A 144,179-nucleotide genomic window follows, 5' to 3' on the forward strand; every position below is an offset into this window, starting at 1 on the left:
GACAAGCAGTATAGAAGCTATAGAAAATAAGAAAAGTATATATATTATTGTATATATCAGTACAGACAGAGCGGTATAACTGTGACCCATTTGTCCTGACAAGCAATATAGAAGCTATAGAAAAGTATATATAATATTACTGTATATAAGTACAGAGCGGTGTAACTGTGACACATGTTTCCTAACAAGCAGTATAGAAGCTACAGAAAATAAGAAAAGTATATATATTATTGTATATATTAGTACAGACAGAGCGGTGTAACTGTGACACATGTGTCCTGACAAGCAGTATAGAAGCTAGAGAAAAGTATATATATTACTGCATATCAGTACAGAGCGTTGTATCTGTGACACATGTGTCCTGACAAGCAGTATAGAAGCTATAGAAAAGTATATATAATATTATTGTATATCAGTACAGAGCTGTGTAACTGTGACACGTGTCCTGACAAGCAGTATAGAAGCTATAGAAAAGTATGTATAATATTACTGTATATCAGTACAGAGCGGTGTAACTGTGACACATGTGTCCTGACAAGCAGTATAGAACCTATAGAAAATAAGAAAAGTATATATATTATTGCATACATCAGTACAGACAGAACGGTGTAACTGTGACACATGTGTCCTGACAAGCAGTATAGAAGCTATAGAAAAGTATGTATAATATTACTGTATATCAGTACAGAGTGGTGTAACTGTGACACATGTGTCCTGACAAGCAGTGTAGTAGCTATAGAAAATAAGAAAAGTATATATATTATTGTATATATCAGTACAGACAGAGCGGTGTAACTGTGACACATGTGTCCTGACAAGCAGTATAGAATCTATAGAAAGTATATATAATATTACTTTATATCAGTACAGAGTGGTGTAATTGTGACACGTGTCCTGACAAGCAGTATAGAAGCTATAGAAAAGAATATATAATATTACAGTATATCAGTACAGAGCGGTGTAACTGTGGCACGTGTCCTGACAAGCAGTATAGAAGCTATAGAAAAGTATATATAATATTACTGTATATCAGTACAGAGCTGTGTAACTGTGAATTGTGTCCTGACAAGCAGTATAGAAGCTATAGAAAATAAGAAAAGTATATATATTATTGTATATATCAGTACAGACAGAGCGGTATAACTGTGACCCATTTGTCCTGACAAGCAGTATAGAAGCTATAGAAAAGTATATATAATATTACTGTATATCAGTACAGCGCTGTGTTACTGTGACACTTGTGTCCTGACTAGCAGTATAGAAGCTATAGAAAAGTATGTATAATATTACTGTATATCAGTACAGAGCGGTGTAACTGTGACACGTGTCCTGACAAGCAGTATAGAACATATAGAAAAGTATATATAATATTACTGTATATCAGTACAGAGCAGTGTACCTGTGACACATGTGTCCTGACAAGCAGTACAGAAGCTACAGAAAATAAGAAAAGTATATATATTATTGTGTATATCAGTACAGACAGAGCGGTATAACTATGACCCATTTGTCCTGACAAGCAGTATGGAAGCTATAGAAAAGTATATATAATATTACTGTATATTAGTACAGAGCAGTGTAACTGTGACACGTGTCCTGACAAGCAGTATAGAAGCTACAGAAAATAAGAAAAGTATATATATTATTGTATATGTCAGTACAGATAGAGCGGTGTAACTATGACACATGTGTCCTGACAAGCAGTATAGAAGCTATAGAAAAGTATATTTAATATTACTGTATATCAGTACAGAGCAGTGTAACTGTGACACATGTGTCCTGACAAGCAGTATAGAAGCTATAGAAAAGTATATATAATATTACTGTATATCAGTACAGAGCGGTGTAACTGTGACACATGTGTCCTGACAAGCAGTATAGAAGCTATAGAAAATAAGAAAAGTATATATCTTATTGTATATATCAGTACAGACAGAGCGGTGTAACTGTGACACGTGTCCTGACAAGCACTATAGAAGCTATAGAAAATAAGAAAAGTATATATATTATTGTATATATCAGTACAGACAGAGTGGTGTAACTGTGACACATGTGTCCTGACAAGTAGTATAGAAGCTATAGAAAATTATATATAATATTACTGTATATCAGTACAGAGCAGTGTAACTGTGGCACATGTGTCCTGACAAGCAGTATAGAAGCTTTAGAAAAGTATATATAATATTCCTGCATATCAGTACAGAGCGGTGTAACTGTGACACGTGTCCTGACAAGCAGTATAGAAGTTATAGAAAATAAGAAAAGTATATATATTATTGTATATATCAGTACTGACAGAGCGGTGTAACTGTGACCCATGTGTCCTGACAAGTAGTAAAGAAGCTATAGAATAGTATATATAATATTACTGTATATCAGTACAGAGCGGTGTAACTGTGACACATGTGTCCGGACAAGCAGTATAGAAGGTATAGAAAAGTATATATATAATATTACTGTATATCAGTACAGAGCGGAGTAACTGTGACAAATGTGTCCTGACAAGCAGTATAGAAGCTAAAGAAAATAAGAAAAGTATATAAATTATTGCATACATCAGTACAGACAGAACGGTGTAACTGTGACACATGTGTCCTGACAAGCAGTATAGAAGCTATAGAAAAGTATGTGTAATATTACTGTATATCAGTACAGAGTGGTGTAACTGTGACACGTGTCCTGACAAGCAGTATAGAAGCTATAGAAAAGTATACATAATATTACTGTATATCAGTACAGAGTGGTGTAACTGTGACACATGTGTCCTGACAAGCAGTATAGAAACTATAGAAAATAAGAAAAGTATATATCTTATTGTATATATCAGTACAGACAGAGCGGTGTAACTGTGACACATGTGTCCTGACAAGCAGTGTAGTAGCTATAGAAAATAAGAAAAGTATATATATTATTGTATATATCAGTACAGACAGAGCGGTGTAACTATGACCCATGTGTCCTGACAAGCAGTAAAGAAGCTATAGAAAAGTATATATAATATTACTGTATATCAGTACAGAGTGGTGTAACTGGGACACATGTGTCCGGACAAGCAGTATAGAAGGTATAGAAAAGTATATATAATATTACTGTATATCAGTACAGAGCGGTGTAACTGTGACAAATGTGTCCTGACAAGCAGTATAGAAGCTAAAGAAAATAAGAAAAGTATATAAATTATTGCATACATCAGTACAGACAGAACGGTGTAACTGTGACACATGTGTCCTGACAAGCAGTATAGAAGCTACTGAAAAGTATGTATAATATTACTGTATATCAGTACAGAGTGGTGTAACTGTGACACATGTGTCCTGACAAGCAGTATAGAAACTATAGAAAATAAGAAAAGTATATATATTATTGTATATATCAGTACAGACAGAGCGGTGTAACTGTGACACATGTGTCCTGACAAGCAGTGTAGTAGCTATAGAAAATAAGAAAAGTATATATATTATTGTATATATCAGTACAGACAGAGCAGTGTAACTGTGACACATGTGTCCTGACAAGCTGTAAAGAATCTATAAAAAGTATATATAATATTACTGTATATCAGTACAGAGTGGTGTAATTGTGACACATGTGTCCTGACAAGCAGTATAGAAGCTATAGAAAATAAGAAAAGTATATATATTATTGTATTTATAAGTACAGACAGAGCGGTGTAACTGTGACACATGTGTCCTGACAAGCAGTATAGAAGCTATAGAAAAGTATATATAATATTACTGTATATCAGTACAGAGCGGTGTAACTGTGACACATGTGTCCTGACAAGCAGTATAGAAGCAATAGAATATAAGAAAAATATATATATTAATGTATATATTAGTACAGACAGAGCGGTGTAACTGTGATACATGTGTCCTGACAAGCAGTATAGAAGCTATAGAAAAGTATATATATTACTGCATATCAGTACAGAGCGTTGTAACTGTGACACATGTGTCCTGACAAGCAGTATAGATGCAATAGAATATAAGAAAAGTATATATATTATTGTAAATATCAGTACAGACAGAGCGGTGTAACTTTGACACATGTGTCCTGACAAGTAGTATAGAAGCTATAGAAAAATATATATAATATTACTGTATATCAGTACAGAGCGGTGTAACTGTGACACATGTGTCCTGACAAGCAGTATAGAAGCTATAGAAAATAAGAAAAGTATATATATTATTGTATATATCAGTACAGACAGAGTGGTGTAACTGTGACAAATGTGTCCTGACAAGTAGTATAGAAGCTATAGAAAAGTATATATAATATTACTCTATATCAGTACAGAGCGGTGTAACTGTGGCACGTGTCCTGACAAGCAGTATAGAAGCTATAGAAAAGTATATATAATATTACTGTATATCAGTACAGAGCTGTGTAACTGTGACTCGTGTCCTGACAAGCAGCATAGAAGCTATAGAAAATAAGAAAAGTATATATATTATTGTATATATCAGTACAGACAGAGCGGTATAACTGTGACCCATTTGTCCTGACAAGCAATATAGAAGCTATAGAAAAGTATATATAATATTACTGTATATAAGTACAGAGCGGTGTAACTGTGACACATGTTTCCTAACAAGCAGTATAGAAGCTACAGAAAATAAGAAAAGTATATATATTATTGTATATATTAGTACAGACAGAGCGGTGTAACTGTGACACATGTGTCCTGACAAGCAGTATAGAAGCTAGAGAAAAGTATATATATTACTGCATATCAGTACAGAGCGTTGTATCTGTGACACATGTGTCCTGACAAGCAGTATAGAAGCTATAGAAAAGTATATATAATATTATTGTATATCAGTACAGAGCTGTGTAACTGTGACACGTGTCCTGACAAGCAGTATAGAAGCTATAGAAAAGTATGTATAATATTACTGTATATCAGTACAGAGCGGTGTAACTGTGACACATGTGTCCTGACAAGCAGTATAGAACCTATAGAAAATAAGAAAAGTATATATATTATTGCATACATCAGTACAGACAGAACGGTGTAACTGTGACACATGTGTCCTGACAAGCAGTATAGAAGCTATAGAAAAGTATGTATAATATTACTGTATATCAGTACAGAGTGGTGTAACTGTGACACATGTGTCCTGACAAGCAGTGTAGTAGCTATAGAAAATAAGAAAAGTATATATATTATTGTATATATCAGTACAGACAGAGCGGTGTAACTGTGACACATGTGTCCTGACAAGCAGTATAGAATCTATAGAAAGTATATATAATATTACTTTATATCAGTACAGAGTGGTGTAATTGTGACACGTGTCCTGACAAGCAGTATAGAAGCTATAGAAAAGAATATATAATATTACAGTATATCAGTACAGAGCGGTGTAACTGTGGCACGTGTCCTGACAAGCAGTATAGAAGCTATAGAAAAGTATATATAATATTACTGTATATCAGTACAGAGCTGTGTAACTGTGAATTGTGTCCTGACAAGCAGTATAGAAGCTATAGAAAATAAGAAAAGTATATATATTATTGTATATATCAGTACAGACAGAGCGGTATAACTGTGACCCATTTGTCCTGACAAGCAGTATAGAAGCTATAGAAAAGTATATATAATATTACTGTATATCAGTACAGCGCTGTGTTACTGTGACACTTGTGTCCTGACTAGCAGTATAGAAGCTATAGAAAAGTATGTATAATATTACTGTATATCAGTACAGAGCGGTGTAACTGTGACACGTGTCCTGACAAGCAGTATAGAACATATAGAAAAGTATATATAATATTACTGTATATCAGTACAGAGCAGTGTACCTGTGACACATGTGTCCTGACAAGCAGTACAGAAGCTACAGAAAATAAGAAAAGTATATATATTATTGTGTATATCAGTACAGACAGAGCGGTATAACTATGACCCATTTGTCCTGACAAGCAGTATGGAAGCTATAGAAAAGTATATATAATATTACTGTATATTAGTACAGAGCAGTGTAACTTTGACACGTGTCCTGACAAGCAGTATAGAAGCTACAGAAAATAAGAAAAGTATATATATTATTGTATATGTCAGTACAGATAGAGCGGTGTAACTATGACACATGTGTCCTGACAAGCAGTATAGAAGCTATAGAAAAGTATATTTAATTTCTCTATCGTCCTAAGTGGATGCTGGGGTTCCTGAAAGGACCATGGGGAATAGCGGCTCCGCAGGAGACAGGGCACAAAAAAGTAAAGCTTTACTAGGTCAGGTGGTGTGCACTGGCTCCTCCCCCTATGACCCTCCTCCAGACTCCAGTTAGATTTTGTGCCCGAACGAGAAGGGTGCAATCTAGGTGGCTCTCCTAAAGAGCTGCTTAGAGAAAGTTTAGTTTAGGTTTTTTTCTTTACAGTGAGTCCTGCTGGCAACAGGATCACTGCAACGTGGGACTTAGGGGGAAAGTAGTAAACTCACCTGCATGCAGAGTGGATTTGCTGCTTGGCTACTGGACACCATTAGCTCCAGAGGGATCGAACACAGGCCCAGCCGTGGAGTCCGGTCCCGGAGCCGCGCCGCCGACCCCCTTGCAGATGCTGAAGCGTGAAGAGGTCCGGAAACCGGCGGCTGAAGACTCCTCAGTCTTCATAAGGTAGCGCACAGCACTGCAGCTGTGCGCCATTTTCCTCTCAGCACACTTCACTGGGCAGTCACTGAGGGTGCAGAGCGCTGGGGGGGGGCGCTCTGAGAGGCAAATATAAACCTTATACAAGGCTAAAAATACCTCACATATAGCCCATAGGGGCTATATGGAGATATTTAACCCCTGCCTGACTGGAAAAATAGCGGGAGAAGAACCCGCCGAAAAAGGGGCGGGGCCTATCTCCTCAGCACACGGCGCCATTTTCTGTCACAGCTCCGCTGGTCAGAACGGCTCCCAGGTCTCTCCCCTGCACTGCACTACAGAAACAGGGTAAAACAGAGAGGGGGGGCACATTAATGGCTATATATATATATATTAAAGCAGCTATAAGGGAGCACTTAATATAAGGATATCCCTTGTATATATAGCGCTTTGTGGTGTGTGCTGGCAGACTCTCCCTCTGTCTCCCCAAAAGGGCTAGTGGGTCCTGTCTTCATTAGAGCATTCCCTGTGAGTTTGCGGTGTGTGTCGGTACGTGGTGTCGACATGTATGAGGACGATATTGGTGTGGAGGCGGAGCAATTGCCAAATATGCAGATGTCACCCCCCAGGGGGTCGACACCAGAATGGATGCCTTTATTTGTGGAATTACGTGATGGTTTATCTTCCCTTAAACAGTCAGTTGAGGACATGAGGCGGCCGGACAATCAATTAATGCCTGTCCAGGCGCCTCAAACACCGTCAGGGGCTGTAAAACGCCCTTTGCCTCAGTCGGTCGACACAGACCCAGACACGGGCACTGATTCCAGTGACGACGGTAGAAATTCAAACGTATTTTCCAGTAGGGCCACACGTTATATGATTTTGGCAATGAAGGAGACGTTACATTTAGCTGATACTACAGATACCGTAAAACAGGGTATTATGTATGGTGTGAAAAAACTACAAACAGTTTTTCCTGAATCAGAAGAATTAAATGACGTGTGTGATGAAGCGTGGGTTGCTCCTGATAAAAAGTTGATAATTTCAAAAAAGTTATTGGCATTATACCCTTTCCCGCCAGAGGTTAGGGCGCGCTGGGAAACACCCCCTAAGGTGGACAAGGCGCTCACACGCTTATCCAAACAAGTGGCGTTACCCTCTCCTGAGACGGCCGCACTTAAGGATCCATCAGATAGAAAGATGGAAGTTATTCAAAAGAATATATACACACATGCAGGTGTTATACTACGACCAGCTATAGCAACTGCCTGGATGTGCAGTGCTGGAGTAGTTTGGTCAGAATCCCTGATTGAAAATATTGATACCCTAGATAGGGACAATGTTTTACTGTCGTTAGAACAAATAAAGGATGCATTTATCTATATGCGTGATGCACAGAGGGATATTTGCACACTGGCATCTCGGATGAGTGCTATGTCCATTTCAGCCAGAAGAGCCTTATGGACACGACAGTGGACAGGCGATGCGGATTCAAAACGTCACATGGAGGTTTTGCCGTATAAAGGGGAGGAGTTATTTGGAGTTGGTCTATCAGACTTGGTGGCCACGGCTACTGCCGGGAAATCCACTTTTTTACCTCAAGTCACTCCCCAACAGAGAAAGGCACCGACCTTTCAACCGCAGCCTTTTCGCTCCTACAAAAATAAGAGAGCAAAGGGCTTGTCGTACCTGCCACGAGGCAGAGGAAGAGGGAAGAGACACCAACAGGCAGCTCCTTCCCAGGAACAGAAGCCCTCCCCGGCTCCTGCAAAAACCTCAGCATGACGCTGGGGCCTCTCAAGCGGACTCGGGGACAGTGGGGGGCCGTCTCAAAAATTACAGCGCGCAGTGGGCTCACTCGCAGGTAGACCCCTGGATCCTGCAGATAATATCTCAGGGGTACAGGTTGGAATTAGAGACGGATCCTCCTCATCGTTTCCTGAAGTCTGCCTTACCAACCGTCTCTTCCGAAAGGGAGAGGGTGTTGGAAGCCATTCACAAGCTGTACGCTCAGCAGGTGATAGTCAAAGTACCCCTATTACAACAAGGAAAGGGGTATTATTCCACTCTATTTGTGGTACCGAAGCCGGATGGCTCGGTAAGGCCTATTCTAAATCTGAAGTCCTTGAACCTCTACATAAAAAAGTTCAAGTTCAAGATGGAGTCACTCAGAGCAGTGATAGCGAACCTGGAAGAAGGGGACTTTATGGTATCCTTGGACATCAAGGATGCGTATCTACACGTTCCGATTTACCCCGCACACCAGGGGTACCTCAGGTTCATTGTTCAAAACTGTCACTATCAGTTTCAGACGCTGCCGTTCGGATTGTCCACGGCGCCTCGGGTCTTTACCAAGGTAATGGCCGAGATGATGATTCTTCTTCGAAGAAAAGGCGTATTAGTTATCCCATACTTGGACGATCTCCTAATAAGGGCAAGGTCCAGAGAACAGCTGGAGACAGCTTTAGCACTATCTCAAGAGGTGCTAAGACAACACGGGTGGATTCTGAATATTCCAAAATCCCATTTAATCCCGACAACTCGTCTGCTGTTCCTAGGAATGATTCTGGACACGGTTCAGAAAAAGGTTTTCCTTCCAGAGGAAAAAGCCAAGGAGTTATCCGATCTGGTCAGGAACCTCCTAAAACCAGGAAAAGTGTCAGTACATCAATGCACAAGAGTCCTGGGAAAAATGGTGGCTTCTTACGAAGCAATTCCATTCGGCAGATTCCATGCAAGAATATTCCAAAGGGATCTGTTGGACAAATGGTCAGGGTCGCATCTGCAGATGCACCTGCGAATAACCCTGTCACCAAAGACAAGGGTGTCACTTCTGTGGTGGTTGCAGAAGGCTCACCTATTAGAAGGCCGCAGATTCGGCATTCAGGATTGGATCCTGGTGACCACGGACGCCAGCCTGAGAGGCTGGGGAGCAGTCACACAAGGAAGAAACTTCCAGGGAGTATGGACGAGTCTGGAAAAGTCTCTTCACATAAACATTCTGGAACTAAGAGCAATCTACAATGCTCTAAGCCAGGCGGAACTTCTCCTGCAAGGAAAGCCGGTGTTGATTCAGTCGGACAACATCACGGCGGTCGCCCATGTAAACAGGCAGGGCGGCACAAGAAGCAGGAGTGCAATGGCAGAAGCTGCCAAGATTCTTCGCTGGGCGGAGAATCACGTGATAGCACTGTCAGCAGTGTTCATCCCGGGCGTGGACAACTGGGAAGCAGACTTCCTCAGCAGACACGATCTTCATCCGGGAGAGTGGGGTCTACATCCAGAAGTCTTCAACATGTTAATAGACCGTTGGGAAAGACCAATTGTAGACATGATGGCGTCTCGCCTCAACAAGAAACTGGACAAATATTGCGCCAGGTCAAGAGATCCACAGGCAATAGCTGTGGACGCACTGGTAACTCCTTGGGTGTACCAGTCAGTGTATGTGTTTCCTCCTCTGCCGCTCATACCAAAGGTATTGAAGATCATACGGCAAAGAAGAGTAAGAACAATACTAGTGGTTCCGGATTGGCCGAGAAGGACTTGGTATCCGGAACTTCAAGAGATGCTCACGGACGAACCGTGGCCTCTACCTCTGAGAAGGGACCTGCTACAGCAGGGTCCCTGTCTTTTTCAAGACTTACCGCGGCTGCGTTTGACGGCATGGCGGTTGAACGCCAGATCCTAAAAGGGAAAGGCATTCCAGAAGAAGTCATTCCTACCTTGATTAAGGCACGGAAGGAAGTCACCGTGAAACATTATCACCGCATTTGGCGAAAATATGTAGCGTGGTGCGAGGATCGGAGGGTTCCGACGGAGGAATTCCAACTGGGTCGTTTCCTACATTTCCTGCAATCAGGATTATCTATGGGTCTCAAATTGGGATCCATTAAGGTTCAAATTTCGGCCCTGTCAATATTCTTCCAAAAAGAATTGGCCTCTGTCCCTGAGGTCCAGACTTTTGTCAAGGGAGTACTGCATATACAGCCTCCTGTGGTGCCTCCGGTGGCACCGTGGGATCTAAATGTAGTTTTAGATTTCCTCAAATCCCATTGGTTTGAACCATTGAAAAAGGTGGATTTGAAATATCTCACATTGAAAGTGACTATGTTACTAGCCCTGGCCTCTGCCAGGAGAGTATCTGAATTGGCGGCTTTATCTTATAAAAGTCCTTATCTAATCTTCCATTCGGATAGGGCAGAACTGCGGACTCGTCCGCATTTTCTCCCTAAAGTGGTATCAGCATTTCATCTGAACCAACCTATTGTGGTGCCTGCGGCCACTAGCGACTTGGAGGACTCCAAGTTGTTGGACGTTGTCAGAGCCTTAAAAATATACATTGCAAGGACGGCTGGAGTCAGAAAATCTGACTCGCTGTTTATATTGTATGCACCCAACAAGTTGGGCGCACCTGCTTCTAAGCAGTCGATTGCTCGTTGGATTTGTAACACAATTCAACTTGCACATTCTGTGGCAGGCCTGCCACAGCCTAAAACTGTAAAAGCCCACTCCACAAGGAAGGTGGGCTCATCTTGGGCGGCTGCCCGAGGGGTCTCGGCATTACAACTCTGCCGAGCAGCTACGTGGTCGGGGGAGAACACGTTTGTAAAATTTTACAAATTTGATACCCTGGCAAAGGAGGACCTGGAGTTCTCTCATTCGGTGCTGCAGAGTCATCCGCACTCTCCCGCCCGTTTGGGAGCTTTGGTATAATCCCCATGGTCCTTTCAGGAACCCCAGCATCCACTTAGGACGATAGAGAAAATAAGAATTTACTTACCGATAATTCTATTTCTCGGAGTCCGTAGTGGATGCTGGGCGCCCATCCCAAGTGCGGATTATCTGCAATACTTGTACATAGTTATTGTTAACTAATTCGGGTTATTGTTAAGGAGCCATCTTTAAGAGGCCCTTTCTGTTGTCATACTGTTAACTGGGTTTAGATCAAAAGTTGTACGGTGTGATTGGTGTGGCTGGTATGAGTCTTACCCGGGATTCAAAATGCCTCCCTTATTGTGTATGCTCGTCCGGGCACAGTACCTAACTGGAGTCTGGAGGAGGGTCATAGGGGGAGGAGCCAGTGCACACCACCTGACCTAGTAAAGCTTTACTTTTTTGTGCCCTGTCTCCTGCGGAGCCGCTATTCCCCATGGTCCTTTCAGGAACCCCAGCATCCACTACGGACTCCGAGAAATAGAATTATCGGTAAGTAAATTCTTATTATTACTGTATATCAGTACAGAGCAGTGTAACTGTGACACATGTGTCCTGACAAGCAGTATAGAAGCTATAGAAAAGTATATATAATATTACTGTATATCAGTACAGAGCGGTGTAACTGTGACACATGTGTCCTGACAAGCAGTATAGAAGCTATAGAAAATAAGAAAAGTATATATCTTATTGTATATATCAGTACAGACAGAGCGGTGTAACTGTGACACGTGTCCTGACAAGCACTATAGAAGCTATAGAAAATAAGAAAAGTATATATATTATTGTATATATCAGTACAGACAGAGTGGTGTAACTGTGACACATGTGTCCTGACAAGTAGTATAGAAGCTATAGAAAATTATATATAATATTACTGTATATCAGTACAGAGCAGTGTAACTGTGGCACATGTGTCCTGACAAGCAGTATAGAAGCTTTAGAAAAGTATATATAATATTCCTGCATATCAGTACAGAGCGGTGTAACTGTGACACGTGTCCTGACAAGCAGTATAGAAGTTATAGAAAATAAGAAAAGTATATATATTATTGTATATATCAGTACTGACAGAGCGGTGTAACTGTGACCCATGTGTCCTGACAAGTAGTAAAGAAGCTATAGAATAGTATATATAATATTACTGTATATCAGTACAGAGCGGTGTAACTGTGACACATGTGTCCGGACAAGCAGTATAGAAGGTATAGAAAAGTATATATATAATATTACTGTATATCAGTACAGAGCGGAGTAACTGTGACAAATGTGTCCTGACAAGCAGTATAGAAGCTAAAGAAAATAAGAAAAGTATATAAATTATTGCATACATCAGTACAGACAGAACGGTGTAACTGTGACACATGTGTCCTGACAAGCAGTATAGAAGCTATAGAAAAGTATGTGTAATATTACTGTATATCAGTACAGAGTGGTGTAACTGTGACACGTGTCCTGACAAGCAGTATAGAAGCTATAGAAAAGTATACATAATATTACTGTATATCAGTACAGAGTGGTGTAACTGTGACACATGTGTCCTGACAAGCAGTATAGAAACTATAGAAAATAAGAAAAGTATATATCTTATTGTATATATCAGTACAGACAGAGCGGTGTAACTGTGACACATGTGTCCTGACAAGCAGTGTAGTAGCTATAGAAAATAAGAAAAGTATATATATTATTGTATATATCAGTACAGACAGAGCGGTGTAACTATGACCCATGTGTCCTGACAAGCAGTAAAGAAGCTATAGAAAAGTATATATAATATTACTGTATATCAGTACAGAGTGGTGTAACTGGGACACATGTGTCCGGACAAGCAGTATAGAAGGTATAGAAAAGTATATATAATATTACTGTATATCAGTACAGAGCGGTGTAACTGTGACAAATGTGTCCTGACAAGCAGTATAGAAGCTAAAGAAAATAAGAAAAGTATATAAATTATTGCATACATCAGTACAGACAGAACGGTGTAACTGTGACACATGTGTCCTGACAAGCAGTATAGAAGCTACTGAAAAGTATGTATAATATTACTGTATATCAGTACAGAGTGGTGTAACTGTGACACATGTGTCCTGACAAGCAGTATAGAAACTATAGAAAATAAGAAAAGTATATATATTATTGTATATATCAGTACAGACAGAGCGGTGTAACTGTGACACATGTGTCCTGACAAGCAGTGTAGTAGCTATAGAAAATAAGAAAAGTATATATATTATTGTATATATCAGTACAGACAGAGCAGTGTAACTGTGACACATGTGTCCTGACAAGCTGTAAAGAATCTATAAAAAGTATATATAATATTACTGTATATCAGTACAGAGTGGTGTAATTGTGACACATGTGTCCTGACAAGCAGTATAGAAGCTATAGAAAATAAGAAAAGTATATATATTATTGTATTTATAAGTACAGACAGAGCGGTGTAACTGTGACACATGTGTCCTGACAAGCAGTATAGAAGCTATAGAAAAGTATATATAATATTACTGTATATCAGTACAGAGCGGTGTAACTGTGACACATGTGTCCTGACAAGCAGTATAGAAGCAATAGAATATAAGAAAAATATATATATTAATGTATATATTAGTACAGACAGAGCGGTGTAACTGTGATACATGTGTCCTGACAAGCAGTATAGAAGCTATAGAAAAGTATATATATTACTGCATATCAGTACAGAGCGTTGTAACTGTGACACATGTGTCCTGACAAGCAGTATAGATGCAATAGAATATAAGAAAAGTATATATATTATTGTAAATATCAGTACAGACAGAGCGGTGTAACTTTGACACATGTGTCCTGACAAGTAGTATAGAAGCTATAGAAAAATATATATAATATTACTGTATATCAGTACAGAGCGGTGTAACTGTGACACATGTGTCCTGACAAGCAGTATAGAAGCTATAGAAAATAAGAAAAGTATATATATTATTGTATATATCAGTACAGACAGAGTGGTGTAACTGTGACAAATGTGTCCTGACAAGTAGTACAGAAGCTATAGAAAAGTATATATAATATTACTCTATATCAGTACAGAGCGGTGTAACTGTGGCACGTGTCCTGACAAGCAGTATAGAAGCTATAGAAAAGTATATATAATATTACTGTATATCAGTACAGAGCTGTGTAACTGTGACTCGTGTCCTGACAAGCAGCATAGAAGCTATAGAAAATAAGAAAAGTATATATATTATTGTATATATCAGTACAGACAGAGCGGTATAACTGTGACCCATTTGTCCTGACAAGCAATATAGAAGCTATAGAAAAGTATATATAATATTACTGTATATAAGTACAGAGCGGTGTAACTGTGACACATGTTTCCTAACAAGCAGTATAGAAGCTACAGAAAATAAGAAAAGTATATATATTATTGTATATATTAGTACAGACAGAGCGGTGTAACTGTGACACATGTGTCCTGACAAGCAGTATAGAAGCTAGAGAAAAGTATATATATTACTGCATATCAGTACAGAGCGTTGTATCTGTGACACATGTGTCCTGACAAGCAGTATAGAAGCTATAGAAAAGTATATATAATATTATTGTATATCAGTACAGAGCTGTGTAACTGTGACACGTGTCCTGACAAGCAGTATAGAAGCTATAGAAAAGTATGTATAATATTACTGTATATCAGTACAGAGCGGTGTAACTGTGACACATGTGTCCTGACAAGCAGTATAGAACCTATAGAAAATAAGAAAAGTATATATATTATTGCATACATCAGTACAGACAGAACGGTGTAACTGTGACACATGTGTCCTGACAAGCAGTATAGAAGCTATAGAAAAGTATGTATAATATTACTGTATATCAGTACAGAGTGGTGTAACTGTGACACATGTGTCCTGACAAGCAGTGTAGTAGCTATAGAAAATAAGAAAAGTATATATATTATTGTATATATCAGTACAGACAGAGCGGTGTAACTGTGACACATGTGTCCTGACAAGCAGTATAGAATCTATAGAAAGTATATATCATATTACTTTATATCAGTACAGAGTGGTGTAATTGTGACACGTGTCCTGACAAGCAGTATAGAAGCTATAGAAAAGAATATATAATATTACAGTATATCAGTACAGAGCGGTGTAACTGTGGCACGTGTCCTGACAAGCAGTATAGAAGCTATAGAAAAGTATATATAATATTACTGTATATCAGTACAGAGCTGTGTAACTGTGAATTGTGTCCTGACAAGCAGTATAGAAGCTATAGAAAATAAGAAAAGTATATATATTATTGTATATATCAGTACAGACAGAGCGGTATAACTGTGACCCATTTGTCCTGACAAGCAGTATAGAAGCTATAGAAAAGTATATATAATATTACTGTATATCAGTACAGCGCTGTGTTACTGTGACACTTGTGTCCTGACTAGCAGTATAGAAGCTATAGAAAAGTATGTATAATATTACTGTATATCAGTACAGAGCGGTGTAACTGTGACACGTGTCCTGACAAGCAGTATAGAACATATAGAAAAGTATATATAATATTACTGTATATCAGTACAGAGCAGTGTACCTGTGACACATGTGTCCTGACAAGCAGTACAGAAGCTACAGAAAATAAGAAAAGTATATATATTATTGTGTATATCAGTACAGACAGAGCGGTATAACTATGACCCATTTGTCCTGACAAGCAGTATGGAAGCTATAGAAAAGTATATATAATATTACTGTATATTAGTACAGAGCAGTGTAACTGTGACACGTGTCCTGACAAGCAGTATAGAAGCTACAGAAAATAAGAAAAGTATATATATTATTGTATATGTCAGTACAGATAGAGCGGTGTAACTATGACACATGTGTCCTGACAAGCAGTATAGAAGCTATAGAAAAGTATATTTAATATTACTGTATATCAGTACAGAGCAGTGTAACTGTGACACATGTGTCCTGACAAGCAGTATAGAAGCTATAGAAAAGTATATATAATATTACTGTATATCAGTACAGAGCGGTGTAACTGTGACACATGTGTCCTGACAAGCAGTATAGAAGCTATAGAAAATAAGAAAAGTATATATCTTATTGTATATATCAGTACAGACAGAGCGGTGTAACTGTGACACGTGTCCTGACAAGCACTATAGAAGCTATAGAAAATAAGAAAAGTATATATATTATTGTATATATCAGTACAGACAGAGTGGTGTAACTGTGACACATGTGTCCTGACAAGTAGTATAGAAGCTATAGAAAATTATATATAATATTACTGTATATCAGTACAGAGCAGTGTAACTGTGGCACATGTGTCCTGACAAGCAGTATAGAAGCTTTAGAAAAGTATATATAATATTCCTGCATATCAGTACAGAGCGGTGTAACTGTGACACGTGTCCTGACAAGCAGTATAGAAGTTATAGAAAATAAGAAAAGTATATATATTATTGTATATATCAGTACTGACAGAGCGGTGTAACTGTGACCCATGTGTCCTGACAAGTAGTAAAGAAGCTATAGAATAGTATATATAATATTACTGTATATCAGTACAGAGCGGTGTAACTGTGACACATGTGTCCGGACAAGCAGTATAGAAGGTATAGAAAAGTATATATATAATATTACTGTATATCAGTACAGAGCGGAGTAACTGTGACAAATGTGTCCTGACAAGCAGTATAGAAGCTAAAGAAAATAAGAAAAGTATATAAATTATTGCATACATCAGTACAGACAGAACGGTGTAACTGTGACACATGTGTCCTGACAAGCAGTATAGAAGCTATAGAAAAGTATGTGTAATATTACTGTATATCAGTACAGAGTGGTGTAACTGTGACACGTGTCCTGACAAGCAGTATAGAAGCTATAGAAAAGTATACATAATATTACTGTATATCAGTACAGAGTGGTGTAACTGTGACACATGTGTCCTGACAAGCAGTATAGAAACTATAGAAAATAAGAAAAGTATATATCTTATTGTATATATCAGTACAGACAGAGCGGTGTAACTGTGACACATGTGTCCTGACAAGCAGTGTAGTAGCTATAGAAAATAAGAAAAGTATATATATTATTGTATATATCAGTACAGACAGAGCAGTGTAACTGTGACACATGTGTCCTGACAAGCAGTGTAGAATCTATAAAAAGTATATATAATATTACTGTATATTAGTACAGAGTGGTGTAACTGTGACACATGTGTCCTGACAAGCAGTATAGAAGCTATAGAAAAGTATATATAATATTACTGTATATCAGTACAGCGCTGTGTTACTGTGACACTTGTGTCCTGACTAGCAGTATAGAAGCTATAGAAAAGTATGTATAATATTACTGTATATCAGTACAGAGCGGTGTAACTGTGACACGTGTCCTGACAAGCAGTATAGAACATATAGAAAAGTATATATAATATTACTGTATATCAGTACAGAGCGGTGTACCTGTGACACATGTGTCCTGACAAGCAGTACAGAAGCTACAGAAAATAAGAAAAGTATATATATTATTGTGTATATCAGTACAGACAGAGCGGTATAACTATGACCCATTTGTCCTGACAAGCAGTATAGAAGCTATAGAAAAGTATATATAATATTACTGTATATCAGTACAGAGCAGTGTAACTGTGACACGTGTCCTGACAAGCAGTATAGAAGCTACAGAAAATAAGAAAAGTATATATATTATTGTATATGTCAGTACAGATAGAGCGGTGTAACTATGACACATGTGTCCTGACAAGCAGTATAGAAGCTATAGAAAAGTATATTTAATATTACTGTATATCAGTACAGAGCAGTGTAACTGTGACACATGTGTCCTGACAAGCAGTATAGAAGCTATAGAAAAGTATATATAATATTACTGTATATCAGTACAGAGCGGTGTAACTGTGACATATGTGTCCTGACAAGCAGTATAGAAGCTATAGAAAATAAGAAAAGTATATATCTTATTGTATATATCAGTACAGACAGAGCGGTGTAACTGTGACACGTGTCCTGACAAGCACTATAGAAGCTATAGAAAATAAGAAAAGTATATATATTATTGTATATATCAGTACAGACAGAGTGGTGTAACTGTGACACATGTGTCCTGACAAGTAGTATAGAAGCTATAGAAAATTATATATAATATTACTGTATATCAGTACAGAGCAGTGTAACTGTGGCACATGTGTCCTGACAAGCAGTATAGAAGCTTTAGAAAAGTATATACTGTATAATATTCCTGCATATCAGTACAGAGCGGTGTAACTGTGACACGTGTCCTGACAAGCAGTATAGAAGTTATAGAAAATAAGAAAAGTATATATATTATTGTATATATCAGTACAGACAGAGCGGTGTAACTGTGACCCATGTGTCCTGACAAGTAGTAAAGAAGCTATAGAATAGTATATATAATATTACTGTATATCAGTACAGAGCGGTGTAACTGTGACACATGTGTCCGGACAAGCAGTATAGAAGGTATAGAAAAGTATATATATACTATTACTGTATATCAGTACAGAGCGGAGTAACTGTGACAAATGTGTCCTGACAAGCAGTATAGAAGCTAAAGAAAATAAGAAAAGTATATAAATTATTGCATACATCAGTACAGACAGAACGGTGTAACTGTGACACATGTGTCCTGACAAGCAGTATAGAAGCTATAGAAAAGTATGTGTAATATTACTGTATATCAGTACAGAGTGGTGTAACTGTGACACGTGTCCTGACAAGCAGTATAGAAGCTATAGAAAAGTATACATAATATTACTGTATATCAGTACAGAGTGGTGTAACTGTGACACATGTGTCCTGACAAGCAGTATAGAAACTATAGAAAATAAGAAAAGTATATATCTTATTGTATATATCAGTACAGACAGAGCGGTGTAACTGTGACACATGTGTCCTGACAAGCAGTGTAGTAGCTATAGAAAATAAGAAAAGTATATATATTATTGTATATATCAGTACAGACAGAGCAGTGTAACTGTGACACATGTGTCCTGACAAGCAGTATAGAATCTATAAAAAGTATATATAATATTACTGTATATTAGTACAGAGTGGTGTAATTGTGACACATGTGTCCTGACAAGCAGTATAGAAGCTATAGAAAATAATATATAATATTACTGTATATCAGTACAGAGTGGGGTAACTGTAACACATGTGTCCTGACAAGCAGTATAGAAGCTATAGAAAATAAGAAAAGTATATATATTATTGTATTTATAAGTACAGACAGAGCGGTGTAACTGTGACACATGTGTCCTGACAAGCAGTATAGAAGCTATAGAAAAGTATATATAATATTACTGTATATCAGTACAGAGCGGTGTAACTGTGACACATGTGTCCTGACAAGCAGTATAGAAGCAATAGAATATAAGAAAAATATATATATTATTGTATATATTAGTACAGACAGAGCGGTGTAACTGTGACACATGTGTCCTGACAAGCAGTATAGAAGCTATAGAAAAGTATATATATTACTGCATACCAGTACAGAGCGTTGTAACTGTGACACATGTGTCCTGACAAGCAGTATAGAAGCAATAGAATATAAGAAAAGTATATATATTATTGTATATATCAGTACAGACAGAGTGGTGTAACTTTGACACATGTGTCCTGACAAGTAGTATAGAAGCTATAGAAAAGTATATATAATATTACTGTATATCAGTACAGAGCGGTGTAACTGTGACACATGTGTCCTGACAAGCAGTATAGAAGCTATAGAAAATAAGAAAAGTATATATATTATTGTATATATCAGTACAGACAGAGCGGTATAACTGTGACACATGTGTCCTGACAAGCAGTATAGAAGCTATAGAAAAGTATATATATTACTGCATATCAGTACAGAGCGTTGTAACTGTGACACATGTGTCCTGACAAGCAGTGTAGTAGCTATAGAAAATTAGAAAAGTATATATATTATTGTATATATCAGTGCAGACAGAGCGGTGTAACTGTGACACATGTGTACTGACAAGTAGTATAGAAGCTATAGAAAATTATATATAATATTACTGTATATCAGTACAGAGCAGTGTAACTGTGGCACATGTGTCCTGACAAGCAGTATAGAAGCTTTAGAAAAGTATATATAATATTCCTGCATATCAGTACAGAGCGGTGTAACTGTGACACGTGTCCTGACAAGCAGTATAGAAAATATAGAAAATAAGAAAAGTATATATATTATTGTATATATCAGTACAGACAGAGCGATGTAACTGTGACACATGTGTCCTGACAAGCAGTAAAGAAGCTATAGAAAAGTATATATAATATTACTGTATATCAGTACAGAGCGGTGTAACTGTGACACATGTGTCCGGACAAGCAGTATAGAAGGTATAGAAAAGTATATATAATATTACTGTATATCAGTACAGAGCGGTGTAACTGTGACAAATGTGTCCTGACAAGCAGTATAGAAGCTAAAGAAAATAAGAAAAGTATATAAATTATTGCATACATCAGTACAGACAGAATGGTGTAACTGTGACACATGTGTCCTGACAAGCAGTATAGAAGCTATAGAAAAGTATGTATAATATTACTGTATATCAGTACAGAGTGGTGTAACTGTGACACGTGTCCTGACAAGCAGTATAGAAGCTATAGAAAAGTATACATAATATTACTGTATATCAGTACAGAGTGGTGTAACTGTGACACGTGTCCTGACAAGCAGTATAGAAACTATAGAAAATAAGAAAAGTATATATCTTATTGTATATATCAGTACAGACAGAGCGGTGTAACTGTGACACATGTGTCCTGACAAGCAGTGTAGTAGCTATAGAAAATAAGAAAAGTATATATATTATTGTATATATCAGTACAGACAGAGCGGTGTAACTGTGACACATGTGTCCTGACAAGCAGTATAGAAGCTATAGAAAAGTATATATATTATTGTATATATCGGTACAGAGCGGTGTAACTGTGACCCATGTGTCCTCACAAGCAGTATAGAAGCTATAGAAAATAAGAAAAGTATATAAATAATTGTAGTAGTGATGAGCGGGTTCGGTTCCTCGGAAACCGAACCCCCCCGAACTTCACCCATTTTACACGGGTCCAAGGCATACTCGGATTCTCCCGTATGGCTCGGTTAACCCGAGCGCGCCCGAACGTCATCATCCCGCTGTCGGATTCTCGCGAGATTCGGATTCTATATAAGCAGCTGCGCGTCGCCTCCATTTTCACTCGTGCATTGGAAATGTTAGGGAGAGGACGTGGCTGGCGTCCTCTCCGTTTATTCATTGTTGATGCAAATATTTGTGCTTGCTTATATCTTAATTGTGGGGACTGGGGAGCAGCTGTATTATTAATATAGGAGGAGTACAGTGCAGAGTTTTGCTGATCAGTGACCACCAGTTTTATCCGTTCTCTGCCTGAAAAAAACGCTCCTTATCCGTTATCTGTGCTCAGTGTGCTGCATATATCTGTGCTCACATTGCTTAATTGTGGGGACTGGGGATCAGCAGTATTATATAGGAGGAGTACAGTGCAGAGTTTTGCTGACAGTGACCACCAGTATACGTTGTCTGCCTGAAAAACACTCCATATCTGTGCTGCATTGTAGTATATAGTAGGAGTACAGTACATAATTTTGCTGACCACCAGTATATAATATATAGGCGTACGGTACAGAAGGCCACTGCTGTACCTACCTCTGTGTCGTCAAGTATACTATCCATCCATACCTGTGGTGCATTTCAGTTTTCCAGTTTGCTGATCACCAGTATATAATATATAGCATTACAGTACAGTAGGCCACTGCTGTACCTACCTCTGTGTCGTCAAGTATACTATCCATCCATAACTGTGGTGCATTTCAGTTTTGCACAGTTTGCTGACCACCAGTATATAATATATAGCATTACGGTACAGTAGGCCACTGCTGTACCTACATCTGTGTCGTCAAGTATACTATCCATCCATACCTGTGGTGCATTTCAGTTTTGCACAGTTTGCTGACCACCAGTATATAATATATAGCATTACGGTACAGTAGGCCACTACTGTACCTACCTCTGTGTCGTCAAGTATACTATCCATCCATACCTGTGGTGCATTTCAGTTTTGCACAGTTTGCTGACCACCAGTATATAATATATAGCATTACGGTACAGTAGGCCACTGCTGTACCTACCTCTGTGTCGTCAAGTATATTATCCATCAATACCTGTGGTGCATTTCAGTTTTGCACAGTTTGCTGACCACCAGTATATAATATATAGCATTACGGTACAGTAGGCCACTGCTGTACCTACCTCTGTGTCGTCAAGTATACTATCCATCCATACCTGTGGTGCATTTCAGTTTTGCACAGTTTGCTGACCACCAGTATATAATATATAGCATTACGGTACAGTAGGCCACTGCTGTACCTACCTCTGTGTCGTCAAGTATACTATCCATCAATACCTGTGGTACATTTCAGTTTTGCACAGTTTGCTGACCACCAGTATATAATATATAGCATTACGGTACAGTAGGCCACTGCTGTACCTACCTCTGTGTCGTCAAGTATCATATGAATCCATACCTGTGGTGCATTTCAGTTGTGCGCAGTATATATAGTGGTAGGCCATTGCTATTTATACTGGCATATAATTCCACACATTAAAAAATGGAGAACAAAAATGTGGAGGTTAAAATAGGGAAAGATCAAGATCCACTTCCACCTCGTGCTGAAGCTGCTGCCACTAGTCATGGCCGAGACGATGAAATGCCATCAACGTCGTCTGCCAAGGCCGATGCCAAATGTCATAGTAGAGAGCATGTAAAATCCAAAAAACAAAAGTTCAGTAAAATGACGCAAAAATCTAAATTGAAAGCGTCTGATGAGAAGCGTAAACTTGCCAATATGCCATTTACGATACGGAGTGGCAAGGAACGGCTGAGGCCCTGGCCTATGTTCATGGCTAGTGGTTCAGATTCACATGAAGATGGAAGCACTCATCCTCTCGCTAGAAAAATTAAAAGACTTAAGCTGACAAAAGCACAGCAAAGAACTGTGCGTTCTTCTAAATCACAAATCCCCAAGGAGAGTCCAATTGTGTCGGTTGAGATGCCTGACCTTCACAACACTGGACGGGAAGAGCTTGCGCCTTCCACCATTTGCACGCCCCCTGCAAGTGCTGGAAGAAGCACCCGCAGTCCAGTTCCTGATAGTCAAATTGAAGACGTCACTGTTGAAGTACACCAGGATGAGGATATGGGTGTTGCTGGTGCTGGGGAGGAAATTGACAAGGAGGATTCTGATGGTGAGGTGGTTTGTTTAAGTCAGGCACCCGGGGAGACACCTGTTGTCCGTGGGATGAATATGGCCATTGACATGCCTGGTCAAAATACAAAAAAAATCAGCTCTTCGGTGTGGAATTATTCCAACACAAATGCGGACAACAGGTGTCAAGCCGTGTGTTGCCTTTGTCAAGCTGTAATAAGTAGGGGTAAGGACGTTAACCACCTAGGAACATCCTCCCTTATACGTCACCTGGACCGCATTCATCAGAAGTCAGTGACAAGTTCAAAAACTTTGGGTGACAGCGGAAGCAGTCCACTGACCACTAAATCCCTTCCTCTTGTAACCAAGCTCCTGCAAACCACACCGCCAACTCCCTCAGTGTCAATTTCCTCCTTACAAAGGAAAGCCAATAGTCCTGCAGGCCATGTCACTGGCAAGTATGACGAGTCCTCTCCTGCCTGGGATTCCTCCGATGCATCCTTGAGTGTAACGCCTACTGCTGCTGGCGCTGCTGTTGTTGCTGCTGGGAGTCGATCGTCATCCCAGAGGGGAAGTCGGAAGACCACTTGTACTACTTCCAGTAAGCAATTGACTGTCCAACAGTTCTTTGTGAGGAAGATGAAATATCACAGCAGTCATCCTGCTGCAAAGCGGATAACTCAGGTCTTGTCAGCCTGGGTGGTGAGAAACGTGGTTCCGGTATCCACCGTTAATTCAGAGGCAACTAGAGACTTGATTGAGGTACTGTGTCCCCGGTACCAAATACCATCTAGGTTCCATTTCTCTAGGCAGGCGATACCGAAAATGTACACAGACCTCAGCAAAAGAGTCACCAGTGTCCTAAAAAATGCAGTTGTACCCAATGTCCACTTAACCACGGACATGTGGACAAGTGGAGCAGGGCAGACTCAGGACTATATGACTGTGACAGCCCACTGGGTAGATATATTGCCTCCCGCAGCAAGAACAGCAGCGGCGGCACCAGTAGCAGCATCTCGCAAACGCCAACTCGTTCCTAGGCAGGCTACGCTTTGTATCACCGCTTTCCAGTAGAGGCACACAGCTGACAACCTCTTACGGAAACTGAGGAACATCATCACAGAATGGCTTACCCCAATTGGACTCTCCTGGGGATTTGTGACATCGGACAATGCCACCAATATTGTGCGTGCATTACATCTGGGCAAATTCCAGCACGTCCCATGTTTTGCACATACATTGAATTTGGTGGTGCAGAATTATTTAAAAAGCGACACGGGCGTGCAAAAGATGCTGTCGGTGGCCCGAAGAATTGCGGGCCACTATCGGCATTCAGCCACCGTGTGCCGAAGACTGGAGCACCACCAAACATTCCTGAACCTGCCCTGCCATTATCTTAAGCAAGAGGTGGTAACGAGGTGGAATTCAACCCTCTATATGCTACAGAGGATGGAGGAGCAGCAAAAGGCCATTCAAGCCTATACATCTGCCCACGATATAGGCAAAGGAGGGGGAATGCACCTGAATCAGGCGCAGTGGAGAATGATTTCAACGTTGTGCAAGGTTCTGCAACCCTTTTAAACTTGCCACACGTGAAGTCAGTTCAGACACTGCCAGCCTGAGTCAGGTCATTCCCCTCATCAGGCTTTTGAGGAAGAAGCTGGAGACATTGAAGGAGGAGCTAAAACAGAGCGATTCCGCTAGGCATGTGGGACTTGTGGATGGAGCCCTTAATTCGCTTAACCAGGATTCACGGGTGGTCAATCTGTTGAAATCAGAGCACTACATTTTGGCCACCGTGCTCGATCCTAGATTTAAAACCTACTTTGTATCTCTCTTTCCGGCAGACACAAGTCTGCAGAGGTTCAAAGACCTGCTGGTGAGAAAATTGTCAAGTCAAGCGGAACGTGACCCGTCAACATTCTCCCGCAACTGGGGGTGCGAGGAAAAGGCTAAGAATTCCGAGCCCACCCACTGGCGGTGATGCAGGGCAGTCTGGAGCGAGTGCTGACATCTGGTCCGGACTGAAGGACCTGCCAACGATTACTGACATGTCGTCTACTGTCACTGCATATGATTCTCTCACCATTGAAAGAATGGTGGAGGATTATATGAGTGACCGCATCCAAGTAGGCACGTCAGACAGTCCGTACGTATACTGGCAGGAAAAAGAGGCAATTTGGAGGCCCTTGCACAAACTGGCTTTATTCTACCTAAGTTGCCCTCCCTCCAGTGTGTACTCTGAAAGAGTGATTAGTGCAGCCGCTCACCTTGTCAGCAATCGGCGTACGAGGTTACTTCCAGAAAATGTGGAGAAGATGATGTTCATCAAAATTAATTATAATCAATTCCTCCGTGGAGACATTCACCAGCAGCAATTGCCTCCAGAAAGTACACAGGGACCTGAGATGGTGGATTCCAGTGGGGACGAATTAATAATCTGTGAGGAGGAGGATGTACACAGTGAAAGGGGTTAGGAATCGGAGGATGATGATGAGGTGGACATCTTGCCTCTGTAGAGCCAGTTTGTGCAAGGAGAGATTGATTGCTTCTTTTTTTGGTGGGGGCCCAAACCAACCAGTCATTTCAGTCACAGTCGTGTGGCAGACCCTGTCGCTGAAATGATGGGTTCGTTAAAGTGTGCATGTCCTGTTTATACAACATAAGGGTGGGTGGGAGGGCCCAAGGACAATTCCATCTTGCACCTCTTTTTTCTTTCATTTTTCTTTGCATCATGTGCTGTTTGGGGACTATTTTTTTGAAGTGCTATCCTGCCTGACACTGCAGTGCCACTCCTAGATGGGCCAGGTGTTTGTGTCGGCCACTTGTGTCGCTTAGCTTAGTCACACAGCGACCTTGGTGCGCCTCTTTTTTTCTTTGCATCATGTGCTGTTTGGGGACAATTTTTTTGAAGTGCCATCCTGCCTAACACTGCAGTGCCACTCCTAGATGGGCCAGGTGTTTGTGTCGGCCACTTGTGTCACTTAGCTTAGTCACACAGCGACCTTGGTGCGCCTCTTTTTTTCTTTGCATCATGTGCTGTTTGGGGACTATTTTTTTGAAGTGCCATCCTGCCTGACACTGCAGTGCCACTCCTAGATGGGCCAGGTGTTTGTGTCGGCCACTTGTGTCGCTTAGCTTAGTCAAACAGCGACCTTGGTGCGCCTCTTTTTTTCTTTGCATCATGTGCTGTTTGGGGACTATTTTATTGAAGTGCCATCCTGCCTGACACTGCAGTGCCACTCCTAGATGGGCCAGGTGTTTGTGTCGGCCACTTGGGTCGCTTAGCGTAGCCATCCAGCGACCTCGGTGCAAATTTTAAGACTAAAAATAATATTGTGAGGTGTGAGGTGTTCAGAATAGACTGAAAATTAGTGTCAATTATGGTTATTGAGGTTAATAATACTATGGGATCAAAATGACCCCCAAATTCTATGATTTAAGCTGTTTTTGAGGGGTTTTTGTAAAAAAACACCCGAATCCAAAACACACTCGAATCCGACAAAAAATTTTCAGGGAGGTTTTGCCAAAACGTGTCCGAATCCAAAACATGGCCGCGGAACCGAATCCAAAACCAAAACACAAAACCCGAAAAATGTCCGGAGCACATCACTATGTTGTATATATCCGTATAGACAGAGCGGTGTAGCTATGACACGTGTCCTGACAAGCAGCATAGAAGATATAGAAAAGTATATATAATATTACTGTATATCAGTACAGAGCGGTGTAACTGTGACACGTGTCCTGACAAGCAGTATAGAAGCTATAGAAAAGCATATATATTATTGTATATATCAGTACAGAGCGGTGTAACTGTGACCCATGTGTCCTGACAAGCAGTATATAATCTATAGAAAATAAGAAAAGTATATATATATAACTGTATATATCAGTACAGACAGAGTGGTAAAACTGTAACCCATGTGTCCTGACAAACAGTATAGAAGCTATAGAAAAGTATATATAATATTACTGTATATCAGTACAGAGCGGTGTAACTGTGACACATGCGTCCTGACAAGCAGTATAGAAGCTACAGAAAATAAGAAAAGTATATATATTATTGTATATATCAGTACAGACAGAGCGGTGTAACTGTGACACATGTGTCCTGACAAGCAGTATAGAAGCTATAGAAAAGTATATATAATATTACTGTATATCAGTACAGAGCGGTGTAGCTGTGACCCATGTGTCCTGACAAGCAGTATAGAAGCTATAGAAAAGTATATATAATTAGAGATGTGCACCGGAAATTTTTCGGGTTTTGTGTTTTGGTTTTGGATTCGGTTCCGTGGCCGTGTTTTGGATTCGGAAGCGTTTTGCCAAAACCTCCCTGAAAATTTTTTGTCGGATTCGGGTGTTTCTTACAAAAAAAACCTCAAAAATAGCTTAAATCATAGAATTTGGGGGTCATTTTGATCCCATAGTATTATTAACCTCAATAACCATAATTTACACTCATTTTCAATCTATTCTGAACACCTCACACCTCACAATATTATTTTTAGTGCTAAAATTTGCACCGAGGTCGCTGGATGGCTAAGCTAAGCGACACAAGTGGCCGACACAAACACCTGGCCCATCTAGGAGTGACACTGCAGTGTCAGGCAGGATTGCACTTCAAAAAAATAGTCCCCAAACAGCACATGATGCAAAGAAAAAAAGAGGCACACCAAGGTCGCAGTGTGACTAAGCTAAGCGACACAAGTGGCCGACACAAACACCTGGCCCATCTAGGAGTGGCACTGCAGTGTCAGATAGGATGGCACTTCAATAAAATAGTCCCCAAACAGCACATGATGCAGAGAAAAAAAGAGGCGCAATGAGGTCGCTGTGTGACTAAGCTAAGCGACCCAAGTGGCCGACACAAACACCTGGCCCATCTAGGAGTGGCACTGCAGTGTCAGACAGGATGGCACTTCAAAAAATAGTCCCCAAACAGCACATGATGCAAAGAAAAAAAGAGGCGCAATGAGGTAGCTGTGTGACTAAGCTAAGTGACCCAAGTGGCCGACACAAACACCTGGCCCATCTAGGAGTGGCACTGCAGTTTTCTAGCGAGAGGATGAGTGCTTCCATCCTCACGTGAAGCTGAACCACTAGCCATGAACATAGGCCAGGGCCTCAGCCATTCCTTGCCACTCCGTGTCGTAAATGGCATATTGGCAAGCTTACGCTTCTCATCAGACGCTTTCAATTTTGATTTTTGGGTCATTTTACTGAACTTTTGTTTTTTGGATTTTACATGCTCTCTACTATGACATTGGGCATCTGCCTTGGCAGACGACGTTGATGGCATTTCATCGTCTCGGCCATGACTAGTGGCAGCAGCTTCAGCACGAGGTGGAAGTGGATCTTGATCTTTCCCTATTTTAACCTCCACATTTTTGTTCTCCATTTTTTAATGTCTGGAATTATATGCCAGTATCAATAGCAATGGCCTACTACTATATATACTGCGCACAACTGAAATGCATCACAGGTATGGATGGATAGTATACTTGACGACACAGAGGTAGGTAGAGCAGTGGCCTTCCGTACCGTACTGCTATATATACTGGTGGTCACTGTCAGCAAACTGCAAAACTAAAATGCACCACAGGTATAGAATCTAGATGGATAGTATACTTGACGACACAGAGGTAGGTAGAGCAGTGGCCTTCCGTACCGTACTGCTATATATACTGGTGGTCACTGTCAGCAAACTGCAAAACTAAAATGCACCACAAGTATAGAATCTAGATGGATAGTATACTTGACGACACAGAGGTAGGTAGAGCAGTGGCCTTCCGTACCGTACTGCTATATATACTGGTGGTCACTGTCAGCAAACTGCAAAACTAAAATGCCCCACAGGTATATAATCTAGATGGATAGTATACTTGACGACACAGAGATAGGTAGAGCAGTGGCCTTCCGTACCATACTGCTATATATACTGGTGGTCACTGGTCAGCAAAACTCTGCACTGTACTCCTCCTATATAATATACTGGTGGTCCCCAGTACCCACAATAAAGCAGTGTGAGCACAGATATATGCAGCACACTGAGCACAGATATGGAGCGTTTTTCAGACAGACAACGTATACTGGTGGTCACTGGTCAGCAAAACTCTGCACTGTACTCCTCCTATATAATATACTGGTGGTCCCCAGTACCCACAGTGTGAGCACAGATATATGCAGCACACTGAGCACAGATATGTAGCGTTTTTCAGGCAGACAACGTATACTGGTGGTCACTGGTCAGCAAAACTCTGCACTGTACTCCTCCTATATAATACTGCTGCTCCCCAGTCCCCACAATAAAGCAGTGTGAGCACAGATATATGCAGCACACTGAGCACAGATATGGAGCGTTTTTCAGGCAGAGAACGGATAAAACTGGTGGTCACTGATCAGCAAAACTCTGCACTGTACTCCTCCTATATAATACAGCTGTTCCCCAGTCCCCACAATTAAGCAATAAGCACAAACGGAGAGGACGCCAGCCACGTCCTCTCCCTAACATTTCCAATGCACTAGTGAAAATGGCTGCGACGCGCGGCTCCTTATATAGAATCCGAATCTCGCGAGAATCCGACAGCGGGATGATGACGTTCGGGCGCGCTCGGATTAACCGAGCCATACGGGAGAATACGAGTATGCCTCGGACCCGTGTAAAATGGGTGAAGTTCGGGGGGGTTCAGTTTCCGAGGAACCGAACCCGCTCATCACTATATATATTATTACTGTATATCAGGTCAGAGCGGTGTAACTGTGACACATGTGTCCTGACAAGCAGTATAGAAGCAATAGAATCAGTGGCGTGCAGTGAGGTCACTGGCTGGGGAGGCACTGAGAAAAAAAAATTATATATATATATATATATATATATATATACACACACACGTACACACACACACAGTGGTCGAAGTGGAAATTTTGAAGCGGGGGTATGGAAAAGTTAAGGACGCAATTATGCGTGCGCCCCAGAGAAGGGGGCATGGTCACCCAAAAGGGGGCATGGCCACCCAAAAGGGGCGTGTCCCTTTCACCTTATAGCACACGGTACGAGCCAAAATTCACATTATAGCACACGGTACGAGCCGAAATTCACATTGTAGCACACTGAATGTGCAGAAATTCACATTATAGCACACTGTATGAGCCGAAATTCACATTGTAGCACACTGAATGAGCCAAAACTCATATTGTAGCACACTGAATGAGCCGAAATTCACATTGTAGCACACTGTATGAGCCGAAATTCACATTGTAGCACACTGTATGAGCCGAAATTCACATTGTACCACACTGAATGAGCCGAAATTCACATTGTAGCACACTGAATGAGCCGAAACTCACATTGTAGCACACTGAATGAGCCGAAATTCACTTTGTAGCACACTGTATGAGCCAAAACTCATATTGTAGCACACTGAATGAGCCAAAATTCACATTGTAGCACACTGAATGAGCCAAAACTCACATTGTAGCACACTGAATGAGCCGAAATTCACATTGTAGCACACTGAATGAGCCAAAATTCACATTGTAGCACACTGTATGAGCCAAAACTCATATTGTAGCACACTGAATGAGCCCAAATTCACATTGTACCACACTGAATGAGCCGAAACTCACATTGTAGCACACTGAATGAGCCGAAATTCACATTGTAGCACACTGTATGAGCCAAAACTCATATTGTAGCACACTGAATGAGCCAAAATTCACATTGTAGCACACTGAATGAGCCAAAACTCACATTGTAGCACACTGAATGAGCCGAAATTCACATTGTAGCACACTGAATGAGCCAAAATTCACATTGTAGCACACTGAATGAGCCGAAATTCACATTGTAGCACACTGAATGAGCCAAAACTCACATTGTAGCACACTGAATGAGCCGAAATTCACATTGTAGCACACTGAATGAGCAGAAATTCACATTGTAGCACACTGAATGAGCTGAAATTCACATTGTAGCACACTGAATGAGCCAAAACTCACATTGTAGCACACTGAATGAGCCAAAATTCACATTGTAGCACACTGATTGAGCCGAAATTCACATTGTAGCACACTGAATGAGCCGAAATTCACACTGTAGCCCACTGAATGAGCCGAAATTCACATTGTAGCACACATTCACATTGTAGCACACTAAATGAGCCGAAACTCACATTGTAGCACACTGAATGAGCCGAAATTCACATTGTAGCACACTGAATGAGCCAAAACTCACATTGTAGCACACTGAATGAGCCAAAATTCACATTGTAGCACACTGATTGAGCCGAAATTCACATTGTAGCACACTGAATGAGCCGAAATTCACACTGTATCCCACTGAATGAGCCGAAATTCACATTGTAGCACACATTCACATTGTAGCACACTGAATGAGCCGAAACTCACATTGTAGCACACTGAATGAGCCGAAACTCACATTGTAGCACACTGTATGAGCCAAATTTCACATTGAAGCACACTGAATGAGCCGAAATTCACATTATAGCACACTGAATGAGCCGAAATTCACATTGTAGCACACTGAATGAGCTGAAATTGTGACAGCAGGGACAGCCAGAGTGACAGCAGGGACACGGAGGGAGAGAGAGTGATGACAGGGAGAGAGAGTGACGACAGGGAGAGAGAGTGACAAGAGTAACAGCAGGGAGAGAGAGTGACGACAGGGAGAGAGAGAGTGACGACAGAGACAGCAGGGAGAGAGAGAGTGACAATAGGGACAGGGACAGTAATGACAGGGAGAGAGGGTGACAGCAGGGGAACATTACCTGACTGTGGTTGGCGGAGGCACCAATGGGCAGTGGCGGTGAGGTCCCTCTGACCGCCATTTGTCGCGGGTGGCGGCTGGTGGCTGGCGGCAGTGTGTGGCTGGTGGCTGGCGGTGGTGAGCAGTGGGCGGTGAGCGGCGGTGGTGGTAAGCGGCGGGCGGCTGTGAGCTAGTACAGCGCTCTACACAGCCGCCGGCCCCTGAGCAGGGACGAGAGCACCATGTGTAGCAGGATGGCCACTTCCCTCGCCTCCTGCTGCACTTTAATTTCAGGGCCAGTGGAAGAAGTGGTGGTATACCATACCGCCTCACTTCGAACACTGTATATATATATATATATATATATATATATATTTGAGAGGCAGGGGGGAGGGCAATCCACCACTGCCTCCCCCAGTTCCCTAGCATCGCGGGAGGGCTGGGAGCAGGAGGACACCCAGCGGCATCCAGGCACAGCGGGCAGCTACGGCGATGGAGATACTGATGGTCCACCGCAGCGCCCTCCTCAACGCCGGGTCCCGCTGCCTCTTCACCCCACCAGCCGCGGTACTGTAACTGTGGTGATAGCTCACCAGAAGCGCCGGCCGCCGGGTCCCGCTGCCTCTTCACCCCGCTGGCTCCACAGCAGCGCCGGCCGCCGGGTCCCGCTGCCTCTTCACCCCGCTTGCCTCTTCACCCCGCCGGCTCCACAGCAGTGCCGGTCGCCGGGTCCCGCTGCCTCTTCACCCCACCAGCCGCGCTACAGTAGCGCCGGATTCCGCCATTGCTTCCACCCGCTGCATAAGGGTGATTGGACCAGCGGATCCAGCACTGGATCCGCTGTCCAATCACATCTGCCTCGTTGACAGGGGCGGGTTTTCCCCTGTCAACGAGGCACTTGTATAAGTGCCGCTTTCCCCCGCTTGTTTTTATGGGCTTTCACAGCCCAGTGCTTGTCCCACCCTCTCCCTGCTTTAATCTGTACCTATTGTTAACGGAAGGCACTGCTATCAGTGCCTCCCAAACAACTATTCAGCATTAAAATGGTTAGGACAATGTAAAGAAGTTACGTATGACACAGAATATGTATCATAAGTGTCTTTTTTATATTATTTTAATAATTAATGACAGGGGAGGCACTGCCTCCCCTGCCTCCCCTGACTGCACGTCCCTGAATAGAATATTAGAAAAATATATATATTATTGTATATATTAGTACAGAAAGAGCGGTGTAACTGTGACACATGTGTCCTGACAAGCAGTATAGAAGCTATAGAAAAGTATATATAATATTACTGTATATCAGTACAGAGTGTTGTAACTGTGACACATGTGTCCTGACAAGCAGTATAGAAGCAATAGAATATAAGAAAAGTATATATAGTATTGTATATATCAGTACAGACAGAGCGGTGTAACTGTGACACATGTGTCCTGACAAGCAGTATAGAATCTATAGAAAAGTATATATAATATTACTGTATATCAGTACAGAGCGGTGTAACTGTGACACATGTGTCCTGACAAGCAGTATAGAAGCTATAGAAAAGTATATATATTACTGTATATCAGTAGTAGTACAGAGCGGTATAACTGTGACACATGTGTGTCCTGACAAGTATAGAAGCTATAGAAAATGATTTAAAATTATTGTGTATATCAGTACAGAGCGGTGTAACTGTGACACATGTGTGTCCTGACAAGTATAGAAGCTATAGAAAATGATTTAAAATTATTGTATATATCAGTACAGAGCGGTGTAACTGTGACCCATGTGTCCTGACAAGCAGTATAGAAGCTATAGAAAAGTATATATAATATTACTGTATATCAGTTCAGAGCAGTGTAACTGTGACACATGTGTCCTGACAAGCAGTATAGAAGCTATAGTAAAGTATATATATTATTGTATATTAGTTATGAGCGCCTGAAATTTTTCGGGTTTTGTGTTTTGGTTTTGGGTTCGGTTCCGCGGCCGTGTTTTGGGTTCGACCGCGTTTTGGCAAAACCTCACCGAATTTTTTTTGTCGGATTCGGGTGTGTTTTGGATTCGGGTGTTTTTTTCAAAAAACCCTAAAAAACAGCTTAAATCATAGAATTTGGGGGTCATTTTGATCCCATATTATTATTAACCTCAAAAACCATAATTTCCACTCATTTTCAGTCTATTCTGAATACCTCACACCTCACAATATTATTTTTAGTCCTAAAATTTGCACCTAGGTCGCTGGATGACTAAGCTGGGCGACCCTAGTGGCCGACACAAACACCGGGCCCATCTAGGAGAGTCACTGCAGTGTCACGCAGGATGTCCCTTCCAAAAAACCCTCCCCAAACAGCACATGACGCAAAGAAAAAAAGAGGCGCAATGAGGTAGCTGTGTGAGTAAGATTAGCGACCCTAGTGGCCGACACAAACACCGGGCCCATTTAGGAGTGGCACTGCAGTGTCACGCAGGATGTCCCTTCCAAAAAACCCTCCCCAAACAGCACATGACGCAAAGAAAAAAAGAGGCGCAATGAGGTAGCTGTGTGAGTAAGATTAGCGACCCTAGTGGCCGACACAAACACCGGGCCCATCTAGGAGTGGCACTGCAGTGTCACGTAGGATGTCCCTTCCAAAAAACCCTCCCCAAACAGCACATGACGCAAAGAAAAAAAGAGGCGCAATGAGGTAGCTGTGTGAGTAAGATTAGCGACCGTAGTGGCCGACACAAACACCGGGCCCATTTAGGAGTGGCACTGCAGTGTCACGCAGGATGTCCCTTCCAAAAAACCCTCCCCAAACAGCACATGACGCAAAGAAAAAAAGAGGCGCAATGAGGTAGCTGTGTGAGTAAGATTAGCGACCCTAGTGGCCGACACAAACACCGGGCCCATCTAGGAGTGGCACTGCAGTGTCACGCAGGATGGCCCTTCCAAAAAACACTCCCCAAACAGCACATGACTCAAAGAAAAAAAGAGGCGCAATGAGGTAGCTGACTGTGTGAGTAAGATAAGCGACCCTAGTGGCCGACACAAACACCGGGCCCATTTAGGAGTGGCACTGCAGTGTCACACAGGATGTCTCTTCCAAAAAACCCTCCCCAAACAGCACATGACGCAAAGAAAAAAAGAGGCGCAATGAGGTAGCTGTGTGAGTAAGATTAGCGACCCTAGTGGCCGACACAAACACCGGGCCCATCTAGGAGTGGCACTGCAGTGTCACGTAGGATGTCCCTTCCAAAAAACCCACCCCAAACAGCACATGACGCAAAGAAAAAAAGAGGCGCAATGAGGTAGCTGTGTGAGTAAGATTAGCGACCCTAGTGGCCGACACAAACACCGGGCCCATCTAGGAGTGGCACTGCAGTGTCACGTAGGATGTCCCTTCCAAAAAACCCTCCCCAAACAGCACATGACGCAAAGAAAAAAAGAGGCGCAATGAGGTAGCTGTGTGAGTAAGATTAGCGACCGTAGTGGCCGACACAAACACCGGGCCCATTTAGGAGTGGCACTGCAGTGTCACGCAGGATGTCCCTTCCAAAAAACCCTCCCCAAACAGCACATGACGCAAAGAAAAAAAGAGGCGCAATGAGGTAGCTGTGTGAGTAAGATTAGCGACCCTAGTGGCCGACACAAACACCGGGCCCATCTAGGAGTGGCACTGCAGTGTCACGCAGGATGGCCCTTCCAAAAAACGCTCCCCAAACAGCACATGACGCAAAGAAAAAAAGAGGCGCAATGAGGTAGCTGACTGTGTGAGTAAGATAAGCGACCCTAGTGGCCGACACAAACACCGGGCCCATTTAGGAGTGGCACTGCAGTGTCACGCAGGATGTCCCTTCCAAAAAACCCTCCCCAAACAGCACATGACGCAAAGAAAAATAAAAGAAAAAAGAGGTGCAAGATGGAATTGTCCTTGGGCCCTCCCACCCACCCTTATGTTGTATAAACAAAACAGGACATGCACACTTTAACCAACCCATCATTTCAGTGACAGGGTCTGCCACACGACTGTGACTGATATGATGGGTTGGTTTGGACCCCCCCCAAAAAAGAAGCAATTAATCTCTCCTTGCACAAACTGGCTCTACAGAGGCAAGATGTCCACCTCATCATCATCCTCCGATATATCACCGTGTACATCCCCCTCCTCACAGATTATCAATTCGTCCCCACTGGAATCCACCATCTCAGCTCCCTGTGTACTTTGTGGAGGCAATTGCTGCTGGTCAATGTCTCCGCGGAGGAATTGATTATAATTCATTTTAATGAACATCATCTTCTCCACATTTTCTGGATGTAACCTCGTACGCCGATTGCTGACAAGGTGAGCGGCGGCACTAAACACTCTTTCGGAGTACACACTTGTGGGAGGGCAACTTAGGTAGAATAAAGCCAGTTTGTGCAAGGGCCTCCAAATTGCCTCTTTTTCCTGCCAGTATAAGTATGGACTGTGTGACGTGCCTACTTGGATGCGGTCACTCATATAATCCTCCACCATTCTTTCAATGGTGAGAGAATCATATGCAGTGACAGTAGACGACATGTCCGTAATCGTTGTCAGGTCCTTCAGTCCGGACCAGATGTCAGCATCAGCAGTCGCTCCAGACTGCCCTGCATCACCGCCAGCGGGTGGGCTCGGAATTCTGAGCCTTTTCCTCGCACCCCCAGTTGCGGGAGAATGTGAAGGAGGAGATGTTGACAGGTCGCGTTCCGCTTGACTTGACAATTTTCTCACCAGCAGGTCTTTCAACCCCAGCAGACTTGTGTCTGCCGGAAAGAGAGATCCAAGGTAGGCTTTAAATCTAGGATCGAGCATGGTGGCCAAAATGTAGTGCTCTGATTTCAACAGATTGACCACCCGTGAATCCTTGTTAAGCGAATTAAGGGCTCCATCCACAAGTCCCACATGCCTAGCGGAATCGCTCCGTGTTAGCTCCTCCTTCAATGTCTCCAGCTTCTTCTGCAAAAGCCTGATGAGGGGAATGACCTGACTCAGGCTGGCAGTGTCTGAACTGACTTCACGTGTGGCAAGTTCAAAGGGCAGCAGAACCTTGCACAACGTTGAAATCATTCTCCACTGCGCTTGAGACAGGTGCATTCCACCTCCTATATCGTGCTCAATTGTATAGGCTTGAATGGCCTTTTGCTGCTCCTCCAACCTCTGAAGCATATAGAGGGTTGAATTCCACCTCGTTACCACTTCTTGCTTCAGATGATGGCAGGGCAGGTTCAGTAGTTTTTGGTGGTGCTCCAGTCTTCTGTACGTGGTGCCTGTACGCCGAAAGTGTCCCGCAATTCTTCTGGCCACCGACAGCATCTCTTGCACGCCCCTGTCGTTTTTTAAATAATTCTGCACCACCAAATTCAAGGCATGTGCAAAACATGGGACGTGCTGGAATTTGCCCATATTTAATGCACACACAATATTGCTGGCGTTGTCCGATGCCACAAATCCACAGGAGAGTCCAATTGGGGTAAGCCATTCCGCGATGATCTTCCTCAGTTGCCGTAAGAGGTTTTCAGCTGTGTGCGTATTCTGGAAAGCGGTGATACAAAGCGTAGCCTGCCTAGGAAAGAGTTGGCGTTTGCGAGATGCTGCTACTGGTGCCGCCGCTGCTGTTCTTGCGGCGGGAGTCCATACATCTACCCAGTGGGCTGTCACAGTCATATAGTCCTGACCCTGCCCTGCTCCACTTGTCCACATGTCCGTGGTTAAGTGGACATTGGGTACAGCTGCATTTTTTAGGACACTGGTGACTCTTTTTCTGAGGTCTGTGTACATTTTCGGTATCGCCTGCCTAGAGAAATGGAACCTAGATGGTATTTGGTACCGGGGACACAGTACCTCCAACAAGTCTCTAGTTGGCTCTGCAGTAATGATGGATACCGGAACCACGTTTCTCACCACCCAGGATGCCAAGGCCTCAGTTATCCGCTTTGCAGTAGGATGACTGCTGTGATATTTCATCTTCCTCGCAAAGGACTGTTGGACAGTCAATTGCTTGGTGGAAGTAGTAAAAGTGGTCTTACGACTTCCCCTCTGGGATGACCATCGACTCCCAGCAGCAACAACAGCAGCGCCAGCAGCAGTAGGCGTTACACGCAAGGATGCATCGGAGGAATCCCAGGCAGGAGAGGAATCGTCAGAATTGCCAGTGACATGGCCTGCAGGACTATTGGCATTCCTGGGGAAGGAGGAAATTGACACTGAGGGAGTTGGTGGGGTGGTTTGCGTGAGCTTGGTTACAAGAGGAAGGGATTTACTGGTCAGTGGACTGCTTCCGCTGTCACCCAAAGTTTTTGAACTTGTCACTGACTTATTATGAATGCGCTGCAGGTGACGTATAAGGGAGGATGTTCCGAGGTGGTTAACGTCCTTACCCCTACTTATTACAGCTTGACAAAGGGAACACACGGCTTGACACCTGTTGTCCGCATTTCTGTTGAAATACCTCCACACCGAAGAGCTGATTTTTTTGGTATTTTCACCAGGCATGTCAACGGCCATATTCCTCCCACGGACAACAGGTGTCTCCCCGGGTGCCTAACTTAAACAAACCACCTCACCATCAGAATCCTCCTGGTCAATTTCCTCCCCAGCGCCAGCAACACCCATATCCTCCTCATCCTGGTGTACTTCAACACTGACATCTTCAATCTGACTATCAGGAACTGGACTGCGGGTGCTCCTTCCAGCACTTGCAGGGGGCGTGCAAATGGTGGAAGGCGCATGCTCTTCACGTCCAGTGTTGGGAAGGTCAGGCATCGCAACCGACACAATTGGACTCTCCTTGTGGATTTGGGATTTCGAAGAACGCACAGTTCTTTGCGGTGCTACTGCTTTTGCCAGCTTGAGTCTTTTCATTTTTCTAGCGAGAGGCTGAGTGCCTCCATCCTCATGTGAAGCTGAACCACTAGCCATGAACATAGGCCAGGGCCTCAGCCGTTCCTTGCCACTCCGTGTGGTAAATGGCTTATTGGCAAGTTTACACTTCTCCTCCGACAATTTTATTTTAGGTTTTGGAGTCCTTTTTTTACTGATATTTGGTGTTTTGGATTTGACATGCTCTGTACTATGACATTGGGCATCGGCCTTGGCAGACGACGTTGCTGGCATTTCATCGTCTCGGCCATGACTAGTGGCAGCAGCTTCAGCACGAGGTGGAAGTGGATCTTGATCTTTCCCTAATTTTGGAACCTCAACATTTTTGTTCTCCATATTTTAATAGGCACAACTAAAAGGCACCTCAGGTAAACAATGGAGATGGATGGATACTAGTATACAATTATGGACGGACTGCCGAGTGCCGACACAGAGGTAGCTACAGCCGTGAACTACCGTACTGTACTGTGTCTGCTGCTAATATAGACTGGTTGATAAAGAGATGTAGTAGTATGTATGTATAAGTATAAAGAAGAAAGAAAAAAAAACCACGGGTAGGTGGTATACAATTATGGACGGACTGCCGAGTGCCGACACAGAGGTAGCTACAGCCTTGAACTACCGTACTGTACTGTGTCTGCTGCTAATATAGACTGGTTGATAAAGAGATGTAGTAGTATGTATGTATAAAGAAGAAAGAAAAAAAAAACCACGGGTAGGTGGTATACAATTATGGACGGACTGCCGAGTGCCGACACAGAGGTAGCTACAGCCGTGAACTACCGTACTGTACTGTGTCTGCTGCTAATATAGACTGGTTGATAAAGAGATGTAGTAGTATGTATGTATAAGTATAAAGAAGAAGGAAAAAAAAACCTCGGGTAGGTGGTATACAATTATGGACGGACTGCCGAGTGCCGACACAGAGGTAGCTACAGCCTTGAACTACCGTACTGTACTGTGTCTGCTGCTAATATAGACTGGTTGATAAAGAGATGTAGTAGTATGTATGTATAAAGAAGAAAGAAAAAAAAACCACGGGTAGGTGGTATACAATTATGGACGGACTGCCGAGTGCCGACACAGAGGTAGCTACAGCCGTGAACTACCGTACTGTGTCTGCTGCTAATATAGACTGGTTGATAAAGAGATGTAGTAGTATGTATGTATAAAGAAGAAAGAAAAAAAAACCTCGGGTAGGTGGTATACAATTATGGACGGACTGCCGAGTGCCGACACAGAGGTAGCTACAGCCGTGAACTACCGTACTGTACTGTGTCTGCTGCTAATATAGACTGGTTGATAAAGAGATGTAGTAGTATGTATGTATAAAGAAGAAAGAAAAAAAAACCACGGGTAGGTGGTATACAATTATGGACGGACTGCCGAGTGCCGACACAGAGGTAGCTACAGCCGTGGACTACCGTACTGTACTGTGTCTGCTGCTAATATAGACTGGTTGATAAAGAGATGTAGTAGTATGTATGTATAAAGAAGAAAGAAAAAAAAACCACGGGTAGGTGGTATACAATTATGGACGGACTGCCGAGTGCCGACACAGAGGTAGCTACAGCCGTGAACTACCGTACTGTGTCTGCTGCTAATATAGACTGGTTGATAAAGAGATGTAGTAGTATGTATGTATAAAGAAAAAAGAAAAAAAAACCTCGGGTAGGTGGTATACAATTATGGACGGACTGCCGAGTGCCGACACAGAGGTAGCTACAGCCGTGAACTACCGTACTGTACTGTGTCTGCTGCTAATATAGACTGGTTGATAAAGAGATGTAGTAGTATGTATGTATAAAGAAGAAAGAAAAAAAAACCACGGGTAGGTGGTATACAATTATGGACGGACTGCCGAGTGCCGACACAGAGGTAGCTACAGCCGTGGACTACCGTACTGTACTGTGTCTGCTGCTAATATAGACTGGTTGATAAAGAGATGTAGTAGTATGTATGTATAAAGAAGAAAGAAAAAAAACCACGGGTAGGTGGTATACAATTATGGATGGACTGCCGAGTGCCTACACAGAGGTAGCTACAGCCGTGAACTACCGTACTGTGTCTGCTGCTAGTATAGACTGGATGATAAATAATGATATAAAAAATATATATATATATCACTACTGCAGCCGGACAGGTATATATTATATAATGACGGACCTGCTGGACACTGTCTGTCAGCAGAATGAGTTTTTTATAGAATAAAAAAAAAAACACCACACAAGTGAAGTCACACGACGAGTGTTTAACTTTTTCAGGCAATCACAATATAGTATACTACTAACTATACTGGTGGTCAGTGTGGTCAGGTCACTGGTCAGTCACACTGGCAGTGGCACTCCTGCAGCAAAAGTGTGCACTGTTTAATTTTAATATAATATGTACTCCTGGCTCCTGCTATAACCTATAACTGGCACTGCAGTGCTCCCCAGTCTCCCCCACAATTATAAGCTGTGTGAGCTGAGCACAGTCAGATATATATACATAGATGATGCAGCACACTGGGCTGAGCAGTGCACACAGATATGGTATGTGACTGAGTCACTGTGTGTATCGTTTTTTTCAGGCAGAGAACGGATATATTAAATAAAACTGCACTGTCTGGTGGTCACTGTGGTCAGTCACTAGTAAACTCTGCACTCTCTACACTTCTACAGTACTCCTAAGCTCCAGTAAATCAGGTCAATCTCTCTCTCTCTCTCTCTTCTAATCTAAATGGAGAGGACGCCAGCCACGTCCTCTCCCTATCAATCTCAATGCACGTGTGAAAATGGCGGCGACGCGCGGCTCCTTATATAGAATCCGAGTCTCGCGAGAATCCGACAGCGTCATGATGACGTTCGGGCGCGCTCGGGTTAACCGAGCAAGGCGGGAGGATCCGAGTCTGCTCGGACCCGTGAAAAAAACCATGAAGTTCGGGCGGGTTCGGATTCAGAGAAACCGAACCCGCTCATCTCTATTGTATATATCATTATCAGTACAGAGCTGTGTAACTGTGACCCATGTGTGTCCTGACAAGCAGTATAGGAGCTATAGAAAAGTATATATTATATACTGGTGGTCCCCAGTCCCCACAATGCAGCACACTGATCAGATATTTGCAGCACACTGAGCACAGATATGGAGCGTTTTCAGGCAGAGAACGTAGATGTTTTCAGCACACTGAGCACAGATATTTTCAGCACACTGAGCACAGATTACGGAGCTTTTCAGGGAGAGAACGCTGCCACGTCCTCTCCGTTCAATTTCCAAAGCACGAGTGAAAATGGCGGCGACGCGTGGCTCCTTATATAGAATATGAATCTCGCGAGAATCCGACAGCAGGATGATGACGTTCGGGCCCGTTCTTGTTAACCGAGCAAGGCGGGAAGATCCTAGGCTGCCTCGGAACCGTGTAAAATGGGTAAAGTTCGGGGGGGGGGGTTCGGATCCCGAGGAACCGAACCCGCTCAACTCTAGTCCTTACTGCTTAAAATTTTGGGACAATCACAGTGCGTCTAAGAATTAAAGGTAAAATAGTTATTACGGACATCCAAGACGTCTTGTTCGTGGCAGAATTGGGACGCAATCTCAGTGCTATAAACGTCCTGGAGAAAAAGAGTTACAGAGTCCAGCTTGCAAAGGGCAAATGTATGGTGTAAAATGAGAAAGGGACTGTAATTGCTTCAGTAACCCGGTGCAACTAACTCTATGTCCTGGACACCGAGCAGTGTTCTGCAATGGTGGCCTCTGATTCAAACCAGTTGATGGAGAAACTACTCGATGGAATGGCAACTGTATAAAAGGAAAACAGATTCGCACTCCATTTTCTAAGTCTAGTAGTAAAGCAGAAATACCACTAGCCCTAGTGCATACTAATGTATGTGGGCCCTCATTCCGAGTCGTTCGCTCGGTAATTTTCTTCGCATCGCAGTGTTTTTCTGCTTAGTACGCATGCGCAATGTTCGCACTGCGACTGCGCCAAGTAATTTTGCTTTGAAGATAGTTTTTTTACTCACGGCTTTTTCTTCGCTCCGGCGAACGTAATGTGATTGACAGGAAATGGGTGTTACTGGGCGGAAACACGGCGTTTTATGGGCGTGTGGATGAAAACGCTACCGTTTCCGGAAAAAAACGCAGGAGTGGCCGGAGAAACGGGGGAGTGTCTGGGCGAACGCTGGGTGTGTTTGTGACGTCAAACCAGGAACGACAAGCACTGAACTGATCGCAGATGCCGAGTAAGTCTGAAGCTACTCTGAAACTGCTAAGTAGTTTGTAATCGCAATATTGCGAATACATCGTTCGCAATTTTAAGAAGCTAAGATTCACTCCCAGTAGGCGGCGGCTTAGCGTGTGTAACTCTGCTAAAATCGCCTTGCGAGCGAACAACTCGGAATGAGGGCCGTGGTCCGATGGAGATGGAATCAATGAGTGGCTACAGGTATTTTATAACATTTATTGATGATGCCACAAGGATGACACATGTGTATTTCATGAAAGCTTAAAGTGAAGTTGTCAATAAAATTGTGGAATACAAGAATCTGGTGGAAACTCAGACGGGTCTGAAATTAAAAGTCTTGAGATCCGACAATGGTTGAGAGTATGACAGAGTTTTAGCACAGTTCCTGAAAAAATATGGCATACAGCATCAACTAACAATTGCTTACACGCCAGAACAAAATGGTGTGAGTGAGTGTGCAAATCGTACAATTGCTGAGAGAGCACGGACTATGTTGAGTGACACAGGCCTGGAGAAAAGCTTTTGGGCGGAGGCAGTGTCTACTGCAGTATATCTTAAAAACCGTGCACCCACAGTAGCCGTAAAAGGTAAAACACCACTAGAAGCGTGTTCCATGAAAAAGCCATCTGTCAATCATCTCTGTGTCTTCGGCTGTAAAGCTTATGCACATATACTTAAGGAGAACAGATGGAAATTAGATCCAAAGTCAGTGGAATGTATTATGCTAGGATACTGTGAGGAAAGCAAAGGATACTTGCTTTGGGACATTACAAACAAACATCTTCTAAAGTCTAGAGATGTGGTGTTCCATTAGACAGCACCAATCACTGGAACAGTGGAACAAGAATCACAGCAACAATATGTATCACTGGATGTACAGGCAGCGAAGAGCGTGTCTAAACCTGAAAGTTTTAATGCAGATACCCTGGAAACATAAATTCCATGAGAAGAAATAAAGGTGTTCCATCCAAAAGATACAGTGAGGAATATGCAAATATAGCTTATGATGAACCCCAAAATATACAGGGAGCAAAATCAAGTAGCGGCTGGAAAAAATAGAAGTTAGCAATAGATACAGAGCTGTCAGCTCTAGATGATAACAGTACATGGACAGTAGTTGACAGGCCGAATAACCACAAGACAATAAAAAACAAGTGGATCTTTTGCAGAAAGCTGAATGCAGACGGCACTATTGCTCGTTATAAATCCCACCTTGTTGCTAAAGGATACACATGAAAAAACCAGGATCGACTACGGAGAGATTTTTTCACCTGTCGCAAGGTACAGTACCTTGAGGTTAGTCATTGCCATTGCTACACTTCATGATGTTATACCAGTTAGACTTTGATTCTGCATTCCTAAATGGAGAGTTAATTGATGAGATTTATATGGAACCACCTGAGCATTATAATAAGAGTATGACCCAAGAGGGAAAAGTTTGCCTCTTAAAGAAATCTTTGTACGGCCTAAAGCAAAGTCGTTGTTGTTGCTATGTAAGGCTGGATGCTATGCTGCTAGAGATGAACTTTGTTAGGTCAGAGACTGATCACTGCTTATACCACAAAACTGTAGAAGAAAAGCGGTTCATCATAGTTGTGTATGTGGATGCTATTACTAGTAGGTCAAGAAGAGCACATTACTGATGTAAAACTGCAGCTGAAACAAAGATCCAAGCTAAAGGATTTAGGCCCTGCAAATCATTTGTTAGGTATGAGAATTGTACAAAACCTGAAAGATGGGACTGTTAAAATTGATCAACAGATATATATTCAAGCAACACTTCGCAAGTATTGAATGTCTGATGCAAAACCAGTGAGCACTCCTACTGACAAATGCATAATCAGCCAGGATGAGATAGAGGAAATAAAAGAAGTTCCTTATCAAAATGCTGTTGGTAGCTTGATGTATGCAAATATTGGGACTCGCCCCAACATCACACATGCAGTGAGCCGGGCAAGCCAGTTTGCAATAAACCCTGGGAGGCAACACTGGATTGCAGTCAAAAGATTCTCATGGTACTTAAAAGATACAAGTTCACTAAAGTTGGTGTTTTTACAAAGTCAAAAGGTACGACTTTGGAAGTTTTCTGTGATGCCAATTTGGGATCAGATGAGGATGAACAATGTTCCTATATGGGATACTTGTTCGTTTTGGCAGGCACAACTGTCAGCTGGTCAAGCAGAAAGCAACCCACTGTTGCCTTATCCACCACTGAGGCGGAGTACATGGCACTTACAGAAACTGCAAAAGAAGCTTTATGGATAAAGAATACTTTATGTGAGCTTAGCCTACTTTACCACAGTGAGACTATCAACATTGCGGATGATAACAAGGGAGCAATTGATTTGTCTTCCAGCGCCAAGCATTATGGACAGTCCAAACACATTGCCATTAGACATCACTTTATCCCTGAGTTAGTGGTAAAGAAGTCTGTCACTGTGGATTACATAGCAAGCGAGAGCATTGCTGCTGATATGTTGACAAAGGGACTGTCATCACACTTGCTGAATATGTTCATGACAAAATGTGTACTGGAATACGTTTGAGAAATGTTGATTTGTTTTACTGTTTGCTTACCATGCTTTATTAATGTGTTTTCGGTTACAGGAAAACTTTATTGAGAAATGTTTTTGATAAAAGTGTTATGCAAATGTATGTAACCGGAGACAGCTTTGAGCAAGGGGGGTGTTAGACAGTAGATAACTCTGCTGTCTGTCTGTCTCTGTTCCCAGCACTAGAGTCAGCTTCACTGCTCTAGTGTTTTCCCTCCTAGTGTCAGCTCAGTGCAGGAGGAAGTGCTTAGTGCACAGTCTGAGAGAGTTCTTCCTGGGAGAAACAACTGCACTGATGTGCAGCTTCTGCTCTCCTAAGTGTGTTACCTTGTCTACCCCGCAGCCGCACCCTGCGTGTATGCAGCCGCATCCTGTATGTACTGAAACACTGTGTTACCGCTGTACTGCTTCACATGTATACTGTGAGTTCCTGCTGCTGTAGAACATCTTCTATATACTACAAGCTGTTATCTCTGTTATCTGAATAAACCAATCATCCTCGTTAAGTGCCATTGTGTGGACTAACATCCCTATCCGACACCGCAACACTCTGCCAACAGCACATTGGATTATCCCACTAGTTTGAAACAAGCAGGTTTCCATAGGCAGGAAGCACTCAGGAGTTCCTAGCATGGAGTGCATCTCTTTAGTACTTTGTAGTATCAAGGTGTATGAACACAGGATGGTAGAGGGGCACTTTTGGAACCATACCTGTAGGTATAGATCATCTGCTTCTTCCACCGGAACTGCTGATTTTAAATCTCTGCTCCTGGCCCAAGTCAAGAATACAGGGGTAAATGTATGAAGTATTGATGATAACCCTATTTCCTGGCATTTTCAAAAAGGCGTTATTACCCTCCTCCAAAATGTATTACAAGGCAGTATGTGGGAAATTTAGAGATTTCTCCAGTAGTGCATTTGACTTTTATTGATACCGCTGCCATAGGAGGCAGATATGGTGGCAAAGTGTTATTTATGGGCACTTACTAAACATTGTGTAAAGAAAGTTTAATAAACCAATAAAATGAATAAAAATAAAATATAACCTCCCCGTTACCTTCCCCAATCAGTCCCTTCCTATCAATCACTCTGTGATAAATATCTCAGTACGAGCATGATTTCAGTGGCACCTTTGCGCGCAGTCTGTCAATAATAGCTCTATTTTGTGAACACTGCATGCAAACATGAATTAGGGCCATAGTACCTTCACTAGTGTGGCTTACAGTCCTAATTATTATCACTAGGGTTCTTTATGGGGAAAAACAATGCAAACACAGGAGGAACATGTAAACTAAACTAGAGATGAGCGCCTGAAATTTTTCGGGTTTTGTGTTTTGGTTTTGGGTTCGGTTCCGCGGCCGTGTTTTGGGTTCGACCGCGTTTTGGCAAAACCTCACCGAATTTTTTTTGTCGGATTCGGGTGTGTTTTGGATTCGGGTGTTTTTTTCAAAAAACACTAAAAAACAGCTTAAATCATAGAATTTGGGGGTCATTTTGATCCCAAAGTATTATTAACCTCAAAAACCATAATTTACACTCATTTTCAGTCTATTCTGAATACCTCACACCTCACAATATTATTTTTAGTCCTAAAATTTGCACCGAGGTCGCTGTGTGAGTAAGATAAGCGACCCTAGTGGCCGACACAAACACCGGGCCCATCTAGGAGTGGCACTGCAGTGTCACGCAGGATGTCCCTTCCAAAAAACCCTCCCCAAACAGCACATGACGCAAAGAAAAAAAGAGGCGCAATGAGGTAGCTGTGTGAGTAAGATTAGCGACCCTAGTGGCCGACACAAACACCGGGCCCATCTAGGAGTGGCACTGCAGTGTCACGCAGGATGGCCCTTCCAAAAAACCCTCCCCAAACAGCACATGACGCAAAGAAAAAAAGAGGCGCAATGAGGTAGCTGTGTGAGTAAGATTAGCGACCCTAGTGGCCGACACAAACACCGGGCCCATCTAGGAGTGGCACTGCAGTGTCACGCAGGATGTCCCTTCCAAAAAACCCTCCCCAAACAGCACATGACGCAAAGAAAAAAAGAGGCGCAATGAGGTAGCTGTGTGAGTAAGATTAGCGACCCTAGTGGCCGACACAAACACCGGGCCCATCTAGGAGTGGCACTGCAGTGTCACGCAGGATGTCCCTTCCAAAAAACCCTCCCCAAACAGCACATGACGCAAAGAAAAAAAGAGGCGCAATGAGGTAGCTGACTGTGTGAGTAAGATTAGCGACCCTAGTGGCCGACACAAACACCGGGCCCATTTAGGAGTGGCACTGCAGTGTCACGCAGGATGTCCCTTCCAAAAAACCCTCCCCAATCAGCACATGATGCAAAGAAAAAGAAAAGAAAAAAGAGGTGCAAGATGGAATTGTCCTTGGGCCCTCCCACCCACCCTTATGTTGTATAAACAAAACAGGACATGCACACTTTAACCAACCCATCATTTCAGTGACAGGGTCTGCCACACGACTGTGACTGATATGACGGGTTGGTTTGGACCCCCCCCAAAAAAGAAGCAATTAATCTCTCCTTGCACAAACTGGCTCTACAGAGGCAAGATGTCCACCTCATCATCACCCTCCGATATATCACCGTGTACATCCCCCTCCTCACAGATTATCAATTCGTCCCCACTGGAATCCACCATCTCAGCTCCCTGTGTACTTTGTGGAGGCAATTGCTGCTGGTCAATGTCTCCGCGGAGGAATTGATTATAATTCGTTTTAATGAACATCATCTTCTCCACATTTTCTGGATGTAACCTCGTACGCCGATTGCTGACAAGGTGAGCGGCGGCACTAAACACTCTTTCGGAGTACACACTTGTGGGAGGGCAACTTAGGTAGAATAAAGCCAGTTTGTGCAAGGGCCTCCAAATTGCCTCTTTTTCCTGCCAGTATAAGTACGGACTGTGTGACGTGCCTACTTGGATGCGGTCACTCATATAATCCTCCACCATTCTATCAATGTTGAGAGAATCATATGCAGTGACAGTAGACGACATGTCCGTAATCGTTGTCAGGTCCTTCAGTCCGGACCAGATGTCAGCATCAGCAGTCGCTCCAGACTGCCCTGCATCACCGCCAGCGGGTGGGCTCGGAATTCTGAGCCTTTTCCTCGCACCCCCAGTTGCGGGAGAATGTGAAGGAGGAGATGTTGACAGGTCGCGTTCCGCTTGACTTGACAATTTTGTCACCAGCAGGTCTTTCAACCCCAGCAGACTTGTGTCTGCCGGAAAGAGAGATCCAAGGTAGGCTTTAAATCTAGGATCGAGCACGGTGGCCAAAATGTAGTGCTCTGATTTCAACAGATTGACCACCCGTGAATCCTTGTTAAGCGAATTAAGGGCTCCATCCACAAGTCCCACATGCCTAGTGGAATCGCTCCGTGTTAGCTCCTCCTTCAATGTCTCCAGCTTCTTCTGCAAAAGCCTGATGAGGGGAATGACCTGACTCAGGCTGGCAGTGTCTGAACTGACTTCACGTGTGGCAAGTTCAAAGGGCATCAGAACCTTGCACAACGTTGAAATCATTCTCCACTGCGCCTGAGACAGGTGCATTCCACCTACTATATCGTGCTCAATTGTATAGGCTTGAATGGCCTTTTGCTGCTCCTCCAACCTCTGAAGCATATAGAGGGTTGAATTCCACCTCGTTACCACTTCTTGCTTCAGATGATGGCAGGGCAGGTTCAGTAGTTTTTGGTGGTGCTCCAGTCTTCTGTACGTGGTGCCTGTACGCCGAAAGTGTCCCGCAATTCTTCTGGCCACCGACAGCATCTCTTGCACGCCCCTGTCGTTTTTTAAAAAATTCTGCACCACCAAATTCAAGGTATGTGCAAAACATGGGACGTGCTGGAATTTGCCCATATTTAATGCACACACAATATTGCTGGCGTTGTCCGATGCCACAAATCCACAGGAGAGTCCAATTGGGGTAAGCCATTCCGCGATGATCTTCCTCAGTTGCCGTAAGAGGTTTTCAGCTGTGTGCGTATTCTGGAAACCGGTGATACAAAGCGTAGCCTGCCTAGGAAAGAGTTGGCGTTTGCGAGATGCTGCTACTGGTGCCGCCGCTGCTGTTCTTGCGGCGGGAGTACATACATCTACCCAGTGGGCTGTCACAGTCATATAGTCCTGACCCTGCCCTGCTCCACTTGTCCACATGTCCGTGGTTAAGTGGACATTGGGTACAGCTGCATTTTTTAGGACACTGGTGACTCTTTTTCTGAGGTCTGTGTACATTTTCGGTATCGCCTGCCTAGAGAAATGGAACCTAGATGGTATTTGGTACCGGGGACACAGTACCTCCAACAAGTCTCTAGTTGGCTCTGCAGTAATGATGGATACCGGAACCACGTTTCTCACCACCCAGTATGTCAAGGCCTCAGTTATCCGTTTTGCAGTAGGATGACTGCTGTGATATTTCATCTTCCTCGCAAAGGACTGTTGGACAGTCAATTGCTTGGTGGAAGTAGTAAAAGTGGTCTTACGACTTCCCCTCTGGGATGACCATCGACTCCCAGCAGCAACAACAGCAGCGCCAGCAGCAGTAGGCGTTACACGCAAGGATGCATCAGAGGAATCCCAGGCAGGAGAGGACTCGTCAGAATTGCCAGTGACATGGCCTGCAGGACTATTGGCATTCCTGGGGAAGGAGGAAATTGACACTGAGGGAGTTGGTGGGGTGGTTTGCGTGAGCTTGGTTACAAGAGGAAGGGATTTACTGGTCAGTGGACTGCTTCCGCTGTCGGCCCAAGTTTTTGAACTTGTCACTGACTTATTATGAATGCGCTGCAGGTGACGTATAAGGGAGGATGTTCCGAGGTGGTTAACGTCCTTACCCCTACTTATTACAGCTTGACAAAGGGAACACACGGCTTGACACCTGTTGTCCGCATTTCTGGTGAAATACTTCCACACCGAAGAGCTGATTTTTTTGGTATTTTCACCAGGCATGTCAACGGCCATATTCCTACCACGGACAACAGGTGTCTCCCCGGGTGCCTGACTTAAACAAACCACCTCACCATCAGAATCCTCCTGGTCAATTTCCTCCCCAGCGCCAGCAACACCCATATCCTCCTCATCCTGGTGTACTTCAACACTGACATCTTCAATCTGACTATCAGGAACTGGACTGCGGGTGCTCCTTCCATCACTTGCAGGGGGCGTGCAAATGGTGGAAGGCGCATGCTCTTCACGTCCAGTGTTGGGAAGGTCAGGCATCGCAACCGACACAATTGGAGTCGGACTCTCCTTGTGGATTTGGGATTTCGAAGAACGCACAGTTCTTTGCGGTGCTACTGCTTTTGCCAGCTTTAGTCTTTTAATTTTTCTAGCGAGAGGCTGAGTGCTTCCATCCTCATGTGAAGCTGAACCACTAGCCATGAACATAGGCCAGGGCCTCAGCCGTTCCTTGCCACTCCGTGTGGTAAATGGCATATTGGCAAGTTTACGCTTCTCCTCCGACAATTTTATTTTAGGTTTTGGAGTCCTTTTTTTACTGATATTTGGTGTTTTGGATTTGACATGCTCTGTACTATGACATTGGGCATCGGCCTTGGCAGACGACGTTGCTGGCATTTCATCGTCTCGGCCATGACTAGTGGCAGCAGCTTCAGCACGAGGTGGAAGTGGATCTTGATCTTTCCCTAATTTTGGAACCTCAACATTTTTGTTCTCCATATTTTAATAGGCACAACTAAAAGGCACCTCAGGTAAACAATGGAGATGGATGGATTGGATACTAGTATACAATTATGGACGGGCTGCCGAGTGCCGACACAGAGGTAGCCACAGCCGTGAACTACCGCACTGTACTGTGTCTGCTGCTAATATATAGACTGGTTGATAAAGAGATAGTATACTCGTAACTAGTATGTATGTATAAAGAAAGAAAAAAAAACCACGGTTAGGTGGTATATACAATTATGGACAGGCTGCCGAGTGCCGACACAGAGGTAGCCACAGCCGTGAACTACCGCACTGTACTGTGTCTGCTGCTAATATATAGACTGGTTTATAAAGAGATAGTATACTCGTAACTAGTATGTATGTATAAAGAAAGAAAAAAAAACCACGGTTAGGTGGTATATACAATTATGGACGGGCTGCCGAGTGCCGACACAGAGGTAGCCACAGCCGTGAACTACCGCACTGTACTGTGTCTGCTGCTAATATAGACTGGTTGATAAAGAGATAGTATACTCGTAACTAGTATGACTATAAAGAAAGAAAAAAAAACCACGGTTAGGTGGTATATACAATTATGGACGGGCTGCCGAGTGCCGACACAGAGGTAGCCACAGCCGTGAACTACCGCACTGTACTGTGTCTGCTGCTAATATATAGACTGGTTGATAAAGAGATAGTATACTCGTAACTAGTATGTATGTATAAAGAAAGAAAAAAAAACCACGGTTAGGTGGTATATACAATTATGGATGGGCTGCCGAGTGCCGACACAGAGGTAGCCACAGCCGTGTACTACCGCACTGTACTGTGTCTGCTGCTAATATAGACTGGTTGATAAAGAGATAGTATACTCGTAACTAGTATGTATGTATAAAGAAAGAAAAAAAAACCACGGTTAGGTGGTATATACAATTATGGACGGGCTGCCGAGTGCCGACACAGAGGTAGCCACAGCCGTGAACTACCGCACTGTACTGTGTCTGCTGCTAATATATAGACTGGTTGATAAAGAGATAGTATACTCGTAACTAGTATGTATGTATAAAGAAAGAAAAAAAAACCACGGTTAGGTGGTATATACAATTATGGACGGGCTGCCGAGTGCCGACACAGAGGTAGCCACAGCCGTGAACTACCGCACTGTACTGTGTCTGCTGCTAATATATAGACTGGTTGATAAAGAGATAGTATACTCGTAACTAGTATGTATGTATAAAGAAAGAAAAAAAAACCACAGTTAGGTGGTATATACAATTATGGACGGGCTGCCGAGTGCCGACAAGAGGTAGCCACAGCCGTGAACTACCGCACTGTACTGTGTCTGCTGCTAATATAGACTGGTTGATAAAGAGATAGTATACTCGTAACTAGTATGTATGTATAAAGAAAGAAAAAAAAACCACGGTTAGGTGGTATATACAATTATGGACGGGCTGCCGAGTGCCGACACAGAGGTAGCCACAGCCGTGAACTACCGCACTGTACTGTGTCTGCTGCTAATATATAGACTGGTTGATAAAGAGATAGTATACTCGTAACTAGTATGTATGTATAAAGAAAGAAAAAAAAACCACGGTTAGGTGGTATATACAATTATGGACGGGCTGCCGAGTGCCGACACAGAGGTAGCCACAGCCGTGAACTACCGCACTGTACTGTGTCTGCTGCTAATATAGACTGGTTGATAAAGAGATAGTATACTCGTAACTAGTATGTATGTATAAAGAAAGAAAAAAAAAACACGGTTAGGTGGTATATACAATTATGGACGGGCTGCCGAGTGCCGACAAGAGGTAGCCACAGCCGTGAACTACCGCACTGTACTGTGTCTGCTGCTAATATAGACTGGTTGATAAAGAGATAGTATACTCGTAACTAGTATGTATGTATAAAGAAAGAAAAAAAAACCACGGTTAGGTGGTATATACAATTATGGACGGGCTGCCGAGTGCCGACACAGAGGTAGCCACAGCCGTGAACTACCGCACTGTACTGTGTCTGCTGCTAATATATAGACTGGTTGATAAAGAGATAGTATACTCGTAACTAGTATGTATGTATAAAGAAAGAAAAAAAAACCACGGTTAGGTGGTATATACAATTATGGACGGGCTGCCGAGTGCCGACACAGAGGTAGCCACAGCCGTGAACTACCGCACTGTACTGTGTCTGCTGCTAATATAGACTGGTTGATAAAGAGATAGTATACTCGTAACTAGTATGTATGTATAAAGAAAGAAAAAAAAACCACGGTTAGGTGGTATATACAATTATGGACGGGCTGCCGAGTGCCGACACAGAGGTAGCCACAGCCGTGAACTACCGCACTGTACTGTGTCTGCTGCTAATATAGACTGGTTGATAAAGAGATAGTATACTCGTAACTAGTATGACTATAAAGAAAGAAAAAAAAACCACGGTTAGGTGGTATATACAATTATGGACGGGCTGCCGAGTGCCGACACAGAGGTAGCCACAGCCGTGAACTACCGCACTGTACTGTGTCTGCTGCTAATATAGACTGGTTGATAAAGAGATAGTATACTCGTAACTAGTATGACTATAAAGAAAGAAAAAAAAACCACGGTTAGGTGGTATATACAATTATGGACGGGCTGCCGAGTGCCGACACAGAGGTAGCCACAGCCGTGAACTACCGCACTGTACTGTGTCTGCTGCTAATATAGACTGGTCGATAAAGAGATAGTATACTACTAATATTATATATACTGGTGGTCAGGTCACTGGTCACTAGTCACACTGGCAGTGGCACTCCTGCAGCAAAAGTGTGCACTGTTTAATTTTAATATAATATTATGTACTCCTGGCTCCTGCTATAACCTATAACTGGCACTGCAGTGCTCCCCAGTCTCCCCCACAATTATAAGCTGTGTGAGCTGAGCACAGTCAGATATATATATACATTGATGCAGCACACTGGGCTGAGCAGTGCACACAGATATGGTATGTGACTGAGTCACTGTGTGTATCGTTTTTTTCAGGCAGAGAACGGATATATTAAATAAAACAAACAACTGCACTGTCTGGTGGTCACTGTGGTCGTCATTCACTAAACTCTGCACTCTCTTCTACAGTATCACAGCCTCAGGTCAATCTCTCTCTCTCTCTCTCAACCCTAATCTAAATGGAGAGGACGCCAGCCACGTCCTCTCCCTATCAATCTCAATGCACGTGTGAAAATGGCGGCGACGCGCGGCTCCTTATATAGAATCCGAGTCTCGCGATAGAATCCGAGCCTCGCGAGAATCCGACAGCGTCATGATGACGTTCGGGCGCGCTCGGGTTAACCGAGCAAGGCGGGAAGATCCGAGTCGCTCGGACCCGTGAAAAAAAACATGAAGTTCGGGCGGGTTCGGATTCAGAGAAACCGAACCCGCTCATCTCTAAACTAAACACATATAGTGCTCTAGATGGGCTGAAACCCTTGGCCCCTGCACTGTAGGGCAGCAATGCTAAAATCACGGTGCCACAGTGCCATCCATAAATGCAGGGGTTAAAGTGAGCCGGAACGGGGCGGAACTGCGTTCCGTCAGTTCCACTTGGAGACGGAACGCAGTTCCGCCTCCCCCGGCTCACCTAACCCCATGTCCCGGCGCTGCAGGGAGATGCTGGGCAGCCGCTGTTATCAGCGCACAGCGGCAGCCGGAGGCAGGAGCTCAGTACTGAGCTCCTGCCTCCGGCTCTGTTAGTACGCGATATGGGAAAGACGTCATGACGCCTCTCCCATAGTGCCATGGAGCGGGCGCCAAGAGAGGACTGCGGCGGGAGCGGGGCTTGGTAAGTATGGTGCCTCTCTCTCCCCCCTCCCATATGTGCACTTCTAGCGGCGCTGTTATTGGGGGGTCTATACTACTGGGGGCAAACTACTGGGTGGCTATACTACTGGGGGCAAACTACTGGGGGGCTGTACTACAGAGGGGCCAAACTACTGGGGGGCTATACTACAGAGGGGCAAACTACTGGGGGGCTATACTACAGAGGGACAAACTACTGGGGGGCTATACTACAGAGGGGCAAACTACTGGGGGGCTATACTACAGAGGGGCAAACGACTGGGGGGCTATACTACAGAGGCAAACTACTGGGGGTTTTACTACTGGGGCAAACTACTGGGGGGCTATACTACAGAGGGGCAAACTACTGGGGGGCTATACTACAGAGGCAAACTACTGGGGGCTTTACTACTAGGGCAAACTACAGAGGGGCAAACTACTGGGGGGCTTTAATACTGGGGACAAACTACATAGGGGCAAACTACTGGGGGGCTTTACTACTGGGGGCATTACTACAAGGGGGCAAACTACAGGGGGGCTGGGGCAAACTACTGGGGGCATTACTAACGGGGCTAAACTACATGGGGCAAAACTACTGGGGCCATTACCACTTGGAGGCTAAACTAAAGGGGGGGGGGGAGTAAATTACTGGGGTCATAACTGCAGGGGCATTACCAGTGGGGGCATGACTACTGGGGCTAAACTACAGGGGGCTAAATGACTGGGGGCATTACTACAGGCAACATTACTACTGGGGGCAATACTACACAGGGGCATTACCATTAAGGGCATTACTGATGGGGTGCACTGCTAATGAGGGCATTGTAAAGGGGACACTTCATAAGAGGCACCACTCTTGGGGGCACTACTATTGCGGGTATTGCATAAGGGGCACTACTATTGCGGGTATTGCATAAGGGGCACTACTACTGTGGGCATAGTATAAGGGGTGCTACTGCTGTGGGCATTACTGTACGGGCTGACAAAGAAGCTGAGCTCCTGGTCCGCCTTCTGTCGCTCCGCCCCTACCATCGCCGCCGCACTGGGAGCCCTGGTTCCAGACTCCCAGCTGCAGCGGATCTGGGACCAGGCTGGCTTTATAATCCCTGCCGCCGCATCGCGCTTCTGTGACTGCGGCGCTACTAGTTCAAATCTGTCGCTGATTGGCTGCCAGTCCACAGCAGTTTTGAAATATTAGCACCGCGGTCACAGGAGCTCGATGCGGCGGCAGGGATAATAAAGCCAGCCTGGTTCCCGATCCACTGCAGCCGCCCTCAGCCTCCTCTGCCGCCCCGCCCTCGGACCTCTGCATGCCCACAGCCTCCTCCTCCGCACTATCTCCGAGGCCCACAGCCTTCTCCACTCCACACCTACCACAGCCTACTCATCCACAGCACCGCAGACCACCGCTGCTTCTAAACAGGTAATCTTACCCTACTGCCTTTCTCTCTCTCTAGTGCCTACTGTATGCCCCTGCTGTAACTCTCCATGTCCCTGCTGTCACTTTGCATGTCCCTGCTGTCATTTTCCATGTCCCTGCTGTCACTCTCCCTGTCACTCTGTCACTCTATAATGTGAATTTCGGCTCATTCTGTATGCTATAATGTGAATGGCGGCTCATACCGTGTGCTATAATGTGAATGGCGGCTCATACCGTGTGCTATAATGTGAATGGCGGCTCATACCGTGTGCTATAATGTGAATTTTGGCGCATACCGTGTGCTATAATGTGAATTTCGGCTCATACTGTGTGCTATAATGTGAATTTCGGCTCATACCGTGTGCTGTAATGTGAATTTCTGCTCATACTGTGTGCTATAATGTGAATTTCGGCTTATACTGTGTGGTGTAATGTGAATTTGGCTCATACTGTGTGGTGTAATGTGAATCTCGGCTCATACTGTGTGCTATAATGTGAATTTCGGCTCATACCGTGTGCTGTAATGTGAATTTCGGCTCATACCATGTCCTATAATGTGAATTTCGGCTTATACTGTGTGGTGTAATGTGAATTTGGCTCATACTGTGTGGTGTAATGTGAATCTCGGCTCATACTGTGTGGTATAATGTGAATTTCGGCTCATACTGTGTGCTATTATGTGAAAGGGGTCCTGTTATTGTGGTGTATAAGGGGTATATGGTGTGGTAAACTACACTGAAGGGCACACCCCCTTTTGCGTGGCCATGCCCCCTTTTCAGGAGCGTGCACGCCATCGGCGCGCACATAATTACAACCTTCACTTTTCCATACCCCCACTTCAAAATTTACACTTGGGAGCTACTACTGTGGGCATTATTACTATTGTGTGACCACGCCCCTTTCTTTTTGAGACCACCCCCCCTTTTTGCCGTGAGCGCAATACCTTTATTACATGGGCGCCGTGGGGAGGGGGGTGAGTTCCACCACCTCTCTAGGACCACTTTAAGCACTGCATAAATGCATTAAGCTAATCTGTAAAAGTGTATATTACTGTACGTAATATATTTCAGCAACAGCCTTCAATGTTACTTGGAAGCCAAAAAGTTTGACTGCAATAATAGATGAGGCATAACTCTAAATTCCAGTTTTTATTTTCACCCATTCCCTCCTGCATTCTATGACCTTTATCCTCTGGCTTTCCCTTCTGAAATCTGTTCTCTGACACACTATACTGTCACCATTTTCCCTTCCTGCCTTCAAAGCAGCTTTAACGTTTCACTACATTACTAAAAATAAAAAAAAATAACTTTTTAAAAAGTTGACCTTGGCTCTATCCTCCCTCATCTGCCTGCCTCATTGACGCTGGCCACCTGATACTGTCAACAGGAGGGATGATTTGCAGCTGTTGGGTCCAATACATTCCCCTGACCTTGTGGTAACCCTAGTGATGCTCTTTTGTTTCATTCTCAGGCTATATTGTACTTTGCACTTGAACTTTGTGTACATTGTGATAATTCTGCCTTAGGAATTATTTTTGACTTTGTCACTCAATATTTGAACCAGTTTTAATAACAACTAAACCTAGACTGTACTCAGTTAAGATTCGTTCATTAAAAAAAATTATGTTCTTTAAAAAAATATATGTTCTTTCAAAAGCTTGGGCCATTTTTCCTCCTTAGTTTATAGGTGTCTTAGATAAATACGCTGGGTTAAGTGAATTTCCTAAAGTCAACACTGTAACTGGTATCTTACATTATCTCTTGTTCCTCTTTCATCAATTTTTTTCTGTCATCTATGAAATCTTTTTCGTCTTGCATTTTCCTACCAGTCGACAATTTCCCTCATTGACCTCTTTTGAAGATTATATTGCCTTGTTCTGCACTTTGATATCTCTTAGGAAAACCAGCAAATCACACAGTAGTGCTCTGTTCCCTTTTCTTAAACTAATATAATAACCTTATGTTACCTCTTAATTTTTTCTGAAGTGTTGTAGGCTGCAGTGTCGGATGGGAACACTAGGAAAATCAATGTAATTGAATGAGGCACTGGAGGGGCTATGGCCAGCCTGTGGAGGAGGTGTGGCTAGTCCAGATTATGGGACTAGCACTTAATTACAGATTAAAATGTTGGGGTGTCATTCAAAGCCCCCAAAAGGGGGGAGAGGTACCAGGGTAAGTTTACACACTGGACACCCTGTGTCCCACATCCTACCAATGGCATGTGGCTGCATGGATAACAGGGATAGGGGGGTCTATTTGCTAAACCTTGGACGGAGATAAAGTACCAGCCTATCAGATCTTTACTGCCATGTTAAAGGCTGTGGGGCAGATGTATTAACCTGGAGTAGGCATAAGGAAGTGATAAACCAGTGATAAATGCAAGGTGATAAATGCACCAGCCAATCAGCTCCTAATTGTTAATTTACATCTTGGAGCTGATTGGCTGGTGTGCTATCACCTTGCATTTATCACTGGTTTATCACTTCCTTATGCCTACTCCAGGTTAATACATCTGCCTCTGTGTTTAGAAAATGACAGGAGCTGGTTTGCTGATACTTTATCTCTGTCCAATTTATCTCCATCCAAGGTTTAGTAAGTAGACTCCAGGGGGTGGCAAGCGTGTAGCATTGATGTACCATAAATTTAATGCAGGCATGGCTGCTATACACAGAGAACAGCAGGGGAGGTTGCTGGATTTTGTAAGCCCTTAATTAATACCACTAATCTCACCAGAAGAGCATTTGCGGAGCTGGTGCTCCGCAGCCTTATGGGAATGATCTGATCAGAGACTGTGTACTAGCAGCCGTTCCAGGAATACCAATGTAAAATGTTAATATTGGAAGGTATGATAAATGGAGACATATGATTTAATTGATAGGTCAGTGAGTGTTGAAAAAAATAGATGGCATGTAAAAGGGACCTAATGGCATGTGCAAATATTCAAATTGAATGTAGATGTGAGGGAGATAATGGCATATGGACAGGGTCTAATAGCATGTGGCTGTGTTCTGACTGCATGTAAGGGCCTGATGAAGAGTGGAGGTGGTCTGATTGCATGTAAGGGGCATGTGAAGGAGGTCTGATAGCATGTAATGGACATGTAGCATTGTCTGATGAGATATATGGGTGTCTCATGGGAATGTTAGAGGTCTGATAGCATGTTGGTAGATGAAAGAGTGTGTGGGAAGATCTGATAGCATGTTGGGAGATCTCATGACGCAGGGAACGTTTGCAGGGTAAGTTGGCCACTTCTGACTTTATTTTTCTTCTCAATTGACTAGTGTCCTCTACCACAATTGTGGATGTGGGAGCATCATGAGGGAACATGAAGAGTTAGACTATTTGGACACTGGACACACCAGTGAGGTAGGAGCTCTGCTGATGATTTTTGTAAACTTTTCCATGCGTGATGACACCAGACAAGCATGTGGAAAGGTGTGGGGAGTACATGTAATTAGGTCTGATGATATGTGGGTTGCTCACCCTTTCTTATACACTTTAAGAAAAAGTGTGCAGACAGATGTGTTCCTCCTCAGAGCGGACATTGCATGTATACACATACGGGTGAGATAATTTGAATTTCGTACTGGGGAACTTGGTGTGATACGACTCTCCTCGGGAGATCCAGACCTGGTTTTGGTTGGATCGGATCCACAAAATGTGGGTATTTCCGAATTTTTGTAGAACCAAACCGCACATCAGTAATCATTATAGGGCTTTGCCATTACAATAGAACCAGTAGAGAAGAGCCAAGATTACTCCAAGACGTAACAAGTACAGCCTGGTGAATGAAGGTGCATATATTACTACCTTGGTGCAACCAACTTTAAGTAAGTGTTATTATTTACAGTAGCACTACATAATATATAGCATTTTTCATTCCTCCTGGAATAAAATGTTTACATTTTAGGCTGGTGTGCCAAAAAACCTGCAAAGTAAGAATGCTTTTAAATATCAAAGTGTTAGTAGATTGTTTTTATCAATTAATAAGGGGGGTAATTCTGAGTTGATCGCAGCAGGAATTTTGATAGCAGTTGGGCAAAACCATGTGCACTGCAGGGGAGGCAGATATAACATATGCAGAGAGAGATAGATTTGGGTGTGGTGTGTTCAATCTGCAATCTAAACTGCAGTGTAAAAATAAAGCAGCCAGTATTTACCCTGCACAGAAACAAAATAACCCACCCAAATCTAACTCTCTCCACATGTTATATCTGCCTCCCCTGCAGTGCACATGGTTTTGTCCAACTGCTAACAAAGGGGGTAATTCTGAGTTGATCGCAGCAGCAAGTTTGTTAGCAATTGGGCAAAAACATGTGCACTGCAGGGGGGGCAGATATAACATTTGCAGAGAGAGTTAGATTTGGGTGGATTATTTTGTTTCTGTGCAGAGTAAATACTGGCTGCTTTATTATTACACTGCAATTTAGATTTCAGTTTGAACACACCCCACCCAATTTAACTCTCTCTGCACATGTTATATCTGTCCCCCCTGCAGTGCACATGGTTTTGCCCAACTGCTAACAAATTTGATGCTGCGATCAACTCAGAATTACCCCCAAAATGCTAAGTGAATGAACAGAAATCTAAATCAAATCAATATTTGATGTGACCACCCTTTTCCTTTAAATCAGCATCAATTCCTCTAGGTCAGGCATTCCCAACCACGGTCCTCAAGGCACACCAACAGTGCAGGTTTTAGTGATATCCAGGCTGCAGCACAGATGGTTAAATCACAATAGCTCAGCTACTAATTAAGTCACCTGTGCTGAAGGCTGGATATCACTAAAACCTGCACTGTTAGTGTGCCTTGAGGACCGTGGTTGGGAATGCCTGCTCTAGGTACAGTTGCACAGTTTTTGAAGGAAATCGGCAGGGAGGTTGTTCCAAGCATCTTGGAGAACTAACCACAGATCTTCTTTGGTTAAGAAAATCAATATCCCAACACGCTGTCACAGCAGCCGGAAGGGGGTTGTCAGCCCAAGATACAAGATAAAATATTATAGTGGAACTGGCGCTATGTTGTTCATCTACATTAATTACATACAATGGATTAGATCAGAGGTTCTCAAACTCGGTCCTCGGGGGCACACACAGTGCATGTTTTGCAGGTAACCCAGCAGGTGCACAGGTGTATTAATTACTCACTGACACATTTTAAAAAGGTCCACAGGTGGAGCTAATTATTTCACTTGCGATTCTGTGAGGAGACCTGCAAAACATGCACTGTATGCGCTTCCGAGGACCGAGTTTGAGAACCTCTGGATTAGATCAATAACATTTTTTTTTTTTAAATAAAAAACAATCAAAGCACATATAATATAAAAACACAGATTCTGAGAATCATATATAAGGTGATGCAGTTCTGTAATCTAGGTAATATTCCACAGCTTGGATTCCACACTATTGTAAGGATAACTATACTCCCATATTCAAGCCGTTAGTTTAAACAAGCAGCTGGTATTACCCAATCCACGAGGAAAAGATACACAGTTTTTAGGTATAGGCAGGTGTCTTGGCTGTGTTGAGAGGTTCAGTGGGTTTCCATATAGATGCGACTGAAGTGCAGAGGTGGATTCCAGGAAAGATCAATCCTTAGGAGTTTGATGAATCAAAGTTCATATACACGATCTCTTTGGTGGAAAAACAGTTGATCCCAGTGACAGATTACTGTACTTAACGCGTTTCCCTGGGCTCGGTCACCCACCTTCATCAGTTGAGGATTGTAGGCTTGAGGGTGTAGGCTTGCTGAAATCCTTCTGTCTCCATGTATTCCCAGACTTGATAATGTTGAGATCATTGCTCTGTGTGGGCCAGATAATGACTTCCAGGACTCCTTGTTCTTTTTAACGCTGAAGATAGTTTTTAATAACATTGGCTGTATGTTTGGGGTCATTGTCCTGCTGCAGAACACATTTGGAGCAAATCAGACACTACCCTAATGGTAGACACATAGATTCCTGCGCTAATTAACTCTACAGAATGATATGGCTCAGAGTTTGCTTGACTCAATAAAAACAAAACAAAAAGGATAATTAAATATACTTTATATGATTCTTTTTTATTTTTATCACACATACATACATGTATGTTTAAAAATTAATTTAAGAATAAATTGATTAGACCGGTCTAAATAAAACATAAATCAAAAAAGCAAAAATCAGAACATAGTAATAAGCTAATAATAAGCTAAAGGAGGTGGATCATAAGTAAACTCCTGTGCACAGAAAAATCAATAAAAATACTAAAAATAAGTCCTTTGTATAGGATCGTGCAAATAGTTTGACCAGCTATAAATTGCAACAGTGTCTCGTTATGTTTTGTAGTGTTAGACACTCTTCATCAAATTGCCACTCAGCCAAAAAGTGCAACAGGTAAGTGTGACAAACGCTCCACAACGGAACTTTACATATGGTTCGCACCTGAAGCTGACATGCGGAACAGGAAAATAATGTGAGACGGTCTCGGGCTGCGGGAAGGCGCTTCGCTGGCGCCTGGTATGTTATTGTTAATTACCCCGACTTCCAGGCTCTGTGAGTCCGCGTCTTCGGGTGCCGTATGCAGACACCTGCGTCCCGTTAATAGGCACACCTTCACCGTTGATTCTCCTGATAATGCCTCTGGAGCCCGGCTTCCAGGCTCTGTGAGTCTCCGGGTGCCGTATGCAGACACCTGCGTTTTAGTGTTACTCACACGTTCACCATCAATTCTCCAGATAATGTCACTGGAAAAGATAAGCTGTAAAAGTGCAATATAGCTGGTGCACAAAGGTCCAAATAGGCTGCTCCTCAGAGGAGCAGCCTATTTGGACCTTTGTGCACCAGCTATATTGCACTTTTACAGCTTATCTTTTCCAGTGACATTATCTGGAGAATTGATGGTGAACGTGTGAGTAACACTAAAACGCAGGTGTCTGCATACGGCACCCGGAGACTCACAGAGCCTGGAAGCCGGGCTCCAGAGGCATTATCAGGAGAATCAACGGTGAAGGTGTGCCTATTAACGGGACGCAGGTGTCTGCATACGGCACCCGAAGACGCGGACTCACAGAGCCTGGAAGTCGGGGTAATCAACAATAACATACCAGGCGCCAGCGAAGCGCCTTCCCGCAGCCCGAGACCGTCTCACATTATTTTCCTGTTCCGCATGTCAGCTTCAGGTGCGAACCATATGTAAAGTTCCGTTGTGGAGCGTTTGTCACACTTACCTGTTGCACTTTTTGGCTGAGTGGCAATTTGATGAAGAGTGTCTAACACTACAAAACATAACGAGACACTGTTGCAATTTATAGCTGGTCAAACTATTTGCACGATCCTATACAAAGGACTTATTTTTAGTATTTTTATTGATTTTTCTGTGCACAGGAGTTTACTTATGATCCACCTCCTTTAGCTTATTATTAGCTTATTACTATGTTCTGATTTTTGCTTTTTTGATTTATGTTTTATTTAGACCGGTCTAATCAATTTATTCTTAAATTAATTTTTAAACATACATGTATGTATGTGTGATAAAAATAAAAAAGAATCATATAAAGTATATTTAATTATCCTTTTTGTTTTGTTTTTATTGAGTCAAGCAAACTCTGAGCCATATCATTCTGTAGAGTTAATTAGCGCAGGAATCTATGTGTCTGTTGTTTCCAAGTTACCAGGGACTTTAAAGTGCCGGTTTCTCTCTGTTTGACTTGATTTACCCCAAGTCAATTTTTTCTTGCAGCTTGAACATATATTGTATTGGTTTAAATATTGATATTAAACATTGTATTAACACAACCATTTTAGTTGGGTTGTGGTATATTAGCGCCTGGTTAATTTTTGCAGCGCACTACCCTAATGGTACTGCATGATGGATAAGTACCTCCCTGTATTTATCGACTTTCAAGCACAAAGAAATGGGCAATATTGAGAACTGTAAATGCAGTGGTCGACCAAGGAAACTTAGTGCATCAGATGAAAGGCATATCATACTTACTTCCCTACGAAATCGGAAGATATCCAGCAGTTGCATCATCTAAGAACTGTCAGAAACCAGTGGGCCTAGGCAAGTTTGGCTCCAAGCCTACTAGCACCCTGGGCAAGAAATTTTGAAGTGCCCGCTCCCCCTCATCGCTCCTGGGAAAGTGGGAGTTCCCTTGCAACTTTATATTATAATATCAAACAAAAAAATATATACATTTTTACACATCCCTCTACACACACAATTAGCAGCCTTACACATAACACCCACAGTAGTGCTCCTTGCACATAATTAGAGATGAGTGGGTACGGATTTACCTGATTCTTAATGTCAGAATTAACGCCAGTTCAGTTTTATCCGTATTTTTCTAATTGGCTATCCAAAACACGTGACATTCATGAGCCAATAAGATGCCGTTTTGAGATCCAAGTAAATCCGAGTAAAACCGAACACACTCATCTCTACACATAATGTCCCCAGTATAGTGTCAGCAGATGCACATGATGTTCCAGTATAGTGCCAGATACACATAATGACCCAAGCAGAGTGCCAGATACACATAATTACCCAGTAATTAAAGTGACAGATAAAAAAATGAGCCCACTATAGTGCCATATACAGATAATGACCCCGAAGTGCAGTGCCAGATACACATCCAACCCCAAGAGTGACAGATACACATATGTCCCCAGTAGTGCAGTGCCAGATACACATATGCCCCCAATAGTGCTAGATATACATATGCCCCAATAGTACCAGATACACATATGCCCCCAGTAGTGCAGTGCCAGATACACTTATGTCCCCAGCAGTGCCAGATACACATATGCCCCCAATAGTGCTAGATATACATATGCCCCAATAGTACCAGATACACATATGCCCCCAGTAGTGCAGTGCCAGATACACTTATGTCCCCAGCAGTGCCAGATACACATATGCCCCCAATAGTGCTAGATATACATATGCCCCCAATAGTACCAGATACACATATGCCCCCAGTAGTGCAGTGCCAGATACACTTATGTCCCCAGCAGTGCCAGATACACATATGCCCCCAATAGTGCTAGATATACATATGCCCCCAATAGTACCAGATACACATATGCCCCCAGTAGTGCAGTGCCAGATACACTTATGTCCCCAGCAGTGCCAGATACACATATGCCCCCAATAGTGCTCCAACCAGTACAAACAACAGATATATATTTTTTCTTTTTAAACTTGCAGCTTGGTTTAAACTGTGTGGATAACAGGGCTTATAGATGCACGTGAACAAAGCACACTAGAGTAGAGAGCACCAACCAGTACAAACAATCGATATATACATGTTTTTATTTTTAAACTTGCAGCTCAGTTCAAACTGCATGGATCACAGGGCTTATAGATGCATGTGAACAAAGTGCACTTGAGTAAAGCGCACCAACCAGTACAAACAATGGGACTATATATATATATATATATATATATATATATATATATATATATATATATTTTTTTTAATTTGCAGCTCGGTTCAAACTGCGTGGATCACAGGGCTTATATATGCACGTGAACAAAGCACACTAGAGTAAAGTGCACCAACCAGTACAGCCAATATATATATATATATATATATATATATATAGTAAACTTGCAGCCCAGTACAAACCGTGTGGATCACAAGGCTTATAGATGCACGTGAACAAAGCACACTAGGGTAAAATCCACCAACCAGTACTGTATAAACAATATATTTTTTATTTTTAAACTTGCAGCTCGGTTCAAACTGTGTGGATCACAGGGCTTATAGATGCACGAGAGTAAAGCACACTAACCAGTACAAACAATTATATATATATATATATATATATATATATATAATTATTATTTTTTATTTTTTTTCCGATTTTTAAACTGCAGCTCCATTCAAACTGCTTGGATCACGGGGCTTATAGATGCACATGAAGAAAGCGCACTAGAGAAAAGTGTACGAACCAATGCAACTTGGTTCAAACTGCGTTGATCACAGGTCTTATACAGTAGATGCACGTGAACAAAGAGCAATTACCAGTACTATAACTATATATATATATATATATATATATATATATATATACTTTTAAACTCTGTTCAAACTGCATGGATCACGGGGCTTATAGCTACATGTGAACAAAGCGCACTAGAGTAAAGCGCACCAGCCAGTACAATTTACAGTAGAGCACAGTGCAGCATCCAGCAGCGTGCAGCATGCCCCCTATACACAATCACTTTATACAGCACAGCCACTTGTAAGTCTGGAGTCTCAGGGGGTCATTCCGAGTTGATACACTCTGGGAGTGTATCTTAGCTTAGCAGAAATGCGAACGAAAGGATCGTAGAGCAGTAGCAAAATAATTTTGTGCAGTTTCAGAGTAGCTTTAGACCTACTCAGTGCTTGCGATCACTTCAGTCCATTCAGTTCCGGATTTGACGTCATAAACATGCCCTGCGTTCGGCCGGCCACGCCTGCATTTTTCCGGGCACGCCTGCGTTTTTTCGATCACTCCCTGAAAACGGTCAGTTGACACACAGAAACGCCCACTGCCTGTCAATCACTCTGCGGCCAGCAGTGCTACTGAAAAGCTTTGCTAGACCTTGTGTGAAACTACTTCTACTGTTGTGAAAGTATGTCGCACGTGCGCATTGCGCTGCATACGCATGCACAGACGTGCCTTTTTTTGCATCATCGCAGCACAGCAAACATTTTCATCTAGCGATCAACTCGGAATGACCCCCAAAGTACAACCACAACAGCAGAGTATAGCACAGCTTTCAGCAGCATCCCCTATACACAGTCACTTTATACAGCACAGCCGGAGTCTCAGTACAGCCAATACAGCAGAGTATAATGCAGCTTTTACCAGTATGCAGCATGCCACCTATACAGTCACAGCACAGTCACTAGTGAGTCCGGAGTCTCAGTATAGCCACAACAGTATAGCTTTCAGCAGCGTGCAGTGTGTCCTCTATACACAGTCCCTTTATACAGCACAGCTGAAGTCTCAGCACAGCCACTACCGCAAAGTATAGTGACGCATTCAGTAGCGTGCAGTGTGTTCCCTATACACAGTCCCAGCACTGCCACTTGTGAGTCTGGAGTCTCAGTATAGCCACTACAGCAGAGTATAGTGCAGCTTTCAGCAGCATGTGTTTGCGCTTATTCCCTGCCGCGGCTCCTTATATTGAATCCGAGTCCCGTGAGAATACGATGCTGGGAGGATGACGTTAAAATGTTTCCGTAGAAATTTCTTGAATTAAGAAATGGCATCCCCTCCCTAACCACAGCCCCGGTGATCCGGATAACTATTAACTATATTCCAGAATTTACAAATCTTGGGGCAATCCCACTATACATGGATAGGGACCCCAGTCCCGGTGTAGCTACACAATATCAACATGAGTTAGGTAGACCTGAGATCATTTTACAAGGAACACTGGGGCATGGATACCATCTCATAAGAAATTTAAAGGGGGTATCAACTAACACTGCATGGAGACTTCCGTATATACAAATATATTTTGCCATTGCTGAATCAAATATAGAGATGCTGACTCCGGTAAAAGTGGGGAGATAGCAAGTCTGTCCTTCAGCCAGCAATTTATGAATAAGAGTTTCTAAGAGTGTGTCTAAGCACTGCAGAGCAGGTGCATAGTGATTCAAATGGAGTGAGGGCCCAGGTGAGTAAAGTCTCACAGAGAGGCTTTTGCTAAAGATTGCCAAAAGTCTCTGCCTATCGGGGTCCATTTCTCCTGAAGGGTGGGAAAGGAAGATAGTGCCTCATTCTCCACCAGCTGAACAAGATGAAGCACACTCTATATGCGCCAGTATGGGAATGAGTGAGGATGTAGACCTGGCAGGAAGTCATGGTTGGTAAGTGGGGTAGGCAAGGATGATATGTGTTTGAGGAGTACTGTGATTTTCCTGACAGGACAGTGTGGGAAAGATTGTTGGGTGGTTTGTAGTTGGGAGAGTAACATAGAAACATGGAATTTGACAGCAGTTATGAAGTCTGCCCTAAACACATGTACAGTACATGCATACACTTACACACTAGGGTTACTGTTTTGTTGGGAGACAGTTAACCTACTAGTATATTTTTGGATTGTGGGAGGAAACCGTAGTACCTGGAGAAAATCCACACAAACACAGGGAGAATATACAAACTCCACACAGTTAGGGCCATTGAGAGAATCGAACCCACAACCTCAGTGCTATGAGGCAGTAACACTAACCATTACACCATCCGTACTGCTCAAGTACTCAGGGAGCTATTTTGATAGGGATAGGCAGAAAACTATCTTCAGTACTGTCCTATTATTTTTTTGTCTGTACTGTAACTCTAGTCCCCTCAACTATGCGACTGAGATGGACAGTGTGGTGCTAGGACCAAAAGTTAGGGCACAGAAAACCTCCTTGGTGTTTATGCCTTTAAAGTATATAGTGTTTGAATCTTGGTTTACTCAGACTTGTCTGGGGCTAGGCATGGTCATGAGTAATTAAGGGAGCTGGAACACAGAGGAGCTTGTATTTGGCCACAACCCCATTTTTTTTTTCGACAAATTTTAATATCAGGCATTGTTGGAGTAATGCAAAGTAATCAAAACATAGCAAAGAGTAACCTATTTTTTTTTATAAACTGATGCAAATGTTAACATACTGTACTTAAACTTCTTTCTCCCACATATTTATTTATCTCATTCCATTGTTTCAATCCTAAACCATAGCCTCCACCATATCAGCCCCATTGATAATCTGTTGATTTATTATTTAACATTTCCCCCAAAAAACATCACATTTAACATAATGATCTCACATATATCTCTCCACTTTAGTATATATGCTGCATAAGGTCTAAAGCGACTTGAGTCCCATCAATTCGTAAAATAATTTACTCAATTAATGGTTGCCTTGGTTACAAACCATAATCATCCCCAAAATTTTATAAGTACTGTGAATTGCATCTAGAGATTGGGAAGTGATGCTGTGCACTTATAAATACCTAGAGCAGTGGTTTCCAAACTTTTTTGAATCACGGCGCCCTAGAATATCAGAATTTTTTTCACGGCACCCCTAGGCCAAAAGTTTCTTATTGAGAAATTTAGAAAGAAATATTACATTAAGTAGATTGCGTTTATATGTCATCCTCAGGGTCAGTTGTGTGGTGAGGGACAAGATTTGCTTCTGTTTGGCCACATGAAAAGAAAGAGATCACAAAACGGAGACCGTTTGTGATAACCCGGCGCTGTAATAGTGTAAATAGTTATATATTTGAGATGTTTCAGCAGCTAAGCATAAACAACTTGCCAGGTTGCAACGTTAAAATCTAGAGAGAAAAAAAGGAGGGGAGTATGCTTTGCGCTTGAAACAATATATCAAAAATTAGATGTGCAGTCGGACAAAGAAGATAGACTCAGTACAACTTCAAAATGATAATAAAAAAACACTTTTATGGTATCAATTAAAGCAGAGTATGCCACATATAGAATGAATGAATGAATTAAAATAATGACAGTTTTACAATTTGTTAGATAAACTAAACTGAAAATAAAAATAAACATATGGCCACATATTTTATGACTGGCAGCCACCAGCACTGGTTTTGCCTATTATATTGACCATGAATAATTTGAATTGGTCCTGGACCACCAACCCAGGGCACCCCTGCAAGTGTCCCAAGGCACCCCAGGGAGCCACGGCACACAGTTTGGGAACCTCTGACCTAGAGAATGTAAACAGTACACAGTGCAGTCTGACAATAATATGAAAACACATTGTCAGAGTCAGAAACATTCCAGGAACAAAATGATGAACTAAGAGCTGAATTGACAGCACAGCTCCAGGAATTGAGGACTACAGACTACAGTAAACTGTGTTTGGAGAAATTAATTTGTCAAAAGCTGTCTGCAGTCTTCTTTGTGTAATACATAAATCTTCTGGCCCAGCTTCTGTCATAAAACTCAAACTCTAGACATGGTTTAATAAAAATAGATTCACTGGCACTCACCTGCACTAAATGATAGTGACACTGCCTAGTACATGTCTTGGCATGCATTGAACACAAGGTGGCAGTAAAAGGTTGGATAGGAGAGCTAATATATTTCCATATATTCTACAACAGACCCCAAAAAAACCATCCTAATGTATAATCTTAAAAAAGAAAGCAGATACAAATAATTAGATGGTGTTAAATGAAATATTATTTAATAATTGTAGCAATGTGTGCAAATATTATGGGTCTTTTGCTCCTGGTTTAAAAATTTATACTTGCTATGTACTGTATAAATCTGCAGTTTATGCTGGGCATGCATTATACAAAATTGTAAAAGTGTATGCACATGACTGATCCAAAAATATCAGCTGGACACGCCAGATCATCCAGCATGTCTGATGCAATATTTTTTAAATTGCAAGTCTGCCGCATTGGGCATTGTGTGCACGGGATCCGGTCTCTAGGTCGACAGTAACTAGGTCGACAATGTTTGGGTCGACCACTATTGATCGACAGTAACTAGGTCGACAGGGTTTCAAGGTCAACAGGGTCTCTAGGTCGACCGGTCAAAAGGTTGTTTTATTATATTATATATTATATAAAAGACATGAGTTATTTTTATTATTATTTTTTTGAAGTTTTTCATACTTAACAATCCACGCGGACTATGACTGGGAATAGTAACCTTGCCCGAAAGCTAGGGGACACGGTGCACTAATTGGGGTTCCCGGTCACTATACGGAGATTACGATACCAAAAAATTAAAAAACTCATGTCGACCTTTTGACCTATTGACCTAGACCATGTCGACCTAGAGACCCTGTCACCCTAGATACTGTCGACCAATTGTGTGTCGACCTAGGCACTGTCGATCCTATGAACCACACCCGTGTGCACAGGGGTGCCGACAGCTTTTCCGGGCCCCATTAATATGAGGGATGGCGGGCATATATCCCCTGTTCTTTCACAGCGGAGGAATGGGGAAATGTCTCCAGGTCCCAGATATCATGGCCATATACTGTGAGATATCTGACAGTGTATGTACATGTTATCTGATGGGTGTAGGCTGCCAGATGTGTCTGTCGGCCTAACAGGTATTTTATCTAACCATGTATGCCTAGCATTATTCAATAAAATCTTCTGAAATATGCGTTTTCTAACAACGTGCTGCCATAAGGTTTACTGTTAATTGCACCTAATTGGCTTCAATAAATATACAATATTCTGGGGCAGATTTATCAAAACTTGGAGAATGATAAAGTTGAGAGAGATAAAGTACCAGCCAATCAGCTCCAGTCATGTTACAGGCTGTGTTTGAAAAATGTCAGTTAGGAGCTGATTGGTTGGTACTATATGTCTCTCCCTGTTATCTATCTCCAAGATTTGATAAATATAGCCCTTAGACGCTGAGAGTTTTTTTATTTATCTTTCAAACACAGTTCATACATAGTTATTGGATTTTTTTTTCTATCTCTGTACATTATGTTGTTTTTTAACATAATGTTTTTTACATAGTGCCACTGAGCCGAAGTTGCATGCAATTTCGAATGTGGACGGATCAAAATATTTTCTAGCAAACTGCGTTGCAATGTAGCAAGGGCCAGTGTACTCATGCGGTCACTGGCCCTGCTACTAGCGTGCGCGTCCCTCCTCACCTGGGACGGCCCGGCGCCGTCCCATGTGGCCGGGGGTAGCGCGGGCTTCGGGCGGTGCTGGGGACCGGATCTGGTCCGGTCTCCACCTGCCCCGCTGAGTGCAGAGTTCGGCAGCGGGCGTGGGGGCGGCGGTGCATACCCACCGCCGCTCCACGCGGGTGATGGCGGCGGGCCTGCATCCTCCGGGACGCAGACCCCGCCAATCGCCGCCCGGCATTTTGAATTTGGCGCCAGCCGCGAGCCAATCACGGCTCGTGAACTGGCAGCCAATCGGGAGTGGCGGCGGCGAGCCAATCCCGGCTCGCCGCGTCATAGCCCCGCCCCCCGGCACTGGCTTGTATTAGCCAGCGCTGGGCGCGAGGGCTCAGAGTCGTCGGCTGGGAGGGAGCAGCGAAGAGCTCCCGAAGACGGAACCGAGACGACGGCGCCAGAAGTCCTGGAGGGCGGCGGCACGTGCAAAAGAGCTGCTACACGCCGCCGCCCGCCGGGTGAAGTCCTCGGAAGCCCTGGGCCAGCGGTGTGCAACGCAAAAGAGCTTGCACCGGCCACCGCTGCCCAGGTGAAGTCTCCAGGAAGCCCGGAGGTGGTGGGAGCCATCCCGCCTCCGGCGAAGACAACGCGGTGGGCGTGGCCGGACCAGGCTTGGTCCGGCCGTGGCCCTTTGGACGGGTAAGTGCAGGTGCCCCCCCTCCCCTAGACCACCAGGGATCGGGCAGTAGGCCCGTGGGCATAGTCAGGCCCTTCCGGCCTGTGGGCATAAAGTCGGGCCCTCCCGGCCCGTGGGCATTTCTGGACGGGCCCTCCTGGCCCGTGGCACGGTTGAGCGGGCACTAGGCCCGAGGGGATAGTCAGGCCACCGGCCTGTGGCACCAGTAGGCGGGCACTAGGCCCGTGGGGCAAAAACAGGCACTAGGCCTGAGCTGAAGTCGGCGCTAGGCCGCAGGTTGCTGAAGTCGGCGATAGGCCGCAGGTTGCTGAAGTCGGCGATAGGCCGCAGGTTGCTGAAGTCGGCGCTAGGCCGCAGGTTGCTGAAGTCGGCGCTAGGCCGCAGTTTGCTGAAGTCGGCGCAAGGCCGCAGGTTGCTGAAGTCGGCGCAAGGCCGCAGGTTGCTGAAGTCGGCGCTAGGCCGCAGGTTGCTGAAGTCGGCGCAAGGCCGCAGGTTGCTGAAGTCGGCGCAAGGCCGCAGGTTGCTGAAGTCGGCACTAGGCCGCAGGTTGCTGAAGTCGGCGATAGGCCGCAGGTTGCTGAAGTCGGCGCTACGCCGCAGGTTCGCGCAAGTTGGCGCTACGCCGCATGTGTGATGAGTTCTCAGTTTTCCCCACAGCCAGGCCCCCATGAAAGGTAGGCTGTCGGAAGTACGCGTTGGTGAGTACCACAAGGTTGAAACAGTATTACGGTGTTGTGCTATAACCTTTGTATAAGTGTCTCTCCGTCATAAAGCGTAAGCAGCGCCACGTCCCGTGGGCTGTGTTGTGTGTTCTCTTACAGGAGCAAAGAAGAAGGGCCAGTCGTCTGGCGGAAGCCGAGTATATAGCTGGTGAGCATAAAGGTGTTTCGTGTGTATTTGTGGTGTATGTTGCCCCTCCCCCACTTCCCCTTTGGGCGTTTTCGTTCAGGGTCGCCCCTGGTGCTCCGCACCACTACGGGGGCGCCCAGTCTGAGGCCACAAGTGCCAATGATGACCCTCCACTGAGCCCAGTGTAGGCCACCCCAGCGTCGTGTGCCCCCCCCCCCCCCCCTATATTCGTTTCAGGTGACCCAGGAAGTTCTTCTCCGTGTTTGAACGTGTGCCAGTATCGTCTGAGCTACCTCGACGGACTGAAGGTGGAGGACGGGAGGCGTGCGGTACGTAGGCCTGGTAAGTGATCGATCCGAATTTTGTTCTCCAGGGCCCCACCCCCGTGCCTCTTACATTTGGCGTAGCCGGCAGGATCCGCGGACGACAGACACGATGTGGAGAACGCCACCAGAACGGATCCACCCCCTGGCATGTGAGGATAGAAGTAACTGGCCCGTCCTCACGTCCGCTGACCTACTACGGGCAGTGCAGCAAGCCGTAAAGCGTAACCGAGAGGAGCGCCGCCAGAAGAAGCGTCATCAAGCCACCACCGACCCCTACCAGACGGGCCAGCAGACGGAGGAGGACCCCCGGCCACCTGCTGCTAGGGTGGATGTCGAGACGCAGCCGTTGGTCGCAGGGATCCATAGCGGCGGGCGTTACTGCACAACCGAGCCCCCAAGATCAACGATCCCCGTGGAACATAGGGATTGGCCCCGAGAGGGCAGCGACCAAGCCGTCCAATCGGAGGGGCCACACTGGACCCAGCAGAGCTTGGACGAGCCCTGGTGCGCGCTCTGTGGAGAAGTGGACCATGAATCGCCGGATTGACCACACGCCTCAGCCCGGGCGATTAGGAATTGGCGCCAAGGGCAAGCCGAGAGGAAGGGAGCGTCGGACAGGCACCAGGAGGAGCGTCGGATGCGGGAGGTCAACTGGTCTGCCTGTGACGACTACAGCGGCGACCACAAGGGCTACACCTGGGACGACGACCGGAGCGAAGGGGAGGTAGAGAGATGTACGGGCTGCGGCGATCCCGACCACGAACGGCCCGAGTGCCCCTGGCCTAGGGACGACCTATCCCCCAGCTGGACTGACCTGGAAGACCCCGACGGCGATGGGTGGGAGACTGTGTCATCTGATGAAGAATCCAGTGTCCCCGACCAGCTTATGGATATCCTTGAAGAATCCAACAACGACGAGTGGGAGACCGTGTCATCCGATGAGGAACCCGGTGTTGCTGACCAACCTGCAGACGACCCGGATGACGACGACGGGTGGGAGGATATGTCACCAGATGAAGAATCCAGTGTCCTAGAGCGCCGGAACCAGCTCCAGGAGGCCACCACCATCACCATGGAGGGTCTACCACCCACGGTGGTCCCCGAGGGGATAACACCCCCAGGCCAAAGGGGGAAGGTGAGTTTTCCCTCCACAGATGCAAGCGCAGATACACCGGATGGGGCACCTGAACAGGGGCCAACTGCCAAGACAGGTGACGGAGGCCCCGACGCCGGAACCAGGGTGATGGCCAGCTTTGTGGGGACCACAAAGGAAAAAGCCTGGAGGAATGTAGCAAGGGCCAGTGTACTCATGCGGTCACTGGCCCTGCTACTAGCGTGCGCGTCCCTCCTCACCTGGGACGGCCCGGCGCCGTCCCATGTGGCCGGGGGTAGCGCGGGCTTCGGGCGGTGCTGGGGACCGGATCTGGTCCGGTCTCCACCTGCCCCGCTGAGTGCAGAGTTCGGCAGCGGGCGTGGGGGCGGCGGTGCATACCCACCGCCGCTCCACGCGGGTGATGGCGGCGGGCCTGCATCCTCCGGGACGCAGACCCCGCCAATCGCCGCCCGGCATTTTGAATTTGGCGCCAGCCGCGAGCCAATCACGGCTCGTGAACTGGCAGCCAATCGGGAGTGGCGGCGGCGAGCCAGTCCCGGCTCGCCGCATCATAGCCCCGCCCCCCGGCACTGGCTTGTATTAGCCAGCGCTGGGCGCGAGGGCTCAGAGTCGTCGGCTGGGAGGGAGCAGCGAAGAGCTCCCGAAGACGGAACCGAGACGACGGCGCCAGAAGTCCTGGAGGGCGGCGGCACGTGCAAAAGAGCTGCTACACGCCGCCGCCCGCCGGGTGAAGTCCTCGGAAGCCCTGGGCCAGCGGTGTGCAACGCAAAAGAGCTTGCACCGGCCACCGCTGCCCAGGTGAAGTCTCCAGGAAGCCCGGAGGTGGTGGGAGCCATCCCGCCTCCGGCGAAGACAACGCGGTGGGCGTGGCCGGACCAGGCTTGGTCCGGCCGTGGCCCTTTGGACGGGTAAGTGCAGGTGCCCCCCCTCCCCTAGACCACCAGGGATCGGGCAGTAGGCCCGTGGGCATAGTCAGGCCCTTCCGGCCTGTGGGCATAAAGTCGGGCCCTCCCGGCCCGTGGGCATTTCTGGACGGGCCCTCCTGGCCCGTGGCACGGTTGAGCGGGCACTAGGCCCGAGGGGATAGTCAGGCCACCGGCCTGTGGCACCAGTAGGCGGGCACTAGGCCCGTGGGGCAAAAACAGGCACTAGGCCTGAGCTGAAGTCGGCGCTAGGCCGCAGGTTGCTGAAGTCGGCGATAGGCCGCAGGTTGCTGAAGTCGGCGATAGGCCGCAGGTTGCTGAAGTCGGCGCTAGGCCGCAGGTTGCTGAAGTCGGCGCTAGGCCGCAGTTTGCTGAAGTCGGCGCAAGGCCGCAGGTTGCTGAAGTCGGCGCAAGGCCGCAGGTTGCTGAAGTCGGCGCTAGGCCGCAGGTTGCTGAAGTCGGCGCAAGGCCGCAGGTTGCTGAAGTCGGCGCAAGGCCGCAGGTTGCTGAAGTCGGCACTAGGCCGCAGGTTGCTGAAGTCGGCGATAGGCCGCAGGTTCGCGCAAGTTGGCGCTACGCCGCATGTGTGATGAGTTCTCAGTTTTCCCCACAGCCAGGCCCCCATGAAAGGTAGGCTGTCGGAAGTACGCGTTGGTGAGTACCACAAGGTTGAAACAGTATTACGGTGTTGTGCTATAACCTTTGTATAAGTGTCTCTCCGTCATAAAGCGTAAGCAGCGCCACGTCCCGTGGGCTGTGTTGTGTGTTCTCTTACAGGAGCAAAGAAGAAGGGCCAGTCGTCTGGCGGAAGCCGAGTATATAGCTGGTGAGCATAAAGGTGTTTCGTGTGTGTTTGTGGTGTATGTTGCCCCTCCCCCACTTCCCCTTTGGGCGTTTTCGTTCAGGGTCGCCCCTGGTGCTCCGCACCACTACGGGGGCGCCCAGTCTGAGGCCACAAGTGCCAATGATGACCCTCCACTGAGCCCAGTGTAGGCCACCCCAGCGTCGTGTGCCCCCCCCCCCCCCCCCACCCTATATTCGTTTAAGGTGACCAAGGAAGTTCTTCTCCGTGTTTGAACGTGTGCCAGTATCGTCTGAGCTACCTCGACGGACTGAAGGTGGAGGACGGGAGGCGTGCGGTACGTAGGCCTGGTAAGTGATCGATCCGAATTTTGTTCTCCAGGGCCCCACCCCCGTGCCTCTTACAGCATCAAGGTACTTAGGAGCGAATCTGAGTTTATACTTCTCTGCAATTTGCGGCCAAATAGATGTTACTGGGTCCAACGGGGTGTTCACACATAGAATAAATTTGAAGTGGACTTGTTGTCAGCGTGTACATAAAGTATACATGCCTACTTTGAAGTGCTCCTTTTTGGGAGAAGCCCAGAGAGCAGATGCAGCTGACTGATCTGGGGAGTGGCCGAGCTATTGCGTCATTAGGCAGTCCCCGTTGCAGCAAAATACAGTGAATCCCAGTTCTGTAGACAGGACTATAATAATGCAAATCATATATTTTCACTCTGTCCCCTCCATACAGTCATGATTCTTGGAATTATCTCCCCATCTTGCCCACTTCACTAGGAAGAGGGCGAGATGCAGGAGATCCACTTATTCTTCCGGAGGTGTATGGGACTATCCGAAAAATCAGAAGTCTCCAGCACTTTTCCGGTAGAGTTCCGTCCTATACTTAGGTGAGCGTATGCAAAGATCAGTCAGATTCAGATGAATCTGGTGCCAATACGGATACTAATGATGATTGCTGACTCTCAAGCAGAGGACTGGGTAAAAATAACTTGGAAGTATGCATTCTACAAAACTGGTCTGCTTTATTCTGTAATTATATGTACTGTAGTACAAATGAAAAACAATACACAATTATTTTTTATGCATATCGCTTAAAATATGTTGCAATATATTTTTATTGATTTTAGTGGTTTTTTTCTTTCATCTTTACTAAGAGAGTAAAACAAACAAAAGCTACAAAGGCCTCAGTATTCCTCTTTTAGAACAATTCATGAATATATGAAGACAACCATTCAAATTAAACTAAGGGATAGGAATAACTAGCAAGGGATGTGTCTGGAGGTGACAAGATGTGAGGTTCACACAAAAGTGAATGTAAAGGAAGTCTAAGGCCTCAGCCTGGACCAGACAATGAAGACAAAAGCTACTTGAGAGCACTCGATTGTACTTGAAATGGGCACATATTAATTGACAAAGAGACATGACCACCCACTTATCCTCCCGGGACACATGTGAGCATAATGTCTGGTGCATGGTTTGCGCACACCCTAGGTGCATCTTCCACCCAACCTCCATTGCCTTTATCCCAGTGTGGACATTTGTCTGGGACTATCATAGTCAATCACCATATCTATAGTCCATTACAAAAATACAGGAGCAGCAGCTCCATAGGCAGTGGCGGAACTTCATCACTAGCACCTCTGAGGTCTAAGACACACACCCTATACACATGATGTACAGTGTAAATCAGTGACGTGTGGTGGGGTGAGGCAGGTGAGGCAGAGCCTTTCCTGTCATACTTACGTTTAAACCAGAGTTTTGACTGAATAAAATATATGAAAAATACTGATAATTTGTTTGAAATATCTTCTTTGCATTATTCTAATAATTTTTATAGCCCAAACTCTGGAGTAAAAAGTCTATGGCAGGTGAGGCAGTGCCTCCCCTGTGTATCCTTTCCACACATCTCTGATCAAAACTCACCAGATTTCCAGGAGTTTATAATGCTGCACCTGTGTATAATGCCCAAATATACCCTTTGGCTCATATACTGCATGTAAATCTGGCTCTGGGGTTAGCCAGTGCCTCCTGAGCCATTTAGCTCACCGCACGTCCCTGGTGTAAATATCCATGCACCACTTGTGTGAAGGTGGGTACACACTATTAGATATATCTGCAGATCAATTGATCTGCAGATATATCTATGTACGGATCGGGCAGTGTGCTGTGCATACACACAGCCCGATCCGTCGGGGGACTGACGTCATGAACTGGGCGGGCGGGCGCTCGTGCCCGCCCTGTTCACCTGTCAATCACCGCCGGCCGCCGCAGCATGTATACGGGCGGTCGGACGACCGCCCCGTACACACACAGCGACGGGCCAATATATCGTCAAGAGAACGGCCGATACATCGACCAGTGTGTACGGGCCTTAACACTACAGGCAGTGCATGGCCCAATCTACAAAAACTGAGGGGTCTATGTACTAGGCCTTGGAGAGAGATAAAGTGGACGGAGGTAAAGTATCAGCCAATCAGCTTCCTGAGTTTGAAAAATGACAGGATCTGGTTGGCTGGTACTTTATCTCCGTCCACTTTATCTCTCTCCAAGGCTTAGTACATAGCCCTCTTTATGCCTTAGACAGCAGGCCCTAGTATTCTAAAGGTTCCTTCTCACTTCTTTGTGCCCTGCCAGCCCCCACACTGACCAGTGGTGCCCAGGAGTTGCGCCACTGTTCACAGGTAGTAAGCTGCCTTCCATCTCTGCGACTAGAAGTGTGGGGGTGACTTAATGACAGTGCTGATAATGCTACTAGTAAAGAAATATAAATTATGTCTACACTACCATGAGCTTTATGTAAAAGTAAAGAGGGAGCTGTATTGTGGGTGTAATTCAGATCTGATCGCTGCTGTGCGTGTTCGCACAGCGAGCGATCAGGTACTAGCTGCGCATGCGTATGCACCGCAATGCGCACACGTAAAGGGCATCGCTGGTCAGCGACGGGATGGTGGGAAAAATCAGTTTGTAAGGTGATTGACAGGAGAAAGCCGTTTGTGGGTGGTAACTGACCGTTTACTGGGAGTGTCCGGAAAAACGCAGGCGTGGCCATGTGTTTTCAGGGAGGGTGTCTGAGGTCAGTTCCGGACCCGATCAATCTGATGTGATCACACTGTAGGAGTAAGTCCTGGGCTGCGCAGAGACTGTACAAAGTGGATTTCAGCAGCTCGGTGTACACATAGGAACGCACACTTGCACTGCGAATATACACCCCTTACCCCCCCCCCCCTCCCCAGGGGCGGTGGCTATCTGATCGCAGGACAGCAAAATTAGCAGCCCAGCAATCAGGTCTGAATTACCACCTGTATCTATTTGCTATGGATTTTAATGCTTTATAAAGCCTCAGAAGAAACTGGCTGTAATTGGTACAGGAAAAAATGTTATCCTATTTGTGGTGGCCATCAAGCTTCAGCTGAATGTAGTAAGCTGTGTTCAGTCAGTGGTTGCAAATGCAATACATCTTTCTCTCTTGTCTTATAGTCAATGAATGCAGTCTAGAAGTTGACAGGTTTAAACAATGTGGTGAGTCTGGGCAGATCAGAAATGCCTAGTTTGCACACTCCGTGAAGGGAGCTATGTCATTTCCTATTTTGTCTTTGAGTTCTCTGAAAAATGTTATCCTGTGCCCTGGAGCTACAGAATGATATTTTTCACTGAGGTCCTTCAACACCCACACTATTTACATGCTTTGGGACTGTGAAACCATAGCTCATTAATTTACAGGTTATTATGCAAGTTGGAATCTGAGCTGTTTATGTGTCTGTTTTATCAGGTCTGGTTTGACATGTTGCAGATCGAGGTGCAGACACAAAGATTTTATAAAAAATGCGCCTGCATACTGTATATGTTTGCATATTGTGAATTTTGCACTCGTTACAATTAACAGAAAGCAAAGTCCATTAACTAAGCACAATGCTCAATAAACATACATTTTATACTTCATATATGTATTTGTGACTAATATTGTGAAGAGGATGTGATGCATTCAAAGAAGATGACAAGCACAATGATGAGCACTTCTGAGAGCTAGTGTTCACCTCCCAACCAGGGCCATATATTTGTGGAGTTTGCATGTCCTCTCTGTGCTTGCATGGCTTGTCTCTAGACCAGGCTTTCCCAACCACGGTCCTCAAGGCACACTAACAGTGCATGTTTTAGTGATATCCAGGTTTCAGCACAGGTCACTTAATTAGTAGCTCAGTTATTCTGATTTAACCGTCTGTGCTGCAGCCTGGATATCACTAAAACCTGCACTGTTGGTGTGCCTCGAGGACCGTGGTTGGGAAAGCCTGCTCTAGACGATTCTGTTTTCTTTTACACTCCCAAAACATACTGGCAGGTTATTTGGCTGCTGACAAATGAGAGATGAAGGGTCTATTTATGAAAGAAAATTATCTTGAAAATAACTTGGATATGTAAGTTTCTGTTTGTAATATCAGGGCAATTTAACAAATGCCAACTACAGGAGATATCATAGATAGTTCTGCATCTGCCATTTGTCCCATCTTGCTAAGAGGGGCACCTGTGCTAATGCAGCAAACTAACGCAGTATACCATAGTCCCTATTTCTAGCAATAGTAACTTTGGTCTAAATCTATTTATCTATTTATCCAGCTACAAAGAGTTTAGTAGTATATAAGGCTATATAGGATATACTACAGAATTTTTTTTTATAGAGAGATTGTATACATTAGTCAAGCCAGGTCCACACCTGGAATTCTCAATCACTTTAATATTAAGGGGGATATCCAATTGACCGTCGGTAATTGTATCGCCAGGGGCTATCCTATTAGCACCAATGCTGTGGGCCCCTCCCCCCGATGCCGGCACTTATCGCAGCACCCGAAGCATAATACGCGATAAGTGGGCTGCCGGAGCTGCAATAACACATTGGACTTATCTCAGATCCCATGTTTCTTTGTACGATCGCAGGTCCATTTTCGGCTGATGAAAATGGCCTGTAATAGGATACCGCGATAATGACCATCGGTCATTAATCGCGATATCTGCCTATTTTCACCCACCAAAGCAGCATTGCGAGTAAAAATACGCAGCTAGGCAGCATATGCAGTCCAATCGCCGCCAATTTCTGTTCGCAGTGACCCCATGTGGCGTCACACGGCTCCCCCTAAAATGCCCCAGACGTGCCTACATTGTCTGAACCACCTCTCCCAAATTGCCCATTTGCGGTTTCTGGACATTTGCGATCAGTGCTGAATAAGGTCCTATATGTAGTGTTATGAACAAGGCTATTAAAGGCACAGATTGCAGCCAGGGCTGTTCCTGTGATCGCCAGATCCTCTCTAGCGTTCAGAAGATCTCTTTCTTTTTAGAAAATCTCTCAAAGACTTGAATATAGTCAGCAAGTTTGAACTGTCTGTACTGTATTTACTGCTTATACATTTATCCAAACATGTTTATCTGCCTCTCTATCATACGTACTACCCAACAACAAAGGAGTTACTGCTCTATCATACTGAAATCATTATGCTATTGATCCAAACAACCATGACATACCTATAGAAACAATCCCTAATAGAAGGTATTTCCTCTACCGCCGATTTAGCAATAGATCTATAAAGGAGAGGACCATTTCAATTCATTCTCCTGTCAGTTTGTCTTGTTCAGGGAGTCCAAATTACACTGTAAGTGGCTGAAAATAACAGCTATTTGCTGATTTCCTCTTATTCCATTGCTATTGTATGAACTGATACTAATTTAAACATTCTTGGGTAATGTCACAGTATTATCTGCTTCGGTTTTCAAAAGCACTATTCTTCATATTAAGTATTGTGTTGGCAGATGGTCTTCCAGATGGAAGCAGGCTAACATAGAAAGGTGGCTCGCAATGGACTCACCAGAAAGAACGCTCTCGAACAATGCTGTTTTACTTTTTCAATTCGTGACCCATTCTAATGCAAAAATACCTTACAGCTCGTCATTTTCATTTTGTCTCAATAAATAAGAAATAATATCCTGATTGCTAAAGTGGACCTGTCATTCAGACATAATACTAGTCTTTAAAGGATTGAGCTAAATGATTGTTTGTTAAAACACAGAATTGACAGGTGCAATTACCTTTTCATTCCTTTCCACCAAGAGCAGTGGCGGGGCCTGTGTGTGTGTGTATGTATGTATATATATATATATATATATATATATATATATATACAGTATATATATATATATATATATATATATGTTGATAGTTGTTTGGAGAGCGCTCAAGTATGTATTAGAATCCCTTTGCAATTCTTTCTAAGATATTATACAAATTTGAAAATGGCCACGGATAGTGGGATGATCCTGAAAAAAACCCTCTCACCAGATTCACCCAGACAGCAATATCACTCGTTAGTCCGTATTCTTCATAAAAATTAGTAAAAATGTTTTATTTAAAATCTGAATCAGTGTGAGGACAGCATTGAGGACAGCAGCTCCAGATTGCAGTTAATAAAAAATAAGAGCTGTCTATAAAGAATCTGAATTTTTCCTGTACGTTGGCTATAAGAAGTTTGCACTACCCTGTATTGGTTATGCTACCAATTATAGGATATTAATACCAGGATTAGTCATGTGTATTTAGGGATACCTTCCCAATTATTAAATTTCCACAGTTAGGACATCGCTCTTACATAGAAAAACACAGCGAGCGATCAGGTACTAGCTGCGCATGCGTATGCACCGCAATGCGCACACGTAAAGGGCATCGCTGGTCAGCGACGGGATGGTGGGAAAAATCAGTTTGTAAGGTGATTGACAGGAGAAAGCCGTTTGTGGGTGGTAACTGACCGTTTACTGGGAGTGTCCGGAAAAACGCAGGCGTGGCCAAGTGTTTTCAGGGAGGGTGTCTGACGTCAGTTCCGGACCCGATCAATCTGATGTGATCACACTGTAGGAGTAAGTCCTGGGCTGCGCAGAGACTGTACAAAGTGGATTTCAGCAGCTCGGCGTACACATAGGAACGCACACTTGCACTGCGAATATACACCACCACCCCTTCCCCCCCAGGGGCGGTGACTATCTATTGTTAAGATCAATGTAAGAGTCTTATACTTTTTTAAATAAAACATTTTTACTAATTTTTATGAAGAATACGGACTAACGAGTGATATTGCTGTCTGGGTGAATCTGGTGAGAGGGTTTTTTTCAGGATCATCCCACTATCCGTGGCCATTTTCAAATTTGTATGATATCTTAGAAAGAATTGCAAAGGGATTCTAATACATACTTGAGCGCTCTCCAAACAACTATCAACATTTTCAACCACTGGTTCTCAACTGGCAGGAGGACTTGTTTTGGAGACTAGCAGCTGACTCTTCTTGAGGACTATTGTGTTTAAGGCAGATATTTATAGCGCAATTTGGTCATATTTTTTTGATATATATATATATATATATATGTATTGTATGGGTTACTAGGTAAACTGGTAGATACAGTATATACATATAAAGAGATAAGTTGTACATATATATATATATATATATACATACATGCCTATTAGAAGGTTGAAAAAAAAACCAGGAGAGTTATGGTAGATTTACCATTGTTAACTCTCTTTCTGCGAGGTACATTGGGTTCCACAGGGAAACATCGTGGTGTAGAGTGGATCTTGATCCAGAGGCACCAACAGGCTAAAGCTTTAGGCTGTCCCAGGATGCATTGGGGCCTGCTCTATAACCCTGCCTCCAGGCACTGTGAGCTCAGTTTTGTTAACCAGTCCAATGCAGGAGCAGGTAAGAGAGAAGGTAGATGTTAGTCACATAGAACCACATTCTCACAACAGGAGAAGGGACCAGCGGCTAATGCCATACAAATCCATAGAACCTAGGTGCGTCAGGGTGGGCGCCCTGTGTAACCCAATGAAGCTTGTATAAAGAGAGTTAACAATGGTAAGTCTACAATAACTCTCCTTTTCTGCAGCAGGTTACATTGGTTTCCACAGGGAAACATTGGGGATGTCCTAAAGCAGCTCCTCAAGGGAGGGGATGAGCCTTAGCGAGTATGAGAACCCGGCGTCCAAAGGAAGCATCCTGGGAGGCAGAAGTATCAGGGACATAGAACCTAATAAACGTGTTCACAGAGGACCATGTAGCCGCCTTGCACAATTGTTCTGTAGGCGCGCCACGGCGAGCCACCCAAGCAGGTCCAACAGACCAAGTAGAATGGTCATTAATAGCAGCCGGAGCTGGGATACCAGCCTGCGCATAAGCTTGTGCAATCACCATTCTAATCCATCTAGCCAAGGTTTGCTTATTCGCAGGCCAGCCACATTTGAGAAAACCAAACAAGACAAAAAAGGGAGACTGACCTCCTGATAGAGGCAGTCCTCTCCACATATATACAGAGAACCCGTACCACATCCAAAGGCCGCTCTTTGGAGGACAAATCAGAAGAGATAAAGGCCGGAACCACAATCTCTTGGTTAAGGTGAAAAGATGACACCACCTTAGGTAAATAACCTGGGCGAGTTCTAAGAACTGCCCAGTCACAATGAAATACAGGTTGAGTATCCCATATCCAAATATTCCGAAATACGGAATATTCCGAAATACGGACTTTTTTGAGTGAGAGTGAGATAGTGAAACCTTTGTTTTCTGATGCCTCAATGTACACAAACTTTGTTTAATACACAAAGTTATTAAAAATATTGTATTAAATGACCTTCAGGCTGTGTGTATAAGGTGTATATGAAACATAAATGAATTGTGTGAATGTACACACACTTTGTTTAATGTACAAAGTTATAAAAAATATTGGCTAAAATTACCTTCAGGCTGTGTGTATAAGGTGTATATGAAACATAAATGTATTCTGTGCTTAGATTTAGGTCCCATCACCATGATATCTCATTATGGTATGCAATTATTCCAAAATACGGAAAAATCCCATATCCAAAATACCTCTGGTCCCAAGCATTTTGGATAAGGGATACTCAACCTGTATTAGAAAGGGTGGATGACAAACCAATGCACCTAAGTCCGACACTCTTCTAGCAGAGGCAATAGCCAGTAAAAACAAGACCTTGGCCATGAGCCATTTAAGGTCCACCATCTCAAGAGGTCCAAATGGAGCCTCTTGCAAGACATTCAGGACAACAGCCAGATCCCATGGAGCCACAAGAGGGACATAGGGAGGCTGAATCCATAAGACATCCATGAGTGAATGTATGAATGTCAGGTATAGATGCAATTTTTCTCTGAAACCATACCGACAAGACAGATATGTGAACCTTGAGGGAGGCTAGACGAAAGCCTAAGTCCAGGCCTATGTGCAGAAAAGCCAGACTTCTGGAAGTTCTGAATCTGTATGCATCATAATTCTTAGCATACCAGGTGAAGTAAGAATTCCAGGCCTGTTATAAATCCTAGCTGAAGCTGGTTTACGGGCTTTTAACATAGTTTGGATGACCGCCCCAGTTTGGCTCTCAGAAGTGATGCTTCAAAAGAAACGCCATCAAAGCCTAGCCTGGACAGGTCCGAATAAAGACAAGGGCCCTGTATGAGGAGGTCTGGGTGCTGAGGAAGTAGAAGAGGAAGCTCTGTTGATAGACTCCGCAGATCTGAGAACCAATGCCGTCTGAGCCACGCTGGAGCGACTAGAAGTAGAAATCCTCCTTGTTTGAACTTCTGCAGAACCCTGGGCAGGAGTGACACTGGAGGGTACATGTAGGGCAGCCGAAAGTTCCATGGAATTGCCAGTGCAACCACAAATGCTGCTTGAGGATCCCTGGTCCTTGATCTGAAGACCGGAACCTTGTGATTGTGTCTAGACGCCATCAGGCCTACGTCTGGTATGCCCCACTTGTCCACTAGGAGTTGAAAGACTTCAGGATGAAGACTCCACTCTCCGGCGTGCACGTGCTGGCAACTGAGGAAGTCCGCTTCCCGGTTTAGGATGCCTGGAATGAACACTGCCGATATTGCTGGCAAATGGCGCTCCGCTCAATGAAGGATTGTTGACACTTCCATCATAGCCATGCAGCTTTGACTGCCGCCTTGATGGTTTATGTATGCCACCGTAGTGGCATTGTCTGACTGTACTTGAACCAGCCTGTTCTGTACCAGAGGCAGGGCGAGAGTCAATGCATTTAACTCCGCCCACAACTCCAGAATGTTTATTGGGAGGAGTGACTCCTCCTTGGTTCAGCAACCCTGAAAAGAGTGTTGCTCCAACACCACACCCCATCCCCTCAGACTGGCGTCCATTGTCAGCAGGACCCAGTCAGGGATCCAGAAGGGATGGCTCCTGCTCAATTGCTGGTCCTGTAGCCACCAGGTCAGCGACAGATGAACCTCTGGAGTCAAAGTGATCATGTGAGATCTGATCCGATGAGGTAGGACATCCCACTTGGAAAGGATTAACCTCTGCAGAGGGCAAGAATGAAATTGAGCATACTCTACCATGTCGAATGCTGACACCATCAGGCTAAGTACTTGCATCGCAGAGTGTATCGACACTCTGGGGCAACAAAGTAAGCATCTTATCCTGTCTTGAAGACTCACAACTTTTTCTGGAAACAGAAACAGTCGTTGACTGTGTGTGTCCAGAAGTGCCCCCAGGTGCACCATGCTCTGAGCTGGGACCAGCAAGGATTTCTTCCAATTGATGAGCCACTCGTGGGCTCTCAGGAAGCTTACCGTCAGTTGCAGATGATTGAGGAGGACATCGTGGGAGTTTGCCAGAATCAGCAAGTCGTGTAGATACGGCAGGATGCTTACTCCCTGGCGACAGAGATGGGCCGTCATTATGGCCATGACCTTGGTGAAGATCTGGGGAGCCGTAGCCAGTCCAAATGGTAAAGTCTGGAACTGATAGTGGAGGATGACAATAGCAAACTGCAGATACTGCTGATGCGACATGGAAATAGGTATATGCAGGTACGCACCCTGTATATCCAGGGATGCCATATAGTCTCCGGGTTCCATAGCCAGTACAATTGAGCGCAGTGTTTCCAGTGATTTGAGGTTGAGTATAGGCCAGAAAGACCCATTGGGTTTCGGAACTAGAAACAGGGTCGAGTAGTAACCTCTGCCTCTCTGGACCAGGGGAACCGACACTACCACTCCTGTATTCAGGAGGGAACCCACAACCTTTGTAGAGCTTGCACCTTTAACAGATCGACTTGACTACTGCAATGTCCTCCTCACTGGCCTCGCTTGCTCCCATCTTGCTCCCCTCCAATCTGTCCTGAACTCCGCAGCTAGGCTTATCTTCCTCTCCCGCCGCACCACATCTGCCACTCCCCTTCAACAAAATCTACACTGGCTCCCATTCCCCTACAGAATCCTCTTCAAACTCCTCACCCTCACATACAAGGCCATCTCTAATTCCACTGCTCCCTACATCTCCAACCTCCTTTCCCTTCATACTCCCTCCCGCCCCCTACGGTCGACTAATGACCGTCGCCTCTCCACCGCCCTGGTCACTGTTTCCCATGCACGAGTTCAGGATTTTGCCCGTGCTGCACCCCTTCAGTGGAACGCACTCCCCCGCTCCATTAGACTCTCCCCAACCTTGCAAAGCTTCAAACGGGCACTAAAAACCCACCTATTCATCAAAGCATACCCTCCCGATGCATAACCCAGTGCTTAAGCCGCGCCTCCACCCCCCTGCCTCATGCCGTGAACATCTCAGCTTTGCTTGCATACTGCCATCAGGCTACCTCCCACTCGCCTGCACCTCTTGTCATCTGTCTGTCGCCCCTCCCCAATAGATTGTTACTTCTTCAGAGCAGGGCCCTCTTTCCTCTTGTTATGTAAGCCCTCGTCTCAACACATTTCACTCACAGCTCTCCCCTACTCAACGACCATCTTTATCCTGCTAGTAAAGGCTCATCTCCATCTATGGCCACCAGCCTCTAGTAGTACGATGATCACTCCCTCAATACTTACATCTTAGCTGTATTATGTCTTGAGAATGTGTGGTGCTCTGTTACCTATACTCTATTTCTGTTATTTATTTACTGTAATGCAATGTTTTGTCCCCTGTACTGTCCTTTGTACGGCGCTGCGAAACACATGTGGCGCCTTATAAATAAAATGTAATAAAATGTAATAATCCAAAGGGATAACCGTGGTGCAAAACTGGCGAGGGAGGCGACTCTTGAAGGAGACTGCATACCCGTGAGAGACAACTTCCCGCACCCATGCGTATAAAGTGGTCTTTAACCAGACCTGAGTGAACTGCAGAAGTCGGCCTCCCACCCTGGGGCCCCCCAGGGGGAGGCCCATCCCATCATGCAGCAGGTTTGTCTTATTTAGAAGGAGGCTAATGGGCCGCCCAGGACTGCTTTGCCTTGGGCTTAGTGGTTTTGGGAGCCTGAGATTGTCTCGGGTATGCCTGACCTTTTAATTTCCCTTGAGGCTTAAAGAAACGAAAAGTGGTAACTTTAGCCTTCTGTGCAGAAGGATTAGTATTTGGGAGAAAGGCAGTCTTAGCAGCCGCCAATTCAGACACAATTTTATTTAGGTCTTCCCCAAACAAAATGTCCCCCTTAAAGGGAAGTACCTCCAAGGTCTTTTCGGAGTCTAGGTCCACCTTCCATGACCTCGACCACAGAATAGCGAGCCAGGACAGACGTAGTCGACACCTTGGCTGCCAACACACCCACCTCAAAGGATGCCTCCTGAATATAATAGGCGGCGGTGGTAATGTGAGACAGGTATTGTCTGGCATTGTCAGATATATCCTCGGGCAGCTCTTCCTCTAATGCCTGAACCCATGCTTCAATTCCTTTTGCAGCCCAAGAGGCCGCAATAGTGGGTCTATGTACAGCACCTGTAAGGGAGTAAATATACTTCAGGCATCCCTCCACATGCGTATCTGTCAGTCCTTCAGTGAAGTGACAGTGGTGACAGGCAGAGTGGATGACACCACTAGGCGGGTGACATTAGAATCCACCGGCAGCAAATTTTCCCACTTGTTACATAACTCTGCAGGACAGCGAGCCAAGGCCCGTTTAGACAGAGGGAGTTTTTTCCCTGGATTAGACCAGGGCTCCTGTCTGATGTCCACCAAATGGTCAGAATGGGGTATTAGATTTTGAACCAACTTTTGCCTTTTAAACATATCAGTTTTCTTAGCCACAGTAGTGGAAACCTCTTCATCAGTGATTTGTAGGATTTGCTTAATAGCAACCACAAGGGCAATGCAGAATCCTCGTCAGAAACACCTGATTCAGTGTCTGACAGGAAAGTATGCTCCCCCTCCTCTTCAGATTAAACATTTGAGAGATTTGTGGATTGTGAGGAGGAAGCAGCCTGCTTAGATGACCCAGAGACACTAGAGTGACCTGGAGTAGATTTTTGCCTGATCAAGGAATGATTTAATTGCTGCAACTGGTTTGACAAATTTTCCGCCCAAGGCGGATTAACCATAGGGACCATTTGTGGCTGTAATGGTACAGGTGGTCCCATAGGGGGCATAAGGCACTCCACCAGAGTACCCAATAGGTTTGTGAACGCAGCCCAGGGTGGCTCCTGATTGGTTACAGGAGGTGTGGACTGACTGGAAGATGTATGACACATAGTACACAGACCATCATACACAGCTTCCCCCTCTGGTAAATCTTTGGCGCATCCTCTGCATGATGCAGGAGCGTCCACAGACTTACTGCCCTTCTTGTTAGACACTGTACACAAATGCAACAACAGAGCGACTTAGTACGATAAAGCCAGACAGAGTACAATACCTGCGATTAAATCCATTAGTAAATGACTGAATACACAGTACACACCACCTGCGAATAAATACGGTATTATATGACTGAGTACACAGTAGAATACACGTAATAGGTAAATACTGTGACGCACTATTTATATATATATGTATATATATATATATATATGACCCTGACGCACCTAGTCCCTTAGTGTACAGAATATAGTGATAGATATATCTGGGAAACACTGAAAAGTGAGACCACACAGCAGATAGAGGCACACACAGCACAGGCAATGCAGATAATTATTATGACAATAAAACTGCACTGGACTAGTATATATATATATATATATATATATATATATATAAAACACAGCGCGGTCCTAGATATCAGAATACTCGTACAATATATCCTGTAATAGGCACACTTTTTCTTAACTAACGCTGTCTCTATAAAGACATGTAGAATACTCGGGTGTTTTTAAAGTCACAGCAAACTATACAGGCGGCTTGCCCTGCAGTCCCAGAGACTAGCCGCAACTATGCTTATAAAATGGTACCCAGCGTCTCAGTCAGGGAGTGAGGCAGACTGTGAGGCAGCTCCAAGGTGGAAAAATCTGCAGTAGATGTTGCCTTGGGTCGGGGAGAGGCTACAGGTCAAGAGCCAGTTCTCCTATGCTGGACTTCCACCCCAGGTACTAGTGAGCCTTATTAAATGGGGGGTTAGTACACCCGACCTGTGCTCTATTGCCCTGGTGGTATAGTGGGGTCCCTGCTCAGTGACAGTTTCCACGCCAGTGCCGCAAGCCATCTCCCTAGGTCACGGACAGAACGCAATTTAACTCTCTTACCTACAGCCTGTAGCAGCCACGTGAACCAAGAGAGTGACGGCGACCGTGTGCTTAAAGCCGGAGCATCTCTGCCGCAAGTACCCAGGAACAGGCCACGGGAGTATGCAACACCACTTGGGAGGTGATGGAGCTGCAGCGCTGAAGTGTCACCATGACATACAGCGCAGACAGCCCAGTTTTGAAGAAATTTCTGCTACAAAAAGCCCACCTGTTAAGTGACCTGCATACAGTATGTGGAGAGGACTGCCTCTATCAGGAGGTCAGTCTCCCTTTTTTGTCTTGTTTGGTTTTCACAAATGTGGCTGGTCTGCGAATAAGCAAACCTTGACCAGATTAATTAGAATGGTGATTGCACAAGCTTATGCGCAGGCTGGTCTCCCAGCTCCTGCTACTATTAATGACCATTCTACTCGGTCTGTTGGACCTTCTTGGGCCGCTCCCCATGGCGCATCCACAGAACAATTGTGCAAGGCGGCTACATGGTCCTCTGTGAACACGTTTATTAGGTTCTATACCTTTGATACTTCCGCCTCCAAGGATGCTTCCTTTGGACGCCGGGTTCTCATACCTGCTAAGACGCATCCTCTCCCTTGAGGAACTGCTATAGGACATCCCCGATGTTTCCCTGTGGAAACCAATGTAACCTACTGCAGAAAAGGAGAGTTATGGTAGACTTACCATTGTTAACTCTCTTTCTGCAAGGTACATGGGGTTCCACAGGGCGCCCACCCTGACGCACCTAGCTTCTATATGTTTGTATGGCATTAGCCGCTGGTCCCTTCTCCTGTCATGAGAATGATAACTACTTAGTTCAATTAATCGAGGAACCAACTAGGTACAATGCAATCTTAGACCTGGTATTAACAATGGGGAATTGGTATCAAATAGTATAATAGGGGAGCACATAGGAAACAGCGACCACAGCATGGTCACATTCAATATCAGTTTTCATAAGCAGTCCTATACTGGCTCAACTAGGACTCAAAACTTTAGCAAAGCCAACTTTGACATGATGAGGGAAGCTTTAAGGGACATTGAATGGGAAATTTTGTTTCATGGAAAAAATACTACTATGGAGAAGTGAGATGTATTAAAATCACTGCTAGTTAAAAATACTCGCAAATTTATTCCCACGAGCAGCAAAAAAAGGAATAAAAATCCCAAACCAATGTGGCTTAACAAAAAGATAAAGGAACTAATCAGCAAGAAAAGGCAAGCATTCAAAAAAATACAAATCTGAATGCGGAGTCATTTCAGCACTATAAGGATTGTAACAAAATATGTAAAATAGAAAATAAGAGCCGCTAAAGTAGAAACTGAAAAACTAGTAGCAAAGGAAAGCAAAGCGAATTCCAATTTTTTTTTAAAAGTTATCAACAGCAAGACATTAAAGAAGGAGAGTATAGGCCCTTTAAAAGACAAGTTGGGAGTCTTAATCAAAAATGCTAATGACATAGCGGACAAACTAAATGAGTTTTTTTCAACAGTATTTACAAGAGAGGACCAAATGTAGGGACTAACACACAATCTCAACAAAGATAATGTCCCACTGCTAAGTGCTTATTTAAGTGAGGAGGTAGTCTTTGACCGATTACATTTTTTTAAGATTAATAAGTCACTGGGTCCTGATGGAATTCACCCAAGGGTTCTTATGGAGCTTCACTCTGAACTTGCAAGACCGCTGGCGTATAGCGGAAGTAGTGACAATATTCAAAAAGGGAAGTAAAGTTGAACCGGGTAATTATAGACCAGTTAGTTTTACATCTATAATGGGGAAAGTATTGGAAGGTATTCTAAGGGATAGTATTCAGAAGTTCCTTGAAGCCAATAAGGTCATTAAAAGGAATCAACATGGATTTGTGAAGGACAGATCATGTCAAACCAACTTACTTGGCTTTTATGAAACAGTAAGTGCGAACCTTGATCAGTGTAAGGAGATGGATGTAATCTTTTTAGACTTTTCCAAAGCTTTCGACACAGTACCACACATGCAACTTATCTATAAGCTACAAGAAATAGTGCTAGGGTGAACAATATGCACTTGGGTCAGAAATTGGTTATATAATAGGGAGCACACGTTGTGTTAAATGGATCATTTTCAAATTGGACTGAAGTGCTAAGTGGTGTGCCACTAGGGTCTGTACTTGGACCACTATTGTTCAATATTTTCATTAACTACAGTAGGTCTGGAGAACATGGTGTAAATTTTTGCAGATGATACCACCAACTGGAAGCATGGGCAGCCAAATGGAGAAGGAGCTTCAATACATACAAGTGTAAGGTAATGCACTGAACAAAAATAACACCTACATACTAAATGGGGTAATACTAGGGGATTCTGTACTGGAAAAAGACTTAGGTGTTCACATAGATAGCAAACTAAGCAGCAGTACCCAAAGTAGGATTGCAGCAAAGAAAACTAATAAGATGTTAGCATGCATAAAATGGAGAATTGATGCAAGGGACGAGAGTGTTATACTCCCATTATATAAATCACTAGTGAGGCCACATCTTGAATACTGTGCACAATTTTGGGCACCATACTACAAAAAGGATATCCTGGAGCTAGAAATGGTTCAGAGGCGGGCAACCAAACTAATTAAGGGCATGGAGACGCTGGAATATGAGGAAAGGCTTGCAACGGTAGATATGTTTATACTGGAAAAGAGGAGACTAAGAGGGGACATGATCAACTACCTGTACTACAAATATATAAGGGGACAATACACAGAGCTTGCGCTGGACCTGTTTTTCGTAAGATCAGCACAGAGGACACGTGGACACTCACTTACGTTAGAGGAGAGGAGATTCCGCACAAAGCGGCGAAAAGGTTTTTTCACAGTAAGGACAATACATGTTTGTAATGCCCTGCCTGAGAGAGTTGTAATGGCAGACTCAGTCAACACCTTTAAGAATGGGTTAGATAAATTCCTAATGGATAAGGATATCCAGAGTTATGGGGCGTAGTCACACACTATAGTTATTAAAAAAAGAGGAATTAAACACAACGGCTGACATCAGCATCAGACAAAATTTAGTCCACAAATACTGCACAGGAGACCACAAAAAGGTTGAACTTGATGGACAAATTGTATTTTTTCAACCTTACATACTATGTTACTATGTATGTTACTATGTAATATGGTTCTATGTGACTAACATCTACCTTCTCTCTTACCTGCTCCTGCATTGGACTGGTTAACGAAACTAAGCTCACAGTGCCTGGAGGCGAGGTTATAGAGGAGGCTCCAATGCATCCTGGGACAGGCTAAAGCTTTAGCCTGTTGGTGCCTCTGGATCAAGATCCACTCTACACCCCGATATTTCCCTGTGGAATCCAATGTAACCTGCTGCAGAATGATGTGTTATACTATATAGTCACATTAAACAAAAAAACCGTGGTAATAAATATTTTTCTTTAAATTCATTTATATACAACTAGCTGAAGTACCCGGCGTTGCCCGGGATTTTAAGAATGTTTGTTTACCAAAATTAATTTAAATATTAAACACACAGTATAAATAACATAGTATAAAAAAGCATGTAAAATGTTATACACATCAATAAAATGAAAACCCAATTTAAAAATAGCACAGCACATTATGTATCTCCTGATATACTCTGTGCTGCTGGGGACCGTGCTATTTCCACTATATAACTCTCAGTGTGTGGGTTCGTGCTACCTCCATTCTCCTCCTCACATCATGTCACTGGCCCTGTCACATGCAGCCCTGTCATCACTGACATATAATGCATGTCCTGATATAGTGTGTGCTGCTGGCCCACCCCTAGGGGTGCTAGTGGTGTGTTACCCCCAGTGTTTGTTCTCAGAGTGTAAGTAATATGTGTAGCAAGTTTGGTGTAAATTGCTCCAGGCATTCCAGAGTTATGCTGTCTGCTGAAAAACTATGTGCTGCCTCAACCCTAAGGGTGCTAGGGGTGTCTTACCCCTACAGTGTTTGTTCCCAGCTTGTAAGTCATATGTGTACCAAGTTTGTTGCAAATTGGTCTAAGCATTCTGGAGTTATGCTGTGTCCTGAAATACTCTGTGCTGCTGTCCCACCCTTAGGGGTGCTAGGGGTGTCTGACCCCCACAGTGTTTGTTTCCCAAGTGTAAGTCATATGTGTACGAAGTTTTTTGTAAATTGGTCAAGCCATTCGGGAGATATGCTGTCTCCTGAAATACTCTGTGCCACTGTCCCACGCCTAGGGGTGTCTTCCTCGCACAGTGTTTGTTGCCAGATTATAAGGCATATGTGTACCAATTTTTGAGAACATTGCTCCAGGAATTCTGGAGTTATGTTGTCTCCCGATATACTCTGTGCTGTTGTCTGCCCCCTAGGGGTGCTAAGGATTTCAAATTGTTTTAGTTGCCGCCACCATGTTTTAATACACTTGTATGTAAAATTTCATGATCTTCGCTTGTAAACTGGGGATTTGTATAGAAAGACAGAAGGACAGTAGGACACATTTTCATTTTTATATATTAGATATAAGATAGGAATGTTATGTATTACTATGCTGTAATGGTTGGGGGGATATTGTGAGGTAAAACTGAGATTATTCGGTACATACACTGACCAGCAGTGTATAGACTGGTAGATTCTGTATGTAAATATATATTTCATGTATGTCTATAGGACACTATGGGAGTAGGGAGAACGATAAGGATATTTATGGTTAGACCTACCATTGTTAAATCTCTCTCTGTGAGGTACACTGGATTCCACAGGGAATAACATCAGGGTGTAGAGTTGGATCTTGATCCGAGGCACCAACAGGCTAAAGCTTTGACTGTTCCCAAGATGCACTGCACCGCTTCCTCTATATCCCCACTTCCAGGCAATGGAGCTCAGTTTTGTTAACCAGTCCAATGCAGTAGCAGGTAAAAGAGACGACAGTACTTAGTGGCCACAGATAACCACATTCTCACGACAGGAGAAGGTAACAGCGACTAATGCCATACAAACCAAAGAAGCTAAGTGCGTCAGGGTGGGCGCCCTGTGAAATCCAGTGTACCTCGCAGAAAGAGATTTAACAATGGTAAGTCTTACCATAAATCTTTTTTTCTACAGCGGGGTACACTGGTATTCCACAGGGAATAACATCGGGGATGTCCTAAAGCAGTTCCTCATGGGAGGGGGCACAAGAACCCAGTGTTCAAAGGAGCATCCTGGGAGGCGGAAGTATCAAATGCATAGAACCTGATTACCACGTAGCCGCCTCGCACAATTGTTCTAGGTGACGCGCCACGGTGGGCCGCCCAAGAAGGTCCAAAAGACAGAGTAGAATGGGCCTTGATAGTAGCAGGAGCTGGAAGTCCAGCCTGTACATAAGTTGTGCAATCACCATTCTAATCCATCTGGCCAAGGTCTGCTTCTTTACAGGCCAACAAAAAAGAAGCTAAGCGCTCTGGTGGGTGGCGGTGTATACTGATTGTCAGTAGCCACTTGGAAAAGGGAATTGCCAATCCCTTAAAAACACAATAAATAAACAAAGCCAAGTAGCGCTCGACAATCAGAAATATATGACATTTATTTGTAAAATTGTAACAACAAACCTCCCGGGGGTATGATACAAATTAATAAACATAAAATGGAAACTAATAAATACAATGTTGCTATAACATCCAATGGAAACCGTAGCACCATATATAGCAAATGCCAAGCAAAAGTTCCTTTTGATTTGGAATAACCCCAAGGGTGACGTGATGAATAAATTGTTCAAATGTTGCACTAGTGCAAAATATCTAAAGTGCAAAAATTTCTAAATGCATGAACAAGTCACTCACTTAGTAGGTGCAGATCCAAGGCGAGCCTTAATCCATTTAAATTTGCGCCGGGTCCAGCGCTCCAATAGGAAATTAATCCCTGATGGTCTGCAGTGTTGTGCTCAAATGAACACATACATGATCATTGCCAGATGGGAGTGCTAATACTCAAATCCTGACCACTGAATGTTAAATAGCAAGGGGAGCCCGGAGCAATCTCTGTAAGCCGGCCAGTATTAGAACCCATATGAGGGAGGCCGGTGTCCACTTTCCCCGCCGGTATGGAGCAGAATGCAGATGCTCCCAATGCTGACAAGTTAACACCAGCAGGAGGGGGTGAGAGATGACGCTGAAGCCTCAGCAACGGTGTGCAGCGGTGCGGCACTTGCAGGCTGTGCTCTCAAAGCGACAGTGCGCAGGCTGTAATACCAAGGACGGTTCCGAGTAGACCTCGCTGTAAGGTGTGTCAGGCAATGGTAGTTTCACGGGACAAACCACCTGTTGTTGTGATTCCAGCACTCCTGGCCAGAGGAGATCTTATGACAATGACCGGAGCACTGGAATGGAATGCTGGGAACGGGAGCAGGAAAGAATAATAGCCCCTGGCGCCCTAACTCTGTTGTCTCACCCGTGCTATCGGAAATCCCTTGCGAGACTATGGTTTCTTGAGCCCTTGGCAGCCGCGTTTGAAGGGCGGATTATGTCTGCCCAACTCCGATGCCCCCCGGTCTTAATGAGAGACAAAGGGAAATCCGAGGCAGGATGATAACAAGAGGACCTCTAGCTAACAACAGGCCAGGGGCTACGAGCTAACTAAAAAACCTAAAGTATGTGCGGAAAAACCGCCAGGGAAAAGGACAACCAAAATCCACTTGTCCAATACTCCTACCCGGCACCGCCGGATACCAGAGTGGACCTGTGGAAGCGGAACCCTCCGCAAAATGCTCCAAACACAAATAATAAAGGGTAAAGCGGCCGAGCCGCTACACACGGCAGAGCCGCGACTCACGAACACCACTGGATGTTAAACGGTGATCGGTCAGGACTCCAGGGACGAGATGATAACTCCCGAGTACAGGACTTCAGAGGACTGGAACGACCGGATACAGCAAGACTGGAAACAGACTCTCAGCAAACAAAGACAGCATGCAGGAAGCTATTACCGGCGTCTGTGAGAAGCCCTGAGAGTGTATTTAAACAGGAGTCCTCCAATCAGCTGCTGACAGAGCTGATTAGAATGAATGGCATGCAGCTGCCTTGCTGCACGGCCAGAGATCAGGTGCACCTATTAATTAAACAAAACCCAGCAACGGGGAACGCGGTCCGCCAGTGGCGTCCCCGTTGCTAGGGTCCGTGCGGCTCAGCGCGCTCGGCGTCTAGCGTTGCTAGGGAGCCGGCGGCTGTATGCGCACGGCGTCCCTAGTTGCTAGGCGCCGGGCCGCGCAGACGAGCGGACCCCGGCGCCTAACAGTACCCCCCCCTTGAGGAGGGGTCAAGGAACCCCTAAAGCCAGGATTCCGAGGAAATTCCCGAAAAAATGCCCTCTTGAGCCTCGGGGCATGAAGATCCTTATCCAAGACCCAAGACCTTTCCTCCGGACCATAGCCTCTCCAGTGCACCAGAAAATAAAGCCGGCCCCGGGACAATTTGGAATCAAGAACCTTCTCCACCAAGAACTCCTGTTGTCCCTGTACATCCACCGGAGATCTACCCTGAGAGATCCTCCTTGGAAATCTACTGGAAGAAACGTATAGTTTCAACAGGGAGCAATGAAACGTATTTCCAATCCTAAGAGATCTTGGTAAACGTAACCGGAAGGCAACTGGGTTGACTCTTTTAATAATAAGAAATGGCCCAATAAATTTGGGTCCCAATCTAGCCGAGGATTGTCGAAGCCTGATGTTACGAGTCGACAACCATACCCTATCTCCCACCTTAAAAGTGCAAGGACGTCGGAGCCTGTCAGAAAATTTCTTCTCTCGAAAGGCCGCTTTTCTGAGAGCAAGGTGCACTTTTTTCCAAATGGCTCTGAGATGGGAGGTTAAGGTTAGCGGGGAGACTGAGGAATGATGAAAAAAAGAATTAGCTCTGGGTGAAAACCAAAAACTGAAAAGAATGGAGACACTTTAGTGGAGGAATGACAGGAATTATTGTAAGCAAACTCCGCCAACGGAAGAAACTCGGACCAATCATTCTGGAGTTTGGCTGAATACAAACGCAAATACTGTTTCAATGATTGGTTAACTCGCTCGGTTTGCACGTTGGATTGTGGGTGGTAACCGGATGTTAACGACAATTTCATCTTTAATGAAGCACAAAAACACTTCCAGAATTGTGCGATGAATTGTGGACCCCGATCAGAAACAATATCAGTAGGCAACCCATGAAGTCTGAAAACATGGCGGAGAAACAAAACTGCCAACCCTTGGGCAGATGGCAGTCGGGGAAGAGCAATGAAATGAGCCATCTTGCTAAAACGGTCCACTACCACCCATATGACTCGGAATCCGGCTGAAAGGGGAAGGTCAACCACAAAATCCATGGAAATATGAGACCATGGCCTGAGAGGGACATTTAAGGGCATAAGTTGCCCGATAGGCAAGGAACGGGGAACCTTATGCTGTGCACAAACCTGACATGAAAAAACAAACTCCTTAACGTCTTTAGAAAGACCAGGCCCCATACTGAGCGGGAGACTAACTCCAAAGTCTTAGAGATTCCCGGATGCCCGGAAACTTTGTTATCATGGAATTCAGTCAAAACAGTAGCTCTCAAAAACTCAGGGACGTAAAGACGACCAGCAGGAGTATTTCCAGGAGCTTGGTGTTGAAGCTGTTTTAACTGGGTAAATAAATCTTGTGTGAGGCCTGCCCAAATGACCGAAGATGGAAGTATGGGAGTAACAGGACTGTTATTGTGAACCGGAAGAAAACTGCGTGACAGGGCATCAGCCTTGGTATTCCTGGAACCAGGCCTGAAAGTGATTATGAATTTGAAACGAGTAAAAAATAAAGCCCAACGTGCCTGCCGGGCATTAAGCCGCTTAGCTGATTCGATGTATTGCAGGTTTTTATGGTCAGTCAATACTGAAATGGTATGTTTTGCTCCCTCCAGCCAATGCCTCCACTCCTCGAAAGCCCACTTTATCGCCAGTAACTCCCGATTACCAACTTCATAGTTGGATTCAGCGGAGGAGAATTTCCTGGACATAAAGGCACAAGGATGTAACTCCAGAGACTCCGGATCCTTTCGAGAAAGGATAGCCCCCACCAGGGCCGTAACTCCAGGGCCGTAACTAGGTATGGGCAAGAGGGGCACTGCACACAGCGCATTCGCTGTGAGGCGGAAAAATCTCCGCAGGCACCCGCCGGGCCACTCAACACTACTGCCCACCAGCCAGCGCCGCCATTTACTGTAGCTGGATGGAGAAGGTTCTCTCCTCTGGCGGACCGGAAGGCCACCTCACCTCCTCCTAAATTGGGATGGCCAGTACCTGCGGTCTGCCAGCTCTGCCCCAGGAGAGGAGCGCCGACTCCCTCCCTCTCTCGCTGAAGTTGTAGCCGAGCTGAGCGGACAGATGGTTGGTTTGTGTGCAGCTGACGGGAGGACGGCGGCTCCGCTCTGGCTACCAGCTGTGATCAGAGCTCTCAGCTCAGCTCCGATCACGCTGCAGCACAGACAGCAGGGCAGAGAAAGCTGCAGTTAAGTGCCCGCAGCATTATACAAGGCAGCCAAGTACTAATGAGTCAGCCTGACTCATTTAGTACACTCACACTGGCAGGCCGACAGAACTTAATTAGTGAGGAGGTGAGGTGGCCGTCCGGTCCACCAGAGGAGAGGAACTTTCCCCTTCCCAATCCTGCCCTGGGTATGATTGGTCTCTGTGGGCTGACCTGTCCCTCCCCTCTCTATACACGCAAGCCGGGGAGAGGGGGTGGGGGTCCAACTTCTATGCTTCTATCCTGGAACCAATCCCCCCCCCCCGTGCCGCGATTCGCGGGTATTTAGGGGGCGGAGCTTAATTCCGTGAAGAGCCCGCCCCAAAGACTTGTGGCTGTGTGCTGTTGTTGGCAATGGTAACTGTCTAATGCTGGATCCTATCTCCCTCCCCCCCCTTCTCTCTCTGACTGACCTAGCCTTTCTCTCTTTCTTTCTTTCTCTCTCTCTGTAATACTCTATCTTGCTCCTCTCTATTCTGACACTCTCTCTTGCTTCTCTCTCCCCTATCATCCATTTCTCCCTGACACCGTCTCTCTCTTTCTCTAATTCCCTCTTTTTCAATGAAACCCTCACTTTCTTTTCCTGACTCCCCCCCCCCCCTCTTTCTTGCTCCTCTCCCTTCTTCTCTCTCTCTCTTCCCCTGTTAACCTCTGTTTCTCACTTTCACTCTCCCCTAAGAAGAATTGTAGTGACAACAGAGAGAGGGGGACGGGGGGGCCCTTTCAAGATCGCACCTTCCTGAATCAGCTGCCTTGCCACTGCCTATCCTCCCCTCCTTCCCAGAGCCGTAACTAGGTGTGTGCCGATGGTGCCTTGCCCATAGTGCAAATGCACTGAGGGCGCACCATCAAGCATCACACCCGCACGGCCGCAGATTCACTGTTTTAGGTGGCGGCACCGCCTGCATCCGGCTGAAGCCGCTGACGCCCACACGACTGAGTCCTGCTGCTGAAGCCGCCACCCGCCCACCCGTGTCCCGGTGAAGCCGCCCGCCTGTGTACAGCTTAAGCCGCCGCCGCTGCTGCTGAGGTCCCGGCAGCGCTGCGGCTGAGTTCTGTGAAGTGGACAGGGGGAGTCAGGAGCCGGTAACAGCACGTAAGTGCCTACACAGACACTACACTATATTACAGTACACTACACTATATTACACTACACTTCACTACACTATATTACAGTACACTTCTCTACAGTACACTACACTTCACTACAGTACACTACACCACAGTACACAACACTACACTCTAAGGGTGGGGGGGGATGTAAGGGAGAATCTGCCTGCCGCACTGTGTTAAAGGGGAACTCTGCCTGCCATAATGTGTAAAAGGGGGACATATCCTGCCGTAACGTGTAAAAAGTGGGGCCTGCCGAAATGTGTAAAAGGTGGGGCCTGCCGTAACGTGTAAAAGGTGGACTCTTTCTGCTGTAATATGTAAAAGGGGACGCTGTCTGCCGTAATGTGTAAGAAGGGGACTCTGCCGTAATGTGTAAAAAAGGGGACGCTATCTGCCGTAATGTCTAAAAAAGGGGACGCTGTCTGCCGTAATGTCTAAAAAGGGGGCGCTGTCTGCTGTAATGTGTAAAAAAGGGGGACGCTGTCTGCCGTTATGTGTAAGAAGGGGACTCTACCTGGTGTAGCGGCGCTACTGTGCGGCGTAATTTGAATAATGGAGACTACTGTGCACCATTATATGAATTGGTATTATTTTGTGGCCACACCCCTTTCCCGTGAAGCCACGCCCTATATTTTTTGCGTACGGCGCGCAATGCCACCGTTTTACGTTAAGGGGGGGGGGGCGCCGATGCCATTTCTTGCACACAGCGCTAAAATGTCTAGTTACGGCACTGGCCCCCACTCCAACCTCCGAGGCATCAACCTCCACAACAAAGGGCAATTCCGGATTGGGATGTCTGAGGACTGGAGCCGAGACAAAGGCTTGTTTCAAGGCCCGAAAGGACAACTCTGCTTCACGCGACCAGTTGGTAGGATCCGCTCCTTTCTTTGTCAGAGCTACAATGGGAGCAACCAGGTCAGAAAAAGAATGAATGAACCTCCTATAATAATTCGCAAACCCTAAAAAGCGCTGAATTGCTTTTAAATTGGTGGGTTGCGCCCAACTAAGGATGGCCTGGAGCTTCTTTGGTTCCATGGAAAATCCCTGAGGGGAAATAATGTACCCTAAAAAAGATACCTCCGTGACATGAAACTCACACTTCTCCAGCTTGGCATATAAATGATTCTCACGTAACTTCTGAAGAACCAGACGCACCTGGGTAACATGTTGTTCCATTGATTCAGAATAAATCAGGATGTCGTCTAAGTAAACGACCACGAATTTCCCTAGGAAGTCACGGAGCACATCATTAATGAGGTCTTGAAAAACTGCTGGAGCATTGGACAAGCCGAACGGCATCACCAGGTACTCGTAGTGACCTGACTGAGTACTGAAGGCCGCCTTCCACTCATCTCCAGATTTGATTCGGATGAGGTTGTACGCTCCTCTAAGGTCAATTTTAGAAAAAAATCACAGCCGAACGTAGCTGATCAAAGAGTACAGATATCAGCGGCAAAGGATAAGTATTTTTAACTGAGATCTTATTCAGGGCTCTAAAGTCAATGCAAGGTCTAAGCGAGCCATCCTTTTTCTCCACAAAGAAGAAACCTGCACTTAAAGGAGATTTTGATGGTCTAATAAATCCTTTCCCTAGGCTCTCCTTAACATAATCATTCATGGCCGCAGTTTCTGGCCCGGATAAAGCATATAATCTTCCCTTTGGTAATGCGGCACCAGGAATAAGCTCAATAGCACAATCATACGGCCGATGAGGAGGCAGAATGTCCGCATTGCCTTTGGAGAACACATCAGCAAACTCCTGGTATTCCACAGGAATGAGTTCAGGAATGGCAGCTGCTACTCTGACTGGAAACGTAATACATTCCCTATCACAAAAGGTACCCCATTGTGAAATCTCCCCCGACCGCCAATCAATGGTGGGATTATGAAAGGCCAGCCAAGGGTGACCCAGAACTACTGGAACTGCTGGGCAATGAGTAAGGAAGAACTCGATTTTTTCAGAATGTAGAGCTCCTACTGTAAGTAATACAGGGGGTGTACGGAGAGAAATAACCCCATTGGACAGTGGACTTCCATCTAAGCCATGCATGGTGACACACCTACCCAAAGGTAACTGAGGAATGCCTAAGGCCTTAGCCCAAGTTAAATCCATAAAGTTTCCTGCAGCTCCACTGTCAACAAAAGCCGACACAGAAGAACTGAGGCTGCCAAAGGAAACTTTAACTGGGACTAAAAGGGAGTTATTCGAGGAGATAAGCTGCAGACCTAGGTGAACCCCCTCACAATTCACCTGGTCAAAGCGTTTCCCGACTTGTTCGGACAATTACGAGAAAAATGTCCCTTACCCCCACAGTACAGGCAAAGACCAGAATTTTGCCTTCTGGCTCTTTCTTCAGGAGACAGCCGGGAGAGACCCATCTGCATGGGCTCCTCTACGTCCTCAGGAATGGAATATACACACGGACTTGACCTTACAGGTGCTCCTTTTTCAGCCCTCCGCTCTCTGAGACGACGATCTATCTTAATAGAAAGCTCCATGAGCTTATCGAGAGTCTCAGGAGCGGGGTACTGAAGGAGACTGTCTTTTATAGACTCTGATAAGCCGAGGCGAAACTGACTGCGCTGGGCTGGGTCATTCCAGCCACAGTCGTTCGACCAACGGCGAAACTCCGTACAATAAACCTCCGCAGGATTTCTACCCTGTCTGAGAGCGCGCAACTGACTTTCAGCGGACGCCTCTCTATCAGGGTCATCATACAAGAGCCCTAAAGACCCAAAAAAAGCGTCCACTGACAACAATGCCGGATCCTCTGCTTTTAAACCAAATGCCCAGGTCTGAGGATCCCCCTGGAGCAAAGAAATAATAATCCCGACCCGCTGAGATTCAGTACCCAAGGAAATCGATCTTAAACGAAAATAAAGTTTACAGGATTCTTTAAAATTAAAAAACTCTTTCCTATCACCAGAAAAACGGTCAGGCAAATGCATCTTTGGTTCAGGAACTACCTTCGGGGAAGCTCGCAAAAGATCTTCCTGCGACTTCACCCGAAGAGAAAGATCCTGAACCATCTGAGTAAGTTCTTGAATCTGGCTGACTAAGAGCTGACCAGGATTTGGCCCTAAACCTGTAGGATTCATGAGGCCGATAAACTCTCACAAAACTGAATAAGAAAAAATTAAACCCTGTTTAATTTTAAGTTTTGGTTTGGCCGGTAATAATGTTGTGATTCCAGCACTCCTGGCCAGAGGAGATCTTATGACAATGACCGGAGCACTGGAATGGAATGCTGGGAACGGGAGCAGGAAAGAATAATAGCCCCTGGCGCCCTAACTCTGTTGTCTCACCCGTGCTATCGGAAATCCCTTGCGAGACTATGGTTTCTTGAGCCCTTGGCAGCCGCGTTTGAAGGGCGGATTATGTCTGCCCAACTCCGATGCCCCCCGGTCTTAATGAGAGACAAAGGGAAATCCGAGGCAGGATGATAACAAGAGGACCTCTAGCTAACAACAGGCCAGGGGCTACGAGCTAACTAAAAAACCTAAAGTATGTGTGGAAAAACCGCCAGGAAAAAGGACAACCAAAATCCACTTGTCCAATACTCCTACCCGGCACCGCCGGATACCAGAGTGGACCTGTGGAAGCGGAACCCTCCGCAAAATGCTCCAAACACAAATAATAAAGGGTAAAGCGGCCGAGCCGCTACACACGGCAGAGCCGCGACTCACGAACACCACTGGATGTTAAACGGTGATCGGTCAGGACTCCAGGGACGAGATGATAACTCCCGAGTACAGGACTTCAGAGGACTGGAACGACCGGATACAGCAAGACTGGAAACAGACTCTCAGCAAACAAAGACAGCATGCAGGAAGCTATTACCGGCGTCTGTGAGAAGCCCTGAGAGTGTATTTAAACAGGAGTCCTCCAATCAGCTGCTGACAGAGCTGATTAGAATGAATGCCATGCAGCTGCCTTGCTGCACGGCCAGAGATCAGGTGCACCTATTAATTAAACAGGACCCAGCAACGGGGAATGCGGTCCGCCAGTGGCGTCCCCGTTGCTAGGGTCCGTGCGGCTCAGCGCGCTCGGCGTCTAGCGTTGCTAGGGAGCCGGCGGCTGTACGCGCACGGCGTCCCTAGTTGCTAGGCGCCGGGCCGCGCAGACGAGCGGACCCCGGCGCCTAACACCTGTATCCTTAACGCGTTTCATCGCCAGCAGGGCGTTTTTTTCAAAAGGCAGGTATCATAAAGATATCATAAAGATATCATAAAGCTTTATTGGAAATTGATTTAATATCTCTGTCTTGTTTTATTGGAAAATCTTTATGGAAAATAACCAAAAAAAAAATGTTTTTTGGAAAATGACCAAAGTTAAATGTTTTATATTATCTGCCATTGGTTAATGGGGACCATTATATAAGACACTATATTAGTGCTATGAATGGTTGCGGTAATTAAAAGTTTCCTATTTTGATATATCAAATGAATTATAACATCTTTATAATAGGACCATATCTTTATTCTATAGGAACTTTTCACAGCACTCCATTCCATTCTGTATATTGATACATGTTGGAGAAGCCTAATTGGTATGTACATTGGATGTACTGGTATATCATTCACATATTTGTACTGATAACTGACAAAGATTATTTGATAAGATTATTGATGTTTATCATGAATTAATAGTCTGGTTTGTGATATGTCTATCAGAATTTACCTAAAAAAATGGATATATAATAACAGTTAGTCAATGGATATATAACTAGGACCGAATTATATGTTTGGACCCCTTATCTTCCTTCCTCCTCCTATAGTTCTTTTTGTATGTATATACACTGCTCAAAAAAATAAAGGGAACACTTAAACAACACAATGTAACTCCAAGTCAATCACACTTCTGTGAAATCAAACTGTCCACTTAAGAAGCAACACTGATTGACAATCAATTTCACATGCTGTTGTGCAAATGGAATAGAGAACAGGTGGAAATTATAGGCAATTAGCAAGACACCCCCAATAAAGGAGTTGTTCTGCAGGTGGTGACCACAGACCACTTCTCAGTTCCTATGCTTTCTGGCTGATGTTTTGGTCACTTTTGAAAGCTGGCGGTGCTTTCACTCTAGTGGTAGCATGAGACGGAGTCTACAACCCACACAAGTGGCTCAGGTAGTGCAGCTCATCCAGGATGGCACATCAATGCGAGCTGTGGCAAGAAGGTTTGCTGTGTCTGTCAGCGTAGAGTCCAGAGCATGGAGGCGCTACCAGGAGACAGGCCAGTACATCAGGAGACGTGGAAGAGGCCGTAGGAGGGCAACAACCCAGCAGCAGGACCGCTACCTCTGCCTTTGTGCAAGGAGGAACAGGAGGAGCACTGCCAGAGCCCTGCAAAATGACCTCCAGCAAGCCACAAATGTGCACGTGTCTACTCAAACGATCAGAAACAGACTCCATGAGGGTGGTATGAGGGCCCAACGTCCACAGGTGGGGGTTGTGCTTACAGCCCAACACCGTGCAGGATGTTTGGCATTTGCCAGAGAACACCAAGATTGGCAAATTTGCCACTGGCGCCCTGTGCTCTTCACAGATGAAAGCAGGTTCTCACTGAGCACATGTGACAGACGTGACAGAGTCTGGAGATGCCAAGGAGAACGTTCTGCTGCCTGCAACATCCTCCAGCATGACCGGTTTGGCAGTGGGTCAGTAATGGTGTGGGGTGGCATTTCTTTGGGGGGCCGCACAGCCCTCCATGTGCTCGCCAGAGGTAGCCTGACTGCCATTAGGTACCGAGATGAGATCCTCAGACCCCTTGTGAGATCATATGCTGGTGCGGTTGGCCCTGGGTTCCTCCTAATGCAAGACAATGCTAGACCTCATGTGGCTGGAGTGTGTCAGCAGTTCCTGCAAGACGAAGGCATTGATGCTATGGACTGGCCCGCCGTTCCCCAGACCTGAATCCAATTGAGCACATCTGGGACATCATGTCTCGCTCCATCCACCAACGCCACGTTGCACCACAGACTGTCCAGGAGTTGGTGGATGCTTTAGTCCAGGTTTGGGAGGTGATCCCTCAGGAGACCATCCGCCACCTCATCAGGAGCATGCCCAGGCATTGTAGGGAGGACATACAGGCACGTGGAGGCCACACACACTACTGAGCCTCATTTTGACTTGTTTTAAGGACATTACATCAAAGTTGGATCAGCCTGTAGTGTGTTTTTCCACTTTAATTTTGAGTGTGACTCCAAATCCAGACCTCCATGGGTTAATAAATTTGATTTCCATTGATCATTTTTGTGTGATTTTGTTGTCAGCAGACTCAGCACATTCAACTATGTAAAGAACAAAGTATTTATATATAATATTTCATTGATTCAGATCTAGGATGTGTTATTTTAGTGTTCCCTTTATTTTTTTGAGCAGTGTACATATTAATATGTGAAATGATGGTGATATTTCAGATATCTTATCTGTTGAACATTGATTATATTCCCGCACTGTCTGGTTATGACACACTGAAATTTGCAACCAGTGATAATAATTTCCGTTATAGAAATTTGGTATGTATGTAGATATCTGACAATTTGTAAGTTTTATGATAATTGGATGTAAAACTTACATGTCTCCTCCTAAAACCACCTAGATAATAACCCCTGATGAAGTCCTAACGGACAAAACGCGTTGGATTTCTACGATTTTGCGGATTACAACATACATCTGAACTATCTGGTTGAAGATTGGATATCTCACTCAATAGTGGATATCATCAGAGTATAACTCATCAGACCATTGTAAAACAATATGTTTATGTTCAGTTGATGTTTATGATTCTGAAAAAAGGCTTTTATATGTTTACGTCATAGACGTATATGACAATGTTATAAAATTCATTGTTAATTTTCTATTAATAATTTTTTTTTTTATTGTATACTGTGAAAATTGAGGTGGTTTAGCTCCCATGAGAACTTTCTACACTTTATTTAGATATATATTTTACTTTTTTATTGTTACTGCATTATTCTCCTCCCTCTTATTTGCATACTGTAGCCACTAGCAACAGTCATGAAATGCCATCAGTAAAATAGTTAATAATGAAACACTATAAACAATTGAAAACACTAATTTATTTATGGAATGCATAGTAATATAATTTATTACATTTCTATTTTCATTTTAGAATGGAATAATGTTAATTTATGGTAACAAGAACATTTTAATTTAAATCTCCACATACTTGGCCTTGGACACCAGCAATTTTCTGCTTATGCACATGTGTGAAAGAACCAAATCGAAAATATTTGCATTCGCCAACTGCACCTTCAGAGAGTTTATGGTCTGTGAATGGGCGTAAAAGTGGGTGTTGCTTGGTGGGCACACCAGCTACCGCACTCGCACTAACAGGAATTTTCATGGCACGTCACAGCCGTTCCGTGGGCATGTGCAGTGCAGTGTTTTTAATCACTGATGTTAGCAGAGCTTACGCACACTGTCAGTAGGCACAGTCCTGCCAAGTCAGAAGTACAAATTGCACCTAGCATGGGTTGGGGCAATTTCAGACACTAATGTAGACGTGCAGGCCCTCAAGCACATTTAAGCAATAGAGAGAGCAAATTACTGAAGTGCCCTGCATGTCTTTTTGTGGGTACAACATGCTTAACACAAGGAATGCACCCTTTCCTCCAATTGCAGTGTAAACATGAAGCTGCCCAAGATGCAAGTTGCATGCAAAAAAAAAATATATATATATATATATTATTTTGCACGCCTTTCATTCTAACATGGTTTATCCAGGTACAAAGCTACAGTACTTGCTCTTTTCTTAAGGCATAGATGATGTCATGGTTAGCGTTACGGTCTCACAGCACTGAGGTCATGGGTTTTATTCCCACCATGGCCCTAACAGTGTAGAGTTTATATATTCTCCCCGTGCTTGCTTGTGTTTCCACTGGGTACTCTGGTTTCCTTCCACACTCCAAAAATATACTGGTAGGTTAATGGGCTCCCAACAAAACTAGATTGTAAACTACACTGTAAAGCACTGCGGAATATACCTGTATGTGTGCTATATAAATAACTCGTAGTAAATAATAATAAATAAATAATGGCCCAATCCGGAATATTAAACATGTTTAAAAATCCCAATCCCCGATTGGTTAATCAGGGATTTCTAACATGTTTCATTTCCCTGATTCCCCGATGGATCACTAATCATCGCTGGCCCCCGATTGGCGGATCAGCATTGCTGTGGGTGATGTAAAGGGGCCTCAACTTTATTCCCAAATCAGAATCAGGCCCTGTGTGGAAACCAGTTAAAGCATGGCTAGTCTGGATTGATCATTTGCCATCTTAGAACATACCAATCTAGCAAGCTTCACACAACAGACTATTAAATATCTACATCTTACAGATGCCACCATCTTGGCCTGAAAATCCAAGCACTTTCCCACAAAATAGGTGCAAAAACAACATTAGCTCTGCGTGTCTACAGTTTTCTGTAATTTTGTAAATGACCCTTAGTATTTACAATAAGAAACTCATCACTTTATTGAAACACTTTTTCTGTAGGATTTCCTTCTGTCTGGTTTCACAAATGGTTACAGGACGAATGTGTGCAGCATATTTCTTTGGTTTCCCACTTGCTTTCAGTGTCGTCAGCAATTATTCTGCCTCTCCTGTGGGTAATAAGACAGCTGTACTTGCTTCTAGCTCAGCTTTCAGAAAACCTGCATTTCTAGTATCTTGGTACTAAGCCAGCTAGAGGAAAACCCCCCAGTCATGTCAAGTGCTCATTAAAGGACTCAAGAAGAGGAAAATGCTCCTGAGTGATGAGGCTATTACCCACCTTCCTGAGTCTGGGCATATCCGAGCTCCACTTCTACTTGCCAAGTGAGTACAAATCTAAAGGTCATTCTTTTTTTTTTTTTTTTGGAGTAGTCTCCTCTAGTGCCAAAAAATGCATAGCTAGCTAATTCTACCAAATATGGATTATTCTTTAATGTACTGTAGTTAAAATAAAGTATTCTTAGAAAAATATAAGCTTCCTAGTAGATGTTAGTTGGTCTAATTTCTCTTAACAAAATTGTATTATTTATACTAGTGATATTATTACTTTATCATATTATTAAATTGTTTAAAAGGCACTGCAAATTCTGCAGTGCCGGAAAGGAAACATTTAAATATTACAGAATAAAGCAAATAAAACAAAATAGACGTATACAGTACATACAAGACAGTTATGTGAGAACTGCTGCACATCTGTACAGGACGTGTGTAAAGTCTTAAAACAGATATCATACAGTTCAGAGCATGTGCAAATCATACAGAGGGTGGATAGCATGCAAATAGGTATATATGGGGGGTACAGTTGTAGGAATACAGTTCAAGCTCTCTCTGCATGTGAGAGCATACAGTCTAGGGAGGTTTTCTTTTTTGGGATGGGGGGAGACAGAAGGAGTTGGTGGGGAAAAGGCAGATGGGACAATTGGTAGAAGATGCATCAGTTGGGGGAGTAGTAAGTGCTGGTGAAGAGGTGGGTGTGAGGGATTGCTTGAAAGAGCAAAGCTTTGGGGGAGACTGGTCATGTGGAATAGGGAGATCCACAGGAGGACCAGCATGTGGTAGTGACAGGTGGTTAACAGAGAGAGGTGTAGGCCCAAAGAAGATCAGAGAGGATGAGAAGGGATGGTGCTTGGGATGCCGGCAGTTAGAATACATACAGCGGCATCCCGCTGCACAGGATCACGACACCAGGAAGGTAAATATATTAACCCTCCTACTTTACCCCTCTAACCTTCCATTCCCGTGACCCTGACTATTCCTCCCCACTACCCGCAGCTTAATCATAACCCTGCCTGGTGGTGCCTAAACCTAAAACCCCCTACTTACAGGCTAATCCTAACCCTCCTACCCCTGCAGCCTATCCCTAATCCTCCTCGGTGGTGCCTAACACTAACCCCACAACAGCCTAAACCTAACCTTGACCCCCCCCTCCCACAGCCTAACCCTTCCCCCGCAGCCTAAACCTAACCATAAGTGTGGATGAAGCTGAGAGAGAAGCTGACAGTGATGCCAGGGCAGCAGGCTTGGATGACCAGAGACAGTTTTGTCAGTTGTGTGGGAGAATAAAGAGTAATATTGACTTCCAGGGGGGTGGGGGTGGAGGGTGATAAGCCCCTTTTCATCCATGTTAAGTTTGAGATAGAGCTGGCCCATACTAGTGTTGGTGGCAGAGAGGCAGATGGAAATGCAATTGCAGCTATTGCACCAGTCAGAAGCACCTGTATGTCTTGTTTGCCAATTGTTCGGTTCCTGCATTACTCAGCATAGTGCAGCTATAGCCAAACATGGTTACCACTGATGATACTGACTATCGTAGTCAGTGAGGTGCAGTGAGGTCAATGACTGGGGAGGCACTGGCTAGTACCAGAGCCAGATTTATATACACATATATGACTTGGTGGGGAGTTTTGACTATGAAAGTGATTAGAATAATACAAAGACGATATGAACTGTACAACAAGGGAATGTATAAGTTATACATTTTTTCTTTCTTTTATACTAATCATTTTTATAGTTAAATCTCTGGAGTATGCTGGAGTATGACAGGTGAGGTTCTGCGTACGCAGACTGCATGTTACTGATCGTAGTGTTATTGTAGTGTAGAAGGCAGACGTCAGCACACTTCGGTGTCAATAAGGGCAAAGGCCCAAATGTATTAAGCTTTAACAAGAGATAAAGCGGAGACGGATAAAGAGTGATAAATGAGCAGCCAATCAGCTTCCTAACTGCCATGTCACAGGCTGTGTTTGAAAAATGACAGTTAGAAGCTGATTGGCTAGTAATTTATCACTCTTTATCCATCTCCACGGTGGCCCAAATGTATTTAGCTTTAACAACAGATACAGTTGAGATGCATAGGGAGTGATAAATGACCAGCCAATCAGCTTCCTAAGTGCCATGTCACAGGCTGTGATTAAAAAATTAGCTGGTTGGCTGGTCATTTATCACTCATGCGTCTCAACTGGGTATGGGTCATTAGGTCGACCACACTTAGGTCGACAGTCATTAGGTCGACCACTATTGGTCGATATGCAGTAGGTCGACATGGTCAATAGGTCGACATGGAAAAAGGTCGACATGAGTTTTTTTACTGTTTTTGGTGTAGTATTCTTCGTAAAATGGCAATTAGTGCACCGTGTCCCCTCGCATGGCGCGCAAGCTTCAGGAAAGGTGCGTTGCTCCGCTACCGATGCGCTTGGTACAGGTTTCCATTCCCAATTGTAGTCCACGTGGATCGTAAAGTATGGAAAAGTTCAAAAAATGTGAAAAACTCATGTCGACCTTTTTCGATGTTGACCTAGTACGTCAACCTATTGACCATGTCGACATAATGCATGCTGACCAATAGTGGTCAACCTAATGACTGTCGACCTAAGTGCTGTTGACCTAATGACCGTTACCCTTCTCAACTTTATCTCTTGTTAAGGCTTAATGCATTTGGGCCAAAGTCAGATGAAGACCCAGGGTGGGGTGTACTAAGCATTGTATCCACGATGTGGAACATGCAGCCACTTATCGGGTACATATCGGCATAACACTGAGATAGATAGATAGATAGATAGATAGATAGATAGATAGATAGATAGATAGATAGACAGACAGATAGATGATATACCTCTTTGCATGTGGGTTTGATTATTATTGTCCATAATTAAAGGGGCTTTGATCCTTTGGAGAGCGAAATGACTGCATAGGAATAGAGAGAGTTAAACCTCCTGTGAGGGGTGGACCTAGCTGTGAGGAAAGTACAGCCCTTGGTGAGAGGGGAGGGTCAATATATATAGGGAATGCTAGGCCAGCTTGGTCTCTCTTGCTGCTGAATTGCCTTCCCGCCCTCCCACCCTGTTTGGTAGAGGTTCTGGCACGGAGTGCCTTGGCTTTGAATTGTTAGTCTGGTGTTATCGTTGGCTATTTGTTGGCGGAAAAGAACGGCAGATTGTAGTTTGTCTTGTTAGTTGTAGTGATTTACAGTTTGGTGTGGTTTAGGTGCACTCACCTCCATTGACTTTTAAGGCCGCTTGACCACCCGTCCGGGGGCAGCGGCATCACCCATCAGGGTGGGTAGTCACCGTGGGGGTCTGAGTCGGGCACCTATTACCTATTTTATAGTTTGTGTTTAAATTAGGATAGTTTGGAATTTTAATGTTTTAAGGTTAGCGTCAGTTGAATAGAGCCGTTCTTTTTTCTGCCACCATATGCCGGCTGAATCGGCATGTTAACTAAAATTTTCAATTTACAGGTTTGCTAATGGTTAGGGTACAATAAATAGCTAACAATTTTCTGCCAAATTCAAGTCTCCGTGTCATTATTTCTTGGTATTAAAGGTACTGAATGCTTTACTTTTGAATAAGGGGTCCACACATTATCATTAGGAGGTTTATAATAATCCCTGCTTAATAATGTTGGCAGAGTGTTGCAGTGTTGGATAGGGATGTTAGTCCACACAATGGCACTTAACCAGGTTGATTGGTTTATTCAGATAACAGAGATAACAGCTTGTAGTATATAGAAGATGTTCTGCAGCAGCAGGAACTCACAGTATACATGTGAAACAGTGGTAACACAGCGTCTTAGTACACACAGGATGCGGCTGCATACACAGGGTGTGGCTGTGGGGTAGACAATGTAGCACACACAGGAGAGCAGAAGCTGCACGTCAATGCAGTTGTCTCTCCCAGGAAGAACTCTCTCTCAGACTGTGCACTAAGCGCCTCCTCCTGCACTGAGCTGACACTAGGAGTTAAATTTACTAAGATGGGAGTTCTATTTAAGATGGGATGTTGCAACCAATCAGATTTCAGGTATTATATTCTAGAAGGTGCTAGATAAATGAGAAGTAGAATCTGACTGGTTACTATGGGCAACATGCCACATTAAAAGGAAATCCCATCTTAGTAAATTTACCCCTTGGAGGGAAAATACTAGAGCAGGAAAGCTGCCTCTAGTGCTGGGAATGGATACAGAGCACAAAGTGATCCACTGTCTAACACCCCCCCCCCCCTCCCCATTTTAGGCTGTCTCCGGTTACATACATTTGCATAACACATTATCAAAACATTTGTCAATAAAGTTTTCCTGTAACCGAAAACACATTAATAAAGCATGGTAAGCAAACAGTAAAACATATCAACATTTCTCAAAACTATTCCAGTCCACATTTTGTTGTGAACATATTCAGCCAGTGTGATGACAGTCCCTTTGTCAACATATCAGCAGTAATGCTCTCACTTGCTATGTAATCCACATTGACAGACTTGTTTTCCACTAACTCACGGATAAAGTGATGTCTAATGGCAATGTGTTTGGACCGTCCATAATGCTTGGTGCTGGAAGACAAATCAATTTACCCTTGTTATCACATGCAATGTTGATAGTCTCACTGTGGTAAAGAAGGCTAAGCTCACATAAAGTCTCCTTTGTCCATAAAGCTTCTTTTGCAGTTTCTGTAAGTGCCATGTACTCTGCCTCAGTGGTGGATAGGGCAACAGTGGGTTGCTTTCTGCTCGCCCAGCTGACGGCTGCGCCTGCCAAAGAGAACAAGTATCCCGTGTAGGAACGACGGTCATCCTCATCATAGAAAACTTCCAAAGTCGTACCTTTTGACTTTGCAAACATAACCTTTAATGAACTTAAGATTTTTTTGACTGCAATCCATTGTTGCCTCCCAGGGTTGATTTCAAACTGGCTTGCCCAGCTCACTGCATGTATGATGTCAGGGCGAGTCCCAATACTTGCATACATCCAGCTACCAACAGCTTATTGATAAGGCACCCCTCTTATTTCCTCTATCTCATCCTGGCTGGTTGGTGACATGGCCTTTACCATCTTTATGCTTTCGTCAATAGGAGTGCTCACTGGTTTTGCATCAGACATTCAATACTTGCGAAATGTTGCTTCAGTATATGTCTGTTGATCTATTGTAACAGTCCCATCTTTCAGGTTTTGTACAATTCTCATGTCTAACAAATTATTTGCAGGGCCTAAATCCTTCAGCTTGAATCTTTGTTTCAGCTGCTGTTTTACATCAATATTGTGCTGTTCTTGACCTGCTAGCAATAGATCACATACACAACTATGATGAACCGCTTTTCTTCTATAGTTTTGTGATATAAGCAGTGATCAGTCTCTAGCAGCACATCATCCAGCTTTACATACCAACAATGACCACTTTGCCATAATGTTCAGGTGGTTCCATATAAATCGCCTTAATTAACTCTCCATTTAGAAATGCAGAATCAAAGTCTAACTGTTTTAATAACAAATCATGAAGTGTAGCAATGGTAATGACTAACCTCCAGGTGCTCTACCTTGCAATAGGCAAAAAGATCTCTCCGTAGTCGATCCTGGATTTTTGTGTGTATCCTTTAGCATCAAGGCAGGCTTTATAACGAGAAATAGTCCCATCCACATTCTGCTTTCTGCAAAAGACCCACTTGGACTTGATTGTCTACAGTTCATGTACTGTTATCACCTAGAGCTGACAGCTCTGTATCTATTGCTAACTTCCATTCTTTCCAGTCGCTACTTGATTTTGCTTCCTGTATATTTTGGGGTTCACAGTAAGCTATATTTGCATATTCCTCACTGTATCTTTTGGATGGAACACCTTTATTGCTCCTCATGGAACTTCCGTTTCCTGATTGGGTATCCGCATTAGCTCTTTCAGGTTTAGACACGCTTCCACAGCCTGTAAATCCAACAATACATATTGTTGCTGTGATTCAAACAATACATATTGTTGCTGTGATTCTTGTTCCACTGTTCCAGTGACTGGTGCTGTCTAATGGAACACCACTTCTCTAGACTTTAGAAGATGTTTGTAATGTCGCAAAGCCTGTATCCTTTGAGTTCTTCACAGTATCCTAGCATAATACATTCCGTTGACTTTGGATCTAATTTCCATCTTTTCTCCTTAGGTATATGTGCATGTGCTTTACAGCCGAAGACACGGAGATGATTGACAGCTGGCTTTTTCTTGGACCACGCCTCCAGTGGCGTTTTACCTCTTATGGCTATTGTGGGCACACAGTTTTTAAGATATACTGCCGTAAACATTGCTTCCACCCAAAAGCTTTTCTCCAGGCCTGCGTCACTCAACATAGTCCGTGCTCTCTCAACAATTGTACGATTCACACGCTCTCTCACACTGTTTTGTTCTGGCATATAGGCAATTGTTAGTTGATGCTGTATGCCATATTTCTTCAGGAACTGTGCTGTTGTCATACTTTCCGCCATTGTCAGATCTCAAGACTTGACCTGTCTGAGTCCCCACCAGGTTCTTGTATTCCACATTTTTATTGACAACTTCACTTTTAGCTTTCATGAAATACACATGTGTCATCCTTGTGGCATCATCAATAAATGTTATAAAATGCCTGTAACCACTCATTGATTCCATCTCCATCAGATCACATACTGTACGTCAGTATACACTAGGGCAAGTGGTATTTCCGCTCTACTAGTAGACTTAGGAAATGGAGTGCGAGTCTGCTTTCCTTTTAAACAACTTTCACACACAGGTCTCTCAGTATTACTCACATTGATTCTAGTTGCCATTCCATCGAGTAGTTTCTGGATGTTGTCATATCCCAGATGACCTAGGTGCCTGTGCCACAGCTCCATCGACTGGTTTGAATCAGAGGCCACCATTGCAGAACACTGCTCAGTGTCCAGGACATACAGTTGGTTGCACAGGGTTGCTGAAGCAATTACAGTCCCTTTCTCATTTTGCACCATACATTTGCCCTTTGCAAACTGGACTCTGTAACCCTTTTTCTCCAGGACGCTTATAGCAATGAGATTGCTTCCCAACTCTGGCACGAACAATACATCTTGAATGTCCGTAATAACTGTTTTACCTTTAAATCTTAGACGCACTGTGATTGTCCCAAATTTTTAAGCAGTAAGGACTTTGTCTCTAATCCCTTTTACTGTAATGGGTTCACATGATGTCAGTGAATTGAACCATTCCTGATCACAACTGAAATGCCTAGAGGCCCCCGAGTCAATGTACTAGCAATCCTTCTTGTAACTATCTGCTACATTCAATGCTGACTCATTTGGTTTGTCACGCTTCTTCTGCGTACCACTGCAATTTCTCAGTCTGCAATCAGGGGCCTTGTACCCCACCTTGTGACATATAAAGCACTTGAACTTGAGCTTTTTGGACTCAGTAACTTTTGTGTATGAGGCATAAAACTCATCATGTGTCTCGACAGGAATACGTTCTTGGAACTGCAGCAGCTTGGCTCTTACAATTTCTGTTGTCAGCTTGGTATTTTTAGACTCCAAAGCTACTACCAGGAAATTGAATTCTGGTGTCAGATTTTGTAACATCGCCACCTCTACTTCCTCTTCATCCACCTGTGCTCCTAAAGATGTCAACTGCTGAGCTATTGACAGTATTTTATCAATATTATCTTTCATGTCTTTACAGGCACTTAACTTTGCCCTGTACAGCATGCGCTTCAAATTTATTCTTCTCATCATACCTTTGTCCTCATACGCCATTTGCAGTGCTGCCCACATGTCTTTGGCTGACACTTTCCTGCTGATAATGGAGTAGACATGTTGTTCCATGGCCAAGCCTATTGTCCCAATGGCTCTATCCACTTCAACTGGGTTTGGGTCTACTCCTGGCTCAATTGTGACTTAAGACTTTTCACACTTAAGCTGCATCTCCATGGCAAATTTCCATGTTGTGTAATTCTCTGAGCCTTTTAGCTTTGTAAAGATCATGCTGTTCCCTGTACTGTACATTCTGCAGCAGGTTACATTGGTTTCCACAGGGAAACATCAGGGTGTAGAGTGGATCTTGATCCAGAGGCACCAACAGGCTAAAGCTTTAGGCTATCCCAGGATGCATTGGGGCCTCCTCAATAACCCCACCTCCAAGCAATGTGAGCTCAGTTTCAGTTGGTGTCTGCAGCAGCAGGTCACTTAATAGGTGTGCTGCACTGGGCAGCCCTGAAAATGCTTTTTCTGACAGAAATTTTCTTCAAAACTGGGCTGTCAGTGCTGTTTGTCATGGTGACACTTTAGCGCTGCAGCTCCATCCCCTCCCAAGCGGCGTCGCATACTCCCGTGGCCTGTTCCCAGGTACTTGCAGTGGAGAAGCTCCGGCTTTAGGTACACGGTCGCAGTCGCTCTATTGGTTCGCATGGCTGCTATGGGTAGGAGGTAAGAGGGTCCCCCGGACGGGATCTGCCATTAGGTTTCGGATGGAACGCGATTTAGTGAGATTGGTTGCGGCACTGGTTGTACGGGAACTCCAACAGGTGTCTTGCAGTGATTATCCCCTTGATGAAGTCCACATAATAGGACGAAACGCGTTGGAACAGGGACCTGCTACTTACCATCTGGACTCCCCATATGCAGACAAATAAGCTGTTTTTATTATTCAATCCTGTACGTGTGCTACCTGCATTTATGGACAGATGAATTGGCTATTTTTATAAGTCTTTTGTAAGTTTGCTACCTATATGTGTGGCAGGACTGTGCCTATTAAATTGTTGCTGTTTTTTTACTATGCTTGCTTAATATTTATTGGAATGAGCCACATTCCTAATTTTTAAGCCGTTGTGAAAACATTGTTTTATGTAGCTTTTATCTTCTCTATACATGCTTTTAAGAGTCATCAGTTTTGCTTACCTGATATTTTGGAATGAGCCATATTCCTAACTTTTGAGCCGCTGTAAAAATTATTGTTTTTTAAAAACAGTACACACTATGTTGCTTTTATCTTCTCTTTACATGCTCGGTTTCTAAGTGTCATCAGCCTGAAAGTATTTGAAGCTAAGTTGCTATTTATTTTTTTAATAACTACACCTGACTGCACAGGTTTTATTCACCAACACTATTAGGCGCTTTTATTTACTCAATTTTTCTATCTTTATTCACATACTGTATAAGAGCTGCCACTCATTCACTGATGAGGTGTGTTGTGTAAAGAAACTATTCTTGACCCCGGCTGTTCTATTAGATATACACAGGTGCTGTTCTTCACTGCTCTCAATATAAATAAATATATATATATATATATATATATATATATATATAGTGTGACCGAGACAGCAGTTTTCCATGTGAAAGTAATGTGGAGGATCCAGACCAGGTTTTAGGATCAGTAGCAGACTCCCAGGTGTGTGATCAGCAGCACCTGGGATTTTCTCATACAAGGGTTTCCAGGAGAGAGTCACCTTGCTCTCGACGGTGGAATAGCTACCCGAGTGATAGGCCGGGTTCTGTGGGTTAGACTAGCGACCACTGGAGCCTATCAAGAGTCTGCTATGCTGTGAGTACCTGTATGCTACTGACTGTAATACTGACTGTATGGAATCAACTTGCTATGTGGTGACCTGCTGTGCAAAATAAACACAGAAAGTGTTCATCTAAGTCCCCGTGTGTGTGATCCTTGTCACAAGTGGTGGACAATGTGAGCAAGGACACGGTGTATAGCAGAAACTGTCGGTAAGCATACCGGTGTTTAAACTGCAAGTTTTTCCTTTTTCTTTTCTTCCTCTCTGGTTATGCAGTGCAAGTAGCAGCCTTAAAGGGACATAGCATTATAGGCAGACTGTTTGCTGTTATGTGTTAAATAGCCAGCAAAACAGGTGGGTGTCGGCTTGGACTGTTTGATAAGCCTGGTACATTATATTAAACCTCCAAGGTTTGTCCTTAAAGGGGCCATGCAGGGCAATATGGAGGAGTTACTAAAACAATTTGCTGAGCTTGCAGCTGGGCAACAAACCCAGATTCAAATGTTACATGAGGGGCAACAAGCCCAGATTCAGATGTTTGATGAGGGGCAATGAACTTAGGCTGAAAGAAGGCAAACTCAAATACAAATGTTGTGCGATGAGTTAAAAGCGCTTAAAAATCTGAGCCAGAGCGGGAAAGGCTATCAAAGCTCACCCCAGCAGATGATATAGAGGCATTCCTTTGCACGTTTGAGCGCACGGCCATGTGCTTGGGATGGCCTGCGGAGGAATGGTCTGACAGGCTGGCTCCCTCTTTAACAGGGGAGGCACAGCGGGCATGTGTGGACATGACTGTGGCTGAGCCATGCTCCTATCCTGGTCTGAAAAAGGCTATACTGGATAGGATTGGAGTGACAGGGCCCAGCAAAGCCCAAGAATTCTATGACTGGCGGCTGGAGGGCTCTGAGCCTCCCAGGATTCAGCTGGCCAGACTAGCCCAACTGACAAGGGCCTGGTTGCAGCCGGATAAAAACTCTGCAGTACAGATTGTGGAAGTAGTCACACTGGACCAGGCTATGCGAGTGTTAGACCGTTCGATGTAGCAGTGGGCCCTTCAGGCTGACCCCCAGACATTTGAGGAGTTGGCGGTGGTGATTGAGCGGCACCTGACACTGGGAAAGCTGAATAAAGCCAGGTCAGGATACGGGCCAACACCTAAACCCAGGACTCAGGTCCCAGTAGTTAAACCAAAGGTTCCACCTCCCTTGGTGTGCTTTGAGTGCGGCAAGCCTGGTCATGTACGGCGGGACTGCCCGAAACAGGGCGAGCTGATGGATTGTAGTGCGGGAAAAATGGCTCGGCCGTTGGTCAGCATGGCGGCGGCGGGGGTATCCCAAGCAGTGTCCTCCCTGTTCCGGGTGCAGGTACAGGTGGGAAACCGGGAGATTTGGGCCCTGGTGGATACCGGCAGTGAGCTCACCATTGTCGCGGCCAACTTGGTTCCCCTGGGAGCTGACAAGGTCCAGCCTCCTGTCAGGGTGTTGTGCATCCATGGCGATGTGGAAGAGTGCCCACGTATCTACTTACCCCTGGTTGTTCAAGGTCGGACGTTAAAGATGGTGGCGGCGGTGACCTCCATACCCCCGTATCCGCTGATCCTGGGCCGGGAATTTCCATTGCTGCAGGAGCTGGTTACCTGGCATGCTACCCACAAACTGTCAACCACCGAAACAACTCAGAAGCCAGAGACGAGAGACTACCAAAGTTTAGCATCCGGGAAAGAGGCTGCCGGTCCCAGACCACCCCAAGAGACTGAGTCCGAGGCCCATTGGAACCCAGTTGGTGAGAAGATATCACTACAGGACTTTGGGAGAGATCAACGCGATGACAGCAATTTGGCACACACCTTTGAGACTGTTAAAGTAGTTAACGGCAGGGTAGTTGATGCTTTACCATCAGAGGGTGTACCATATTTTGTGTTGAAAAATGATTTGCTGTATCGTGTCGCTAATTTACAAGGGAAACGGGTGGATCAGCTCTTGGTTCCCCGAAAACTGGAGCGGTTGGTGTTAGAAGCTGGCCATACGTATTTGTGGGGTGGCCATCTAGGGGAGGAGAAAAAACTCCGACGCATCCATTTAAGGTTCTTTTGGCCCGGCATCTATGCTTCCATTAAGAGGTATTGTCAGGAATGCCCAGTCTGCCAGAGGACAGCCCCTCGGCCAGAGTTTAGAGCTCCACTGGTACCCCTCCCTATCATTTCCGTACCATTTGAGCAGATTGTTATGGATCTGATAGGGCCAGTGGAAAAATCTGCTCAAGGGCACCAATACATATTGGTGGTAGTTGATTATGCCACCAGGTACCCAGAGGCTATACCCGTGCGCAATATGAAATCTGGCACTATTGCCAGAGAGCTACTAACCATGTATACCCGTTTAGGAATACCGAAAGAGGTCTTAACAGACCAGGGTACACCTTTCGTGTCTAAACTTAGGAAAGATTTATGTCGGTTGCTAAACGTAAATAGGATAACCACCTCGGTGTACCACACGCAGACAGATGGACTGGTAGAAAGATTTAATAAAACCCTTAAGCAAATGATAAAGAGGGCAGTGTCACAAGAAAAATGAGATTGGGATCTGCTCCTACCTTATTTGATTTGCGGTTAGAGAGGTACCCCAATCCTCTACAGGGTTTAGTCCCTTCTAGCTCCTCTATGGCACACAGCCCAGAAGAATTCTAGATCTCTTAAAAGAAGGGTGGGAAGAACAACCCTGCCAGGACCCTAACATCATTCAGTTTGTGGCCCAGTTATACGGCCGCTTAAGGCTGATTGCGCCACTACTGAACAAACACATGGAAAGGGCCTAACAACATCAGAAACAGAGGTATGACGTCACCTCAGTTAACCGGTCCTTTAATCCGGAAGATAAAGTGTTAGTGCACGTGCCCACCACAGAAAGCAAGATGTATGCACAATGGCGGGGCCCATATGAGATAATCGAGGCAGTGGGACCGGTCAATTACAGGGTCCGACAGGAGGGTAGAAGGAGGGAGGTACAAGTCTACCATGTAAACCTGTTAAAACCCTGGAAGGAAACTGCCAATCGGCCCACTTCGGTAGCTAAAAAGATTTCAGAATGCCAGGTGCCCATTGAAGTCACGCTTACTCCTGAACAGAAACAGGAAGTGGTGAACTTGTTGAAATGCTACCAAGATGTGTTTTCTGCCATTCCGGGAAAGACACAGATCATCCAACATGATGTGGTGACTCCACCCAGGGTGGTGTTTAAACAGAGGCCATATCGCATACCCGAAGCGAAGCGGGCAGCGGTAAAGCAGGAGGTGGAAGAGATGTTACACCTAGGGGTTATCGAGGAATCCACCAGTGAGTGGAATAAACCGGTTGTCCTAGTACCGAAGCCTTCAGATGCCTTACGGTTCTGCAATGACTTCCGTAAATTAAATCAAGTGTCCCTGTTTGATTCCTACCCTATGCCCCAGGTGGATGAGTTAGTAGAAAATGTAGCCAATAGTCAATATCTCACTACACTTGATTTGACAAAAGGTTATTGGCAGATTCCGTTAACAGAAGCTGCTAAGGCAAAAACAGCCTTCTCTACCCCAGAAGGCTTATTCCAATATAAAATGCTCCCATTTGGTTTAAATGGTGCCCCAGCAACCTTCCAGAGAGCTATGAATAAGTTGCTGTGGCCCCACAGGGAATATGCGACTTCATATTTAGATGACATCGTTATTTTCAGCTCTGATTGGGAGTCACACCTACCAAAGGTAGAGGCCATTTTACAGTCTCTACGGGCACACGGGTTTACCGCCAACCCCAAGAAATGTGCCATTGGTATGATTGAGGCCAAGTATTTGGGGTACATTATGGGCAGAGGACAGGTTAAACCTCAGCCTAGTAAGGTAGAAGCAGTCCTCACCTGGTCCAGACCTAAATATAAATCACAACTTAGAACATTTCTCGGTTTGGTCGGATATTATCGCAGGTTCATTCGAGATTTCGCTGCTAGGGCGGCTCCACTAACCGAATGTCTTAGAAAACATTTCCCAGACAAGATAACGTGGTCTGTACCAGTGGAAACTGCTTGCCAAGATTTAAGACTAGCTTTGTGTACTGAGCCTGTCTTACAAGCTCCTGACTTTAAAAAGTAATTTGTGTTACAAACGGATGCCTCTGGGACAGGATTAGGAGCAGTCCTATCCCAAGAGGTAGATGGAGAGAAAAAGCCCATCCTCTATCTTAGCTGTAAATTATTGCCCAGGGAGCGCAGGTACTCAACTGTGGAGCAGGAGTGCTTGGCCATTAAATGGGCAGTTGAGTCATTAAGATATTATTTATTGGGACGAGAGTTTTTGTTGGTCACAGACCATGCACCCTTACAGTGGATGCATACAAAGAGGTGAATGCTCGTGTGACCCGTTGGTTTTTGGCTTTGCAGCCATTTAAGTTTGAGGTGAGGCATCGTCCGGGAAAACAAAACCTCAATGCCGATGCCCTCTACAGGAGATTTGTAGGTCCTGTTCCTCCAAGAAACCCTATGGTGAAGCTAGGAGAGGAGGAAGAAGGCGAGGTGGGTGACCTCTGGAAGGTAGTGGAAGGCTGTGTACCTGGGCGGATGACACAGGTAGGGGTGGGCGAGGCAGAAAGCTTGCCTGAAAATAGTGTAGCTTCTCCAGGGTGGTTGAAGCTAAGGGGGGAGCAGTGTGGCAGAGACAGCAGTTTTCCATGTGAAAGTAATGTGGAGGATCCAGACCAGGTTTTAGATGCTGTAGCAGACTCCCAGGCAGTGTCGGACTGGAACATGAAGGGCCCACCGGGGGGGTGCAGTGGTAGGGGCCCATGATTAGAGGTGTGGCCAGCCTCCAAAGGGGGTGTGGCCAGCCACTGCAGAGGTTTGACTAACCATTATAGAGTACCTGGCCTGGACTCCTTGATAATTTATATAGTAATTAATGCTAGTGCATGCATAATAATGTGCCAGATTAATGACAGCAATGTACTGTAGAGAATACATCATAATCCTGTACAGTATAAGGTAACATGTATAATATATAATTCAAGTGCACAGTCTAGAACCTGATCCCTAGAGGAGGGCCCCCCAGGTAGTGGGTCCTACCGGTGGTTTCCCCTGTACCTCTGTGGGCCAGTCCGAGCCTGCTCCCAGGTGTGTTATCAGCAGCACCTGGGATTTTCTCATATAAGGGTTTCCAGGACAGAGTCACCTTGCTCTCGATGGTGGAATAGCTACCCGAGTGATAGGGCGGGTTGTGTGGGTTAGACTAGGGACCACTGGAGCCTATCAAGAGTCTGCTATGCAGTGAGTACCTGTATGCTACTGCCTGTAATATCGACTGTATGGAATCATCTTGCTATGTGGTGACCTGCTGTAAAAAATAAACACCGAAAGTGTTCATCTAAGTCCCTGTGTGTGTGATCCTTGGCACAAGATATATATATATATATATATATATATATATATGTATATATATATATATGTATATATTTATATCTGTACATATACTAGTCCAGTGCAGTTTTATTGTCATAATAATTATCTGCATTGCCTGAGACTATGTGTGCCTGTATCTGCTGTGTGGTTTCACTTTCAGTGTTTCCCAGATATATCTATCGCTATATTCTGTACCCTAAGGGACTAGTTGTGTCAGGATCATATATGTAGTGCATCAGAGTATTTACCTATTACGTGTATTCTGCTGTGTACTCAGTCACATAATACCGGATTTATTCGCTGGTGTTGTGTACTGTGTCTACAGTCACATACTAATGGATTTATGCGCAGTTATTGTACTCTGTCTGGCTTTATCGTACTAATTCGCTCTGTTGTTGCATTTGTGTACAATGTCTAACAAGAAGGGCAGTAAGTCTGTGGAAGCTCCTGCGTCATGCAGAGCATGCACCAAAGATTTACCAGAGGGGGAAGCTGTGTATGATGGCCTGTGTACTATGTATTGTATATCTCCCGGTCAGTCCACAGCTCCTGTAACCAATCAGGAGCCACCCTGGGCTGCGTTCTCAAACCTACTGGGTACTCTAGTGGAACACCTTATGCCCCCCATGGGACCACTTGTGCCATTACAGCCACAAAATGTCCCTATGGTTAATCCGCCTTGGGCGGAAAATTTGTCTAACCAGTTGCAGCAATTAAATCATTCCTTGGTCAGACAAAAATCTACTCCAGGTCACTCTAGTGTCTCTGGGTCATCTAAGCGGGCTGCTTCCTCCTCACAATCCACAAATCTCTCAGATGTTTAATCTGAAGAGGAGGGGGAGCATACTGTCCTGTCAGACATTGACTCAGGTGTTTCTGACATGGATTCTCCATTGCAAATTGATGTCCCTGCCCTTATGGTTGCTATTAAGCAAATCCTAGATGATGAGGATTCTACTACTGTGGCTAATAAAACTGATATGTTTAAACAGCTGAAGGTGGTTCAAAATCTATTACCCCATTCTGACCATTTGGTGGACATCAGGCAGGAGCCATGGTCTAATCCAGGGAAGAAATTCCCTCTGTCTAAACAGGCCTTGGCTTGCTATCCTCCCCCTGCAGAGTTATGTAACAAGTGGGAAAATTCCCTGCCGGTGGATTCTCATGTCACCCGCCTAGTGGTGTCGTCTACTCTGCCTGTCAGCACTGTCACTTCACTGAAGGAACTGACAGATAAGCGTGTGGAGGGATGCCTGAAATCTGTTTACTCCCTTACAGATGCTGTACATAGACCCACTATTGCGGCCTCTTGGGCATGGGTTTATGCTTTATGGAAGAGCTGCCCGAGGATATATCTGACAATGCCAGACAATACATGTCTCACATTACCACCACCGCAAATTGCATTCAAGAGGCGTCCTCTGAGGCGGGTGTGTTTGCAGCCAAGGCGTTGACTACATCTGTCCTGGCTCGCCGTATTCTGTGGTTGAGGTCATAGAAGGTGGACCTAAACTCCAAAAAGACCTTGGAGGTACTCCCCTTTAAGGGGGACATTTTGTTTAGGGAAGATCTAAATAAAATTGTGTCTGAATTTGGCGGCTGCTAAGACTGCCTTTCTCCCAAATACTAATACTTCTGCACAGAAGGCAAAAGGTCCCCATGGGTGCAGCAAGCCACCCGGTGGTGAGTCAGTGATCCGATGTGTGTCCTAGGACGCAGGTCAGATCATTACTGCAGCAGTAGTTATCTGCATGTAATAGATGCATCCTGCTGCATTAACATACAGAGCTATCGCTGCACTCCAAACACGTCTGAATTAGCCCCAGTGTTAAGGGCCCCATACACTACAACGATAATGCCCAATTTCATCTGCTTTCGACCTTTCGGGCCGATAAATCAGATGAAAAGTGGCAAATCGGATGTGTTTTACATCTGATCCGATGCGCGGTCCCGTGAGCATCGGATCTGAGCCCCTAGATCGTTAGTGCTGCACTCGTGATATGTCGGTTCCCGCAGGCATGACTGGGATCGCATAAGATACATCATATGCAAAAGGACCGCATACAATGTATATTATGCGATCCTGCCGCCCGGGAGGCTGCCGGGCGGTTCAAGGGAAATCGTATGCGACATGAGGGTCCGACATGTCGCTGTAGTGTATGGGCCCTTTAGGCTCTTTGCTATCTACTTTGCTGGCTCCATCTTTCCAAAGACATCACCGTAATGATTGTACCACCGGCATCAGGTATGGAGGAGGCCGCTGTACCGCACACTAAAACAGTCTGTGATGGAAGCAGCGTGTGTGTCCATTATGTGTACACCATTGGTGTATGCCAATGCGCAAGTAGGCATGCTATCCTTCATATTATGGCTCTTTGTATCTTGTGGTGTTTCATTTCTCAATTAACATTTTTTAATGAGTTATCTATATAAGTACACATAGTCACATACAGAAATTATATTTGTATTATGAGGCATAATGAAAGTTTTATTAAAGGTTTATTCCAGAAGTGCAATTCTAGGCAGATTTGTTTTCTTTTGTATTTTTTTTCTGGCCATTAACAATTTAACATTCTAATTTTATCTGTAAAGTTGTTGGATGTCATTTCTTTGTCACAGAGATGACAAGAGATTTTTCCGATATTCATCATCATAAGCTTCTTAACTATCTTTTCAGAATTAATTACATGCAAATGAGGACGTTTTATTGAGTAAAATATGTTTCTTGTCACAACAAAACTATCATTTTTCAAACAGCGAGTCATTGTATATTCCGAGGGTACATAATTTTGTATTACATACATTTCATTGCTTTTAAAGTACAATTTATAACTAGAATGGTGTCATTGGATTGAGCACATCCAAACTATTAACCCATGAAGCTCAGGGCTGGGTGGATGTCAGAAAAGGCCTAAATATCACTGTACAATTGCATAGCGTCTCACATTGCACATTGATTTTATGGTAATGTGGGATGATTGGCACAGCAATGCTTACCATCATGGCACATTTATTGTAATGAGGAGTACTGTACCATTTGGTTTCTCTGATTGATTGATTTATTGATTGATTGTTTTGTTTTAGTGTATATATTAGTTCTCTTCTTGAACAAAGGGACTTGATCACTGATAGCATTTTTAAAAAAAATTGGTACACAAATATTTTTGGGAAAATGAGGACTTTAATTTGTGGTGGGCAATAGTGATAAGTTTTGCACCAAGTTTAACAATCCTTTTCTTGGGCAGACAGATAGAACAATTCTGCAATTTCTTCACTTCAACTACAGTAAGATAAGCGATTTTTTGGTTTATTGGTTTATGGTTAGGGAATGTAACAATGAAGCCAAAACATTTAACAAAGAAAATAGTTGATGTAATTTGTTATATATGCTCTAAGAGTAAAGGGGGTACACACAGAGAGATCCGTCCTTAAAATCTAAGCAATCTGACTAGATTGCTTAGATTTTAAGCATGGATCTGTCGTGTGTATGCCCCTCAGCGATAGCTATGTGCAGCCCTGCACGTCACTATTGCCGGTACTAGATTGGCCTGTATGCAGGTCAATCGCTGGGTGAAATGAGTGACCCACCTGCCCCCCCTCGCTCAGCACACATCGCGTTGTGCTGAGCGGGGAGAGAGATGTGTGCTGAGCGGTCACTGATAGATCGCTCAGCACACATCTCTGGACGTGTGTACAAAGATAGAACCCCACAGGTAAACTTCTGGTGAAATTACAGCATCCTGATGTAGTCATTAGTCAGTAATGCATTTGAGGAGATCAACTATCTAAATAGTCTTTAGTCATTTAAAATGATAGGTGATGTACACCATCAAAAGACAGTAAGTAAAATATTTTGTAATACTTTATTCAAATTATTCTTTGACAGTTAAAAATATATTGAACAAATGTAATGTATTAGTGAAAGAAAGTTCTTGGTGCCCATATTGTTGCAATGTCTAAAAAAGGCATACAATAAAAGTCTGGAATCTTAAGCCAATAACACTACTGTATGTTACAGATTTTCTTTTTTTGTTGGTCCTTGTCTTTAAAGTGATATTTCCTAATTGCCTATGCACCAAGACTATATAAAATACCAATTATTCCCCACAAACTATGTTTTTGTGACCTGGACAGAGATATTTTGAAATGTTCTTATTTCAAGGACATTTCTGATACTTCAGTGCAGTTGTAACGCGGGGGCTGCAGAGCATTCCAACTCTGCCAGAGGAAAGCCCAATAACACTGACTGTACCTCTAAATGCTGCTTCACATTGCTGGGAGTACAGCTGGGAGGTTATCGAAGACTTCAAAATAGTGGGATTTCTAATGGGTCTCCAAGGCGGAAGTTTCCCTGCTTTCTTTGCCTTTGGGATAGCAGGGACACCAAAAGCACACTACAACAGACGATACTGGCCACTGCGGGTGATGGTGATGATACCTCCACTACACATCAAGTTGGGAGTTATGAAACATTCTGTTAGAGCTCTAGATAAGGATTTGGCAGACTTCAAGTACTTTCAAGATTTCTTCCCTAAGCTTTCTGAGGCAAAGGTCAAAGCCGGTGTTTTTGTGATACCACAGATTAGGAAGATCCTGCAGTGCAAGGTATTCCCAAAGATACTCAGAAGGAGAAAACTGCTTGGACTAGTTTTATTGCAGTAGTTCATGGCTTCCTGGGCAATCACAAGGCCAAAAACTACGGGCAGTTGGTTGACACATTGGTGAAGAACTTCAACACAATGGGGTGCAGGATGTCCTTCACAGTCCATATTCTTGATGCTCATCTTGAGAAATTCAAGGAGAAAATGGGAGCGTACTCGGAGGAGCAAGGTGAGCGCTTTCACCAGGACATACTGGAGTTTGAACGCAGCTACCAAGGACAGTATAATGAGAACATGATAGGAGACTACATCTAAGAGATTATTCTTAAAAGTAATATACTTTAGAATTGCAAATCTTGATAGCTACTCACTTCTAATTCAATTGTGGTCATGTTTGTACAACTTTATGTTAATTTTCATACATACATTGATTTTTTTTTTCTCACATTGTATAAAAGAGAATGCAGACGTACCCTTTTCTCTTCTGAAATAGGTAAATTTCATAATATAAAACGTCCTGGTCACATAAGCAAAGTCTGAGGGGAATAAATAGTTTTTCAATACTTTTTTGTAAAGAAATAAGCAATTAAGAAACTGCACTTACTACCCAAAGACACAAAATTGTTACAGTGAAAATCAGTGATAACAAATACTGTAAACTGATTATCTTCTGACAGACTTAATTTTTGCAAATTATTAACACAGACCAATAAAACGTAAATAAGCACAGTTCAATTTTCAGGAACAGGAAAAAGTTTTATTACTTGAATCACTATAGATGATATTTATAGACAGTACTTGATAGCTACAATATGAGGACCAGTAGAAAACATAATTAGAATAGGGGACCTAAAGAGAACCAGAAAGAGAATAGATGCACAGGAAAGGTTGGACTGGCCCACAGGGGTATAGGGGAAACCCTGGTATGCCCTACTGCCTGGGCCCCTCCCCCCTCCCCTGGGGATCAGGTTCCACATTGTCCATTTGAATTATGTATTATACATATGTTGCATTATACCAGACATGACTATATTTTTTCTACAGTACATTACTGTTATTAATCTGGTACATAACTATGCATGTGCTAGCAATATTTAATATTATATTTATCAAGGAGCCCAGCCCATGAACTCGCTAATGGTTAGCCAACCCTCCAATAGATTAATTATAATTATAAATGAGCCAATCAAACTTTACGATCCAAGTCTGGATCCGAGTCCGGCTCATGACTTCCCGCCTTACTCGAATCCCAAATAGAGGCCTACTCATCATCCCACTGTCGGATTCGTGGGTTTTGGATTCTATAAAGGTCCCCAGTGATTGGCGCCATCTTCAGGTGCTCTATCTGTTGTATCTGAAAGGGGTGCTCTGTCTGCTGTATCTGAAAAGGGTGCTCTGCTGTATCAGTCCAGATGAGTGCTCTGTCTGCTGTATCTGAAAGGGGTGCTCTGTTGTATCAGTCCAGAAGGAGTGCTCTGTCTGCTGTAACTGAAAGGGGAGCTCTGTCTGCTGTATCATTCCAGGGGTGCTCTGTCTGCTGTATCTGAAAGGGGTGCTCTGCTGTATCGGTCCAGAAGGAATGCTCTGTCTGCTGTAACTGAAAGGGGTGCTCTGTCTGCTGTATCTGAAAGGGGTGCCTTGTCTGCTGTATCTGAAAAGGGTGCTCTGTCTGCTGTATCTGAATGAGGTGCTCTGCCTGCTGTATCAGTCCAGGGGTGCTCTGTCTGCTGTATCAGTCCAGGGGTGCTCTGTCTGCTGTATCAGTTCAGTGGTGCTCTGTCTGCTGTATCAGTCCAGGGTTGCTCTGTCTGCTGTATCTGAAAGGGGTGGTCTGTTTGCTGTATCTGAAAGGGGTTCTCTGTATGTTGTATCTGAAAGGGGTGCTCTGTCTGCTGTATCTGGAAGCGGTGATCAGTGCGTCCATCCAGGGACTTCGCTCCTGTGTAAAATTAAAATAATATAAACTAAAATCAAAAAGCCTAAAAATATCATTTAAAAAAATAGATATATTTGTTTGTTTGTGCTGTACCGTAGTGTACTATACAATTTTTATTTTATTTTCATAAGTACTGTGATATTGCTGGTAAGACCACAGTATATTATTATTTCCTACTCATACACGTATTGTGCGACACTGTTGGTGAAATTAAACCGTAGCGTTAGATTATTATCTCTGGCTCATACACGTATTGTGTGACTCTGTGGGTGAAGGTGGTTATTTGCTTATGTATTCTGTAAGTGGGTGCTGCAGAACCCCTGTGGTGCCATATAAATAAAGGATAATACGTAGTAGTAATAATAATAAAAATAATAATAATATCACTGTAATATATTTTATTTCCTACTCATACACATATTGTGCGACACTGTTGGTGAAATTAAACCATAGCGTTAGATTATTATCTCTGACTCATACACGTATTGTGTGATGCTGTGGGTGAAGGTGGTACCACAGTAATATATATTATTTCCTACTCATACACATATTGTGCGACACTGTTGGTGAAATTAAACTGTAGCATTAGATTATTATCTCTGACTCATACACATATTGTGACACTGTAGGTAGTACATTTTTTGTACAAATTGTAGTGTGTGCTATACCCCACTTGGTTTGTGTTTGTTGATAGATATGGAGGACAAACAATTGAGAGGAGAGGCATAGATGGATTAATTCAGGGCATTTTTCAAAGAAAAAGTCAAAGTCGGATTAGTAAAAATCAGATTAGTGCAATAATATAACTAGAGATGAGCGGGTTCGGTTTCTCTGAATCCGAACCCGCCAGAACTTCATGGTTTTTTTCACGGGTCCGAGCAGACTCGGATCTTCCCGCCTTGCTCGGTTAACCCGAGCGCGCCCGAACGTCATCATGACGCTGTCGGATTCTCGCGAGGCTCGGATTCTATCGCGAGACTCGGATTCTATATAAGGAGCCGCGCGTCGCCGCCATTTTCACACGTGCATTGAGATTGATAGGGAGAGGACGTGGCTGGCGTCCTCTTCATTTAGATTATAAGAGACTGAGAGAGATTTACTGGAGCTGACTAGGAGGAGTACTGTTACTGTAGAAGTGTAGAGACTGAGTGGAGAGAGTTTACTAGTGAGGACAGTGCAGTTTACTTTATAATCCGTTCTCTGCCTGAAAAAAGCGATACACAGCACACAGTGACTCAGTCACATACCATATCTGTGTGCACTGCTCAGGCTCAGGCCAGTGTGCTGCATCATCTATTATCTATATATAATATTATATATATCTGTCTGACTGCTCAGCTCACACAGCTTATAATTGTGGGGGAGACGGGAGCACTACTGCAGTGCCAGTTATAGGTTATAGCAGGAGCCAGGAGTACATAATATATTATATAGTGAGTGACCACCAGACACACAGTGCAGTTTATTTAATATATCCGTTCTCTGCCTGAAAAAAGCGATACACACAGTGACTCAGTCAGTCACATACCATATCTGTGTGCACTGCTCAGGCTCAGGCCAGTGTGCTGCATCATCTATTATCTATATATAATATTATATATATCTGTCTGACTGCTCAGCTCACACAGCTTATAATTGTGGGGAAGACTGGGGAGCACTACTGCAGTGCCAGTTATAGGTTATAGCTGGAGCCAGGAGTACATAATATATTATATAGTGAGTGACCACCAGACACACAGTGCAGTTTATTTAATATATCCGTTCTCTGCCTGAAAAAAGCGATACACACAGTGACTCAGTCAGTCACATACCATATCTGTGTGCACTGCTCAGGCTCAGGCCAGTGTGCTGCATCATCTATTATCTATATATAATATTATATATATCTGTCTGACTGCTCAGCTCACACAGCTTATAATTGTGGGGGAGACTGGGGAGCACTACTGCAGTGCCAGTTATAGGTTATAGCAGGAGCCAGGAGTACATAATATATTATATAGTGAGTGACCACCAGACACACAGTGCAGTTTATTTAATATATCCGTTCTCTGCCTGAAAAAAGCGATACACACAGTGACTCAGTCAGTCACATACCATATCTGTGTGCACTGCTCAGGCTCAGGCCAGTGTGCTGCATCATCTATATATATTATATATCTGTCTGACTGCTCAGCTCACACAGCTTATAATTGTGGGGGAGACTGGGGAGCACTACTGCAGTGCCAGTTATAGGTTATAGCAGGAGCCAGGAGTACATATTATATTAAAATTAAACAGTGCACACTTTTGCTGCAGGAGTGCCACTGCCAGTGTGACTGACCAGTGACCTGACCACACTGACCACCAGTATAGTTAGTAGTATACTTATATTGTGATTGCCTGAAAAAGTTAAACACTCGTCGTGTGACTTCACTTGTGTGTTTTTTTTTTTTTATTCTATAAAAATAAAACTCATTCTGCTGACAGACAGTGTCCAGCAGGTCCGTCATTATATAATATATAATATATACCTGTCCGGCTGCAGTAGTGATATATATATATTTTTTATATCATTTATCATCCAGTCGCAGCAGACACAGTACGGTAGTTCACGGCTGTGGCTACCTCTGTGTCTCTGCACTCGGCAGGCAGTCCGTCCATAATTGTAATACCACCTAACCGTGGATTTTTTTCATTCTTCTTTATACATACATAGTTACATAGACATCTTCTCTTTATCAACCAGTCTATATTAGCTGCAGACACAGTACAGTACGGTAGTTCACGGCTGTGGCTACCTCTGTGTCTGCACTCGGCAGGCAGTCCGTCCATAATTGTATACCACCTAACCGTGGTTTTTTTTCATTCTTCTTTATACATACATAGTTACATAGACATCTTCTCTTTATCAACCAGTCTATATTAGCTGCAGACACAGTACAGTACGGTAGTTCACGGCTGTGGCTACCTCTGTGTCTGCACTCGGCAGGCAGTCCGTCCATAATTGTATACCACCTAACCGTGGATTTTTTTCAGTCTTCTTTATACATACATAGTTACATAGACATCTTCTCTTTATCAACCAGTCTATATTAGCTGCAGACACAGTACAGTACGGTAGTTCACGGCTGTGGCTACCTCTGTGTCTGCAGTCGGCAGGCAGTCCATAATTGTATACTAGTATCCATCTCCATTGTTTACCTGAGGTGCCTTTTAGTTGTGCCTATTAAAATATGGAGAACAAAAATGTTGAGGTTCCAAAATTAGGGAAAGATCAAGATCCACTTCCACCTCGTGCTGAAGCTGCTGCCACTAGTCATGGCCGAGACGATGAAATGCCAGCAACGTCGTCTGCCAAGGCCGATGCCCAATGTCATAGTACAGAGCATGTCAAATCCAAAACACCAAATATCAGAAAAAAAAGGACTCCAAAACCTAAAATAAAATTGTCGGAGGAGAAGCGTAAACTTGCCAATATGCCATTTACCACACGGAGTGGCAAGGAACGGCTGAGGCCCTGGCCTATGTTCATGGCTAGTGGTTCAGCTTCACATGAGGATGGAAGCACTCAGCCTCTCGCTAGAAAAATGAAAAGACTCAAGCTGGCAAAAGCAGCACAGCAAAGAACTGTGCATTCTTCGAAATCCCAAATCCACAAGGAGAGTCCAATTGTGTCGGTTGCGATGCCTGACCTTCCCAACACTGGACGTGAAGAGCATGCGCCTTCCACCATTTGCACGCCCCCTGCAAGTGCTGGAAGGAGCACCCGCAGTCCAGTTCCTGATAGTCAGATTGAAGATGTCAGTGTTGAAGTACACCAGGATGAGGAGGATATGGGTGTTGCTGGCGCTGGGGAGGAAATTGACCAGGAGGATTCTGATGGTGAGGTGGTTTGTTTAAGTCAGGCACCCGGGGAGACACCTGTTGTCCGTGGGAGGAATATGGCCGTTGACATGCCAGGTGAAAATACCAAAAAAATCAGCTCTTCGGTGTGGAGGTATTTCACCAGAAATGCGGACAACAGGTGTCAAGCCGTGTGTTCCCTTTGTCAAGCTGTAATAAGTAGGGGTAAGGACGTTAACCACCTCGGAACATCCTCCCTTATACGTCACCTGCAGCGCATTCATAATAAGTCAGTGACAAGTTCAAAAACTTTGGGTGACAGCGGAAGCAGTCCACTGACCAGTAAATCCCTTCCTCTTGTAACCAAGCTCACGCAAACCACCCCACCAACTCCCTCAGTGTCAATTTCCTCCTTCCCCAGGAATGCCAATAGTCCTGCAGGCCATGTCACTGGCAATTCTGACGAGTCCTCTCCTGCCTGGGATACCTCCGATGCATCCTTGCGTGTAACGCCTACTTCTGCTGGCGCTGCTGTTGTTGCCGCTGGGAGTCGATGGTCATCCCAGAGGGGAAGTCGTAAGCCCACTTGTACTACTTCCAGTAAGCAATTGACTGTTCAACAGTCCTTTGCGAGGAAGATGAAATATCACAGCAGTCATCCTACTGCAAAGCGGATAACTGAGGCCTTGACAACTATGTTGGTGTTAGACGTGCGTCCGGTATCCGCCGTTAGTTCACAGGGAACTAGACAATTTATTGAGGCAGTGTGCCCCCGTTACCAAATACCATCTAGGTTCCACTTCTCTAGGCAGGCGATACCGAGAATGTACACGGACGTCAGAAAAAGACTCACCAGTGTCCTAAAAAATGCAGTTGTACCCAATGTCCACTTAACCACGGACATGTGGACAAGTGGAGCAGGGCAGGGTCAGGACTATATGACTGTGACAGCCCACTGGGTAGATGTATGGACTCCCGCCGCAAGAACAGCAGCGGCGGCACCAGTAGCAGCATCTCGCAAACGCCAACTCTTTCCTAGGCAGGCTACGCTTTGTATCACCGCTTTCCAGAATACGCACACAGCTGAAAACCTCTTACGGCAACTGAGGAAGATCATCGCGGAATGGCTTACCCCAATTGGACTCTCCTGTGGATTTGTGGCATCGGACAACGCCAGCAATATTGTGTGTGCATTAAATATGGGCAAATTCCAGCACGTCCCATGTTTTGCACATACCTTGAATTTGGTGGTGCAGAATTTTTTAAAAAACGACAGGGGCGTGCAAGAGATGCTGTCGGTGGCCAGAAGAATTGCGGGACACTTTCGGCGTACAGGCACCACGTACAGAAGACTGGAGCACCACCAAAAACTACTGAACCTGCCCTGCCATCATCTGAAGCAAGAAGTGGTAACGAGGTGGAATTCAACCCTCTATATGCTTCAGAGGTTGGAGGAGCAGCAAAAGGCCATTCAAGCCTATACAATTGAGCACGATATAGTAGGTGGAATGCACCTGTCTCAAGCGCAGTGGAGAATGATTTCAACGTTGTGCAAGGTTCTGATGCCCTTTGAACTTGCCACACGTGAAGTCAGTTCAGACACTGCCAGCCTGAGTCAGGTCATTCCCCTCATCAGGCTTTTGCAGAAGAAGCTGGAGACATTGAAGGAGGAGCTAACACGGAGCGATTCCGCTAGGCATGTGGGACTTGTGGATGGAGCCCTTAATTCGCTTAACAAGGATTCACGGGTGGTCAATCTGTTGAAATCAGAGCACTACATTTTGGCCACCGTGCTCGATCCTAGATTTAAAGCCTACCTTGGATCTCTCTTTCCGGCAGACACAAGTCTGCTGGGGTTGAAAGACCTGCTGGTGACAAAATTGTCAAGTCAAGCGGAACGCGACCTGTCAACATCTCCTCCTTCACATTCTCCCGCAACTGGGGGTGCGAGGAAAAGGCTCAGAATTCCGAGCCCACCCGCTGGCGGTGATGCAGGGCAGTCTGGAGCGACTGCTGATGCTGACATCTGGTCCGGACTGAAGGACCTGACAACGATTACGGACATGTCGTCTACTGTCACTGCATATGAATCTCTCAACATTGATAGAATGGTGGAGGATTATATGAGTGACCGCATCCAAGTAGGCACGTCACACAGTCCGTACTTATACTGGCAGGAAAAAGAGGCAATTTGGAGGCCCTTGCACAAACTGGCTTTATTCTACCTAAGTTGCCCTCCCACAAGTGTGTACTCCGAAAGAGTGTTTAGTGCCGCCGCTCACCTTGTCAGCAATCGGCGTACGAGGTTACATCCAGAAAATGTGGAGAAGATGATGTTCATTAAAATGAATTATAATCAATTCCTCCGCGGAGACATTGACCAGCAGCAATTGCCTCCACAAAGTACACAGGGAGCTGAGATGGTGGATTCCAGTGGGGACGAATTGATAATCTGTGAGGAGGGGGATGTACACGGTGATATATCGGAGGGTGATGATGAGGTGGACATCTTGCCTCTGTAGAGCCAGTTTGTGCAAGGAGAGATTAATTGCTTCTTTTTTGGGGGGGGTCCAAACCAACCCGTCATATCAGTCACAGTCGTGTGGCAGACCCTGTCACTGAAATGATGGGTTGGTTAAAGTGTGCATGTCCTGTTTTGTTTATACAACATAAGGGTGGGTGGGAGGGCCCAAGGACAATTCCATCTTGCACCTCTTTTTTCTTTTCTTTTTCTTTGCATCATGTGCTGATTGGGGAGGGTTTTTTGGAAGGGACATCCTGCGTGACACTGCAGTGCCACTCCTAAATGGGCCCGGTGTTTGTGTCGGCCACTAGGGTCGCTAATCTTACTCACACAGTCAGCTACCTCATTGCGCCTCTTTTTTTCTTTGCGTCATGTGCTGTTTGGGGAGGGTTTTTTGGAAGGGACATCCTGCGTGACACTGCAGTGCCACTCCTAGATGGGCCCGGTGTTTGTGTCGGCCACTAGGGTCGCTAATCTTACTCACACAGCTACCTCATTGCGCCTCTTTTTTTCTTTGCGTCATGTGCTGTTTGGGGAGGTTTTTTTGGAAGGGACATCCTGCGTGACACTGCAGTGCCACTCCTAGATGGGCCCGGTGTTTGTGTCGGCCACTAGGGTCGCTAATCTTACTCACACAGCTACCTCATTGCGCCTCTTTTTTTCTTTGCGTCATGTGCTGTTTGGGGAGGGTTTTTTGGAAGGGCCATCCTGCGTGACACTGCAGTGCCACTCCTAGATGGGCCCGGTGTTTGTGTCGGCCACTAGGGTCGCTAATCTTACTCACACAGCTACCTCATTGCGCCTCTTTTTTTCTTTGCGTCATGTGCTGTTTGGGGAGGGTTTTTTGGAAGGGACATCCTGCGTGACACTGCAGTGCCACTCCTAGATGGGCCCGGTGTTTGTGTCGGCCACTAGGGTCGCTTATCTTACTCACACAGCGACCTCGGTGCAAATTTTAGGACTAAAAATAATATTGTGAGGTGTGAGGTATTCAGAATAGACTGAAAATGAGTGTAAATTATGGTTTTTGAGGTTAATAATACTTTGGGATCAAAATGACCCCCAAATTCTATGATTTAAGCTGTTTTTTAGTGTTTTTGAAAAAAACACCCGAATCCAAAACACACCCGAATCCGACAAAAAAAATTCGGTGAGGTTTTCCCAAAACGCGTTCGAACCCAAAACACGGCCGCGGAACCGAACCCAAAACCAAAACACAAAACCAGAAAAATTTCAGGCGCTCATCTCTAAATATAACCAATAAAAATTGTTGTCTATGCATTCAAAACCGTCACCAATGCCACAATGATTAATTAAAGAATGTAAAAATAAAAATAATTAAGTGACATTACTAATCAATTCTTCCTTCCACTACATACATACTCTAACTCCCTTGGTGCCCCCGATCTAGTTATTGATAAAGATCTGTGTCAGACCATTTTTGCTGATTTTAGTTTGTTTTTTCCCCCAAAAATTTACAAAAACAGCTAAAATCACGTGTTTTGGCCTTTTGTTTTTGTTACCTAGAGTATTATTTGCCTCAATAACATTAATTTCTAGGCATTTCCAGACAATTTTGACCACAGTACAAACAATGTGTACAATATATAGTTTTACATGCTGTAATCATCTGTACAGATTTTTTTTTTGCCTCAATGTAGGATCAGCTCCTGAAAGTAATACATATTTTTCTAAAATATATCAAGTGTTCTGTTTAATCTTCAATTTATATAAAAGAATATATGTTCCACTATTGTATTGTTTAAATTAACCATTTACCTCCCTTGAGCACTTGATCTAGTTATTGATAAAGATCTATGTCAGACCATTTTCGTTGACTTTGGTTTCATTTATTTTTTCTAAATTTAAAAAAAACAACTAATATCACATGATTTGGCCTTTTTTTTTGTTACCTAGAGTATTAACCTCAATAACATTAATTTCCAGGCATTTTCAGGGAATTTTGACCACAGTACATAATTTGTACAATATATATTTTTAGATGCTGTAATCATCTGCACAGATTATTTTTAGCCTCAATGTAGGATCAGTTCCTGAAAGTGATGTTCGACCTGGAGAAAGTTCTGCTTCATCCAGCGTTACACAAGGTATGTAGGGGGTCATTCTGAGTTGATTGCTCGCTGCCATTTTTCGCAGCACAGCGAACAGGTTACTACTGTGCATTCGTATGCACCGCAATGCGCAGGCGCATCATACGTGTACAAAGTGGATCGTTGCTGGGCGATGGATTTAACGAAGAATCCATTCACACAGCCAATCACAAGGAGTTTGACAGGAAGAGAGTGTTTGTGGGTAGTAACTGACCGTTTTCAAGTAGTGTTTGGAAAAACTGAGGCGTGTCCAAGCATTTACAGGGCAGGTGTCTGGCATCAATTCCGGGACCAAAAACGACTGAAGTGATCACAAGGGCTGAGTAAGTCCGGAGCTACTCAGAAACTGCAAAAAGCTTTTTCATCCCGCTCAGCTGCACACACGTTCGCACACTTGCAAAGCAAAAATATACTCCCCCGTGGGCAGCGACTATGCGTTTGCATGGCTGCTAAAAGTAACTAGCGAGCAAACAACTTGGAATGACCCCAATAGTACCATGTAAAAATATTTTTACCAATACACGCAACTAAAGTTTGTATTATTTCAACATATTTCCACTTTATTGCCGACATCATGGCAAAGGGAGTGCAATCGTGCAGAGTCCCGGATGCGGCTCCCTTATATGGAATTCAAAACCTGTAAGATCCGATGCTGGATGAAAGCAATATTGTGATGTGGTCAAAATTGACTGGAAATTAGTGGAAATTAATGTTATTGAGGTTAATAATACTGTAGGAACAAAAACAGGTCCAAATTCTGTGATTTTAGCTGTTTTTATGATTTTGCGGAAAAAAAATACAGATCCAAAACATGCAAGGGAGGTTTTGGCAAAACAAATACAGATCCAAAACACGATGGAGATACAGATCCAAAACAAGAACCCAAACCCTAGATTTGGGCCAGCGCACATCCCTTGGTATGTGACTTTTATATGAGCTAACCATTTTGAACATATCTTGTGCTGTAATGTAGACCAATTAAAATAATGGAAACAAAATGTGAACCTATAGATTAATTTAAAGAGATGGATAATCTATATACACAAGTCCCCTAAGGAAATAGAGACCTTTGAGAAAACGCAAAGAAATCTACACAGTATTGAGAACTAGGGGACTTATCTCCTATATAATAGCCCAGATCTGTGACTTTGTGATTCATTTGCTAACGCTGGGCGGAGTCACAACAGTGGGCGGAGTTAGTCAAATGAGTCACAGATCTGGCCAAATCTACAGGAGACTAGGAGCAGAAGCAGATAGTATGGGCATGGCACAGGCAGGGGTGCATACCTCCCAGCTTTCTGCAGGAGCTTTCTTCAGACAGAAGGAGGGACACACACTCGGCGAAAAGGGGGCGTGGCTTCACGGGAGGGCCCCGTTTTCGTCAATGAGGGGGCATGCCCAGTGCTCTGTGAGCTGCTGGCATGCCCCCAGGGGCTGATTATGAGTCCGGGGGGGCCAGGGCACTTGAGACAGGGGAGCCCTATCTCATTGCTGTGCCTGCTGTGGGTTGGGGGCGTGGCCTAATCGCGGGACGCGAGGCCACGCCCCCTTACGCAAATTCCGGTTTGTTTGTTTTTTAAAAATTGAATTTTGGCCCCTCAGCTAGGGGTAAATCCAGAGGAGGTGGTCGCTCCCACCTACACACCCGCACAGGCAGAAGAAAGCAGGGAGACTGCTGCCTCCCTGCAACACCACAGACCTGCCAACACGCAGCAGCGTGTGCTGACAGTAGCACAATGCTGCCGTTGTTGCTGGCAGGACGGGGGGGGGGGGGCTTCTGAGCTGGGACAGAGCTACTCGAGCCGGGGGCCCCCTAAAACTGTGGGGCCAACGGTACGTACCCCTTGCCCCCCCCCCTTAATCCGGCTCTGCTGCTGGAACCCCCCCTTAATCCATACCCCCTGATGCCCCCTCTCCCTCTGTCTCCACTATTCACCGCTGCTCTGCTAAGCAGAACAGCGAGTACAGGAGCTTTCCAACTGACCCCCCCGTTACCGCGGGACACTGCGACCCACGGGTGGGACAGCGGGACAGACCCAAAAAAATGGGACTGTCCCGCGAAAATCGGGACATTTGGGAGGTATGGGGGTGTGTGAGGGGGTATGCCGTACAGACAGACGGGCACCGGCTCACTGTGTGCTTGACCCCCCCCCCCTCTCTGGCGCGGAGGAGCGTCACTTTTTGGCACACTCCACGCTTCTTAGCTGCAGTTTTGTGGGGCACCTGCCGCTGTGCAGGTTTCGTACTGCCTCTGTTATCTCCAGCCCCGGCAACCCCACCGCTAGCTGCAGCGCTGCCACCCACAGTGAGGTGCGCCCAGCTCCTTCACACACTTTAGCCGGCGGGTAACGCTGCAGAAGTCCGAGCTGCTTGCAGGCTCCGACCCCCTCCTCCCTCCAGCCGCAGCATCTCCTGGGGGCTAACCAGTCACTTCCAGTCTCCCCTTACCACAGTGCCCGGCAGCTGCGCGAGGTCTGCGGTGTGTGACTGAGGAGGGGGGGAGGGATGCGGACGGGCAGAGGAAGCAGGACTCCAGCCTAAGAGAGTCAGCCATGCCAAGTCTCCACCAGCAGCAGATCCCAACAGGTTGGAGTGGAACAGCAGCAGCCAGCAGCAGTGACTCCGGTAAGACACATCTGTCTGTCACCACTGTTTTGTCCCTAATACCAATCTCTCCCGTGCCCTGTGTTCTGTCATGTCCCTGTCACCCCTGGCCTTGCCCTGCCACCCTTATCCTGGCCCTTTCACCCTTATCCTGGCCCTGTCACGCTTATGCTGGCCCTGTCACGCTTATGCTGGCCCTGTCACCCTTATGCTGGCCCTGTTACCCTTATGCTGGCCCTGTTACCCCTATCCTGGCCCTGTTACCCCTGTGCTTGCCCTGTCAACCCTATACTGGCCCTGTCACCCCTGTCCTGTTCCTGCCACCCCTACCCTGGCCTGTCACCCCTATCCTGTCCCTGTCATTTCTGTCCTGGCCCCGTCGCCCCTGTCCTGGCCCCGTCACCCCTGTCCTGGCCCCGTCACCCCTTTTCTGACCCTGTCACCCCTGTCCTGGCCCGTCAACCCTGTTCTGACCCTGTCACCCCTGTCCTGGCCCTGTTACTGCATACCCTCCAACTACCTTTTTGGCAGGTACAGTACCCG

The sequence above is a fragment of the Pseudophryne corroboree genome, chromosome 7 (assembly GCF_028390025.1).
Source record: "Pseudophryne corroboree isolate aPseCor3 chromosome 7, aPseCor3.hap2, whole genome shotgun sequence".
In the NCBI taxonomy this organism is placed as follows: Eukaryota; Metazoa; Chordata; class Amphibia; order Anura; family Myobatrachidae; genus Pseudophryne; species Pseudophryne corroboree.